This window comes from Arvicanthis niloticus, chromosome 15 (genome assembly GCF_011762505.2).
Source record: "Arvicanthis niloticus isolate mArvNil1 chromosome 15, mArvNil1.pat.X, whole genome shotgun sequence".
NCBI classification, from domain to species: Eukaryota; Metazoa; Chordata; class Mammalia; order Rodentia; family Muridae; genus Arvicanthis; species Arvicanthis niloticus.
Window position 1 is genome coordinate 32,628,544 of NC_047672.1, and position 131,815 is coordinate 32,760,358.

The following is a 131,815-nucleotide window of genomic DNA, read 5'->3' on the forward strand; positions in this document are numbered from 1 at the left end:
TCCAATTCCAGAAGGCAAGCCTTACAAGTACCTGATGTGGATGGAGTGTCCCTGTCTACTCTGGATTAACAGTTGAGGAGGTCCATGACTGGGAGAAAGGTCACAAGATGAAGCAGGGCCAAGAATTGTGGTTTAATCCCCAGAGAACCCCAGAACAGGACCCAACTCCAACGATAGCCTTTTCTCTGGGTTGTGGAGTCCTAGGACTGCTCACTAGGACTGTCCTTACACGTCCCCCCATCTCTTCTGCAACACTCCGGGGACACCAAACAAACCTGCTCAGCGGTGGTTTGGGGTATATGAAATGTTGCAGTAAGAGAGGGGCCTGCCCCACAGGGGCTCCCTTTACTGAGAGCCAGGTTGTAGAGAGCAGGTGACTGTGTGTCCAGGAGTTCCAGAAGGTGAACAGAGAGGGGTGAAGGTAATAGTGGAGGGCACACAGATAGGACAGAGCAAAGATGACTCTGGTGAGGACTGAAGACTGGGCAGTGACGGGGTTAGGACTAGTGTATATGTCACACATGTGCATCAATTACTTCAGACTGCAGACAATCATGGCAACTTGGACCAAGTAGATTTAGATTTATTGATCAGATTGTTTTAGAAAACCAACAGCGAACACTGACAAGGTAGGTAAGTACAGATCGAACATTTCAGGGTAGATTTACTTGCTCATAGGAAACCGGGGAGGTGGAAAAGCTGTCCTGATCACATGGCATGCACACCAGACTGCAAAAGGACACCCACACTGTGTAACAGGACTGTGGCAAATAGCTTCAAAGTAAGGCAAGCACTGTGTATGGCCTCGAATACCTGCAGGAAGAGCAGAGTCTGGCCCAGCCTCAGAGCAGCTCCAAAGGGAGGCTGTCCTTCCCTGCCTGTCCCTACAGCCTCTGTACACACTCTCCCTAAGACTACCCCAGTCAGTGGGCTTCCAGCTGCCTCCTTTGTGCTCCTGCATGTAACTGCACAACAGTATGACAACGACTCAGTGAAATTGGCCTTTTCTCTGAAAACTGCCTCTGACTCGCCCTGTGCAGACTAAGCGGGACCTTTAAAAAAAACTTCTCAAAAGTTTTAAAAAAGATTAACAACATGGAAAGAACACCAAGAAGATGGCACTACCATTGAAGCACAACTTAGAACTTCTGTTTCTGACACCAAACAAGGGGAGATATATATATATTTTTTCTTTTTCTTCCAAATCTCACAAACTTAGACGGGTGACAACATACGGAGGTCCCACAACTCCACTGCGCCGGCTTCAGGCCCAGCCAAAGCTTCTGGAGTTCCAAGGTACCTGGGGACCAATGGAATTTACACCTGTAGTAACCAGGCTGTAGTAAAAAGCCTGGCTGTAACAATAAACCCTCCCTCATTCACCCTAAAGCCCAACATCAGGAAACCAGAAAGAACAAAAGGGAAAATGGCTTCTGTGCTGGGTCAGAGTGTTAGTGGGAGGGCCACTCTCTACGCATCTCCAAGATCACAGAAAACCAAACAGCTTTTACAGGAGACAAAACCAACACAGTCCAAGAGGACAGAGCACCCTTGATGCACACCGGGACATTTCACTGCAGAAGGTGACTCCAAAGGAAGAAACAGAAAAAGCAAGCTTTGCCAAGAAATGTGCTCAAATAGTGGGGTTTCTGTTTCTGTCCAACACAGCCTGTTCATCCCACAGGAACTAAGAGCTCTCTCTGGTCGGGAGGCGGCAGAGAACTCAGCAGCAGACCATGCTCAAGGCCCCCACCTGTGTTCAATCTCCTATCGGTGTCTAATACCTCTAGGCTAAATGGGACCCTGGCCTGGTCCCATGTTAATATTAGCTGCTGGCCCTTCTTTGAGCTACTTTTCCTTTCCTGACTTCTAGTCCCTCGAAAAGGGGACGTTGGGGGAAGAGGAACAGGACAGGAAAAGATATGTAAATCAATTCTTGATGGATAAGTTGAAACACTGATTATCTATGGATTTCGATTGTGTGTGCTTTCACCTTGCTACTATGGATAACAAAAGATCAGTCATACTTTTAATCTAGAAATGTTAATATTTTCATCATATATATATATATATTTTAAATCTAGCTCTGTACTGGACATGAATGCTATAAAGCAAGATTTTTATCAAGTCATTAGGCCCTGAAAGATGATTTCTGCCAGTGGGAAAAAAGGGTTTTGTTTGCCCTGAAAAGCAGGTGAAGTTTCAATCTATTATATACTGTTTGCAGTTTTCTGCAAAGTGGAAAATACCTTATAGAAAAAAAGGCATCATTTAATAAGGTATTACAGTCCCAGATAAACTAGCATATATGGGGGAAACTGTGTTAATATTAGGTTTTAATTCTCCACCTGGGCAACACATGCAAACAGAAGATAGTACAAACAGGGATGGGGGAAAAACCCCTCAACTCTAATAAACCGAGGAACAGTATTTTATAACTAGAATAAGAAAACATGGACCTGAAATAAATCCAGCTTCACCAAGAAGTTGGCGTATGATCACATTAAAAATTCCTGGCATAACTGTACTCTAGGGTAATGAGCTGACTTGCCCAAGACAGGAACAGGAAGTAGTGTAACTGCTCTACAGTCATCGCGTCTACATAATCTGTACAGACCACGTTTCTATATATTGCACTTGCACTTCCAGGACTGCGGGAAGATGGCTGGGCGTACCTCAGAGGCAGAGGAGCAGCAGGCATCGCAACCTGCCCACATCAGGTGATGCCTCGGGAATCCAAGTGCTGGTTATGGAGAAACCAAAATGCTGGTGGCCCTTCGAGGACCAGCCACCTCCCTTGAGTCCTCCTCCACAGTCATTTGGCATCTAGAACATGTGCGTGCGAGTGGCTGCAGCACTCAGCTGCTCCCTGCGCCACTTTCTCTAGTGTTCTATTCAAAGACACTTTAGACCAAGCTTGTACTTCTAAGATGCAGAAGGTCGCTGATGTCAGGCCTCCAACATCTATCTCAAAGAGACTGACTTCCTTCAAAGGGCTTAAAAAGGATGCCAACAAGTGTGGCTTGAATCAGCCCCCTTTCTACAGCTTTCTGGTGTAACAGAACCAGAGACACCTCTTTGTAGTCCAAGGATCATGTGGGTCAAACCACAGAGGCTGAACATTGTCTTTGGTCCCTATATAAACCAATGACAAAAATCCTTCTGTCACCCTAGAAAACATGGCTTATTTAGTTTGGGATATATTTCCACCATGTGTCCAGGAGACCTGGCCCAGAGTCACACAGTTTTGAGCACACAAAGTGGCTCAGGCTGACTTGCTCTGGAGAGGGGGCCTATGAGGATTGTACCTATTGGTGGCAGGAAGCAAAAGCCATACCAACAGGGAGTAGTAAGAACTGGGGCTGGGACTCCTAGAGGAGCAGCTGCCTTCCCTCACAGATAAGGGCTTCTCTCAGGACCGCAGCACAAAGGTTCCACTAACCTAACCCACATGGATGGAGCAGAAGGCCTGGGAGGAGCAGAAGTCGAGAGGCCTCCCTAGGACTGCACTCCGGGCAGGAACTTTTTTACTGTAACTCAAAGGTGACTTTAAATTCATACAGACTAAAAAGATCTCTTCTGGACTAAGAGAAAAAGAAGAAGAATGTTAAAGCTAGGTGGAAAAGAGGCACTTAAAGGAAAAATATGTTTGAAACCTCCTGCAAGCCTCCTCTGGAAGGAGCCTGCAGAGGGGTCTGGCTGCACCCTCCTGCAGGCCTCCAGCGTCCTGACTGCACCTATGGACATCCACAGGCTTACACAAGTCACTCCCCAACTCTTCCCGCAGTCTAAGGACAAATGGAGTAAAAACGTAGGTTACTTTTCTCTCCAGAATGGACAAAACAAAACCAACTAGAACTCAAATCTCTCACCAAGAGAAGCAAATAACTCTGTCTCCCCTCTTCCTCTTGCTGGGCTTTCCAATGATACTTCCTTCTTGAGGAAGGGCCTTTTCCCTTAAGACCCCTTCTCTAATTACTAGGCAATTACAGCATCGTGTGCACTGAAGCAGACAGCAAAGGACACAACAAGCTCAGGAGGGAACCAAGAACCCACTGCTTGAGAAAATGCAAGAACATGGTCCAGAGATTTCAAAAGAAACAAGTTCTACAAGAGAAAGAGCTGCTATGCTAGTCAAAGCCCATCCATCACCCAGGCAGGAGCTGAGAGAGCAAGTCTGAAGTGCGGTGCTATGTTACGCTCTACTGTCCTTAGGCATTTACATCACACACTTAAAATCTACAATCCCCCATGAAGAGGTCAAAGACATATTTAAAGCCATTAATAAGGGCAAGGGAGGTTCAAAACTGCCTGGAAAGAACTTGATGCCATATACATTTAATTTGAAAGACAACAACAGAGGGTGATGGAGACAGACACACCGAATATTGACAGGTCAATGCTAACCGCTGGAGCATCACAAGATTGAAGGGATCACTGATCAGACTGAGCTGCCTGCTTTCCTCAGGGTCAGGCATTTTTACACCAAGTCATGAAGCACCGCTGAGTCTAGCCACTCAGCAAATCTCAGAAACACTAATTCAACATTCACATTTAAGACAACCTGCAAGACTATCAGGATTAGTGTTCTCGCTTTATCTCCCAGATTACTACTTGTTGTTGCTGGCTTTTTAAGCTTTGTGTTTGTTGATGATGATTTTAATCTGTAGTGTTAGTTGACATGGTCAATATGTTCAAAATTTCAAAAAAAAAAAAAAAAAGCAACAATTTGTCTCTCTTGATTCTTAACATTATTAAGGGACTTTCAGGTATTCCCTCAACTCCATCAAGAAAGAGGGAGTGCATAAGTATGGGATGCATTATGGGGGTGGGGGGAGCAAAGAAGAAAGCACATGAGAGAGTGAGATGTCCATAAACTTAAACCCATTCACAAAAAGGCATCTGATGTATTTTCTGAATAAGGCCTTGATCAGGGTAACCAATCCTCTTTGTAGCACATTCTACACTGCCCATAAATAAAGGAGTCTCTTTAAATTAACATTTCCAGTATCAATGAACAGTCCAGAAATTCTCATTTTAAACGCTCGATGAGTTCCTGTGTGAGTCCAAGGTGCAGAAGCTGTGTTCGTGAGAGGTTTGCTAGGTTGGGGAAGGCCGCAAGCAGCTTCTCCCATGCCAGTTCCAGCAGGCTAGGTACCACCAGCCAGATCTTAAACAGCGAGCCAGTCCGTTTGTTTTCATGGATGTTAACCACTCCTCCATGGATGTACATGCAACCAGCCTATGAACAAATGGCAGTTAGAAGAAGACAAAGTCAAACGCCAGAAAAACAGCAACCACGGCAGAGACTCAGCAAAGGAAAGGGAACAGGCTAGATCTAATTAAGGTGAGATGGAACAAAACAGTCCCACAGGCTAGAGATACAAACCAGGTACAGCACTTGTGTAACTGCCAGGCCTGGGCTCAACACACAGCCCACAGACATAGACTGTCTCACTGATCTGAACCTATGTGGAAACCAAGACCGCTCATATAATGAGTGGGTTATTAAAGAAAGCCTAGGACATGGATGGGGTTTTTAGTTTTGGTTTGTTATAAGTTTTATAAGTTATAAGCCTAGGACATGGATGGGGTTTTTAGTTTTGGAGTTGGATTCTTAAGTTCAAGTGACCTGCCAAGTGCAGCCTCCTAGGTGGTGGGATTACCATGGCCAATTCTTTTTTTTTTTTTTTTTTGGGAAAATCTTTATTGGATATTTTATTTACATTTCAGATGCCATCCCCTTTCCCCATTTCCCCTCCCTAGAAAACCCCTATCCCATCCCCACTTCTCCTTTTTGCTTTTATACTATTTTTTAAAATGTTAATCAAAGGCTTTATAAGTTTGGTAATGCTCAATATCAATCAGAAGTGTAACCTAATACCCAACCTAGATATATCAACTATCTTTGACTGGTGGGGACATGCAAACATCCACCTCCATGTCCCACACCCCCCCTTGTCACCTAGCTCCTCCTCTCCTTCTCTTCCTCCTCTTCTTAATCCTCCCACCTTAGCTCCTCCTACATATCACCCTTTCTGTTAAAAAAAAAAACTTTTCTCTTAGAATACAATTAGAGCATAACTATACCAATCTGTGTCAGTAAGGTACAAGATAGACCTAATATCCAGTCCATCATTTTGTTGACTAAACAGAACCTCTGTCGTCTCTCCTAACTAAAAGACTTAATTCTGAACCTGGCTTTTTTTTCTTACCATGCCCAATTCTATAGTTTTGTTTTATAATTTGTTTTTACTGTGGTTTTGTTTGGTTGGGTTTTTTGTTCGTTTTGTTTGGGTGGGGTTTTTGTTTGTTTTGTTTTTTTGAGACAGGGTTTCTGTACAGCTTCCTATCTTGGATTCTAAGAAGAGATTGAGTATCTTTGGAGTTACTTCAGTTGTGGTGAGACAGTCACTAGGCAAGAATTACCTCTTGTCATCTACAGACAAACTACTGTCCAGATAGGACACACTTTCGGAATAGTTGACTGATTATATCTGCCTAGACAGAGTACGGCCCTTCAATATTCTGCATTGTAGGTCTGTCAGATAATCCTGGTCCAGAAGGCTGAAGATCAGATGCTCCAACATTTTGAAGTAAGGGACTGTCTATGTGTTCAGTGGTCTCTATAAATTGGCTAAGTTTTGGAAGCTATGCTTTGTGCTTCCCATATCTTCAGTTAATTCAGTCATTCTGGATTTCTGACAGGGTTGAAGACTTATAGTCTCATAGCCAACTCAGGCTATTTACTTTGAGAGATGGTTTTCAGATGGCATTCATTCTAAAGCCAAGACATAAGCCAGGTACAGAACTATAGTCTTTTAAGTTAAGATAGATGACAATAGTCTTTTTATTGACAATATATTGACTGAGTATTAGGTCTATTTTGTACCTTACTGTTACAAATTGGTATAGATGGGGTCTAATTATATTTTGAGAGAAAGTTTTTTTTATTCTAACAAGAAGGGTGATATGAGGCAGTATATTTCCCCTGTTACGTTTTACAATAAACTCGGTAATTTGGGAGGAGCTAATGAGGGAAGAGAGAAGGAGAGGAAAGAGGAGAAAGAAGAAGAGGAGCTAGGAGAGGCAGGATGTAGGAGCCATGGAGAACCACAGGTCCAGGACTCTCCTGGGTAACAACTTATATCTAGGTTAATTGGGTAACACCTCTAATTGTGTGGGCATCTTGTTAATTGAGCTTTACCAAACATATAAAGCCTTTGGATAATCTTTAAGCATTAGAGTCTAATTTTTACCAGGTACTGAGTGGATGGCAAGATGGTCTGGGCTCAACCCAACCTTGTGGAGACAGTGTGGTGGACTGGCAGAGCTATCTCCTATGCTAGCGTCTCATGGGTGGCAGGGCCAGTGCTTTTGAGTTGAGCAGCGGCAGGAGCACGCTGCCGCTTATGGCCTCACGCCTTACCTAGTCAGGAGGATGGTGGCCCTGTAACAAGCAAGATTGGGTGCCACTGATTTAAATATTATTACTAACAGGTTTCTCTGTGTAGCCCTGGCTGTCCTGAAACTCACTCTGTAGACCAGGCTGGTCTCAGACTCACAAAGATCCACCTGCTTCTGCCTCCTGAGTGGTGGGATTAAAGGTATACATGTGTTTTAACTTCAAGTACAAAGAACTTTTTATTAACAATTAAATTTAGAGTATACTGATACTCCAAAGTACCACGTACTGGCTATACTACAAAGATAAAAAACCAGGTTTCTGTAGCATTTTCAATAATATGGTATCAAAGGGTAACATCATTCTGCTCTCTTATACATTACATTGTTTTTTTAAAACTTGGATGTGACTGTATTTCCTCTCCTTTTCCAAATCTGGTTGCTATCAGCAACTTTTTCCTGGCTAGTCCTCCTCACCAGCTACAACTACGTAAGATCAGCTTGAGAACAAACTCACAGGAGTGACAGCTGCACAGTGAAAGTAAACAGGCTCTGGCATGGTGGCAGGGAGCTTCACCCACTGAAAAGTCTGCAGATTCAGCTTCCAGATGTCTCCCAGGATCACTTCTCCGTTATAGCCGCCACAAATGAAGACATCTGTCATGAAAGGAGAAAACCAATAGCACACAAAGGAAATGAGCTGCAGCTACAGCATGTCTTAGGAGAGCACGTGGTTGGCTGACAGGTGGGCTCTCCTGCAACACAACTGGGACATTTTGGACATTTCGCTGAGATAAAGGATGCCAGCCTCGAAGAAAGCATTATGTCAAGGCTCTCAAACTCAAACATTTCTAGGTTACAGACACAGAAAGTCAGTGAACTTTAGACTTTTTTTTTTTTTTTAATTAAACTGAGGTCTAGGGAAAGCTCCTGCTCTGGAGAAGGGTGGCCATGCAGTGCCAGAGAGATGCCCTGGAGGGAGCAGGCTAGCCACTTCTTCCCAGTTTCCAAGAGAAGCTAAAAACCCCACTAGTCAAGAAAGCACTAATCAAGGCCGGGCAGCGCACGCCTTTAATCCCAGCCTTTGGGAGGCAGAGGCAGGTAGATTTCTGAGTTCGAGGCTAGCCTGGTCTACAGAATGAATTCCAGGACAGCCAGGGCTACACAGAAAAACCCTGTCTCAAAAACAAACAAACAAACAAAGCATTAATCAAAAACAAAACAGCTACAGACCAGTTTCCAAACTCTTCCTTTAAGTAACATCTTGGAAAAAGCATGCATTTTTTTTATTCCCAGAGACAAATGTGCTCCACATGGACATTTTCCCTGTGGAGAAATGCCCACTGCAATATGCAGTCTGGAGCCACAGAATAGGTTCTTCCTGGCCATCTTCAGCCACAATAGCAAAAACTCATTCGATCAGTATAGCTGGGGGTTGATTAGTTCATAACTATTGATCAACTTGTAGTAAAGGCATGTGACCTTTTAAAGGCCCAGAAGTTCCAACTATATAAAGTGTGACTTCCAGGAAGCAAATAAATAAATGGCTAATTCAAGTTGGGACCATGTTTAATTCAATGCTTAATTAAACTATAAAATACAGCAGACAGTTTTTTGGCTAGGATGCAAGGAAAACTTTAAAGCACCACTCTGTTCTCAGAGGCAAAGCAGAGAATGCTGCCACCAATAAACCTTATCCAAAAGCATATGCATAAGTTTTAAAAAGTCTCTGTGTACATATAACATGACAGATAAATGCTACTCAAATCTGAATTGGAATGCTAAAAGGCTATCAGCTGTCAAGTTCTTGCGCATAACCATTCCCAGGAGTGGGGAGGAGGATGGGGTATGCTCAAGGAGGTGTATCAAACTAGAAAAACTATTAACTGTCCAGTAAATTAAAAGCCATTAGCCAAAGGTTCACTATCATACTTAAAGTAGCCTCTACTTTCTTGAAATTATAGCAAGCCTTCAGGAGGCCCAAAGAATGAGCTCAGAGTCCTGACATCAGACGAGAACAGAATAAATTTGATGGTATAATACTCTGAGAGTTACTACAATTTTAGTACAGTGTGCACCAAGGTCTTACTGCGCAAACACCCATACTGCTAAAACCACACATCATGCTGAAGGAACCAGTGGTACAATAAACACTTATCATCAACTTCAGAGTTCTTTTAACTGAGAGAGCCCAGACACAAAACTAGTTTACATTCTGAAAACTGCCAAGAGGCAAAATTCTCACTTCCCTTTAAGTCTAAATTACAAAAAGTAGGTGCTGTCCAAAATGATGCACCCCTTTTGAGGAGCTAACTAGGAAACCAGTCATTCTTAGCAGCTATGATTACAGAAATGAATCAAACTTTATTTAGACTCCATACCATTTTTTATTTGAACACAACTGTGACATCGTCGGGCTGCAGGAAAACCTGTCAAACACATAAATAAAATACAGAAACTCAATTATCCACAGAGAACAACAAATTTTTCTCATTGTTGTGTGTGTGTGTCTCAGAGAGACCAGCAGAGGAGCCCACATCACTTGCACCAAGCTGGACCTGCTTTGGCCATGGCCTCCTCTCCAGCCCCTAGGCCCCCATTCCTTATTTCACATGTGCTTTTCCAGCCTGTGCCATGTAACCCAATGATCCTTGTGGAAACCTCTCTGTTTGGTTTCTAAGGGAGGATAATGACTGAGCTGAAGACTCTAAGGAGCTTCTAATGTCAGTTTTATAAATATTTTATGTGCCATATCACTTAAGAAAATCACCCTTACCCGCCCCCCAAAACAAGTATAACCCACAGCTGTAAAGATGCAAATCGATATTTTTAATTTACCTATTTTTTCGTGAGGTTTTGTTGCGATCTCCTCCCACGCATTGGTTTCAAGGTTGTATGCATGGATCTTAGAAGAAACAAAACATGTACAGGTAAATAACTGTAACCTTAGTTACCATGAAAGTGGGTTTTCTAAAAGTAAACTGTTTTAGAGCAGTTTTAGAGAAACTAGACTAAGGAGCAATGCACATGCCTCTTAGTGGTCTGTGCTGTGTCCTACTGTGTGCTGTCCTAGACCTTTCACAGCTCACAGTGAGTGAGAAACATCTTGTAAAGCAGCACTGGTAAGGAGACAAACAAAAGCTCAGCAGACCTCTGACTGTCCGAGGCCAGGCAAGGGCTCTGTCACCTGACCCTCATCTGCTCTGGGATTTCTTTCTTTCTTTCTTTTTTTAAAGAGAGGAAAGATTTGTTTGGCTCATATTCGCAGAGATTTCAGTTCATAAGTCAGGGAGAGCACAGGCCTGTGCTTCAGGCTTCTGAGGCCCCTAGCATATGTGATCTCAACTCTTTGGACACATCATCATGACAGTCAGCGATGTGCTTTATAAATATTGTGACTACTTCTCAGTCTAATGAAGCTGACGCTAACCATCGCAATGGGTGTGACATATGAAAAGGTGACTTAAGTCAATACTTTGTAATCAATAGAGGGAGAGTAGTAATTGTAGCCATGTGGTACATGTGCTGCCCCTCTGCTCTTTGAGATGAGGTCTCACTGTGTTATGCATGCTGGTCTACAGCTTTGCCTTCCAGTGATCCTCCTGCCTCCATCTTCAATTGGCCTAGATTACTAATGTTGGCTATCACACCCAGCTGTTAATATATATTTAACAGAAAATTGAAGATCTTTTATTAAAATTTGAAATTTAACATTAAAAAGGAATATGCTACTTTTTTTTTTAAACCCTCTGAGATTTCTGACTAATTTGAGATGCCCTGGGAATGGATGGCTAAGCACCCTAAGGAGGCCGACTCTCTGGAGTCAGTGGTGTGGAGTCCTGACAGGGATGTCACATTCCCAGAAGCCTGCTCCAACTCTAATTACCGCACAATCTCCAGTCACCGCCACACCTGCTACACGTTCATCAAGACTTTTCCGCACATGAAGACTGTGACTATCAACTGCAGTGCCTGTCAGCTCTGAGTCCAACCTTGTGTTACAGAGAACACTGGTCACAAAACAAGTGTTGAAGCTGCTCCAAAATTCAAGCAACCAACAGAATGACCTTGATTAGTATGATATATGCCTATCTATTCATCTCCCAGTACCTTTTACTTCTTTTTTTTTAAAGATTTATTTGTTTATTATATATATATAAATATATATATATATATTTGTTTGTTTATTTTATATATATGTGAGTGCACTGTTGCTGTCTTCAGACACACCAGAAGAGGGCGTTAGGACCCGTTATAGATGGATTCGAGCCACCATGTGGTTGCTGGGAATTGAACTCAGGACCTCTGGATAAGCACCTAGCGCTCTTAACCACTGAGCCATCTCTCTAGCCCCTTTTACTTCTTTAAGGAAAAAAAAAAGCACCTTGTTTAAGGAATAGGCTGTCCAGGAAGTACCTCCTCCCAAGATGTAAATCCTCTGCCCATCATGAGCAATCTCATGTCTGTACCTGAAAGTAACAAATGAAATGCAACTAGGTGAAAATGACCTTCCTAAGGTTTTGCTGTGAGGTTTTTATTAACTAAATATATAACATTATTTATGGTGATAAATGATTAGAAATGACCTAAGTGTTAATCAACGGTGAATTAATGAATTACAGAATATGCACAAAATGCACTGGTATACAATCAATAAGGCATAAAGGATGGCTAATCCATTCAGAAGTTCTTTTCATATCATTACCTGGAAAAGAAATGAGCTCCACACTAAACATGCTGCAGGCAGGTTTAAAACTCCCGGACATGCACACACACGGGGAGAGGGGTCCAATCATGATTGGTAAATCTTAGCTCTCTCTAAGTTTGATTTTATCTTTCTTTCTTAATTTGCTAATTTGAATTTTTTAGATTGTCTATAATCTTCCTGTCATGGGTCTGCAAAAGGAGAAATGATCATCTAATAAATGATTTACCTGTATTTAAATAAGCCCTACACTATGAGTTTTTGAGATATTTGTCAGAAATTGTGTGTACAGTATGCTGAATGAAACACCTACTAGAAGTTTCACCTAGGTAGCTGAGCTACAAGTGAAACTTGTTCCCCAAAGTGAAAGGCTCTGTGTACTATTCTTGGTTGTCAATGTGAGTATATCTGGAATTAACTAAACTCAAGTGACTAGATATACCTGTGAGGGCTTTCTTCTGAAAACATTTGAGGTGCAAGGACCCACTTTTAATCCAGATCTTTTGAGGTAAGAAAATCCACCTTCAATCTGGGCCACACCTTCTGGTGACAGCCTACATAAAGGACACAGAGGAAGGAAAGTTGCTCTCATTGGCAAGTCCATTCCTTCATTGACATTCCAGCCTACTTCTTCAAGATTCAGGCATATACTGAAGACCAAATGAGACATTCAGCTGTGGACTTAACAACTACTGGATTCTTGGGCCAGCCATTGCATTGGCAGAAGGCTATTGTTGGACTACTTGAACCACGGCCTATAAGCCAGTGTGTGTGTGTGTGTGTGTGTGTGTGTGTGTGTGTGTGTATTCATTTTATAAATTCTATTCCTTTAGAGACTAGTACAGGCTTTCTTTAAGTTGGACTTTCTTTTTTAAAAAGACGTATTTGATGTATATGGGTGTTTCGTCTACATGTGCTATGCACACCAGAGGAGAGAATCGAATCCCATGGGACTATACTTACAGACAGTTGTGAGCTGCCATATGGGTGCTGAGAACTGAACTCAAGACCTCTGGAAGCTACGTTAACCATTTATCCCCCAGCCCAGCCCTTTAGAATTGGATTTTTTTTTTTTTTTTTTTTTTTTTTTTTTTTTTTTTTGGGGGTTGAAGGGGCAAGGGACACAGCAGTTTGAAAAAGGGTTTCTCTGTAGCCCAGGCTGTCCTGGAACTCACTCTGCAGACCAGGCTAGCCTCAAACTCACAGAAATCTACCTGCCTCTGCCTCCTGAGTACTGGGAGTAAAGACATGTGCCACAACCTCCTGGCTGGGAATTAGAATTCTTAATTCTCCTGCTTCAGCCTCCCAGCAGAAACAACATATATAGAAGGCAACTGTGGAAATGCCTGTCCTGTCCTTCCCTGCAAGGCCCCAGTGCTCAAAGCATAAATTATATCCAAAAAATGTCATTAGCAACCACCTCCCAAGTTCCCTCCCAGTAGTTCTGAAATAGGCAGCCCAGCAGCATCCTACTGCAAGGACACTAGAGGACAGCAAGTGCAGACATGTTGTTTAAGGCAACAAAAGACACCCAATTAGTCTGAACAGAGGGAATACTCTCTTCCAGTCAATACTCACTGACCCTCATGATGTCTTTCAGTGCTAACTGCTACTATTGGTTTCTTTCAAACATTACCAGCCTCTTACTACTGAAAGACTAACAAGTACAACAGAAATAATATATTTAAAATGCTACTTAGAGGAAAATACTCTATTCTCATCAGCAGACCTTTCTTCCCTACTAGTCTGGATCCAGTGCCAGGTAGCTACTTTCCTTCTTCATGTTGCTAAGGCTCTGGAAGAGATCAGATCTCAGCAAGAAAGGTTAGCGCTCACTCCCTGCATCTCACCTCTCCTCCGGCAGGTCACAGGACAGGTTGTTTGGTTTGAGTTGTGTCCACACCATGGTGTTGAGATCTAACTTGTGCAGGTCTGTGCTATAGATATAGCCGGTTGTTCCCCCAAAGACATAAAGGGACCCATTGATGAGGGCCATGGCCTGTGGAAAGTGAGTAAGAATGACTCCTTAATACTTTAGCACAGAACTTAAATTTAGCAGATGTCCCCAAACCATGTGTTACCAAATTCTCTTCCTTTTACTTTTTCTTAGGGTTGTTTGTTGTTTCTGTTTTTTCTTTTTTCTTTTTCTTTTTCTTTTTTTTTTTTTTTTTGTTTTTTTTTTTTGTTGTTTTTGTTTTGTTTTGTTTTATTTTGTTTTTTGAGTTTGAGACAGGGTTTCTCTGTGTAGTCCTGGCTGTCCTGGAACTCACTCTGTAGACTAGGCTGGCCTTGAACTCAGAAATCCGCCTGCCTCTGCCTCCCAAGTGCTGGGATTAAAGTGCCACCACAGCCCGGCTGTTTTTGTTTTTTCAAGACAAGGTTTCTCTGTGTAGCTCTGGCTGTCCTGGAATTCACTCTGTAGACCAGGCTGGCCATGAATTCAGAGATCCATCTGCCTCTGCCTCCCAAGTGCTGGGATTAAATGTGTGCATTCCCACCTGCCTGGCCTCTTCTTCTTCGACCTTTAAGCTATGTGGCTCTTGGGTTAGAAACATGTCTCAGTAGTTGGAGTCTTTCACGCTGTCCCAGAGATCTGGAGTCAGTTCCCAGTATCCATCTGGGCAGCTCATAAGCAACTGTAACTCCAGTTCCCCAAGCGCCTGTGTACACACACTGCATAAACAAAAACAAAATAGCAGGGTTGAACCAATGGTTTACACTTAAGTCCAGTTGCTCTTGCAAAAGACCTGAGTTCAGTTTCCAGCACCCACAATGGTGGTTCACAACCACCCCATAACTCCAGTTCCAGGAGATCTAACAGCTTTTTCTGGTCTTCTTGGGTACTAGCCACAGATGTAGTACACACACATGCAGGCAAAACACATATACACATAAAATAAATCTAAAAATAAAACAAAGTGTCAAATTTTGACTCAGGTGTAATAGTGTTTGCTTATAATCCTAGTACTCAGGAGGCTGAGGCAAGATCAGAAGTCTGGGGCTCCATTAGGGGCTCTATAGTGAGTTCCAGGTCAAACTGAGCTACAAAGTGAGACGTTGTCTCAATAAAACAAAACAAACAAACAAAAAGACAAAACAACAACAAAGAAAGCATAAACAAAAAAATCACATCAAAATCTCAAAAACTTAAATGTTAAAGGCCTGGCAAGATGACCCAGTGGGTTAAAAGTGCTGGCCATGCAAGCTGACATCTGAGCTTATCTCCAGAACCCACAGTGAAGGGAGACAACGCACTGGAAAAAATTGTCCTCTAACCTATACTTGTGGGCTGTGTGGCATCTGTGCACACAGACAGACAGACAGACACACACACACACACAGAGATAATAAATAAATAATCAAAAATGATATAAAATAAAAAATAAATTAAAAAGGTTAAAATTCAGACTCTACAGCCAGGTGATGTAACATATGCCTATAATTTCAATTCTCATGAAGTTGATCTCACAAAACTGGGATCAGAACACATGAACCCTTGTCCACAGAGGAATGAGGAAATGACTAAAGCAGTTCATAGAACACAGGTAAAGCTTTGCTAGTTCTACCTTAAAAGGAATCTGTTGCCGGGCGGTGGTGGCACACAACTTTAATCCCAGCACTTGGGAGGCAGAGGCAGGCGGATTTCTGAACTTGAGGCCAGCCTGGTCTCAGAGTGAGTTCCAGGATAGCCAGAGAAACCCTGTCTCGAAAAACAAAACTAGCCGAGTGGTGGTGGCGCACGCCTTTAATCCCAGCACTTGGGAGGCAGAGGCAGGCGGATTTCTGAGTTTCTGAGTTCTGGATTTCTGACAGAGAAACCCTGTCTCGAAAACCCAAAACAAAACAAAAAAACAAACAAACAAACAAAAAAACTAAACAAACAAACAAACATAAAAAGGAATCTGTCAGATGCAGATGCCTTTTTTTTTTTTTTTTTTTTTTTTTTTTTTTTGAGACAGAGTTTCTCTGTGTAGCCCTGGCTGTTCTGGAACTCACTCTGTAGACCAGGCTGGCCTCAAATTCAGAAATCCACCTGCCTCTGCCTCCCAAGTGCTGGGATTAAAGGCGTGCGCCACCACCACCCAGTCTGTCAGATGATTCTTAAAAGATTCTTAAAATGTAGGAATAGTGGTCAGGAGCATCCCCCTGAAAGTTGCTTCTCTTCTAAGCAGTCTGAAGAAAAACAGAGACGCACAACACATGGAAACTGCACTAGTATCACCCTACAAGCGTGAAGGGCAGGGTTGGCACTTTCCACCAGACTCCTCTTCAAAGCACTTACTCTAAAGCACAACCACAGTTACTTCTCAGGGCTTGAGGAGCTCCTGTGGTGGCACAGAGAATGATCTAGAATGTGTCCCTTTCAAAGCTAGAGCTCAGAAGTGTGTAATCACTCCTGTGTGACAGACAGCTGAGCCAGATGCCAAACAGTGCCTATTGTAAGTGCAACCACTGGTCTCAAAGTCTGTTTATAGGGGTAGCCCACTATCTTTCTGGATATAACTTTACAAACCAAAGGTTAAACCGACCTACGCACAGTCTCTACATGTTTTAGTTCAAACTCACGTTCAGTCTCTTATGAACTACACTTCTTAGAAAGAAAAGTTCTTCAGAGAATTCTATCATCAGACCAGACTCAGACCATGCTAAAGCTCCATCTTACTCTAAGGGTTAGTGAAGTTAAAGAAATGTGCAAGTAGAGCTAGCTCCTGACCTTCGAGTTGAATTAAAAGCAAACAATGACCCTGGGAAGATGCTTGATGGGTAGAATGCTGCTGTGCAAGTGTAAGGACTGGAGTTCAAATCCTAACACCTATGTGAAACAACAAACAAAGCAAGCCAGGAGCAGTGAGATGCACTTGTACAGGCTGCTCGTGAGGCAAGGTCGGGCAGAGCCCTGCAGCTCACTGGCCAGGTAGTGTAGCCTCATCAGCAAGCCCCAGAAGCCAGAGAGAGAGAGTCTCAAAAAAGAGAAAGAAAAATCGGAAGGTGGACCACTCCTCAGGAACAATGCCTAAGGCTATCCTCTAGCCTGCACAGACAACAAACCCAACACACAGCAAAGAACGGCGACAAGAGGGGAATTGTACTTTTGTACCAGAAAAGTAAAATGCCCCATCAGGTTCTATTTCCACTAAAACCACAGCAGCATGGTATTCCCACACTGCTGCTAGAGCATAAAACCCGAAGCAAAAGCATGGTCCGTGAACTTGCCACGGATCAGTACCTGTCCGTATATACGACTGGGTCTCTTCCCTCGACAGCTGAGTAAAGCCCATCTCTTGTACTTCACATTGCAGACATGGACGTCATTGCCGTTGCTCTCACCAAACGGGATGCCTGTACCTCCAAATACTAACAGGTTGTTTCCATGCAGCACAACTGGGGAGGAAGAAGTACACATTCCGCTCATGCATTGCTTTCTGTAGTGTGCTGTTGCATGAGCCCAGACACCTGAGAAGCTCAAACATGTATACTTTAAGGGTCTTACTAAGCTCACACATATTTAACTATAGGATTTTGCAAAAGAAATGGCTTAGTTCATACTATATGGATTATCTCAAATGGCTCACTGTTAGATATATGATACACAGCCAAAATGCACTTGTAGAATTCACTAATAATGTGCATAGCAATATCAAGTCTACAGACTACAGAACACCACTGCTGTTCAATACAGCTCAAATACACAGCAAACCAGAGGAAAATGATCTATCATCTTTGTCTCAGAAAAGACCCCACAGGACTAGAATGGGGGATTAAGGGATCATTCTCTGTCAGAGGAATGATCTTTATATTTTAAACTATAGTTTCTGCCAGTTTAATCCTCTCCCAGATAAAAAGAAATACCAATATCCTACAGGCAATGTTGGGTTCTACCTTTATCTTCTCCGTTTGACACATTATGCACAACCCTTCATTTCTTCTTCCCTCCCTCCTTCCCTTTGCCTCTCTCATCCCCAAATGCTCCACAATCCTTTAACTCATACAGTGCAATAGCTAACAGTCTGTACTACAGTGCCATCAAGCACTGGATTAAATTCTAGTGGACTTTAGGAAAACTAGTTAACCTCCTAACTTACTTCTCACAAAAACCCTGAGGTTGGAACTGTAAATGTTATTTTCTTCTCTTTCATTATTACTTTTCTCTCTCTCCCTTCGCTATGCTAACTGCACAGAGCTTGGTGCACTCCACTCTCTCCTGTCTCCCTTCTCTGTGCTAACTGCACAGAGCTTGGTGCACTCCACTCTCTCCTGTCTCCCTTCGCTATGCTAACTGCACAGAGCTTGGTGCACTCCACTCTCTCCTGTCTCCCTTCTCTGTGCTAACTGCACAGAGCTTGGTGCACTCCACTCTCTCCTGTCTCCCTTCTCTATGCTAACTGCACAGAGCTTGGTGCACTCCACTCTCTCCTGTCTCCCTTCGCTATGCTAACTGCACAGAGCTTGGTGCACTCCACTCTCTCCTGTCTCCCTTCTCTGTGCTAACTGCACAGAGCTTGGTGCACTCCACTCTCTCCTGTCTCCCTTCTCTATGCTAACTGCACAGAGCTTGGTGCACTCCACTCTCTCCTGTCTCCCTTCTCTGTGCTAACTGCACAGAGCTTGGTGCACTCCACTCTCTCCTGTCTCCCTTCTCTGTGCTAACTGCACAGAGCTTGGTGCACTCCACCATTAGGCAATGAGTCCAACTTCTGTTTTTAGAGAAACAGAAGTAATAAATGTTTGTTTTTTAATTCCTCTGTTTATTTGTTTTCAGGAGATAAGGTCTTGCTATGTAGCTCAGGCTGGCCTCAGAATCACTATGTAGCCCAGGCTATCGTGAAATTCATTGCAATCCTCTGTCTTAGCCTCCCAAGTGCTGGGATTATAGGTATGCACCACCATACTGGCAAAAAGAGTTTGAATAGCTTGCTGAGGGTTTGGATTCAATCCCAAGCAGTCTGGCTTCAGAGCATGTACTCTTAGCCACTTATTCTCAGAGCCCCTCTGAAACCTCGGGTTCTTCATTTGTACAATGGCAATCACAGTAGAAACTTACATCACAGTGATGCTGTAAGGAAGTGAGGTCCTCTATTTAACAGCTATTAATTACTATAGCTGCAACTCCAGTTTTTCATTTGACTACATTTTTCCTAGGAGATATATATATATATATACCCTGAGATGTTGTTAATCTCACTTCACAGGTAAATAGTTAAAAATTCATCTGGAAATCCAATATTATAGTTAGATTCAAGCCCGGGGAACTCGGGGATTCAGAGTCATTACACTATATTATTAGCACAGTGAAATACCTCTTCAGTGACAACACTTATCATGTTACAGTAGTGTGCACTATTAAGGGACAAGTGACACCGAACCTGCCATTTCAGACAGTTCACAAAGTCAAAACTTAAAAACTGCTGGCACTTACGTGACATAGATGCCAATTCCCGGGGCATGTAGCCATCTGTGCCCATCTGGTGCCACACGCCTGTTGCAAAATGATACCTCCAGAGCTCCCTGAAGAGAGGATAGTCTTCGTTATCCGGCCCTCCCGATTCATCATAGTCTGGGTTATACCCTCCAAACACATACAGATTGGTATTATCTGCCACACAACGGTGTCCACTGCGGGCTGGGGGAGGTCTGTGGCCTAAAGAAGAAGAGGATGGTTTTCCAAAAGTGTCCCACAGATGAAGAACATAAACAAAATTAGTAACAACCATTTGAACTTCAAAATGGAGTCAGAGAGGGATTCCTAACACAACATGTATGTCATTTACCTAGGTTATTTTATGCACTTACACAGACTACTTAAGATTTTAGGGAGTTAGTCTCCATTTTTATTTCCTGTGATTTTTAAATTTCAAAGACTAAAAGATTCTTCCCAAGAGAGGTGACACAGCATGATAAACTCAAGAAAATGACTGACAATGTGGAATTCAAGAGAAGAAAGAGAGGCCTAGTGCTTTAGAGGCTAAGAGGTCAGAGGTCAGATTTCTTATTCTTTAGGTGAGAGCACAGACAAGCTAAACTGTGACTATTGGAGAAAGCAATCACAAACATGAATGAGTCATGTCTAAGTAAACACATACATGTAAGTATACACTTAAAAAGAAAACTGGCTTTCAGGTGCTCAGAGCAAAAAAATTCTTTGAATACCATTCCAAAACTTTTCAAATAAAATCCTGCATTTATCCCAAAGAACATCCTATATTTTGTTTAAAGTTATTACTAAGAAAAGCTATTTATGAAAAAATTAAACTCAAAATTGTCAAAAAAAAAAAAAAACAAAAAAAACCTGTAGGTAAGACTTGAAATACTCCATGATATTGGTAAAGACAGTATTTTCTGGATAGGACTCTAGGACCCTTCCCCACAAACCTCCCCACTACCACCACCACCAAAAAATGGGCAAAGTTTGGTGAACAGGAAGGAAGCAAGTTATAGATTTTAAATATTTTTCTTTATGATAACAGGGATCAAACTTGCCTTGTGCATGGTTGGCAAGCCCTCTGCCACTGAGCTACAACCACTGAACCTCTCTCAAGTTTCAATGACATCAACTAGCCAGGCCTTGTGGCACAAGCCAGTATACGCAGGAGGCTGAGGTAGGAGCCATACTTTCAGTGTCTGCCTGGGTTCAGAGAACAAGTTCAAGACCAGCCTAGGCAATTTGGGGATATAGCCCAAGTCAGTAGAGTACTTGCCTAGAATATTTAAGGCCTTTGGCTAAATACCTGGTATACAATAAGTAAATAACTAAATTATATACATTAATTCATTTAAAATAATTTTGAGGTCATTTTAAAGGGAGAAAAAAATCTACTTTATATTTCTATTATCCTTACAACTTCTTATACCAGTCTACAGAAGCCCTTGAATAGTTACAGAACCAAACAAGCTGAAATATGATATGGACTAAGATGACACTACATTTGTTACTACCCTAAAGACATCTCTAGTTTCATGTGCTACTGATAATAGTATAATGTTCATTAGTACTTAGGACACTGCTAGACACCTAATATGCTTTACTAATTAGTATTTATTACCAACCTAATAAGGCCTTCTGTGTCTTTTTTAAGCAAAACCCTCACTTTATAGGGTAAACTTTGGAACATGAATTAAAATGCTATACACAGAACTAGAGTAACTGAAAAACAAAGCAATAATGTATCTTTTAGTCACTCTAGTCTGTGTAAGTCCTGTGTGCATTTCACTGACAGTTCTTTAAGACCTGAGTCAACAGCTCAGAGCCCTCTGATGCTAAACGATTTCCTTACTCACTAGGGCTGTTAGTCTCGATGCCCAGCAAGCCTTAAGTCCTTCCTTTGACAGTGACCTGGGCCACCTGCTCTGAGTCTCCAGTGTAGAAATGTTCTTAAGTCTACCATATGCCCCTTTAGGGTTCTTCTGGTTCAGCAGCCTCCTGTTCAAATGTTAGGGCAGACCTAAACAGTTGTCAAGACGGGAATACTATATTTTGTAAATATGAGTCCACTACCAGGCAACTAGAATTCAGGCAACTAGAAATTTACAAATGATCTGTGATTTAGTGTAAGTGAAGAATTAAGTTTCCTTTTGGCACACTGAAAACAGGGGAGTAAGCTGTGCAAGACTGAGCAAGGGTTCCCATGATATCCTGGTTCTTTCATCCAGGACCTTGTTGTAGAAGCCACAATCTTTTGCTGAATCTGTTTCCTCATCTGTGCTGGGGATAGTACCACTGTACCCGACAGATTTGCTATTCTTAAATGTTCACTGGCTTACGTGTCTGTCTTTCCAGGTGGTGGAGAGCTATTTGAAGGAAGAGAACTGTTAGATGCACCCACTTTTCTGTAACCTAGCATAAGGCTCACAGAAAACACTGAAGGAGGTTGAGAATGGAACTGGTTTGTAACTGATTCATCTCCACTCATTTCATCTGTTTGGTTTTCTATTACACATAGAGGGAAAGTTTCTCAAAGGCAAACAGCATGGACAATTATCCTGCATCTCCCATATCACCTGACACAGCCGGAAAAATACAACACATCTAAAAGTTTCCCTGAATTTAACTTTAGGCCAAAGTAAACAGTGGCACGGATGATCAAAACAATGCCCAGCTCTGTGGACCCTGACACAGTGGAGCTCAACAGCAGAGCAGGTGCTGAGCACGTGCAAGGCCTGGCTTCATTCTCCAGTACCAAAGGAAGAAGAGCGGGAGAGGGAGAATGTGATCTAGGGGACAGGGCTAGATTGTGTATCGATCTTTGCAAGTTACAACCGCATCTAGGAATTAGCAAGACAAACTGAAAACAGTTGCTATGCTCACTGCTCGGGAACTAAGACTCATTTTTTTGTTTCTAGGAACCATTAGGTTTTTACAATTATGGGAAAATATGATAAGAAATACAGTAGCATTCTAGGACTTTCAATGGACACAGAACAGAGAACATGTTCCAAGTTTATCACCATCTTTGTGATGAACATAACTCATGTGGATCAAACACTGAGGCAAAATGAAAAGATGCTTTGACATAAAATGTACCCATTCATCCACTCTAAGCCCCCAAACTACTGAACAACACCTGTGAACTCTTATTTACAGGTTCTGGGCCAGTGACACTGTCTCTGGGGCTTACAGCCTAGCTCTGCCCAGCATAATGCAGTAATTCCTGGCCACACTTGAAGTTGGCCAAACTAGAATTTGTGTTCAAAGAGCTAGCATTCCTAAAAGAATGTAATATTACCAGTTCTATATTAATGATATGATAAAATGATATGGATTGAATAAAAATATCAACATCATGCCTTGTGGTTGCTACATCATGTGGTTGCTACAAAACTTTAAGTTTGTAGCTCCTGTTTCTCCCAGACAGGGCCGAAGTGAATCTAACTGCTCACGTCTGTTCTCAGGATCTATTCTAATTAAATGGCTGGGTAAGAGCATCTGATCAGAGCCTAATAAATACTGCTGAACACTGTCAAAGAGCCATGAGAGCCGCACCAAGTAAGTTACTTCTCTCTCCACACATCTCCTTCTTATAGTCCCAGCCCAAGAGTGACTCCACATATCAGAAACCCATTTCATTTTTAAAAATCACAGGAATTTGTCAGGGCAGGAACCAAGCACTGATTTTCATCATGTGGCATATGGGTTCCTAGACCTTGACAAAATGAAATTTGGTTTTAATCTAAAGTCTCTGAATCCTCCACCAAGTTTTCTGTTGATACAATCATCCACAGTTGTGGGTTGCCTGCTTCCAAAACTCTCACTAGAAAACAGAGGAGTAGGGTTTCAGAGTGAGCTCACAGAGCCAAGCCCAAAGACCAGCATCCAATTCCTGGAATGTACATCACACACACACACACAATGTAAAAATGTAGAAGTGAGAAATGAAAAGCGAACCTACATGCTGAGGTGATCTGAACGTCCAGAAGAGACTTGTACCTATGGGACCCTGACATCTGAGCCATTTTCTTTCCCAAGACAAGCATCTGACTAACCGAGGGGTAAACAGGAGCTTCGGTAACTAGGGAAGTGGGCTTGATTTTGTAGCAGAAACCAGCTAGCTCTCTGAGATTATACAACAGATGACTAGGTCATTTCCAATTCTCATTATTACAAATAATATTGGAATAAAGTTTCTTCTACATAGTCATGTGAAAACGTATGAATAAATCTAGAAATAGAACTTTTGGGTCAAAGAAACATACATTTCAAATATTTACAGATAAAACTATTGTAGAGCTATATTGTTCCTCCAACAGCTGAAATGAACCAACTTATACTCCCTCCTAAATATGTTTATGAAAGTGTATACTTTGGGGTTTTTTGTTTTTTGTTTTTTTTTTTGAGATAGGGTCTTAAGTAGCCCAGGATTACCTCAAGCTCTCTACATAGCCCAGGATGATTTGAGCTACTGATCCTCCTACTTCCAGAACGCTGGATTACAGATATAGGTCACCATGCCCAATGTTTACAGTATTGGGGATGAAACTCAGGACTTCATGAATGACAAACAAGTATGCTACCAACTGAGCTATAGACCCCTCTCAACACTACTGTCTTCCTATCTTCCTTTATTGAGACAGGGTCTGGGTGTGCAGTCTGCCTTTAACTGTTTATCTCCAAAATAAAAAGATGTAGTACATATTCTTTTGGGTTCTTATTTATGATTGTTCCAAGGCTTCCTTTATGTTGTTGTTGAAGATGGTGTACATAGCCTGCTCCTCTCCACTGTTGAGTGGCATCTTTCTGTATGAGTGTGCAGCCCAGTTTACTTACTCAGTCTAGTTCTGTGAATAGACACTTAGGTGCTTTCAATCTGTGGCTCTTAATGTTAATATAAACATTTTCATACATGTTTTTAGGTGTACAGGGGGCCACAATGCTATTGGCTATAAATCCAGAAATTAAATTCCTGGGTCTTAAAGGAAATCCTTATTAGATGAGGCCACAGTTTTTCAGAATGGCTAGAACAACTGCCGTAGTTGCCGATAGCATGAGACTCCCTCAGTCCCACATGCCTGCCAATACCGGGCACAGGCACTGCTCCATTTGAACACTTCCTGTTAGTCTACAAACCTATCTCACACTACAACACACACTTCTCTTGTTGCCGAGGAAACCGAGCACTTTTAAAAAATCTTTTTAGACAGGGTCTCTCTGTGTAGTCCTGGCTGTTCTGAAAATCACTATGTAGACAGGCTGTCCTTGAACTCACAGAGATCCTCTACTGCCTCCAAGAATGCTGAGATTAAAGGCATACATCACCATGCCCAACCAAGTTGAACACTTTTTATGTTAATTGAGCATCTGGAATTTTTCTTTCAGTAAATGCCCACTCCAGATTTTAAACATTCTTATAGAGAGATGTCTTTTATAAATCCTGATTTATATAAATTCATTGTATATGCCTGAAATAAGGATGCTTGTTTTTCACCTATATATTTCAGTATTATTGAAATTTTGTATTTTCTCTAAAGATTTATTTTTGCTTATGTATATGTGTGTGTTGTATATGCATTTGTGTATGTGTGTAAGGGCATCTGTATGTGTGCATGAAGGCCCAAGGCTGACTCCAGGAGTCTCCCTTCTTTCCTCTTGCTGCCTGAGGAAAACTTTCTGTTCGTTTCTCATCCACCTGGTCTGACTGGCCAGCTTGCTCTTGGACCTATTGCCTCAGTCTTCCCAGAACTGGAATTACAGGCAGGCTGCTATGCCCCCTGGCACATTTTGAGGGATCCAAACTGGTCCTTAGGCATGTACAGCAAGCACTTTATTCAAGAAACAAAAAACTTTGAGACTTCTAGCACTAGTTCCAATTGTTTAGTGTTCGTTATAGAATACAATACATATGTATACACATATATTTACACAACTCCTCTACACTGTTAGAAATCTCTACAATTATATTTAGCTTCATAGCTAAGTTTTAGTAGAGTCTCTACACACTACTTCATATATTCAAATCTTCCTCGTTTTGGATTTTTTAAGTTACCAGAAGTATCTTTCCAACTAATTTTCCCAAAATGAGTGTACAGCATAAATTTCAGATCTATTTATTTTGACTCCCCCTACCTTAAGGAGAATTTATCTACAAAATCATTTCCCCTGAGAACACTGAATGCAATCAATCATCTTTAGCATCTGTGTTGCATGTTAGAAACCCAGGCCAGTCTTGAGTGACTAGTTCCCTAATGGATCTGTAAGGACACCGCTCAATAGGAGAGCTTCCTCTCAACCTACCATGGGTAGCTGCTTCATTTGTTCATCTTAAGACATCCATATCAAGTTCCTCTTTAGTGTCTGTGAGCCTGACATTAACAAAATGAAAGTCAGGAATAATTGTGATACTTCTAGCAATCTCTGTGAGTTGAGGCCATCAAGTTTCAGGAAAGCCAGAGCTACTTAATGAGACCCTGTCTTAAATATGAAATAAACACTAGTCAAAAAAAAAAAAAAAAAAAAAAAACTATGTATGGTTGCACATGCCTTTAATTCTAGCACGCATGAGGCAGAGACAAGTGGGATTGATGAATTCAAGGCTACCATGGTCTGTATAATGAGTTCCAGGACAGCAAAGGAGCTATTTCAAGACTGAATCTTAAAAAAAAAAAAAAAAGAAAGAAAGAAAGAAAGAAAGAAAGAGAAAAAGAAAAAGAAAAAAGAAAACAAAAACAAAAACAAAAAAACAAACCCAAAAAACAAAACAAAACAAAAAACCCAGAAGGCCAGGTATAAGGGATGCCTTTAATTTAAGCATTCAGAAGGCAAAGGCAGGCAGAGCTCTGTGTGTTTAGGGCCAGCTACATCTGGAGAGTAGGTTCTAGGCCAGATATGGCTATATAGTGAAATACTGTTTCAAAACAAACAAGCAAATAAAAATAAATTCTCTGATCTCAATCATACATCAACTGTATTATATTCAGTGTTGGTTTCTCAGTTGATGTGATTCCATTTTTAAGACAGTGCTGTATAACACAGGCTGTTGTAGAACTCACCATATAGCTGATGTTGACCTGATCTTTCTGCCTCCACCTTATAAGTTCTAGGATACAGGTGTGTCCACCATATGTAGTTCTCAGTCAGCTTTAAGGTACTGAGACCTGAATTCAGATAGGCAAGAACTCTACCACTGGGCTCCTTTCCCCCAAATCCACTGGTTTTTAACTACTTTGAAATTCCTCAACAATAAAAAACAATAGCAGCTAATATTAACTAATGTTTCTAAATGTAATTTAAAACTTGGTAAATATTCTCTCTTGACGTTTCTCTCTGTGAACAGGTACTAATTATCAACATCCTAGCTTTACAAATAAGGAAATGGAGGGAAATGAGAAGTAAGCAAGCACTTGCCCAACATCATACAATCGGCAAACGGCAGAGCCTGGACTCAGATGCAGATAATCTGACTCCAAACTTCCCTTTTCTGTTGTTTTCAATAGAATTATCATGACATATCATCTTTTTTTTTCATTATCAATGATATTGGAAAACCGAGGAATGGATACTTTGTTTACGACTTTATGATGGAAATCCAGTGTTTCAATACACCAGAACTGTTTTTACCATACCACACCGTTAGTTGGTAGAAAACTCTTTTTGAGAAGATGCAGGATCTAGTTACAGAAAACAGACTCTATGAAACTGTTTTCAACCAAAGCAAAGGGTTTCCAAAATGAAAGGCCTGAAAATATTTTGAAAGACTACTTTTAAAGTATAAATAAGGTGGGTTATTTTTTTTTTAAGAAAACACCTAATGAATTACTGAGAAAGCATTTTCATGTTCTCAACAATTTATTAATTTATCACTTATAACTACAACAGTTGAGGATATACTAAAATTTACACCCATGCTTTTCCATGACCACAGCTGTATAATTAGATCTAACTCAATATACCTCTCACATGCACTATACTACCACACAGAGATGAAGGCAGAGCAGCTGCTCCACTGCCCCGCCCCTATTCTGGCAGAGCTTACTGCCTGAAGTGAGGCACATACAAGTGACCAGAACTCCATGTGGTCAGTGTTGGTGCTGGGCAGCTTGTACACAGAAGGTGACATCAGAACAAAGTGGGGACAGATTTTCCAAGTTTTCCTAGAAGTATCTGTTAGACTTATTGTTAAAGAACCAGAAGGTTTTTTTTCTAGAAATACTTCTTTTTTTTTTTTTTCCAAGGGGGAGGAGGTTTATTCAGGAGATAGGGCAAAGGTGGGGAGAAGAAGGTGGTAGGATAAGAGAGAAGAGAAGTAGAGGCCGGCCATGACCATGTGGAGAGAGAGGAGGGGCGGAGGGGACAGAGAGGGTAAGAGAGTAAGAGAATAAGAGATTAAGAGTCTAGAAATACTTCTTAAAAGTGCTGAGGGATAATCAACTAGTGGGTTGCAAACACTGGGAGTTTATCACCTACCCCTAACCTCTGCCCTGTGATTATCTATGCCATGCCTAGTGACAAGAAGAATGTCACACAGAAAACCTGGAAGTCACTTTTTAAAAAGATTATTTTTATTCAATGTATACAAGTATTTCGCCTTCAGTATGCATGTGCCCTGGGTAGGTCTTCCTAGTGCCCACAGAGGCACACTCTACAACCAGTTCCTGGAAGTCATTCCTTGTTTTCCCCTCTTCAATTAGTGATCAACTCTCTAATTTAGCACATGCATAATTCAAGTTCTCACCTCCCCACATCCCTACTACAGCTGCCTCACTTCAGGCTGTAGCAGTCCTCACCTTGGTAACTATAATCATTATCACTTTACGAGCTACAAGACCAAGTCTGATCCTGAAAACTCTCCTTCAGTGGTGCTCGCTCTATCAGGCCCCTTCCAGATTCTGGCTGCCATATCCCACTATGCTAAACTTTCTACAGACCTTTGAAAGCATCTACACAAACACCATATTCAAGCTATCTGGCACCTGTGTCTGCAATTTTACCCTTCCCTCACAAAAACCCACTTAGGTTTAAGTAACTTATCTGAGAAACCAAATGATACTTCTCTTCATTGTCTTCCCCATTTGCTGATGAGAAACCTCTCTGTGTGCTCCACTACCTTATCAGGACACTGTCACAAATAACTTCATTTCAACTACTCTGCAATTGTCCATTCACCTAGTTCTCTGGATCTGCATCATCAATCTATCAAGTACAGTAACTGCTACATGGGAAGCCATCAGAAATGTCGAGTGAAGGGATGAATGATGAACAGAGTTAAACCTAAGAAAGCTGATGGGACAATCAGAGCTCATGGAGAAAGGACAGAACACTGAGTTTCCACCTTTAATGGGTAGAAATAAGAAAACACGGAAGGGAACAAAATGGACAAAGAGAAGGAAGCAGAAAACATCTAGGATCACACACACAGCGTTGTGACCAAAGGGAAACATTAAGATGCAGGTGGCAGACAGCACCAAACACTGAAACTAGGCAAAGGAGAGAAGACAGACAGAGCCACTGCTTCTAAGGAGGCTACTGGCGATCCTCACACCCCGAATGCTGAGCCTGAGCCCACCTTAGTCTGCTTGGCATTATTTATCACCAACTTTCTCAGCCATTCTCAATTTAGGACTTACAAATATCCAGTGGTATAAAACTTACCTGTGCAGCGTTTTCCCACATGATTAATTTTTAAAAAATGAAAATTATACAAAAAAAAAAAAAACAACAAAAAACCCACCATCCAGATAGAACCAGATTTGTTTTTACTATTTCTTTTGACATTTTATATTTTTATAGAATTTTACACAATTTTTAAGGTTTTTTTTTTTAATGTGTTTGAGTGTTTGCCTGCAAGAATGTGCACCACATGCACACCTAATGCTTGCAGAAGCCAAAGAAGGGTGTCAGATCCTCTGGAAGTGGTATAAATGCTTGTTAGTCACCATGTGGGTGATGGCAACTGAACAAGGTCTTCTGCAAGAGCAGCAAGTACTCTTATCTTCTAAGCCCTCTCTCCAGCCTCACATAATTGCTTTTTCATTAAACTCTATGTCCTATTATTTTTCTTTTAGTGGTGGTGGTGGTGGTGGTGGTGGTGGTGGTGGTGGTGGCGGTGGCAGCGGCAGCAGCAGCAGCAGCAGCAGCAGCAGCACGGTCTCATGTGGTTTAGGCTCCTTGAACTCACTATGTACCTGGAGACAACCCTGAACTTCTGATCATCCTGCCTCCACCTCCCTTTCAAGTGTCAGAATTAAAAGTGGTACCACTTTTGCCTTTATTTGCTTTGGTAGTGTTTTGTTTATTTGTTTTAATTTTATTGTACTTATTTTCTGTAGAAAAGAATGGTTTTGAGTGTATATGGAGGTCAGAGGACAACTTGTAGGTGTTTCTTTTCTTGTTCTAACAGGTGGGTGCCAGGGATTGTGAGCTGGTTGTCAAGTCTGAGCCATCCCCTGCTCCATACTTGGTTTTTGTATGTGGCGCTGGGGATCAGGACATGTGGCTTTGGGCATGCTCAATTTAAGCACCCTACCAACTGAGCTTTAGCTCTAACCCTTGTTCTGGTTCTTTAGACAGTTTCATTCTAGGATGGCCTAGAATTCACTATGCAACTCGGGTTGGACTATACTATAAAAGGACATCTGCCTGCCTCAGCCTCCCAAATTTTGGGATTATAGACCTGAACTACCATGCCTGGCCTTAAGTTATTTCTTAATTATGCTTATATTTAGTAAGTATGAGTACTTAATGCTACATTGCTTATGAAGCCTAATTTATGCTTATTTCAGACTAAGTTAAATTTCTTAGTTTAAAAAACAATCAATAGCCGGGCAGTGGTGGCATACGCCTTTAATCCCAGCACTTGGGAGGCAGAGGCAGGCGGATTTCTGAGTTCGAGGCCAGCCTGGTCTACAGAGTGAGTTCCAGGACAGCCAGGGCTACACAGAGAAACCCTGTCTCGGGGGGGAAAAAAAAAAAACCCAATCAATAAATTAGTATTTTAATTTAAAAAGAAAATATTAGGGAACTAAATGTCTTTTCTTGCTGAGCTACTTACGTATACTATTTTCCAACACACACTACTGAAGTATCTTTGACATCTATCAGTAGCATTACTTGTGCTGAGAGCCACCTTGCTACATTGAATTTCTTATCTTGACCCATTCAGGCCTGGTTTGAAGTCTGTTTATGTTCCAAGGTTTGGCTGCTAAAAATATGTTAAAAACTAGATATGGAAACATCTATAGCAGCTGTGAAATTTACCTTAGGTGGTCTTTGTTGTTTGTTTGTTTGTTTGTTTGTTTGTTTGCTTGTTTTTGAGAAATCCGTCTTTCTGTCTAACCCTGGCTCTTCTGGAACTTGCTATGTGGCTTGGAATTCACTGATCTGCCTGCTTTAAAGGTGTGTGTTGCTACATGCAGCTTAGGTTTTTTACATAATCTCTTCAGTTAAAATTAGATGAATTTTTTTGTAAGTAATTTAATAAGGTCTTAATTGCAACATCAAGTATGCTTTCTGATAATTTTCTATAGCTAAAAAACAAGAAAGAAAGAAAAAATGTGAGCTAGACTTTTCAATCCCCTTCAGAGTAACTTTTTACTCAGAACAGTCTACAGCTGACAGAAAAGTAGTCAGCAGAAACAGTGGGACTCTGAAAAGAAGTGCTGCCCTGTCAAACACATCAGCAGCTTCCAAGTTGTTACTAGTTTTGCTAGTTAAGTCTAAGAGCACATAAAAGCTGACATTTAAGCTTTCGTTTCCTATTCCCTTGTCAACATGGATTGCTTTAATCTTCCCACCTAGTAAGTAAAATATTTTATTATTTTACTTATTGTGTTTGTGACAGTAGTAAGTTAATAAAGTTTATATTTACTGGCATTTGTCTTTTAACCTTTTATTACACCTCTATATTATTTATTTATAAATTACATGTGATGTATGTGGGTGTATGCACATGCTGTACCATAGTATGTGTGTGGAAGTCAAGACAACTTGTTGGGAGTAATTTCTGTTTCTCCCATGTGGGTCCCAGAGACCACACTCAGGTCGCCAAGCCTGGCAACAAGCACTTTTACCCTCTAAGCCATCCTGCCCTCCCAGCTGGCATTCTGTAATGCACTGACGATCCATATGCTCTCGTTTATGTCTCTAGTAGGCATAGACTGCTGGTTTCTGGGAGCTCTTTGTATTCAGGTTCATCATCTGTTATACATGTTTCCCATGGCTATGTTTTTATTTATGATGTTTGACACAAAGGCTTTTTAGTTAAGACTATCACATCATCATTTATTTCTTCCTTAGAATCACATCCTACACTTGAAGGGGTTTTTTTTGATGTGGTTATGGTGGACTACCACTGACACTGGTGAGGTGATCTACTCTACTACCTAAGATACATTAAGGGAATCTATTTCCCCAAAACTTATCATCACAATTCCAACAGTGGTCAATATAAAACATAAATTTAAAACTAAGGCCCAGACTTTTTTTGCTTCAATTTTAGCTGTTAAGACAACTTAAAGAAAACAGTTTTGAATTTAGAAAATCCATTCAAAATTCCCTTCAACCCACAGGAAGCACAGACCTCTTGCTAGTTATCACCCACCTCTCAAGAACCTGTTAGGGATCCTTATGATGGGACAGGACTGAATGAAGCGCCTCCTAACTGGGTCCCATCGTATTTTCTTCTTACCTGTCACCACAATTATCAGCAGTAAGTCAGACACATACAACACATGGCAAATAATACATAGTTACTGTATTATAAAGACAGAAAAACAGGAAACAAAACAATACTTGAATACAGAAGGAAAGTGATATAAAGTATCATTTAACTCTGAAGTTAAAATGACATAATACATAAGCAGTGATGAAAGTCTTCAACTCTTTCCCCAACAACACAATCATGTGCACCTTTTTATAGCTGGTCAATAGCATGTGCACTCAAATAATCACCAATGCCATCTTGTGGCAAAAATTTACCAGGAATTTTAGAAGCAATTAGAAAGAACAGTCTTTTAAAGCCAATGAAGCCAAAAGGAGCTCCACCCAAAAGCATTAGGCACAACTCAGGCTCCTCTGCTCACAGTTTCTTTTACTAGTTACAAAACAATGGATACTGACCTTTAATAAGAAATCTGCTGGGCTTAAAAATTAAAACTAGATGACAGCCAAGTCAAACAAAATATTACTATCTGGGCACCTCCATGCAGCACAGGGAGGAGGAGTACATATGCCTCCTAGGAAACAAATTAGTTCCACACTACTCCCAATTCAAATTTGTTTTCTTACAAAATAGAAGAGAAATATAATGGATTCATACAACTGCTCAATGGAGCAATTTTCTCTCTTCTCAAAGTTTTGATACTTCCCATTAAAACAGCTCTTGTCAAAAAACCAAACATTGTTTGCATAGCACATAAAGTTTATATTACATCATATAATTCTCTCAGCAATCCATACTCATTTTTTTAAGGCACCTGCTATGCCTGCATCCCTGTTTTAGGACCTAGAGTTGCAAAAGAAGGATATGACTTATCCTACCTAGAAGAACTTCTGCTCAGGTAAGCAAAGGACTTGTATAAATAGTCACATTACAGTGAAGTAAGTGTAACAAGGGCTATAAAACCCCTTGCAGATCTTATCATAGTCAACATGTAAGGAAGGAAGCCAAAGGAAACTGACTGATGGAATGTGAGGGCCCAGCCTAAACATCCCGTCTTCCCACTACATCACACCTACTCTGGCTCCAATTCCCTAGAAAGAGAATTGGTTTTGCTTTAAGCGATTGGAGATATATTCAGATGATCATCAGAAGGTCTAGCTTGCTTATTCAAACACTCTGACATGGAGAAACACAAATTCTGTTTAATGTAGTAATATGACCATCACAATACTGTGGAGAAAAGAGACTTGTGGGGAAATTATGTATCTGGCAAAATATCTAAAATCTTTTAAGACTGTGGTTCCCAAATGTTGGTCTCTAGTTCACTGCTAGGTTAAAGTGAAAAGTCCCAGCCCAATATAAAATGAGAAAAATATGGACAAAAAGCTAAAATATTCTCTTCAAAGGTCTATTCATTTTTATTGTTAAATATTCTTTCTTTTTCTAAGAGAATGGTGATAGAAAATTGTATTGGTTATATTTTTACATATCTTTGCTTAGAAAAATAGAAAATTTGCAAACAAAACTTTACTCTAAAACACACACACACACACTCACACACACACACATATATATATTTAAATATCCAGACTGAGCCACTGCTTTGAGTCAATGATATACCACTGATGACTCATGAGTCCTACACACAGGAAGCCACACTGCCAAAGGACACTAACACACATTATAACCTTCCCTTACTCTCATTTATGTTCCAATTAGAAAGACAAGACAGACACACAAAACCACTGAATAGCAATACAAGACAGAATATAACAAGTGGTTAGCTTAAAATTTGACATTTTTATGTATCAAAAATGTTAAAGTGTACATACCCTTTGACCCAGCTATTCCACTTCTAGGAATATATTCCTAAAGAAACAATCATAGATGCATGGAAAGATGTATGGACAAAAATATTAACTATGGTAATATTTATAGAGATAAAAAAATTATAAATACTTCCAATTCCCAACAAGAGGAAGATGGTTAAGTATGTTAGTTAAACATACTTAAATATGTTCATATGCTACATACCACTTAAAAGTTTATGTAAGGCTAATAACATTAACAAGCATTTATAATATATTGCAAATGAACCAGTTACAAAGTAGCATTGCAGTATAATCTTATGATTATGATATAATCTTAGTAAAAAAAAAAAGTATATGATCATGAAAAATACAAAAATGACTCATATCAAATTTTTATTGTGACTATCTTTGGGTAGATTTTATGAGTGATTTTGTTTTTTTCCCCTTTGTTTTTGCCTTTATTTTCCAAGCTTTTGAGACACATTACTTTTGGACTGGAAAAAGACAATACCATATTACTTTAATTTTTGAAAATATAATTTAAAAGAATACTGGAAAGAAACACACCAAACTGTTAAACAGTGAGTTATGACTAAGGTTGGAGTAATTACTCTTTTTATGTTAGCCAAAAATTTTATATCATATTATTTATATAAAATAATATAATCATATTAAGTTTTCTTTTGCTTTTTTGAGATAGGACCTCCTTGTGTAGGCTTGGTTACCCTGGAACTTACTATATAGACCAGGCTGGCTTGAAACTCACAGAGATCCACCTGTCTCTTCCTTGCTTGAATTAAAGATATGTTCTACCACATCTGGCTGCCATGTAAAATTTAAAACTACTTTAGAATATAGAAATAACAAAAGAATTAGTGAATCAAAGCTGTAACCAAAGATCTTTTGGAGGGCTGGGTGTGTAGCTCAGTACAGAGCACACTTGGCCAGCAAGCACAGGACCTGGGGTCAAACCTAAGCACCCACCCCTGTTTTGTTTTATTAGAACTTCTGTTAAACATCTTTGGCATGTTTCTCTCACAGCAACCAACATATTACTTCTGTCACAAATGAAGCTAATGTAACCTCATGGAAGTTATTCCATCAAATGGGTGTTGACTGTAGGACCATGTGCTTTTCTTCACCCAGAAAGCAGAGATGAGAGAGAGGGCAAGGGGGTGGAGAGGATGGGAGATGAGGGGAGAGGAGGAAAAATAGAGAATAAAGGGGAAAAGGAGGAAAGGGGAGGAGAGGGCACAACAGCATAACAATAACAACATAAGAGTAACGTGGCACATGCACGTTTTTATTTTTATAGAAACACACACCTTTTAAATTTCATAAATCTATTCCTGACCTAAACTTCTATTCATGAAAGTTTACGCAAACATTAAGCTGCTTGTGGTGATAATTAAGCAAACTACCAATCTCCATTAGTGCTTATTTTAAAATAAACCTTCACAAAGAAAAACATAATTTCTCCAATCATTTAACCAATATTTAATCTGCTACCATAATTTTCTTTTAACAAAATTTGCTTCACCATAATCACTAAAATTAAAACCTTAGCAGGACACAAGCTAATCCAGCTTCTCCCCAATTTCATAAATAATGTCATCTTTTATAAATCTACAGAAGTAGTGCTTTCAATCCCTTGGGAGGCAGAGGCAAGGTGGATCTGAGTTCAAGGCCACTGTGGTCTACAGAGTGTGCTACAGCACAGCCCATGGCTACACAGTGAAACCCTGTCAGCGGTGGGAGGCCTACACAAGAAAGAACAAAACAGCAACAACAAATACCCTAATAGACTAACTAGAGGAGTCAGTGAGAGATAAAGAGAAGAAAGGGAAAACTTAGAGAACAGACTCAGAAATCAGTCCAATAACAACCAGGAGTGGGTAAGAGGCAGCTTTACTAGTTTCAACAGCTGAATTAAGATCACAGAAGCAGGTAGCAGAAAGAGCTGAAACAGTCTTTAAACTCTCACCTTGGTGGTTGGTGATACACAGAAGTTCTATTATAGACCAACCCCGCCCACCTATTTGTCTCCTTGAGCCAAGTGTTTAAGAAGAGGTATTTGTTCTCAGATGAGACCAGTGGCAATGACCCAGAATATGCTCCCCAGGTAGGAACAAGATGAGCAGTGGGCTCTAAGAGCCCTATGTGGGTATCAGCATTCTGACAGATTAAAGACAGCTACACTGGAGAACGGTCAGTATCAAGTACACTCCAGCTCACCACTCATCCAGTGTCTACTCTCCTCCCTACCACAATCAGTGGATCTGTGCAAAACACTGAGGGAAAGTCACAGCATGGCTAGCCAAGATTCTCAAAGCAGGATGAACCAGCATAAAATGAAGACCCAAACATGGTAAGTTAGAAGTAAAACGTGAAGATACCAAAGAGAAGTCATCTCTATTAAAATTTGAAGTACTGGTTTTTGTTTCTTTATAGAAATGAACAAATGAATCTTAAGCTTCTTATGGAAATAGAAGGAGCCCAAAACACCACCAACAATCCAAAAACAGAAACTGGAAGACTAAGATGACACTTCACTCCCAAACTTACAATGGTACAATTTAAAGCAGAAGGTCTGGCATAAGGAAGAATACTCATAAACAAATTATTTTCAGTGAGAACTCAGTGCTGTGGCAGCTTGTGCCTGTAATCCCAGCACTCACATGGAGGGCAGAGCCAGGAAGATCACCAGGAGTTTGAGGCCAGCCGGTCTACATGCAAAGTTCCAGAAGAGCCAAGACTACATAGTCAGACACTGTATCAACAAACCAAAAATAAATAGATAAATAAATGTGAGAATTCAGAGTTAAACACAAACATCTATTATCCATTAATTTTTGAGAAGTGACAAGGAAGTTAACTGATTAAGTCTTACAGGTAACAAGAATCATCTTTCTAACTACAATTAGATACAATTACATACACTTTTACCTAGCATTTTTTAGGGGGAGGGATGGGTGAAGATTGTTGCTCTGTGTTTTGAGATGGGATTCTCACTCTGTAGCCAAGTTTAAGTTGGCTATGAGTCTCCTTTTCTGCCTCCTGAGGGCTGGGATTATAGGCATGCACCACCATGTTCAACCTTTAAACGTAGAATTCTACACCTAATCCCTTTTTCATGTATGAAGAAGGGCATTTTTGGATTTGTAAGAACACAATAAAATTGCTCCCGCAGAAGTCTGAAGAGGGAATCACTCAACATATACATATGAAATAAAAATAATAATAATTAACATAATTAATGAAACATAAGAGTGACCAGGGAAGCCTCAAAACTTAGTAGGCACTGGGCAGTGGTGGCACACACCCTTAATCCCACCACTTGGGAGGCAGAGGCAGGTGGATTTCTGAGTTCAAGGCCAGCCTGGTCTACAGTGTGAGTTCCAGGACAGCCAGGCTATATAGAGAAAAACCAAATCTGGAAAAACCAAAACCAAAACCAAACCAAAAAAAAAAAAAAAAAAAAACCTTAGTAGGCATCAGCTGACTGGGAAATAACAAATTACTGATGTTCATAACTGCAATTAGCTTGAGCTAGATAGAGGGGAAACCCTCAAAACACACACAAAGCCAGAGTATGATGGAGCAGACCTTTAATCTTAGCACCCAACAAGCAGATTTCTGAGTCTGAGGCCTGCCTGGTCTACTTAGTGAGTTCCAGGCCAGCCAAGGCTACATAATGATCCCATCTCAAAAACCAAGCAAACAAAACCCCAAACAAGAAATACACACACACACACACACACACACACACACACACACACACACACACACACGAAATTAGGTACATCTTTTTCTAAAAAGTCCTTGATTTTAGTTTCTCTCAAAGCTGACCTGGAGGGCCTGGAGAGATAGCTCTGGTTAAGGACACATGTTGCTCTTGCAGAGAGAGGACCCACAATCAGTTCCCAGCACCCATGTGGTAGTGCATAGCCATACGTAATTCTAGTTCCAGGGTACCTAGTACTCTCTTCTGACCTACAGGGATACCAAGCACACATACAGCACACGTGCATATAGCCAGGTGTGCTGGCTAGTTTTATGTCAGCTTGACACAAGCTAATCATCTGAAAGGAGGAAACGTCCATTGAGAAAACACTTTCATAAGATCCAACTGTAGACAAGCCTGTAGGGCATTTTCTTTGAGTGCGCGCGCGTGTGTGTGTGTGTGTGTGTGTGTGTGTGTGTGTGTGTGTGTGTGTGTGACAGAGAGAGAGAGAAAGAGAGAGAGAGAGAGACAGACAGACAGACGGACAGACAATACATGTTTGTGTTACACTGGGCTGGTGGCCTGTGTATGTTTGTGTGTGTGCATGTATGTATGTACCCCTGGGCTGGTGGTCTGAGTCCCTTAAGAAAGCAGACTGAGCCAGTTCTTCTTCAGCTCCTCCATCCAGGTTCCTTCTCTGCTTGACTACATTCGATGACAGACTGTGCTATGGAAATATAAGTGAAATAACCCTTTCCTCCCCAAGTTGCTTTTGGTTATAGTGTTTCATCACAGAAACCCTAATGAAGACAGGAGGCAAAAACCCATACACATATAATAAATATTCTTCAAAAAATTTTCAAAGCTGTGTATCGTATCAGAACAAGTTAAAAAAATGGTAGCACTGAATATTGGTTAGCATGCATAGAAACTAGGTCATGTAAACACTGCCAAGTGTGGTAATACATAAGCCCAGCACCTGGAGAGCAGAGGCAGAATATCTGTAAGTTTGAAGCTAGCATGGTCTACATAGTGAGTTCCAGGACAGCCAGGGCTACATAGTGAGATCCTGTCTCAAACCGTCTCCTGCAAAAAAGAAAAAGAAATGAAAAAAGAAAGGAAGGAAGGAGGGAAGGAGGGAGGGAGAGAGGAAAGAAAAAAAGAAAAAGAAAGAGAGAGAGAAAGAAAGAAAGAAAGAAAAAGAAACTGAGTTACACAGTCACTCTGAAAAGGACATCACAGCAAGGCTAAAAACAGGTGCTTACTATAGAATAAGGCAATTACATTCTTATCCCAAGTAAGTGAAATTTTATGTTCACATAAAACATATACAGAAAGCTCATGACAAATTTATTCACAATAGTTAAAATATGAAGCAACCCCAATTTCCTTCAGTGAGTGGTTAAACAAACAGATACATCTATGAAATGTTGACATGTGGAACAACGTGGGTAGGTCAGAAGGGAATTATAAAGGGTAAAATGCAGCAGTTTACCAAAGCATTTCCATAGTTAATTTTGAGGTCAGCGGAGCTGGATTTAGGGTGTATGTGTTTGTGAGGCTGTTTTCAGAGAAAGAAGACCCACTATGAATGTAGGTGACCCAATTTTATAGGCGGGATCCAGATTGAATAAAGAGCAGAAAAGAGACCCCTGAACAGGCTCTGGGAGTGTGAATAATAATGGCCCCCAGAGTCTCATATATCTGCATGCTTGGTCCCATTTGAAGAACTGTTTGGAAGGATTAGGGGTGTGAAGGAGGTATGCCATTGGGGGTGGGGGTGGGTCTGAGGTTTCAAAAGCTTATACCAGGCCCAGAGTCTTTCTGTCCCTGCTATCTGTGAAACAGAGTGTAAAGCTCTCAGCTCCAAGGCCATTCCTGCCTTCATGCTTCCCACATGATGATAATGAACTAAACCTCTGAAACTGTAAGCCAGCCATCAAGAGCCGCCTTGGTCATGATGTCTCCTCATAGCAATAACAGTGACTAAGACAGAGACATTCGCCGGGCGGTGGTGGCGCACGCCTTTTATCCCAGCACTTGGGAGGCAGAGGCAGGCGGATTTCTGAGTTCGAGGCCAGCCTGGTCTACCGAGTGAGTTCCAGGATAGCCAAGGCTATACAGAGAAACCTTGTCTCGAAAAACCAAAAAAAAAAAAAAAAAAAAAAAAAAAAGACAGAGACATTCTCCTTTACTGCTTCCTGCATACCATGAGTGAGCAGCCAACCCAACATACTTCTACAACAATATTCCACCTTAGCATGGCCCCAGAAACCATGAAACCAAGGACTGTGGACAAAAATATCTCAAGTCATAAGTCATCTCAAGATAACGTTTCTTCTTTAAAGTTGTTTCTCTGGTGTTTGTCATAGTAATAAAAAATTAACATGCATGCACGCGCACACACACATACACACATACAAGCACACACACAAAGCTGCTTCCAGAGAAGTAGGGCTATTGCTACCATTTGGTTCTGAAGCCTTTGTACCTGGTTTGCAGGAGGAATTCAGAGAGTTTGGAATGCATACCACAGAAGTCCTAGAACTCCTAGAAGCTTAGCTTAATTCTGGTAGGAAGTCAAAACCTTACAGTAGAGACAGCTCAACAAGGCTTCTTCCATGTAGAACTGAGGACTCTCTTGAAACTGGACATGGGGCCACTTGTGTCTTATTATGGCAAAAGAATTTGTCTATATTTTGTCCATGGCTTAAGGGTGGTGGACTAAATGAATCTAGCAGAGGAATTTTCTGGACAGGCCAGCCTTCAGGCTATGGCATGGACATTGCTGAGTGCTTTCAACTCTGTGTGAGAACTGGGGATCAAAGCTGAGCAGTTAACAAGTAGAAAAATGCACAGTTTGGTCAGGAAAAAAAAGCATATGTAAGTCAAAACTAATGAAGCTGTGGTTGCCAACAAGAGGAGCCCTCTAAAAAGCTGTGCATCTTACAAAAGGACGACGGGGAAAATGCTTCAAGGGCATCTTGGGCAATGGCTAGGGCCACACTCAGGACCCACCTTTGATAGGCTCAATGGTACAGACTGCTTTGAGAAGAAAGCTCTCGGGCTCCCTGTTCATACCTGGCTGCCCAGCAAGTGTTTCTCTGAGGTTCACAGCCCAAGAGTAAGGAGACCATAGCAGCAATTACATAGTGAGACTCTTCCTTAAGCTAGTGGCAGACCTTGGGGGTCATCACATGACACTGGAGGTTGGTTTGTTTGTTTGTTTGTTTGTTTGAATTTAGAAGGACAGACAAAGATTACCATGCTTGGGTGACAGTGTGATCACTGCATGGAGGTCTATGATTTTTATTTGTTTATTTTTTTCCAAACTTGTTTTCCAACAAGTCATTCACGTACCATTTAAAAAAAAAATTTTTTTTTATTATGTGTAGGTATGTGTGCTCGTATGTGGGTATATGCATGTAAGTATAGGTGCTTGCAGAGGCCAGAGACATTACATCTCCTGGGGCTAGAGTTATCGGTGGTTGTGAGCTGCCACCTAGCATGGGTACCGGAAACTTAATTCTGGAAGAGCAGCTCTTAACTGTTCAGCCTCTCAGATGAGACTTTGAGCCTGGACTTTGTTAGCAATGCTAGAAACAGCAGGATTATGGAGACTCCTAAAGATGTGCTAATGCATTTTGCATTCTGAAAAAGACCTGAATCCTTTAACAGGAGGGGGGATGCGAGGGAAGCAGAGGTAGAAATGACAAGCTTAAAGAGATGTATCTGATGATAAGCTGACAAGAGTGGGCTTGGATTTCTGATGCTTAATTTTGATCATCAACCTGACTGAACTGAGAAACACCTAGGAGGGCTGGAGAGTTGTTGGCTCAGTGATTAAGAGCACTTGTTCTTGCAAAGAACTTAGATTTAATTTCCAACACATACACAGAGTTTCACCACCTCCTCAGGCATCAGGCATGCATATGGAGCACAGACAAACACATAGGCAAAATGCTCATACATACAAAATAATAAACCTAAAAAAAAAACAATTAAGCAAATGAGAGAGGGGGACCCACCAGATTAGTAAAGCACACCTGAGTGCTTCTGTGAAGGCACTAACTAGATTAATTAGGAGGGATAGGGAGGGCCTGCCCTGAATGGGACAACACCATTTACATAGGATGAGGGAGCTGCTGAAGCAGAAGAAATGATAAAAACCTAACATGTAACACTCCACTCCGAAAAGTTCCCGGAGTGTGCAGGTGTCCACCCACTCTAAAACTTCACAAGAGAACATTTTGGTTTAGTATTGATCATTTGCTAAATGAATGACTCTCTTTTATTTATTTGTTTTTTATTTATTTTTTTTTTTGTTTGTTTTTTCAAGACAGGTTTTCTCTGTGTAGCCCTGGCTGTCCTGGAACTCACTCTGTAGACCAGGCTGGCCTTGAACTAAGAAATCCGCCTGCCTCTGCCTCCCAAGTGCTGGGATTAAAGGCGTGCGCCACCACCGCCCGGCGACTCTCCTTTATATATCACTGGTTTTAAATTTCTGCCTTTTGCTCTTAAAAAAGAAACTATAAGTGAGGCATGTCAAGGCATCCTTGTAACCAAGAAATCTGAACTCAGGACTAGACACGGTAACACAGCTTAAATTCCAGCACTCAAGAAACAGAGGCAGGCAGATCTCTGGGAGTTCAATACCAGCCTAGTCTGTAATATTAAGCTCCAGTATAGCTAGGGCTACATAGTGAACAGACACACACACAAACACACACACACACACACACACACACACACACACACAGAGAGAGAGAGAGAGAGAGAGAGAGAGAGAGAGAGAGAGAGAGAGAGAGAGAGAGAGAGATAAATCCACATTCACATCTTAGCTCTTCCTTTCTGAAGAGGAAGAGCACTCCTTAGGGAGCTTCGGTCTTGTTTCAAATCCTTTTTGAAATAAGTACTATATAAACAAACAGCAAATTAAAATATAACTCATACTGCCATGTTGTATTATGGTCTAGTTTGATTAGTTACAGCATCGTACATGTAAACACTGCACTAGCATGTAGCAGAATTTCAGCAAAGCCACTGTATCTGGAGTGAATTCTACAGTGGTGGCACCTAAGGCTCTGAAGTAGCCTTTTGTCAATAATTCTTATTTGAGATTTTATGGGGTTGTTCCTTTGAAGGATTCTCAGAGCTTTTGCACAGCTTTGAAACAAGACTGGCAAATCAGGATGTCTCATATGGCTGAGAACTGCTTAAGGTTATGCTTCTCTCATGACAACCCCTAAATCAAATAAGAGGCTTTGGTATATGGAAATTGACTTACTTAAAATGCCTTTTGTGTAACAATAAAGAGGCTCTGAAAAAAGGTTTTGGGTTCAGTCCTTGAGAGGCTGTTTTCCCTGCTGCTAAGAAGCCTTAATCCATCCCACAGTGTCTATCTGTCTGTCTTTTGTCAATCACCCCACAGATCCCAGTCTACCAACACTATCTCTATTAGGACTCATTTAGTCCTCTCCACAACTCTGATACTGACACTACCATGGCTCCCAATTTACAGATGAAGATACTAACAATAGTGAGATTTGCACAAAAACACTTAAGTCATGAAAGGTTTTGGATTTTTTTGTTGTTGTTGTTGTTTGCTTGCTTGCTTGTTTGAGACAGACCTCTGCAAGAAGCTATAGTTTACCTGGAACTCTATTATACAGTTCAGGCTGGCCTTAAACTCTTTCTGCCTCAGAATCCCAAATTCTGGATTACAGGAATTATGCATCACCAAGCCCAGCTAAACCAATGCAAGTGAATCTAAATTTCTCTTAATTACTATACAATCATGCTCTTGATTATAGTTCAGTTTGGCACCTAAACAGGTATGTCTAATAAAGGCATTTAATCAATACTTGCTGAATAAAGACTAAGACACTAGCTGGGCGGTGGTGGCACACGCCTTTAATCCCAGCACTTGGGAGGCAGAGGCAGGCGGATTTCTGAGTTCGAGGCCAGCCTGGTCTACAGTGTGAGTTCCAGGATAGCCAAGGCTATACGGAGAAACCCTGTCTTGAAAAACCAAAAAAACTAAGACAGTGATTCTCAGTAAGAGCCGTCTTCTAATCCTCCAAAGGAGTAGTTACTCCTCCATGATTCTGGTATTATATTTATTGCACTGAGCAGTGCCAAATCTCATTAAAAATCAAAACCAGAGTAGGTCATGGTGACTAACAGAATAAGGTAATGTTTTCTATCACACCAAGATTTCAGGAGTTAAACAAAACAAAGCCTATTAATTAAGAACAACTGTGGTGAGCCTTTAGTGGTGGCAAAGACCTGTAATCCCAGTATTTAGGAAATAAAAGCAGGACAGTCCCTGATTTGAGTTTGCGTTTGAAAGCCCACCTAGGCTACACAAGACCCTCTTTGAAACAATCAAACGCACTGATAACCTTAACATATACTCGGATGATGTCCTTATAAATCTAGCTACAGTGTTAGGAGTCACTGACAAAGTATTCTCCTCTACTGTACCTCCCTAATAATAACAGCAGCAAGCACATCTTTAAGCAGAATAGTGAGGAAAAGCAACTTTCTGCCTGTGGTGCTTTGAGTGAAAATAGCCCCCAAAGGTGCATAGGGAGTGACATTTTTAGGAAGTTTGGCAGGCTGACATAGGTGTGGCCTTCTTGACAGAAGTATGTCACTGAGGGTGAGCTTTGAGGTCTCAGATTCTCAAGCCAGGCCAGTGGCTGTCTCTTCCCGCTGCCTGCAGACTGCAGATCCAGATGTAGAACTCTTAGCTCCTTCTCCAGCATCATGTCTGCCTATAAGCCACCATGATGATGATAATGATGATAATTGGCTAAGCCTCTGAAACGGTAAGCCAATCCAAATTCATTGTTTTCCTTTATAAGAGTTGCTGTGATCCTGGTGTCTTTTCTTTTTATTTCTTTCCTTCTTTCTTCTTCTTCTTCTTCTTCTTTTTTTTTTTTTTTTTTTGTTGTTGTTGGTGGTGGTGGTGCTGGTGGTGGTGGTGGTGGTTTTTTCGAGACAGGGTTTCTCTGTATAGCCCTGGCTATCCTGGAACTCACTCTGTAGACCAGGCTGGCCTCGAACTCAGAAATTCGCCTGCCTCTGCCTCCCATGTGCTGGGATTAAAGGCGCACACCACCACCGCCCGGCCATGGTGTCTTTTCACAGTAATGGAAACCCTAAGACACCACCTCTAGACATTGGACATGCTATCTCGTCTAAGTTTAACCACAGCTTACACACATTTATGCTAAGCACTGTGTTTTCATACATACTCATTTATAAATTATCTCAACTATGTGGGGACTACCAGATGACTATAAAAATAGGTAAATGGGCAGAAATGGCTAGTTCTCAACTTTCCCATTGCTTGATATTCCTGTTCCTTCTGAACAGCCTGGTGGTCCTTTCTGCTTTACACAGCTTTTTCTTGCCATGTTTAAGTAGTTTCCTTTCATTTTCTTATTCCTTCAACATTATTTTTTTTATAAAACAAGGCAGGCTATCATAAACATATCTTCTGTATTCTGTAAATACGAAGTAATCATAGCATAGTGAGGAACACCTAATCTTGAGCTAGTCTTTGTCATTTTGGTTTTATTATTCAAGCATCCTCTTTATGAAAAAAAAAATGTGTGGGCTCATTAGGTGAGGAGTTTTTGTCTTTGGGGAAAAGAAAGGGCACAAACAGATATGACTCTCATCTACATAAATGACTGATTCTTGGCTATCTAGACTACCCTTGAGAAATAAGCTAAAATTTACATATTTACATATATTAATCAAAAAGTATTATAATTCATAAATCTGTTAGATTGAAGCATTGCATCTGAATCAAATAAATACAAAATTCCTAAGAACACTCTGGTTTAAAATAATACTATCATATTCTTAACATTTATAAATGTCTGCCAAGATTTCAACATAAAACTCTACCCATATCTGGAGACGTGCATGGCTCAGTGATTAAGAACACTTGCTGCTCTTCCAGAAGACCTAGGTCTGATTTTAACTCCAGTTCCAGGGAATCTGAAGCCTTCTTCTAGCCTTCTTGAGCACCAGGTAGGCATGTGGTACACATACATACATACATACATACATGCAAGCAGAGCACATATAAAATACATATATCTTTTAAAAAATAAAACTAAGGGCCGGGCAGTGGTGGCGCACGCCTTTAATCCCAGCGCTTGGAAGGCAGAGGCAGGCGGATTTCTGAGTTCAAGGCCAGCCTGGTCTACAGAGTGAGTTCCAGGATAGCCAGGGCTATACAGAGAAACCATGTCTCAAAAAACCAAAAAACAAACAAACAAACCAAAAAAAAAAAAAAAAACCTAAAAACAACTCCACCCTTTTTGGCTAGTCTCTCAAGCCCCCAAATCCTACAGCTCTCAAAGGAACTGCAAATACTTACAGATCCTTATAATTACCCACTACAATGGTTACTGAGACACCAGACTAGAAAAATAAAACAGAAAACAGATCGACAGCCTTCTCTCCATAAGGCTGGAAATTAAACTCAGGCTGGAGGAGGGACAGTTCAGTGGTTAGAGTACTAGCTGCCCTTGAAAAAGACTGGGGTTTGATTCCCAACACCCATGTGGAAGCTCACAACCACGTGTAATTCCAGCTTGGGGGGGGGGGTCCAACACCCCCTTCTGGCTTCTGTGGGCATTGCATGCACATGGTACACTGACATACAGGCAGATAAACACAGGCTGGAGAAATTAGTTTCCAAAAAACTAAAACTTGGCTCTCTCCTAAGAAGAATGTAACATCTGATAAAGCCCCTGAAGAATATCTGTTAGACTCAGCAGTTAATGGAACCTCATTAAAAAGAAAAGAGTTACAGTCACAAATCTATGACTCTTTTCAAGGGGGCAATTCAATGGACTTGCACATTATAGGGGAGACACCTACCAGGAGGAATAACAGAAGTTACAATAGAATGTATGACAACTTTTTGGAATAATCCAACCCTGCAAACAATGTGCCAGCTTTCTTTCAAAGTAATAGACAAGGTATTATTCTGAAAGTCTTAAATGTGAAGCTCTCTTAAGGTTCAAGTTAGTAACAACAAAAAATATTAAGAGATTTTTATTGTATGTATATGTGTAGGTGGGTACATGCTAAAGTGTCTTAGGTACCAGTGGGTAAAGTGCATGCCCATGCGGAGGGAGGCAGGGATGTCTACCTCAGACATCGTTCCTTAGCAGTCAACCTTGTTTTGAAATGGGCTCTCTCTCTCTCACTGGCACCCAGACTTTCTGATAGGGATGGGCTGGTTGGCCACAGAACCTCAAAGATCCTTGTGTCTTTGCCTCCACAGCTCTGGGACTGCGAATGTGAGCCACCCATCTAGCTTTTCATGTAGGTGCAGGGGACTCCCACTAAGATTAGGGCTTTTAGAGGAAGATTTGCCACCACCATTAGGTTTGCCGGATTAGGGTTAGTGTTAAGACTTCTAAGGTCTTTTTCAATACTTTTTCAATGAAGATTTTGAACATCTTATGGTTCCAAGAAGTTTCAAAGGAGAGAAAAACTAAAATTTCATTCTAAGTATTTATTAAGACTTATAAGATTGATTTCTGCATTTGAGCATTTAAAAGCAAAACCCCTGCCTTCATTATAGTCTACATTTTATGCAAATGAGTCTACAGTGTAGTAGTATACACTACAGCTGCTAAATCCACTTGCTTGTTTCTCTTTTTGCTGTTGTTGGTATCTGATGGTCATTACTCTGATTCTAGGAGCTTGTGTACAAAGTGCATGCTTTACTTCACAGCTACAGCCTCAGCTCTTGACTTCCTGACTCAGCATCATCTCACTCTTCCTATCTACAGCAAAAATCTGTTTAAAGGTTTTAGATGGGGGCTCTCTTGCTCTTGCCTTTCGGCTCCCTTTCTGTCCCCTCCCCCTTCCCCACCCACATGCTCATGGCTGGCCTCTACTTCTCTTCTCCCCTAGCCTCCCCTAGCCTCCACCCTCCCACTCTGCCCTGTCTTTCTCTGCCTCTACTTCCCTCTCAACTCCCTTCCCCATACCCTGAATAAACTCTATTCTATACTATTTTAAAAAACAAAAACAAAAACAAAAAAAACAAAACAAAACAAAAAAAAACAGCCAGTGGTGGCGCACACCTTTAATCCCAGCACTTGGGAGGCAGAGGCAGGTGGATTTCTGAGTTCGAGGCCAGCCTGGTCTACAGAGTGAGTTCCAGGATAGCCAGGGCTACACAGAGAAACCCTGTCTTGGAAAAAGAAAACAAAGAAAAAAGGACTGGGCTAGAGAGATGGCTCAGCAGTTAAGAACAACTGTAACTGTTGCTCTTGTCTAGGACACACATGGCTGGTGACCATCCTAACTCCAGCTCTCAGGGATCTGACACTCTCTTCTGACTCCTACAGGCTCCAGGAACACATGTGGTATACATGCATACATGCAGGCAAAATAGTCATAACATAAAATAAATCTTTAAAAAAAAATTTGACAGGCAGTGGTGGTCCATATTTTTAATCTCAGTACTTGGGAAGCAGAAGCAGGTATATTCCTGTGCAACTAAGGCAAGTCTGTCTACACCAGAGAGTTCTGAGTCAACCATGGCTGCATAGTGAGATCCTGTCTCAAAGACAAGAAAAGAGGGTTGGAGAGATGGCTCATCGGTTAAGAGCACCAACTGCTCTTCCAGAGGTCCTGAGTTCAATTCCCAGCACCACATGGTGGCTCACAACCATCTGTACCGGGATCTGACGCCTTCTTCTGATGTGTCTGAAGACAGCTACAGTGTACTCATATAAATAAATAAATCTTTAAAAACAAAAAACAGCCAGGCGGTGGTGGCACACACCTTTAATCTCAGTACTTGGGAGGCAGAGGCAGGCAGATTTCTGAGTTCGAGGCCAGCCTGGTCTACAAAGTGAGTTCCAGGACAGCCAGAGCTACACAGAGAAACCCTGTCTTGAAAAACCAAAATAAATAAATAAATAAATAAATTTGATAAGGAAACCTTCCCAGCATTTGAGAAGCTAAGGCTGTGCTATATGGTGTTTCAGGGTATGTATGATCTTGTCTCAAAAAAAAAAAATTTCTTTCTATGTATCAGATATAACTGGGAATATAGCTTAGTGCTATGTATCACTTGCCTGGAATACATGAGATCCTGGGTTCAATCTCAGTATCTACTTCAACCCCCAAAAGTAGCATGTAGCCAGGGCTAGGAATGTTTAGCTTATATCATAGTGCTGAGACAGAGAACCAGGGCCTGTCTTGAGCTAGAGGCCAGTCTGGGCTACATAGGACATTTCAGGTCAGTCTGGGCTATGAAGAGAATTTTGTCTCAAAAAACAAGTTGTAGCCAGGTATGGTTTACTTGTTTGTTTGTTTGTTTGTTTCTTTTTGTTTGTAGCCAGGTATGGTAATGTACATCTTTAATTCCTGCACTAGGGAGACAGAAGCAAGAGAATCTGTGAGTTCAAGGCCAGCCTGGTCTATGTAGGAGCTCCAGGACAGCCAGCCAGAGAGGTCTCTACTAGAGAGACCTGGCAAAACAAAACTCAAGGTATATGATTTGACTAAAAATGCCCCCCCCCCAAAGTGTATATATTTGAACATTTGGTCCCCTCTTGGTGGAACTGTTTGGGAAGGGCTAGAAGGTGTGGCCTTGTTGAAAGGGTATAACTAGGGCTGGAGAGATGGCTCAGTGGTTAAGAGCACTGACTGCTCTTCCAGAGGTCCTGAGTTTAATTCCCAGCAACCACATGGTGGCTCACAACCCTCTGCAATGAGGTCTGATGCCCTCTTCTGGTGTGTCTGAAGAGAGCAATGGTGAACTTTTAAATAAATAAATCATTTTTTTAAAAAAAGAGAGGCCAGGCGGTGGTGGCGCATGCCTTTAATCCCAGCACTTGGGAGGCAGAGGCAGGCGGATTTCTGAGTTCGAGGCCAGCCTGGTCTACAGAGTGAATTCCAGGATAGCCAGGGCTACACAGAGAAACCCTGTCTCAAAAACCAAAACCAAAAAAAAAAAAAAAGAGAGAGAGAGAGAGAGAGAGAGAGAGAGAGAGAAAGGAGGGAGGGAGGGAGGGAGGGAGGGAGGGAGGGAGGGAGGGAGGGAGGGAAGAAGGAAGGAAGGAAAGGGTATAGGCTTTGACAAAGTTATTAAAACAACCAGGAAGGTGGATTCATGAGAATCAAAATTTTCAGCTACACCATGAGTTCAAAGCCTACATGAGCATTAAGATTCTATCTCAAAAAACAAAGTATGAACTATGAATATGGCCAAAGTAAGCGAGATACCTGGGCATAGTATGACTTTGGAATGAAGTAATACACTGAGAAATATCTATTTCTGAGAACAGCACACTGTGCACACCCCTAACCCAAGGTGCACAGGAGGCTAAGGCAGGAGGATCTTCAGTTACAGGTCAGTGTAGGCTACATGGTTAGATGCCGTCTCAGAAAAGTAAGCCTGCTCTTTTCTTGGAAAGCAGAATGAGAAAAGGCAATCTGTGTACTAGAGTATTTTTCCCATAAGCTCAGACAAGTTTCACTTAAATTCATAACTTAGGTCCTTTTTTTTTTTTTTGAGGCAGGGTCTCACTATGTATCTTTGATTGCTCTGGACCTCTTCTTGCATGTAGCCCAGGCTGACCTTGAACTCACAGAGATATACTTGTCTGCCTCTGCCTTCTGAGTCTGGGATAAAAGGCATGCACCATGGCTATTTCAAGTCCCTAAATTTTTTTGATACAGCTTTAAGAAGCTGTTTTCTTTAATAGTTTAAATATGTAAATTTATTTAATACATTTTTCTTTTGAAATTATCAAATTTAGAGTCCATACTACATTGTGTGTAGAGTTCATACTGTATTGTGTGCTTATTTTTAAAAGAATTTGTTTCATGTGACACCAAGATATGTATAGTTAGCATTTAATCAAGTATACATCTAATTCAAGCTAACAAAGTTGACAATTTAATGATGAAACCATATGGCAAGAAGGTACTGTGGATAAAAAGAGAAAGAAAAGGCATCATTCAACTTCAAATTTTTTTTTTTGTTTTTGTTTTTTTTGTTGTTGTTTTTCGAGACAGGGTTTCTCTGTGTAGCCCTGGCTGTCCTCGAACTCAGAAATCCACCTGCCTCTGCCTCCCATGTGCTGGGATTAAAGGCGTGTGCCACTACCGCCCGGCAACTCCAAATTATTTTATCATCTAATTTTCTTACTAGTCATTATACTTCTCATTTTACTACCTAAGCTTACTTTCAATGATTACATCCTAGATAAGTCTAGGCTGGATTCTAAATGTGACAGGAAACCAATGTAGAATTTTGATCTAGGAAGCAATACAAATATAGTTGTGCTTTAGCCAAGATTAATTCTACACACTGGGTTATGAGTAAATGTTCACAGAAGTACCCAACTAGGGCCGGCAGATGTTCGTTTGATAAACCTAGAATACTCAATTCAACCTAGTACCTACCATATGAACCAGGTATAGTGGCTCACACCCATAATCCCAGCACTTCAGAAATAAAGACAAGAAAATTTGATCAAGGACATTCCCAATTTAACAAATTGGAGACCAGCCTTCACTGTATGAAACCCTGTCTCAAAACAAACAAACAAAAACAGCTTAGTAAAAAAGCAAGAGTTCTTTTGGGCCAGGCTGTGGAACAGAGAAGACAGACACTGTATAGGCTGGGGGCTATTAGACCCTGTAGTGGCCTCTGCCAACACAGAATGACTGATGAGGTTAGGGCAATAGATTCTGAGCCCAGTGGTTGTGACATCTGGCTGATTTTAAATAAAATAAAATAATAAAAAGTAAAATAAATAAAAAGCAAGAATTAAGGCAGATACACACCTTTAATTCCAGTGTTTGGGGGATCCATGCCAAGCAGCTCTGAGTTCAAAGCCAACCTGGTCTAGATAAGGAGTTAGTTCCAGGACAGCCAGAGTTACCTATATAATGAGACCCTACCTTGAAAAAAACATAACATAAAAGCAAACATAAACGAAGAGCAAGCACTAGACTACCTGTGGTGGCACAGACATATAACTAACTCCATTACTCATGAGCTGTTTCAGGAAAGAGATGGGGAAGTGAAGTAAGCCCATCTTAGCTGATTGCTTTGTGCTGATGGCCAAATTGATTCTCAAATTCATGTGGAATTGTAAGGAGCCCAGAATAGCCAAAATGAACCCTTGAAAGAAGAGTAAAATGGGAAGGCTCATAATTCTTTATTTCAAAACTTATTTCAAAGTACCAATAAATGAAGCAGTATGGTACTGGCATGTGAACAAACATATACATCAATGGAACAGAGCAGAGAGATCAGAATGAGCCCACTTTACTGTAATCAAGTGATTTTTTTTTTTTTTTTTTTTTTTTTTTTTTTTGACAAGGGTGATAGGACCATTCAGAAGTGAAAGAAAGGTGCTATAAACAAATGACACCAGAATGACTGGACAGAGCTCAGAAGACCCTGACACCAAGTTCAAGGACAAACACAAGACCACAAAACACTAAAGGAAAACACAGGGGTATATCTTTATGACCTTGTATTTGGCAAAGGATCTTTGCATATTGCCCCAAAACATGAATAACAAAAGGAAAAAAGTAACTAGACTTTATCATGTGTGCTTTTAGTAACACAACTAAGATAATGATAAAATGGGAGAGAATGCACATATAAATGTTAAATTATATAAACAAAGGACTGAAGTCTAAAATATATAAAGAACTCTTAAAACAACAAAAAGACAACCCAATTAAAAACAGGATGGGGCGTTTAAATATATAGCTCCCTAACAAGGAAACAGCCACAGACAAATGGTCACCACGCACATAAAAAGATGCTTGGCATTGTTAGTCATCGAAGGAAACTACAATGTAGGTGCGATACCTACAGCCCAGCTACTGAGGCTGAGGTTGCTTCACCTCAGGAGTCTAAGATGAGCCAGAACAACACAAAGACCTGCTCTAAAAAACAAGAGCATTAAGATTCTATTTCACACATATTAAAATAGTTGGTATATAAACTCAGAAAGTGAGATGACAAGTGTTTAGGAAGATGCACAGAGCGTTGGTGGGAATGTAAGATTCCACTTGCTCTGAAAAACTGTCTGGCAATTCATCAAGTGGTTAAACATATTCCGCAGTTATTACACAATTCAGCAACTGTACTCTAGTACTTACCTAAGAGAAACACATATCCAGGCATCTGTACACAGGTGTACACACAGCAGTATTACACTCAACAGTCAAAACTAAAAACAGCCTAAGTATGCATCAACAGATGATTTGGTAAATTAATATGGGAAAGACAAAAACAAAACATTGGAGGGAGTGAGATGGCTCAGCGGGTAAACGTGCTTGTTATGATGACCTGAGTATGATCCCTGGAACCCCAGTGGTAGAAAAGAGAACTAACTCCCAAAAGAATTGTTCTTTGACCTCTACAGTACACCTTGGCCCCTGTGTGACCACACAAATACACATGTATACACACAAACAAATAAATGTCAATAAATAAATAAAGTCAGGGTCAGAAAGATGACTCCTGGATTACAACACTTGCTTCATAATCATAAAGACCAAAGCTCAGTTCCCAACACCCATATAACATGCCTTAACCCTGCTCCAAGAAAACTGGAGATAGGTGGATTGTTGGAGCTTGCTGCTTCTAGCCTACGTGAGGCAAAAGAAACCCCAAGTTCAGCTAATATCCTGCCATTTAAAAAAAAAAAAAGGCAGAGTGAAAGAGAAGGATAGCCAATGCCCTCTTTTGTCTTCTGTGCAAGCATAGATGCATACAACCACACACACAAATATACAGACATACAAATAAGTCAAACTTGAGAGAGAGAGAGAGAGAGAGAGAGAGAGAGAGAGAGAGAGAGCACGAGAGCACGAGAGCGCAGGACTGTGCAGTGGTGCATGCCTTTAATCCTAACACTCGGTATTATTCTTGAGCCCTAAAGAATAAAATTGTGTCATTACCAAGAAAAGCAATGGAACTAAGATCACATTAAAGAACTGAGGTCACAGCCAGGTGATGATAGTGCATGGCTTCAATTCCAGCGCTCAAGAGGCAGAGGCAAGAGGATCCAGGCCAGCCTGGATTACACGGAGAATTCCAGACAGCCTCAGCAACATAGAGAAACCCTGTCTCAAAAAAACAATGCAAAAGAAACAAACAAATAGAAACAAATAAATAAGGAAAAAGAAATAGAAGAGAGAGGGCTCTGAAATTAAGAACTAGCTACTCTTCTTTGGTCCTGAGTTCAATTCCCAGCAATCACAAAGTGGATCACAAACATCTATAATGGGATCTAATGCCCTCTTCTGACATGCAGGCAACACATGCAGAGCGCTCATACATTAAAAAAAAAAAAAAAAAAATAGATGAGTAAAAATTTTAAATAAGACATGTTCTCTCCTGCCCTGGAACCTTTTTTTTTTTTTTTTTTTAAGAGTAACAGCAAGATGGCTTGACAACTAAAGGCACTTGAAACCTGATGACCTAAGTTCCATCCCTAGAACACACACAATGAAAGCAGAATACCGACTCCTAATGCTGTCTTCTAACCTCTCCATCTGTGCAATGGCACATCTGAACTCACATACACACAAAGATAAGCAAATGTGAAAAGGGCTGAAGTGCTGCAGAAAATGTGAACATTAAGAAATGAATACAACAGACAGGTGGATGGATCTCTCTCTGAGTTCAAGGCCAGCCTGGTCTACACAGCAAGTTCCAGGGCAGCAAAAGATACACAGAGGAACCCTGTAACAAAAGACAAAATCAACGAGGGGGGGGGAGGAATACCCTCAAAAGATGGCAGCCACTTCTATTTTAAAGATGTATTTACTTTATATATATGGTGTTTTGTCTGCAAGTATGTCTGCATTATCAGAAGAGGGCACTGGATCTCACAGGACTTCGTTGTAAGTTGACTTGTGGTGCTAGGAATTGAACCCAGGATCTCTGAAAGATCCTTAACTCTTAACTGCTGAGCCATCTCTCAAGTCCCCTATTTCTTTTTAAAGGTAGGTGTGTGTGTGTGTGTGTGTGTACATGAGCATTTCCTAGAGCTGGAGTTTCAGGCAGCTGTGCATACTGTGTGAGTGTAGGAACTGAACTACAGACCTCTGCAAAAGCAGTGCACACTCTTAAATACCAAGCCAGCTTTCCAGCTCACCCCCAATACTAAGGACTCAAAAGGCTGAGCAAAAAGGTCACTTGAGCCCAAAAAATTGCAACAAGTTTACCTGAGGCAACAAAAGCCAGGCATGGTAGTGCACATCTGAAATCCCAGCACTTAGAAGTAGGCAGAAGGATCAGGAGTTCAAAGCCAGCCTCAGCTATGTATTCATTCAAAGCTGACTGGGAATACATAAGACTCTGATTCAAAAAGAAAAAAATAAGATTTTGGGGGGCATTAATTAGCTGATTTCATAGTCTATGGAAACATAAGGAAAAACGGGAATAGAACATGGGGCAGTAATAATCAAAAAATAAACTGCTCAACAAAGCAAAACAGTAATCCCATTCTATTCAGGAACTAAGTTGGCCTAGGGATAGAATTTCACATGCAAGGAAACAGTGGGTACCTAGTCAAGTGCTCAGTGATGATGTTCAATAATGGGCAGGCATCCAGAGGAAAAGTAAAACTCCAGTTCTGCCTCAATGCTTCCTTAAACTTATATCTACACAGACAAATGCTTACACACAAAGATAAAACTATGAAAGTACCAAGAATAACACAAGAACATCCATTCCAATTTTAGCTAACAAGTACTGGTACGAGGACTGTTTGTTTGTTTGTTTGTTTGTTTGTTTTTAAAGATTTATTTATTTAATTTATATATGTGAATCCACTGACACTGTTTTCAGACACACCAAAAGAGGGCATCAGATCCCACTACAGGTGATTGTGAGCCACTGTGTGGGTGCTGGGAATTGAACTCAGGACCTCTGGCAGAGCAGTCAATACTCTAAACCACTGAGCCATCTCTCCAGCCCAAGATAATCTGTCTTAACCACAAAATATTAGGCTCAAGTGGTTCAAATTATGGTCGAATGGCTAAGGGCTCATAGGCTCTTGCAGAGGACCCGAGAGTTTGGGTCTCAGCACATGTCCTGTAGCTCCTGCTCCTGCCCCAGGGGATTCAAAATCATTTTCTGGACTGCAAGGACACCAGCACTTACATAAACATACGCATGACCATCACACAATTTAATGTTTAAAAAGCTTTACTCAAAAAATTTAATAAACTATGTAACACAGTTTAATCCTGCTTGAGAAATCTATCTATAAACAAGGTTCAAAGATAAACTGAGAAACCATGGAAAATATCTGTAACGTGTCAAAAAGTAGTAAGTACTGGTCTCCTTAGAACATGCGTTCCTATAAATAATGTAAAGCATTTCAATAGAAAAATGAACAGAATCTATAGAGACTATAAGTAACTGAAACAAGGTTCTTTCATTTGCTAAAAAGATGCTTAGGAAATATTCAGCTGGGTAGAGAGGGTTAATCTCAGCAAAGGCTGTTGGATCTCTGAGTTACAGGCCAGTCTGGCCTACAGAGCTAGTGCCAGAAAGCCAAGGCTACACAGAGAATCCCTGTCTTGAAAAACAAAAACAAAAAAAGTGGCTTAGGGTTTCAGACAGATAGCTTAGTGGTTAAAAGCACTGGCTGCTTTCCCAAAGGACCTGGGTTCAATTCCCGGAACCCACATGGTGGCTCACAACACAATCAAGAATTCCAGTTCCAGGGGATTTGATGCTCTCTTCTGATCTCTGAAGGCACCCAGCAAACACACTGTACACAGATAGACACATACATGCAAGGCAAACACCTGTACACATTTTTTAAAAGGTAAAGTAAAGGTTTAGCCAGGCATATTGTACATGCTCATAATTCTAGCACTTGAGAAGCAGAAGGATTCCCACACATTCCAAGCCAGTATGGGCTACACAGTAACACCCCAACTCAAAAACAAGGGGCTCCTGGCTCCAGATGGCTCAAGGTTTTAATCCCAGTATTCAGGAGGCAAAACAGGAAATTTTCTGTGAGTTTGAGGCCAGCCTGGTCATATAGTGAGGTCCAGGTCAGCCAGGGCCACAGAGTGAGACCCAGTCTTACAAACAAACAAAAATCTAATCATGGCCTGGGGGAATAGCTTCTGGGTAGCATGCTTGCCTATCATGTACAAAGCCTGGGTTCCATCCATAGCTATTACAAAGATGGGAAAGGGTTTGGTATTCCAATAAAGGAACCAAACAAGAGCCACCCCAGCAGATTAACACTGTCATCAGACCATGAACTGACCCTACCTCTACAAAGGGCAATTTGACAGTTTATCAAGGTTTAACTAGTGAGTATCCTTTGACCTAGCAACTGAGCTTCTAGGAATTTGCCTGCAAGATAAAGATCCTAAGTGTGAAATTCCTCACATACAGGCACTTTAAAGACCCTTCTGGCATCTCTAAACACATAATAGCTCCACCTCAAGCACAATGCACACTCCTTCTGGAAAAAACAGGCAAGAAACTATCGTTATTTGCTACTAAGGAGAGAAGCCAATAATCACAAAGGCAGAAAGAAAACTTGCCTTCTCCAAATGTTTTATTTTATTGTTTTTTGAGACAAGGTTTCATGTAGCCCAAGATGGCCTCCAACCAAATGCAGCTCTGCCATGGAGGAGACCTGGCTTTTATGCCTCTCCTCCTCAGGCTGCAATCGCAGACACTGTCATCTATGGCTAACCATGTTCTTTTCTACCACTTGAATTTTACATTTATTTAAAACTTTTAAATTAAGATTTCACAATTATTTTTCGCCTAGCTTACTGTTAAGTATATCTTCCTCTGTCATTTTCTGTGTTAGCAATGATGTTTAACTGTTTTTTCCTACTAACACATTTACTTAATTAAACGCACATATTAAAATGTAATACTAGTTTTCTGTCCGCCAATTCCCTTAGTCTCTGAGCTGTATTTCTAAATGTTTTATCTACAAAACAGCAGCACCATTCCCTATTTTTTCCTAGGTATATAAAGATTATTAATTATTAAACTAAAAACCTAAGAATGTTCTTAGCCTGTGGGGTAAATGCAGCATCACTGCTGTATCCTAAAAAATAGCAGAAAAGGGCCAGCAAGATGGCTTAGCAGGTAAATGAGCTTGCTGCCAAATCCAATGACCCGAGTTCTAGTCTTAGGACCCATACCGTAGAATGCAGAAGAAGAAACCTGACTCCCAAAAGCTGCCCCGACACCCACATGCACACTGTGGTACATACATAAGGGAGTGAGTGTACTCACAGTAAGTAATTATGTTTTAAAGGAAAAAAAATCTTAGAAATAGAAAAGATAGAACAGCAAGGCAATATTCAAAATTTCAAAAACACTGTGCTGAGACAATGTCTGATGTAGTACTTGATACTTGGAAGGACTTGATATTATCTGTTTGTCCAGAGCCAGTGAGGCTACGGAGGACTAAACTACAGCAATCAAGTCATTATACATTAATATCTTATATATAATGCCAATGCATTAATTTAATCTTTTTTTAAATTAAAAGAAAATAAGGTTTTTCAAGACAAGGTTTCTCTGTGTAACCCTAGTTATCCTGCCTAGATACCTGGTCCCCGTGGAGCCACAAAGAATATCAGGTGCCCTGTAAGTAGAGTTACAGATGGTTAGTTATAAGTCACTATGTGGATGCTGGGAATGAAAACCCGCTTCTCTGAAAGAGCAGCCTCTGAACTTCTGAGCCCTCTCTACAATCCCTAGTTAAAAATTGTTAATACATTACATTGTGGTACACACATACAGATATAATTTGTATATATGTATATATACACACACAGATATAGTACATCTTTCTCAACAATATTCACATACATATGCTACATATACCTTAGGAAAAATGGGTGATACTAGGAGAGGGTACAGGGAGAAGGGCCATGTCAGAAAGGCGAGAGAAGGCTCTTATGGAAAAAAATACAACTGAGATCCAATAAAGGTATGTGAGATAAGAGGAGGAAGCACAAGGATTCCTCCAGGACAGAAGACTGTGTGCCGTGGCTTCCTGTGGTGAGGGAAGCAGAGCAGAGAACAGAGAACAAAATGGAGGACCAACCCAAGGTGAGAAACCAGACAGTGTGGTGCCTTTTAGGACACGATAAGGGTCTTCACCTTACTGTGAGAGCAATGAAGCAGCAAGGAAGGTTGAGTATGGTGGCACATGCCTGCATGCCACTACTTTAGAAGCTAACACAGGAGGATGGAAGGTTCAAGGCCAGCCTGGACAAAGGTGAGACCCTATCTTAAAAACAAAAAAGCTAAAAGAAAAGGGCTGTCAGCAGAGATGATAAAAGATTTGTATTGTCAGAGATCAGTGCTGTATGAATGGGAGGTTCTAGCAGGGGTAGGACGGCTGCTTGAAAAGCTACTGCAGTAGACATACAGGACAGAGACAGAAGAATTAGTTACAACAGAAGCACAGTCAACAAGACTAGGTAGCTAATTACAACTGATGCTGGTGGGGAGCTTAAGGAGACCCTGCTTTCAGCTTTCAGATTCCTATAAGTAGATGGGTAAATGTCTTACCACCAAGCCAGGCACAGCAGCACAGGCCTTTAACCCCAGCACATAGGAGGTAGAGACTGGAAGATCTCTTTGAGTTTGAAGCCACCCTGGTCTACATGCTATATAATAAGATTTTTGTCTTTTAAATTTTCTCAAAAGACACTATCCCCAAAAGACAATGGGAACATTCCAGAAAGACCACCATATTGTACTGCTTTGTTTCATAGGGATTGGGCACAAGACAGAAATGTTAAAAAAGAAGAAAAAGGGTTCTTCAAGTATGTGGAAGCCTTGGTAAAGAAGGGTGAATTGGAAAATAAGAATAGAAGTCAAAAGAGATGGAAAATTAATACACCAAACAAACACACAAAAACAAAAAAAGAGGAAGAAATGACAGGCCTCCATCGTCTGCCATAAAACAGAACTACACAACCCTATTCCTCACTACCACTTAAAAGATGTTTAATTATTTCAAAGTAGAATAAAGAGCTATAATATGCAATACCTAGGAGAACAAAGGATTAGTATGAAAGAATTTACTCTTTATATCAAGGTACACTGTTGAGATATCGGAAATTTTCTAATTTTGAGAACCAAAGATGGAGACCACCTATGTGGGAAGAAGGATCTAAATGCCAGCCTGGAAGAAAGGAAGCAGAACAAAGACTGATGACTCCACTTCTCCAATTTTCACAGTTTAAGCACGTTTTATCTTCATCTCTGGACAAATGGCTGCTCTTGTCCTCATGTGCTAAGGAAATGCAGAAATAGCTCCATACTTCAGGTCCTTATATGAAATCATGGCTTACCCTGCCCTCATGTGGTAGCAGAGGGAAACTGCACCAATATGTTACAGGACCGTGAGAATGCCCACATGAAGTTCACGGTAATAATTAATCCATGACCAAAGACTTAAAGATTGCAGGCAGAAAGCAAACTGGGAATAGTTCTTGCCATTGGGATTTATCTTCTAAGCTAGTAATGCATAAAAACCTAGGGTTTTGTTGTTAACTGGTGATAACAAAAACAGATGTCTTCTTTTTTTCTTGTTAAAGATCACATGTTTAGCAATTCCAGGATATCCAGTCTGATACTGTTTTTTCAAATCCAATTCATGGTATATTCGATTATTTACAAATGTTTCAATTTTATTTTAATGGCATGCACAAATGGGTTAATGAACATTTCTGGCACACATCAAAAACCATATCACAAATATTAGTAATTGTCTCTTTGAATAAGTAAAATCCCCTTCGTTATCTTTAAATTAATCAACTGATTTTTTTATTACTTAGGAGAACAAGTCACAATAGTAAACACAATTCAGAAACAATCAGGTTCTCAAAACTAAACAAATATGTCACTGATACAATCAACTTAACACTAGTCACACAAACACACACACACACACAAACATGGCGAAGGTCTAATACATCATTCTTGACAATTCTCTTCACGGTGAAAAAAAAACACGATTGCCCAATATAATGATTGGCATTCTGTGAATGATTTAATTCTCTACCTTCCTTTTAACAGACTGAAAATTTGTAAACGTATGCTTTCTACAACTGTTTACTCACATATCGATTTGACTTTGGGCTTTTTTTTTTAAAGGCATGTGAACTCAAAGACCAAACCACGAAATTATAGCAATACACATATTTTTTCCAATTTTCAGTTTTGATACCGGGGTCACAGCATTTCGTTTATTTTCATGATCTTCATTTCTCCCCTTTTAAAATCTAGACACCATTATCCATTCTGTCTCTGTACATCCATCCCCAAATATAACTGATTCAACCGTTTCCTTTAATCTTTTGGGCTTTTCCATATACTCCCTAGCCAACACACACACACACATGCTGATTCCGTTTCAAAATACCCAACTCTTACACAGTTTGTTGGCTTTTTTTTTTTTTCTTTCAAACAAAATCACTCCTATATTGCTCGTCTCCTCTCCTTAATTTGGCCCTCCTTTTGAAATAATTTTCCACAGCTAAACGCCAATGTCTTTCTTTCACAACACCAATCTGCAGAAGGGGGAAAGATTAGGAACCGGGCAAGCGAAACATTTGGGAATGTCAAAGAGACAGCGGCCTCTCCTTCGGGAAGAAAACACAACTCTCATCACCGAGCTGTCGACACAGCGAGACTTTTCTTCAGGCGTGCTCCGGTTCCCCTCCTGACCTCAACGCCACCTTCCTGGTGCTCTGCTTCCCTGTCCTCGGCTGTGTGTCCGAGGGGCAGCAGAGCCTGGCGACCGCCACCTTCTCGCCGGCAGCGGCCCCACCACTCACCTGGCAGGTGCGGCCGTCCGGAGAGCTGCACGAATCGGTTGAGCTGTCCGGTGCCCCGACCCCCGCCGGCCGCGCCAGCCCCGCTAACCCCGCTGGCCCCGCCGGCCGCGCCTCCTCCCCGCCGGCGGTTCCGGTCCCAGCCCTGGGCAGCCGACATGGCCCGCTAACGATTGCCGCAGCCCGGTCCCGGCAAGCCCCTGCCCCGGCTGCGCGAGCCGAGCCTCCTTCCCGGGCTCCTCAAGAGACCCGGGAGACAGGGGCCGGGGGAGCGCCGGGCTCGCCAGTAACCAATGGCTGGCCGCCTTGGTGACAGAGGACCAATGGGCAGTCTCTTTCTTGGCAGGTGGAGGGAGGCGGGGAGAGACGTGGTAACCATAGCTATAGCTAAAAAGAGGTAGGGGGAGAACAGGCATAAGCAGCCGCTCACAGAGCGCATCAATTCCCCGGCGCTAGCCCGCTTCGCCGGGATGCTGGGTGCTCAGACCAGATAGTCGAAGTCTGAGCGGGGAGGTTACGCCTGAGGAGACTCCCAAGCAGGGTCGCTGTCCCGGCATGGTCGATACTCCGGAACTCTGTCCCATAGGCACTGCATTTAGAAGTATCATATGTACACAATGCATGTACTTGGCGTCAGTACATCTGTCTGCAGTTCTGCAGACTGAGACCGGGTCTGCGGACTGTTGCCACACACAAAGGACTCACGGGAGGTGGGGGCGGAAGGAGGAGTCAGATGAAATCTAAAAAACTCCCGGCTTTCATCATTTGTTTTGTCTCATAGTAAGTAGCACTGCCCGGACCCCGGCCTAAGCCACGTCAAGAGCAAACAGCTTTAAACCTGATTAGCAAATACCGAAAACTGTTTGATCTTCGAGTAATCGCAGAAACGCAAATGAAAATTCCAATAAGAAAACCTTTCAGGCTACACAGATATCAATGAAGATCTTTAAATAACACGCTTGTGTGTGCCTGCCAAGGGAAAAAAAGAAAGAAAGAAAGAGAGGAGAGAGAGACAGAGACAGAGAGAGAGAGAGAGAGAGAGATTCTCATAGATGACCGACGATCATGTAAATGTTTTTATTCACACACCCCTCAATTGTCTTACAATATGCACAATTAAAGACAGAAAATGGAGCGGACGATGTGATTTTAAAATGTAAATATCAGAAATTCCCATCGTTTCAAAATTAAACAGAAAATTTGGCTTTGAACTTGGGGAGGCGCAGTGCACAATGGGAAAATGCAGATACACATTGCTGTCTCCAAATAAGGAAAAAACATAAATTTCTCAAGGGAAACAAAACCTTTCAAGATCTTATCTGATGGCTGGCTGGCCTCCTTGGTGTTTCACACCTGAGAACCTCACGTGTTGGATTTTTTTTTTTTTTTTTTTTTTTTTTTTTTTTTTTTTTTTTTTTTTTTTAAGGATTGGGGTGGAGGAGGAGAAAGTGCTGAGACCAGAAGTATCCTTTCATCTCAGTGAGAAAATTTCATGTTGCCATGAATTTGGGTTTGTCCCCACACCCAGTTTCTGTAGGAAAAGAAGTATTTTATCCACTACGTATTATAATACAGTTTATTAAAATGTTTGACATCTGCAAAGGGGGGGGGGCATGGTGTTAGAGTTGTAGATAACTCAGTTGCTTAAGTACTTGTCTAGCACCCAAGGTGCAGTCCCCTACCACAGTATAAAACTCAGCATGGTGGCACACTCTTGTAATCCCAGAATTGGAGATGGATGGTGGCAGGAAGATCAGGCATTCAGGTTCAAGTCCAGCCTTACTCAGCTACATTACAAGTTCAAGGCCAACCTTAGCTACATAAAATCCTGGGGGTGGGGGTGGGGGAACAACCAGGACCAGGGGCTAGAAGAATATGTGCAGAGCACTGGCTGGTCTTCCTGAGGACCTGGGTTCGATTCCTAGTACTCACAGAGCAGCTCACACCCATCTGTAACTCCAAATCTAGGATCAGACACTCTTACGACCTCCTCCAGGTGCTGGCCATGCAAGTGATGTACATGCATACATGCAGGTAAAACACCCAGACATATTACATTAAAGAAAAAGAGGCAGGACCAAGCAGAAGTCCAGTGTGATGGTGCTTGCCTGTATCCCCAGCCCAGCACCTCACTGGTAGATGTAGGAGGCTCATAAATTCAAGTGCCTTGGCTATGTAATGAGTTTAAAGCCACTCTGTGATTTATGAGACTGTCCCTAATCGCCCCCCCCCCAAAAAAACAAAGTCTGTGGTCCTAAAACTGGAAAAACAAAACTAACGAATGTTAATTTCTCTAAAGAATTGTACACCCATAGCTGGAGAGATGACCCAGCTAGCAGTTAAAAGCACTGGCTACTCTTCCAGAAGACCTGGATTTGATTCCCAGTACCCACATGGCAACTGACAACCATCTGTAATTCCAGTCCCAGAGAGTCTAATTCCCTCTTCTGGCCTCCACAGCATAAGGCACACATAAGTGACACAGACATACATGCAAAACATTCACACGCATACATTAAAAAAATAAAGAATTGTACCAACTGAACAACCCGATTCTAATATAAGAAAATATTCTTTTTCTAAGGTTTATTCGTTTATTTTATGCATATGAGTACACTGTAGCCATCTCCAGGCATACCAGAAGAGGACATTGAATCCCATTACATATTATGAGCCACCATGGGGTTACTGAGAATTGAACTCAGGACCTTTGGAAGAGCATTCAGTGTTTTTTAATTGCTAAACCATCTTTCCAGTGTCGAGAAATGTGGTCTTTCTAGGAGAATTCTATCTAAATAAGGAATGATAGGATACCACCATTTTGCCATCCTTAATGAATTAAGAGGTCTTCCCCCTTGAATGTCTGCCGACACTAGCATCACATGACAGTATGACATGATAATGCAGTAGGTGAAAGGGGGAAGAAAAGCAATGAGGGCCAGTGTAATGGTTCAGTGGATAAAGGCAGAGAGAATGTAGGAGCTGAAAGATGGGAGGCAGCGCTGTGAGACTCTACTTACTGCACTGCAAATAAATATCAGCATGGTTACCTGCACAAGACCAGGCTGGTCAACATTCCAGCAGAGGTCTGTGTGGAGGGAGTGGGGCTCTACTTCTAGCTGAGGAACTCTGGACAACTGATGGCTACTGGATGAGGGTCATTCTTCTTCAAAGGTGTGGCTACTGGTAGTTGCTCATGCTCCAGTGTATAAACCCACACCCACACATACCTAGGGAACACCATCTGGACTTAGTGGTTGTTGTTTTTTTAAAGCTAAGAGCTATGGTTCAGCAGTTGAGAGTGCTTATTCTAAAGGACCCAGGTTTGATTCCCAACATCCACATCAGACAGTTCACAACTGCCTATAGTTCAGTTCTTTACAAACATAGTACATATAACTCCATACACACAAAGATAAACCTTTAAAAGGTCCTGGACATGGTAGTAATTCCAGCCACTTAGAAGGTAGATCTCTGTGAATTGGAGCTAGTCTGGTCTACATATATTCTAGGGCAGTCAGAGATATAAAGTGGGATACTGGCTCCGAAGGGAAGAATTGGGGTTCGGGGGAGAGGGTTAGCTGGAGAGATGGCTTGCCAGTAAAAAGCACTGGCTGTTCTTCCAGAACAACTATATTCCATACATAGTACCAACATAGTGGCCCACAAACACGTGTAATTCCAATCCCAGGAAATCCAACTCCCTTTCCTGGCCTCTGTGGCCAACATACATGAACACAGTACACAGCCATACAGCCATACATGCAAACACTGACATATATACATTAAAAAATGAGGGGATGGGTGTCAAAACAGAGTTTTGTTTATTTGTTTGTTTGGGGGTTTTTTTTTGTTTTTGTTTTTGTTTTTTTTTTTTTTGAGACAGGGTTTCTCTGTGTAGCCCTGGCTGTCCTGGAACTCACTCTGTAGACCAGGCTGGTCTTGAACTCAGAAATCCACCTGCCTCTCTACCTCCGGAGTGCTGGAACTAAAGGCATGCGCCACCACTGCCCAGCTACAAAGGCAAAGATTTAATAAGGAAAATTATGTGGTAATAGTTATACAAAAACAGCCCAGTGGCTAAGAGTAATGGCTGGGGATGTGGTGGGGTGTTGTGGAGAATACTGGAGAAAAGTGATCAATCAGATTAGAAATAGATAAGAATTGATTCTTGTAGCTGGATGATGGATCTCTGTGAGTTTGAGGCCAGCCTGGTCTACAAACAAATTAAACAAAAAATGTAGCTTTGATTATTTTTTCCCTCATCAAGAGGTTTTTTAAGAACAGTTCTCAAAGGAACAATTCTAGATTACATAGTGTAGACTATGAACTTTGGCTAATAATGGTGTGCCAATGCTGGTTCATTGTTTCTAACAAATGAGCCGCACACCGGCAGGTGCAGTGTGTTGATAGATGGAGAAGCTGCCCAGCAGGGACAAGATAGCTGTGAACTTGCTGTACTTTCTGTGTCATTCACTGTGAACTGAAAACTACTCTGAAAAATAAAGAGTCATTCATTCAAAAGTGGGATTTGTGGGAAACTCTGCCTAGGAAATACAGGAACTAGAAAATTCTTCCCTATAGATAGTCAAATAGACAGACTGTATTAGTCAGGGTTCTCTAGAGTCACAAAATGTCTCTATTAAGGGAATTTATTGGAATGTCTAAACATCTTCAGTCCAACTAACTCAGCAATGGGCAGCTGTGAGTGGGAAGTCCAAGAGTCCAGTAGTTGCTCAATCCTATGAGGCTGGGTGTTTCGGCTGGTCTTCTGGTTAAGCTAGAATCTTGAAAAGGTAGGTTCTGACAGATGTGTTGGCAAGTAAGTGCAAGCAGTCAAAGCTGTCCTTCCTCCAATGTCCTTATGTAGGCCTCCAGCAGAAGGTATAGCCCAGATTAAAAGTGTGTACCACCATGCCTGGATTTGGAACTTGCTCTGTCCCATGCTGGCCTTGAACTCACATCTGTCTCCTGGAATTAAAGGCATGTACTACCGAACCTGGGCCTAAACTTTTCATTGCCACTATGCCTCAAGATCTGGATCACAGATGTGCCCTCTATTTCTGGACTGTAGTTCAGTTGGGGTGTGCTTGAGTTGACAACCAGGAATAGCCATCACACAGCCCTACTGTGGAAGACAGAATGAACTATAGAACTTTTTGTTTTGTTTTGTTTTTGTTTTTTCGAGTCAGGGTTTCTCTGTGTAGCCCTGGCTGTCCTGGAACTCACTCTGTAGACCAGGCTGGCCTCGAACTCAGAAATCCGCCTGCCTCTGCCTTCCAGGTGCTGGGATTAAAGGCGTGCGCCACCACCGCCTTGAACTTCTTATCCTCCTCACCTCCACTTGCGAGCCCCGCTCTGCCCAATTTGTACAGTATGCACTAGGCAAGCACTCTCTCATCTATCTGCATCCCCTCCCTTGGGGCCTTTTAACCCTCCTCTCATGCTCAGTCAGGCATTTGGTCTTTGCCTTGTAACTGTAAGAACTTGATGCTGATCCTCAGAACCCACCTAAATAAAAGCCAGAGCCCCACTCCAATCCCTACCTCCCCATAAGCCAGGAATGGTGGCACATGCTGAAAATCCTGGTGCTGGAGAGATGGAAACAGGTAGTTCCCTGGGACTCACGGACAAGCCAGCATAACCTATTTTGCCAAATTTTAGGCCATTTAGAGACATTATCTTAAAAAACAACAACAAGGCAGACATCCAAGGTTGACCTCTGGGCTTCACACACACGAATATACACTTGTACACCACACAAGCATACATGCATGCATGTGCGTACACAAGACATGTGAGCCACATGTCTTCTAAGGATTGAACTCAAGTTGACAGGCTTGGCTGCTGTTACCCACTGAGAGACATCTCCCTAGCCTCAGTGTGTGTGTGTGTGTGTGTGTGTGTGTGTGTGTGTGTGTGTGTGTGTGTGTTGTATTAAGGCTACATCAGTGAGCTCCAGGCCCAGTGAAAGACCTTACCTAAAACAAGGTGGAGACTGAGAAAGACAAATGACATCAAGCTCTGGCCTACACACCTAGCCATATGTACATAAGTGTAGCCAGTATTTGCTACTTTGTGCGTTCGTTTTTCCCCTGCCCTTTATCCCCCCTCCCTCTGTTTCACCCCCTAACACTAGGTAGGAGAGAAACAAAGATAGAGGGGAGAAAGGAATTAGGAAAATCCCTGAATCTAATTTCTTTCCTTTTGCTTTTTTGGCTGGATTACTAACAAATGGCAACCAATCCCACTGAACGATCAACAACCACCAATCCCCACCTCTAAGTGCTCTAGCATCTATATACCCTCTAAAATGTTTGCTGAATACCAAACACCGTGAAATTGCAGAAACTATCTGCAGCTGGCAAAACCATGCCCCCTGCTAGAGCACCAGAGAAGTCATAGCCAGTTGCTGCTGACAGTCCAATGCAACCCCACATCCCTACACCTGGGATTAAAATGAAAACACATTCTTATATTTAAAAACAGTTCTCTGTTTTTAAAGAAACCCAAATTCCAAAATGGCCGTTACATGTGAGTGCATACACATACACACAACAGTATGTACATATACCTACATCACACACACCAAAGAAAATAGTAATAGATATGTAGCAAAAGAAAACACTAATGGGGCTGAAGGGATGGCTCGGCGGTAAAACAATAAAGCCTCCTCTTGCAGAGGGACCTGGGGTTGATCTCAGCACCCACGTATTCAGCAAGGCTTTCATAAATGTAAAATAAATAAATTTAGAGGAAAAATAAAGACTAGCCATGCACGCACGCCCAGACATGAGTCCAGGCATCTCAGGAGAGTCACCCTTAGGTGTCATGTGATTCTGTGGCTTCTTAAGTTCCAGTGATCCAAGGCTGTAATTAAGATAAGGTTTAAAGATTAAGCAGGTCCAGTGAGCTGGCTCAGAAACTGAAGGTACTTCCTGTGCAAGCCTGGCCACTTCGATTTGATCCCTGGAACCTAGAAAAGATGGAAGGAATTGACTCCACAAGTCACCCTCTGACCTACATGTATGCTGTGGGACATGTGTCTACACGTACACAGCATACAGACACACACTAACAACAAAAACATGAGTGAGTCGTGATGGTGCATGCCTTACATCCTAGCCCTTGGGGGGGGGGGGGCAGAGGCAGGTAAATCTCCATGAGTTTGAGGCTAACCTGGTCTACAAAGTGAGTTCCAAAACAGTCATGGCTACACAGTGAGACCCTGTCTGGAAAATGGGAGGGAGGGAGGGAGGGAGGGAGGGAGGAAGGAGGAGAGTGGGGGTAAAAAAATACAGTTTAAGAATTAAAAATGTAGAGATGTAGGGGGCTGGAGAGATAGCTCAGAGGTTAACAGGTCCTGAGTTCAATTCCTGGCAACTGGAGGGTGGCTCAGAACCATCTAATTAGATCTGGTGCCCTCTTCTGACCTGCAGGCACACATGCAGGCAGAAGACTGTAAATAATACAGTAATAAATCTTTTGAAAAAAAATTAAAGAATTAAAATTAAGTAAAAAAATAGTTTCTTTTTTCTCTCAAAGGACTTCCTTTTGTAAATGGTATTTTTTCCTGGTTTTTTAGACACAGGGCATCTCTGTGTAGCCCTGGTTATCCTGAAACTCACTCTGTAGACCAGGTTGGTCTCAAACTCAAAGATCACCTGCTGAGATTAAAGGTGTGCACTATCACTGCCTGGCTGTAAATGGCATTTTAATGTATGTTCTTTAGATAAGCAGTTTATTTATTAAAACATTCTTGTTTGAGAAAAACAAGTTGTCTACAGGAAAACCAGCAATACATATCTCTGAAGACTGTTTTCACTTTTGCTGAAATTTCTGGCTCTTGGCTGCAGGCATGTCACTGAATTCTGCAGTAAGGAGGCTTCTTTTTCTTCCTTTGCCCCCTCCTTTTTTGGAAAGAGAGCTTCATGAAGCTCTGACTGGACTGGAACTATGGAGACCAGGTGGCCTCAAACATACAGAGATCTGTCTTCTTCTGTATCCACATGCTAGATCCATGGGTTTTAAGTTCCAGTGTGTGGGAACTGTGTTGGAGTCAGGAGCCATAGGACATAAGTTGAAAGAAAAGAGATGATCCTGCTGTCCTCTTTTCTCACTGTCCCTAAACATCAGTCTTCCAGCTGGAGTGTTTGGACCATGAGGTACAGGTTCCTTCCCAATGACCTCATCCACTTCAGTATTAAGACTGGGTTTCTACCTGGTAGTGGTGCCACTCAGGAGGAAGAGGCAGGCAGAGCTCTGTGAGTTCAAGGCCAGCCTGGTCTACACAGCTAGTTCTAGGACAGCCAGGCCTACACAAAGAAACCGTTATCTGAAAAACAAAAACAAGCAAACAAACAACACCAAAAAAAAAAAAAAAAAAAAAAAAAAAAAAAACTGGAGTTCACAGCCCCATCTCTCCTTCTGCTGCTCTATAGAAGTATTCTTTAAAAAAAAAAAAAAAAAGATTTAATTTTGTGTGTATATGTGTGTGCCTGAGCATAGGTATATACACGTGTTCATGCAGTTGCCTGGAAAAGCAAGAGGAGGGCATCAGATTCCTGGAACTGGAATTACAGATGGTTATGAGCTACCTAACATGGGTACCAGAAACCAACCCCAGAGCACACAAGCTTGTGTGCTCTTAACCACTGATTCACCTCTCTAGCTCCACACCTCCCCCTTTAAAAGAAACTTTTTTTTAGGTTTATTTATTTAATGTGTATGAATTTTTTGCCTGCGTGTACATATGTGCACCGTGTGCTCTTGGAGTTTGGAAGACAGTCCTGGGTCCCCAAGAACTGGAGAAGAGATAGTTATAAACCACCATGTAGATGCTGGGAACTGAATCTAGGTCCTCTGCAAGAACAACAAACACTCTTAACTGCTTAGTCTTCTCTCCAGGCCCCACTCCTTTTTAAAATGTAACCTAGGCTGACCCTGAACTTTGCAGGTAGGACTGGCCTGGAGTTTCTAATACTCCTTTTGCTACCCTTGAGTGGCAGAGGTATCAAACATATGGTTTTCTCAAGACTCTGAAGCCAAGTTAGGTTCTCAGTGGGCCTTCTTTGGCGCTTGTATAGTCATAATTTTTAAATGATAGGATGGGCCTAGATATGACGCTTAGTAGGAGAATGCTTATCTAGCTTGTGTGAGGCTATGGGTTTGATTTCCCCCAGCACTGACAACATCACCTCTTTTGTTCACTATTTTATTGACAGTTCCCTGTATATCAAGGCAATAGTTAATTAATGTTTGCTAAAGAATGAAGGATGGTGTCAAAGGCATAAACTCTTTCCACAAATAATACAATCCTATGAAGGATTTCAAATTATTTGTTCTCAACTAAACACCGCCGTTTCCGTACCTGGAAAACAATGTAATTTAGGAGAGTCAGTATGACTTTTATTTGTAGGCTGCAACTGAGTCCTTCATCCCTACTGAATCTGGAAAGACCATCACCTTTAAAACCATTTTTTTTGTGGTGGCCCAGGACTTTAATCCCAGTATACCAGAAGCAGAGGCAGAGGCAGGCAGATCTCTTGAATTCCAGAACTGCATAGAAAACTCTATATCAAAAAAGAAAACTCGCCTTTAATCCCAGCACTTGGGAGGCAGAGGCAGGCGGATTTCTGAGTTCGAGGCCAGCCTGGTCTACAGAGTGAGTTCCAGGACAGCCAAGGCTAACAGAGAAACCCTGTCTCGAAAAAAACCAAAATAAATAAATAAATAAATAAATAAATAAAATAAAATAAAATAAAAGAAAGAAAACTCTTTGCTAATCTAAATATGCTAATTCATTAGACAAGCAAATAACCTACATTTAGTCTTAAACAATATAACCACTCTTAAAATTCTTTTAGATAACCAGGAAAGGGTGGGACTTGCAGTCACTATTTTGATAGGGCGGGGGAGGCGGGACTTAACTCAGAACGTAAGTTCCTGAGCCTAAACACGCGAGGGGACACAACTCCCGAACGGACCAAGATGGCGGCTTCCAGTGAGGGGCAGCTGTTTGCTGCGGGTATTGAAAAGACTTGGGGTGCAGTCGTTCGTTCCCCTGAAGGGACACCCCAGAAAGTTCGGCAGCTGATAGATGAAGGAATTGTCCCGGAAGAGGGAGGCACAGAAGCGTGAGTTATCCAGGCTGTGGTCGCTGGAGTGGCTTGGGTAACAACGGCCTGGAGCAGGGGGCGGGGGACGCCGCGAGTAACTTCAATCCGTGACTTGGTGGATGAGGTTGAATTGTTCCTGAGCTCTGAAAAAGGCTAGCCTTCTCTGATTGCTCGGCTTCGACAGCCTCCGGATGTACCTGACGCCGCATCACTAGCGAAATTTTGTAATAAACCTTTTTTGAGAGAGAGTACTGTTGTTAGCTGGATAAGCAAACCTAACTCCTAAAGCCGTGGAGTCTCAAAAGTATAGTGAAGCTTAGCAATCCCTTAACTGAAGAACAGTCTTAAATGTATAAAGCAAATTACACGGGATTGTAAATGAAACAGTCACACAGGAAATAGTTAGCAAGGTAGTAAAATGAAGTTATGTGGAAACACGCTGTTTCCCTCCCTCTCACACTCCTTCCTTCCTTCTTTAATTAAATAGTTAATGCTGGGCTGGGAATTAGATAGCCCAGCGTGCATTGAGCTCAAGATTTGATCCCCTAGCACTTTATTAAACTGGTAGTGGTATCATACAACTCTTAAGTCTGTGAAAGGTGAAGGATCTGAAGTTCCAGGCTAATTTGAGACCCTGTGCCAGAGAGAAGTGTAGGGAGGAGGGAGAGGAGAAAAAAGATAGTTAATATCTAGTAGCATATCTACAATCAATCATAATTTTCAATTAGTGATACCATGAATACTATTTCAAAATATAGTCAGCCTTAATGTGAATAAATTTTTTCTCTTGGTGGCTAATTCACAAATATTTGTCTTTTATTTGTTTGTTTGTTTTATGTATGTGAAGTACCTGTACCTGTCTTCAGACATACCGGAAGAGGGCATCAGATCTCATTACAGATGGTTGTGAGCCACCAGCTGGTTGCTGGGAATTGAACTCAGTGAGCAGTCAGTGCTCTTAACTGCTCTTAACCACTGAGCCATCTTTCCAGCTCTTTCTTTTTCTGTCTTATATTTTCTTTCTTTTTTGTTGTTGTTGAGACCGAATTTCTCTGTAACAGCCCTATCCTGGAACCCACTTTGTAGATCAGGCTGGCCTGAAACTCACAGGGATCCCCCTGCCTCTGTGTCATGATTGCTGGGATTAAAGACCTATGTCACCACATCCAGCCCAGGTTTGGGCTTTCTTAACCTTGATAATGAAGCCATTCTATATTTCTCAAAAATCTTCGAAATAAATGTCATTTAATGCCTATCTAGGTTTAGGGATCTTCTGATTCCCCCCCCCCCCCAAGAACCACATTTTCTTGATTTTTTTTTTTTAAATCTGTAAATCTCTGAGGAATTGTCTTGGTATAATTTTCTTTCAAGTCACAGTTATTGGTGCTGTCTTATTGTTAAAGTGGTTTACAGCTGAGCATGGGGGGTGGGGGGGGGTGGTAATGCCAGTGCTTGAAAGTTTGAAGAGAGGAGATTGCTGTAAGTTTTGGATCAGCTTGTTATATATTGTTCCAGGACCAGCCTAAGTTACAAAATGAGACACTGTCTCTCAAAACAAAAACAGGGATATTCAGGATGACACAGTAGAAAAGATGGGTGGAGGTGGTACTAGCAGCGATTACCTTTAGTGTAAGCACTCAGAGGCAGAGGCAGGCAGATCCCTGAGTTCAAGGCCAGCCTGGCCTACAGAGTGAGTTCCAGGACAGCCAGAGCTACATAGAGAAACCCTGTTTCAAACAAAACTGGAAAAAAAAAATGGCTCAATAGATATATTAGTCAGGGTTCTCTAGAGTCACAGAACTTATGCAATGTCTCTATATAGTAAAGTAATTTGTCCAAATTTTTTTTTTCACTGAAAATGAAAGAGGACTTGGCTGGCTTTGTATTTTTTTTTAATTATATTTTTCTCATGTTTCTTTTTGAAATAGAAAGATCCTATCTTTGATTTGAATTTTCTTTTTTAAAGATTTATTTATATTATGTATGTGAGTACACACTGTAGCAGTCTTCAGACACACCAGAAGAGGGCATCAGATCCCATTACGGATGGTTGTGAGCTACTAAGTGGTTGACTGGGAATTGAACTCAGGACCTCTGAAAAAGCAATCAGTGCTCTTAACCACTGAGCCATCTCTCCAGCCCATGACTTGAATTTTCTAATTGAGGTAGTGAGAAACAAGGGTCCATGTACATAACAATATATCTAAGCTATTCTTTCTCATATTGAGAGTTAAATTTATGGGCCAGCAGGATGGCTTATCACTTAAAGCTGCAAGCCTGGTGACCTGAGTTCAACTCCTGAACCCACATAAATGTTGAAGAAAAGATCTGACTCCACAAAGTTCTTCTCTTGTTTCTATACATGTGCCTGGGCACATACATTCACAAATATATTGCATACATACATATACACACACATATTACCCACAGTAGTAATCTCGACACTTAAGAGGCTGAGACAGGAGGATTGCTGTGAATTCCAGGCTAGCCTGGATTATAAATGAGACTCTTTCTCAAAAAAGAAAAAGAATATTTCTCTGAAGTGGTTTAAATTATATTATTGTTCAACACTTAAACCCTTGAAGGCCTTATTTTGTGTTTACTAAAGTTATGCAAAATATTGTTAGAGAACTGTGAATGAGCTAGGTGAGCTAGGAGAGGCTGGCTGAACTGTAAAGAGTTATGACTCCCAGACTGAAGAATTTAGAGCCTATGATTTAGTATTATGAAGTCATGGGATATATTAAGCAGAGGAATGGCTTGACTGAAATGATTTTTAGAAACTTAAAATCTAGTTCAGGTTTGATACGTGAGGTGTGTGGAATGGCTAGGCTCCGAGATTTAAGAATGGTGTAGAGCTCACTAACAGTCCTCCTTGGTTTCAGAAAGGACACATCTGCCACAATCCAGTCAGTTGATGGATCGCCTCAAGCAGAACAGCCTCCATTGGAATCTACAAGCAAAGAAGCCTTTTTTCACAGAGTGGAAACCTTTTCTATATCCTTTTCAGTGTGTGTGAGTGTGTAGGTGGTTCCGCCTGCCGCAGCACTGTTACTAGAGAGGCACTGCTGTACTGTAGCATTGTTACTAGAGAGGCACTGCTGTACTGTAGCACTGTTACTAGAGAGGCACTGCTGTACTGCAGCATTGTTACTAGAGAGGCACTGCTGTACTGTAGCATTGTTACTAGAGAGGCACTGCTGTACTGTAGCACTGTTACTAGAGAGGCACTGCTGTACTGTAGCATTGTTACTAGAGAGGCACTGCTGTACTGTAGCACTGTTACTAGAGAGGCACTGCTGTACTGCAGCATTGTTACTAGAGAGGCACTGCTGTACTGTAGCATTGTTACTAGAGAGGCACTGCTGTACTGTAGCACTGTTACTAGAGAGGCACTGCTGTACTGCAGCATTGTTACTAGAGAGGCACTGCTGTACTGTAGCACTGTTACTAGAGAGGCACTGCTGTACTGCAGCATTGTTACTAGAGAGGCACTGCTGTACTGTAGCATTGTTACTAGAGAGGCACTGCTGTACTGCAGCATTGTTACTAGAGAGGCACTGCTGTACTGCAGCATTGTTACTAGAGAGGCACTGCTGTACTGTAGCATTGTTACTAGAGAGGCACTGCTGTACTGTAGCATTGTTACTAGAGAGGCACTGCTGTACTGTAGCACTGTTACTAGAGAGGCACTGCTGTACTGTAGCACTGTTACTAGAGAGGCACTGCTGTACTGTAGCACTGTTACTAGAGAGGCACTGCAGTACTGTAGCACTGTTACTAGAGAGGCACTGCTGTACTGTAGCACTGTTACTAGAGAGGCACTGCTGTACTGTAGCACTGTTACTAGAGAGGCACTGCTGTACTGTAGCACTGTTACTAGAGAGGCACTGCTGTACTGTAGCACTGTTACTAGAGAGGCACTGCTGTACTGTAGCATTGTTACTAGAGAGGCACTGCTGTACTGTAGCACTGTTACTAGAGAGGCACTGCTGTACTGCAGCACTGTTACTAGAGAGGCACTGCTGTACTGTAGCACTGTTACTAGAGAGGCACTGCTGTACTGTAGCACTGTTACTAGAGAGGCACTGCTGTACTGCAGCACTGTTACTAGAGAGGCACTGCTGTACTGTAGCACTGTTACTAGAGAGACACTGCTGTACTGCAGCATTGTTACTAGAGAGGCACTGCTGTACTGTAGCATTGTTACTAGAGAGACACTGCTGTACTGCAGCATTGTTACTAGAGAGGCACTGCTGTACTGTAGCATTGTTACTAGAGAGGCACTGCTGTACTGTAGCACTGTTACTAGAGAGGCACTGCTGTACTGTAGCATTGTTACTAGAGAGGCACTGCTGTACTGCAGCATTGTTACTAGAGAGGCACTGCTGTACTGTAGCGTAGAGTATAGGTACTGCTTACTGTGACCTCTTGTTTTATATGTGTATGTGTTTTGCCTGTATGTTTGTGAACCATGTGCATGCAGTGCCCAAAGAGTCCAAAGAGAGCATCAGATCTCTAGCATGAGTTACAGCTTGTTGTTACCCACCATGTGAGTGCTAGCAGTTGAACGGGAAGAGTAGCCAGGCTCTTAACTGTTGAGCTGTCTCTCCAGCCCCTAACTCTAATCTTTTAAACCAAAGAATTAGTACTGGTAAGAACTTTTTTTCTGCCGGGCAGTGGTGGCGCACGCCTGTAATCCCAGCGCTTGGGAGGCAGAGGCAGGCGGATTTCTGAGTTCGAGGCCAGCCTGGTCTACAGAGTGAGTTCCAGGACAGCCAGGGCTACACAGAGAGACCCTGTCTCGAAAAACCAAAAAAAAAAAAAAAGAAAAAGAACTTTTTTTCTGAAAATTAGCACCATAATATATTATTCTGCAAAGTATCCGTTGAAGGATAGATCAAATCTTTGAAATCTTTGTTTGTTTGTTTGTTTCTGGGTTTTTTGTCTGGTTTGGTTTTGGTTTTCGAGACAGGGTTTCTCCATGTAGCCCTGGCTGTCCTAGAACTCACTCTGTAGACCAGACTGGCCTTAAACTCACAGAGATCTACCTGTCTCTACCTTCCAAGTGCTGCCACCGCCTGGCTTGGCTTGGTTTGTTTTGTTTTGAAACAGGGTCTGAAACTTGTAGTTCTCCTGCCTTGGTCCCAAGTGCTGGGATGACAGGTGGGAGCCACCATGCCCAGCTGATCTTTTCACAGATGGAAAAAAACCTATAAATCCTGAGAGAAGGGAAATAGTATTTTTACTGCCATAATTTTTTGCTTTGGTTTGGTGGAGGGCAGTACTAGGAATCCAGTCTACTGCCTCATGTATGCTAGGCTAACACTCTTCCACTGAGCTATAATTTCAGCCTTGATATACTCACTTTACAGATGAGAGCAGGCTTGCCTAAGACATCCTGCTAGCAAGTAGAGGAGCCAGGACAACTATGTGATGTAATTGAAAGTGTGTGACAGCCCCTCCTCCCCCATGTGGCTCCTCCCATGTCCCCTCCAGTCAGGGTTTCTCTGTTTTAGCTCTGGCTATCCTGGAACTCACTCTATAGACCAGGCTGTCTTAGAATTCAGAGATCCACCAGCTTCCACCTCCCTTGTGCTAGGATTAAAAGCATGCAGCACCACTGCGTGGCTTCTAGAACCCTTTTATGTATTAGTCACTATTGCATGACAAACGCTCTAATATGCAGTGGCTTTAAACAACTATTACCACAAACTGTGGATTATATGTCCAGACACAGAGTAGGTTTATTTTGTTTTGTTTTTGTTGTTGCTGCTGGTGGTTGTTTATTTTATTTTTTAATTTATGCATTTGCTTGTTGTGTATGCCGTTTGGGGTTGGGGGATGTCCAAGGAGGCTAGAGGAAGGTACCAGATCTAGGGCAAGAGTTGCAGGCCTCCAGACACATGTTCTGGGATCCAGACTTGGGTCCTCTGGAACAGCAGCCATGGGCTCCTGCGGCCCTGAGCGTCTCTCCGGCCTGTGTTTGTTTGCTTTTGTTTTTGTTTTTCTAGGCAGGGTCCTTTTTTTTTTTTTTTTTTTTTTTTTAAAGATTTATTTATTTTATATATGTGAATACACTGTAGCTATCTTCAGACACACCAGAAGCGGGCACTGGATCCCATAACAGATAGTTTTGAGCCATCATGTGATTGCTGGGAATTGAACTCAGGACCTCTGGAAGAGCAGTCAGCGATCTTAACTGCTAAACCATCTCTCTAGCCCTCTAGGCAGGGTCTTAACTATATAGCCCAAGTTGACGTAGAATTTATTATATAGCCCTTGATGGCTTTGAGATCATGAGTTTCCTGCCTTTGCCTCTCTGATGTGGGGATTACAAGTGCAGTGGTTCCTTATTTCATGGGCTCTTTCAGAACGGTTCACAACTTGGAAGCTGGCTTCCATCACAGTGAACAAGCAAAACAGAAAGGTAAAAGCCAGATTATTTTTTGTTCAGTGTTTTGTTTTTGAGACAGGGTCTCACTATCCCTAAGCTCAGAGATCTGCCTGCCTCTGCTTCCCAAGCACTGTGATTCAAGGAGTGTGTTTCCGTGTTTAGCATTAAGTATTCTTTTTAAATGTAAGTTTTTATTATGTTTACTTATTTAGTATGTGTGCTTTGATGTATATTTGGAAGTCAGAGAACAACTTGTGGGAGTCTCTTCTCTCCTTTCATCATGTGGGTCCCAGGGATAAGGAGATAATTAGGCTTAGAAGCAGACACTTTTACCCACTGAGCTGTCCCACTGGCCTCAGACTCATTTTTGTAACCTAATCCCAGAAGATAGCCCATCACTTTTTGCCATAATCTGATTATTAAAACATTACCAGACTAGCTCATTCATAGGGAGTTACCTCAGGGCATAGTACCAGAAAGCAGGGACTACAGGAGTGACCAGTTGCCTACTCTGCTCTTGTAAGTCTTTAGCCAAGTACTTTGAAGGTACTAATTTAGCATATAGTCCATCATAATTAAACTTGGGGTAAATGAGCTGGAGAGATGGCTCAGTGGTTAAAAGCACTGATTATCCTCCAGAGGCCCTGAGTTCAATTCCCAACAACCACATGGTGACTCATAACCATCTGTAATGGGCTCAGATGCCCTCTTCTGCTGTGTCTGAAGACAGCTACAGTGTATTCATATACATAAAATAAATAATTCTTTAAAAAAAAAACTTGGGATGGAGAATAGCTAAGATTCTTTTCTCCATATTAAAAAGTAAAAGAAGGCAGAGGCAGGCGAATTTCTAAGTTCGAGGCCAGCCTGGTCTACAGCGTGAGTTCCAGGACAGCCAAGGGCTACACAGAGAAACCCTGTCTCGAAAAACCAAAAAAAAAAAAAAAAAAAAAAAAAAAAAAAAAGTAAAGGGTGTGGTAAATTAGGAGAACACAGTCAAGTGTAGAAATATCTCCGCCTTTTTGACTTTATGGTCCTTTGTTGCTTAGGTGCATCTGATCCAGGGCTCTCACCAGCACTCTCAATCCCTAGTATTTCCGATTAAATACAAGCAGACAGCTTCTGCATTCTGCCACACAAATGGTAATAAAAGAAGTTTTACATTGTGTTTTTTAAAGATGGGTTCTCAATACAGAGAAATAGAGAAGTGTGGCTCTCAGTCTTTAAGAGTATTTGCTGCCAAAACAAAACAGACAAACAAAAAAACCAACACAGGAAGGTGGCACAAGCCTTTGATCCCAGCACTTGGGAGGCAGAGGCAGGTGGAACTCTTGAGTTTGAGGCCAGCCTGGTCTACAGGGCGAGTTCTAGGACAGCCGGGGCTACACAGAGACTCTGTCTCAAATAAAATAAAATACCAAAGAAAGAAAGAGTACTTGCTGTCCAGGCAACTCACAGTTGTCTTAACTCTAGCTGCAGGGATCTGACCCAATTCATCTGGCCTGGGAGGCACTAGCACTCATGTGTACATACCCGTTACTGACCTATACAAATACACATAATTAAAAGTATTTTTTTGCTGGGTGGTGGTGGTGCACGCCTTTAATCCTAGCACTTGGGAGGCAGAGGCAGGCGGATTTCTGAGTTCGAGGCTAGCCTGGTCTACAGAGTGAGTTCCAGGACAGCCAGAGCTACACAGAGAAACCCTGTCTCGAAAAACCAAAAAAACAAAAACAAAACAAAAAAAAACAAAAACAAAAACAAAAAGTATTTTTTCTTTATTTGAGGTAGAGTCTCTCTATTGTGTAGACATGGGTATATTGGAACTCCTTATAGACCAGGCTGACCTCAGACTCAGTCCTGTCTCTGCCTTCCAAGTGTTGACATTAAGGGTTACACCGGCACACTCAACTTTATAAACTACATTTTCATTTTTTTCTTTCTTTCTTTCTTTTTTCTCTTCTTTTCTTTCTTTCTTTTTTTTTTTTTTTTTTTTTTTTTTTTTTTTTTTGGTTTTTTGAGACAGGGTTTCTCTGTGTAGCCCTGGCTGTCCTGGAACTCACTCTCTCACTCTGTAGACCAGGCTGGCCTCAAACTCAGAAATCCTCCTGCCTCTGCCTCCCAAGTGCTGGGATTAAAGGCTTGCGCCACCACCACCAGGCAAACTTTTTTTTTTTTTTCCCCATTAAACTCGGGCGGAGTCACACGGGGAAAGCGGGATTCAAACCGGGAGAGACAGAGCAGAGGGCACGGGCTCGCCCTCGGCAGGCTGGCTTTTCATTTTTTAAAAGATAGATTCTCACTGTGTTGTGCAGGATAGTCTTGTCCTTGTGGATCCAAATTGTCATTAGTTAAACCTTTGTAGTAGCTAGAACAGTTGGCATGCTATAAAACATTTGAATCTTTCTAGACAGAAAGTTCATAGTTTTCCCTCCTGCTTATTACTCATGATTAGCATCCTGCAAAGTTTGGACTTTAAAAATGGCCCTGAAGAAGGCTGAAGATCGATGCTCCAACGTTCTATAGTATAGGAACTGTCCAGATGTTCAGCGGTCTCTATAAATTGGCTAAATTTTAGAAGTTATGCTTTGTGCTTCCCATAATTTCAGTTAACTCAGTCATTCTGGATTTCTGATGGGGTTGAAAACTTATAGTCTCATAGCCAATCCTTGCTATTTACTTTGAGAGAAAAGATTTGAGAGGATGGTTTTCAGCTGACATTCATTCTAAAGCCAAGAAAAAAGCCAGGTTCAGAACTAAGTCTTTTATTTAGGAGAGATGACAGAGGTTCTGCTTAGTCAACAAAATGATGGACTGGGTATTAGGTCTATCTTGCACCTTAATGACATAAATTGGTATAGTTATGCTCTTAAAAAAAAATTAAAATGGCCCTGAGTCTGGAGAGATGGCTTAGTAGTAAAGAACCCTGACCCCTCTTCCAGAGGAGCTGAGTTTGAAGCCCAGCACCTACATGGCAGTTTACAACCATCTTTAACACCAGTTATAGGGCATATACAATGTTTCCTTCTGGCCTCTGGACATTGCATGCACAGTGTACAAACATATATGCAGCCAAAACACATGTAATGTAAATCTTAAAGAAAATCTTAAATGAAAATTAAAAATGATCCTTAGTAACTGGAATAATGTCTCACACCTTTAATCTAGAAGAATTTTGGGGAGTTTGAGGCCTGCCTGGGCTACAGATTGAACTCTGCTCCAAACACAACACTGAGAGCGAGCTAGGGAGAAAGCAGGCTCTGGATGAAACGGTTGCTGCGTGAGCATAAAGACCAGAACCCACATAAAAGCTGGTAGAAATGTCAGTGTACCAGTAACCCCAGCCATCAGGAAGCAGAAGCAGGCTCCCTGAAGCTAGCTGGCTAGTCAGCACGAGTGTTTATGCACCACAGGTATCACATGTGTGCCTGGTGTCTACAGATGTTAGAAGAAGTTATAGGAACCCCTGGAACTGGAGTTACAGATGATTTTTGAGCTACCATGTGGGTATTGGGAACTGAACCTGAGTCCTTTGCATGAACATCAAGTGCATTTAACCTCTGAGCCATCCGTCCAGCTCCCACCAGACTAGCTAAAATGGCCAACTCCAGGTTCATAGACACACTTCTGCCTCAGTGGGCAACAACTGAAGACACCTGCTCTCAGCCTCAGACTTCCACATACATGTGTATCCCCATACATGCAAGCGTGTACATATGCATGTCTACAATACATACAGAGAAAAACTAAAAGACTTTGCCATTTTCTTTACTGTCTGAGTTTAATGAGTGTATTCCTGTTTGTTAAGAAGTTTTAATTGGCCGGGCGGTGGTGGCACACGCCTTTAATCCCAGCACTTGGGAGGCAGAGGCAGGCGGATTTCTGAGTTTGAGGCCAGCCTGGTCTACAGAGTTGAGTTCCAGGACAGCCAGGACTACACAGAGAAACCCTGTCTCGAAAAAAAACCAAAAAAAAAAAAAAAAAGAAGAAGAAGAAGTTTTAATTGTGCTTGGTTTTCACATACGTGGTTTTTCTTAACATGAGTACTCTTTGAAATGGGCAGGGAAGCCCCCTGAGCTGTCTCCACTTATCTGTGCAAAATATGGCTGGATCACAGTTGAATGTGATCTGCTCAAGTGCTCCAGCTGCCAGGCTCTCCTCTGTGCCAGTCTGCAGCCCACTTTTGACTTTGGGAGATGTAAGTATAAAGTCCGGTTACAGTTTTCTCCCCATTGAAGGTACACTGGAGCTGGTGACATAGTCAGTGGTAGAGCACTTGCCTGGTATGTGCAGGGTGCTGAACTAGCCATCTGTCTCAACAAATAATGTCCTGTTTTACATATGACACGGTGAGGTTGCGATGGTCTTCACCTTATGGTCCCGTTGTTCTCTGCAGTGGGCTTGATATTGTGTTTTCTAGATTGACAGCAGTATGTTTACTTTATAATCCCAAATCTGGATTTTCAGAGCAAAGAGAGAACATTCTGAAGGCCCAAGATTTAGAAATCTCTACCTTCCAAGTTACACAAAATACCTTCTTTGCACTAACAAAGAATCTTTGTTTTTATTTATTTACTTTATTTTGTTTTGTTTTGTTTGTTTTTTGAGACAGGGTTTCTCTGTATAGCCCTGGCTGTCCTGGAACTCACTCTGTAGACCAGGCTGAACTCAGAAATCTGCCTGCCTCTGCCTCCCAAGTGCTGGGATTAAAGGCTTGCGCCACCACTGTCCAGCGAATCTTTGTTTTTAGAGACAGGGTTTCTCTGAGTGCTAGGATTAAAGGTATATGCCACCACATCCAGCCTGTTTCCATACTTTTTAAGGTATCCTAATTATTTAGATGTATGTGTGGTTAGGTTTGGTCTCTAAAAGACTCTTGGGGTTTTTTTGGTTTTGTTTTTGTTTGTTTTTTTATTTGGAGTCTGCATAGTGTATAATAACTGCTACCTCGTGTGCTTTCAGATAAGGAACGATGTGCGGAGCTCAAGAAATCCCTGTGCAGTGCCCATGAGAAGTTCTGTTTTTGGCCAGACAGTCCATCTCCAGGTACATATTCTAAGGATTTCCATTCTCCTGGGTCATCAGGTTTCTAATTAATATTGCACATTTTCTTGTGAACATCAAATCTTTGAAGTTGTATGCTTTTCAAGACTTACATTTATTAACTTTTCCAGGTGCATTTGTCCCACCAGCTCTTGAGAGAAAGTGTGTGCGTGCGTGCATGCATGCGTGCGTGTGTGTTAGAACTCATATTGAGCAGATGAACTTAAAGAAGGCTTTTCTCTCCTTTCCACCATGTGGTGCCCAGGGATTGAACCCAAGATGGATTTGGTAGTATGTATCTTTACTCACTGAACCCTCTCACTGGCCCTCAGCTGGAAGTGTAGGCATTCTCTTGTTCAGCTGGCACATCTCTGCTAAGTAAACATTTAACAGCAGAGCCCTCTGGTGCGGAATCTCTCCAAGTCCAGGTACAAACTCCCTCAGACTCCAGGTTTTCTCACAGTGCTGGTTGTTCATGGATGCTGTGACTGCTAGGCAGTACAGTCTGGGTGTACTGTTTTGTTTCTAGTAAGATGGCTCAAGCTGATTTCAAGGTCACTGTGGCTAGGAATATTCCATGACCAACAAAACCTATCAGAAGTGACTAGATTTCTGTATCCTGATGAAATTTTTAAAGGGAAAATAACTGTAAAACAGGAATTTTCCATCTCTGGCCTGTTTGGTTATTTTTAAGATTTATTTATTTATTTTATGTATATGAGCACACTGTAGCTATCTTCAGACATACCAGAAGAGGGCATCAGATCCATTACAGATGGTTGTGAGCCACCATGTGGTTGCTGGGAATAGAACTCCTCAGGAACTCTGGAAGAGCAGTCAGTGCTCCCAACCACTAAGCCATCTCTCCAGCCCCTCTGGCCTGTTTTCCTTTCCCCTGTATAATATAGCACAGCTCAGTTTTGTGTGGATTTGAGGTTATCTCTGGCCAGTCACCTAGGCTCTTTTTAGGATGTCCCCAGAGAGCTGTTGGTGTCCCAGCTCTTGTTATTAGTGCTCTGTTTTCTAGATCCATTCACAACTGGACTCTCCTTGAAGAACCTCTAATTCCTATCTAGACCTCTTTGAATGTGACTCATTTTTCAACTACCTCATAAGAGGTACCTGGAACTCAGCAGTGCAAAGCTAAACTATCTAATACCTTAAGGTTTGCCTTGACCTTCCCGTCCAGTTATTGCCAGAAATTTGGAGGTTGTTTTAATATCTTTTATGCTTTTCTTTTGTTGTTGTTTTATGCTTTTTTTGGGTTTTGTTTTGGTTTTTCGAGACAGGGTTTCTCTGTGTAGCCCTAGCTGTCCTGGAACTCACTCTGTAGACCAGGCTGGCCTCAAACTCAGAAATCCACCTGCCTCTGCCTCCCAAGTATTAGGATTAAAGGCGTGCGCCACCACTGCCCAGCCTGTTTTTAAAATATTTGTGTGTGTGTGTTTGTGTGTGTACCTGAGTGCATGTAGTGTTCTACATGTGTACAGGAGCCCTGTGAGGTCAGAATAGGCACCAGATCCCCTGAAACTGAAGTTATAGGCAACTGTGACCCATCATGTGGTGCTGGGAACCAAACCCTGGTCCTCTGCCAGACCAATGAGCATTCTTTACTGCTGAGCCGTCTTTCTAGCCATAACCACTCCTTTTAGTTGTTTGGTTGGTTGATTGGTCAGTTTGGATTTTTCAAGACAAGGTCTTACTATGTAGCTCTGGCTATCTTAGAACTCACTATGTAGACCAGGCTGGCCTTGAACTACAGAGATCCTTCTGCTTTTGCCTCCTGAGTGCTAGGATTAACAGCTTGTGCCACTCACTACACCTAGCTAGGCTTTGGTTTTGTTATGTTTATTTGAAGCAGGGTCTTGTTGCTCAGATTGTCTACTCTGTAGTCTGCCTTGACTCACTGTGTAGCTAGGATAGCCTTGACTTCTTGGTAGTCTCTGCTGTAATGCCCCAAGTGCTGGACTTACAGGAATGAGCTGCATACATAGCTTTAGATGTTTTTTCTTATCATTACCAACTTTGTCCTTATTCTTCCTCCTACGATCTCAGATACAGCTTTCAGTAGTATCATGTGTTTTGTTTTTACTATTCAGGTCACTTTTATGTGGAAAAAGGAATGCCTATACTTATTTATACTCCAAGGCCTAACTTACTACACATTCCCAGTAAATATGATTTGTTGGGATTTATTATTTTGGTTCTTGAACTAGAATCTCATAGTCTAGACAGGTCTTAAGGTCTCCATGCAGCTGAAGATAGCCTTGAACTCCTAATCTCCCCATCCCTTCTGAGTGCTGAGGCTGCTGGCATGTGCCGCCATGGACTGGCTGGTGCAGTTTTCATGGTAACTTTTCTAATATTTATTACTAATAAATAAAATCCCTTTAAATATTTTAAGTGACAGTTACAAATTTACTAGGGCTGAATATTTTTGAAGATATACACAGGCCCAATATACAAATAGATTAATTATAAAGCATATTTAAGCTTATTGTAAACCTTGTTGGTGCCCTGCTCTTTAATTAACCAGATTGGGAGGCCCATTTCTTTCTTCATCTTTTTTCTGTAGTGTCTCACTTACTAAATGTATTTCCCCAGCATTCCCACAAGAGCATTGCTGTTCGCTTGAAGCCAGTCTGAGCGACAGTATGGAGATCTGTTTCAAACACCGTCTTACAAATGTTTTTTTTTTGAGTTTCATTTTGAAGAATAACTTACTGAATTCCCTACAAGGGATCGGGGCACTGGGAAGTAACTAATGCTTACTGCTTGGTTTTGGATTTTGAAAGAGAGTCCTGACATGTCATTCTGGCTGGTTGGCCTGGAGCTTACTGTGTAGACTTGTCTTGAACTTGACACAGTGCAAGTTCAGGGATCACAGTGCACAGCAGCTCTGCTGCTTCTGTCATTCTTAGTTTGTTGTTGTTGTTGGGGTGTGTGTGTGTGTGTGTGTGTTTGTGTGTGTGTGTGTGTGTGTGTGTGTGTTTTAAGTCTCATGTAACTCAGACTGTCTCTGAACTTGAGCCAATCCTCCTGCCTCAACCCCCGGAGCACTTAGATTACAAGTGTGCACCTCTCTGCCCAGCTTGTATTTTTATTCTTTTCTTTTTAATTTTTAAATTGATTTTTGTAAGATTTTATATGTCTGGATGTTTTGCCTGCATGCATACCTGTTTACCATGTATGTGCCTAGTGTCCAAAGAGGCCAAAAGAGGGCATTGGATCCTCTGGAACTGGACTTGCAGACAGTTATGAGCCACCATGTGAGTTCTGGAAACAAAACTCAGATCTCCTGCAAGCTCCAGCCCCATGCCTGGCTTTTTACCTGGGAACCAGAGATCCAAATTCAGGCTTCACACTGGCATAGTGGGTACTTTACTATTTGAGCCATCTTCCCAGCCCACAACCTTTTATGATAGTTTTTTGAGATTATAATATAATTATAACATTTACTGCTTTCTCATTCCTCCCACCCTTCCCATGTTCCCTCCTTGCTTTCTCCCAAATTCATGGCCTCTTTTTCTCTAATTGTTGGTACATGCATGCATGTATGTATTCCTAAATATATAATGCAACCTGCTCAGTCTGTATAATGTTACTTTTATGTATATGCTTTCAGGTCTGACCATTTGCTATCATATAACCAATTAGTGTGCTCTTCCCTGGGGAAGACTTTCTCCTGTTCTCAGCATTCCTTAGTTGCCTGTAGTTAGTTCTCTGTGTAGAGTTGAGGCTTCCTGATCATCCCCCCTTCTTTGTTAGCATGTCTGTTGAAGTTGTCCTTGTTCAGATCTTGTTTAGGCAGCCTGTCTTGTGAGGACAGGGAGTGAGACTATATTTGGTATTGTGCTGGCTTTGTTAAATGGCAGTTGTAGGTTCCCCTCCAAGATGTATGAATTCACTAGCCCTGGGTATTTGGTTAGGTTTCTAGTACCAGGCATGATTTCCTTCCTGTTGAGCAGGCCTTGAGCTGTTGATGGTCCACCAGGCTGTGTGCTGCTGTCTGCTCTTAGTTATGGTCCATGCAGTCAGTCTGTTCACAGGCCACATCACAGCTGGGTAGGACTGATGGTTGCTTCCTTCCTTTGGAAGCTTGTGTGGCACATTCAAGGGGGAAGCATTCAAGTCAGATGTAGCTTGTATCTCTGGGTCCTGTGTCTGATTACATGGTATCTTCAACAGTAGGAGTTTACCTTCAACAACTCACAGTGAACTATCTACAACTTGATAATTGTTATAAAATACTGTTTCTTTAATTTCTGTCTAGTAAATCAAAGCTTCAGTATTTCTTTTAATTCTTCCTCTGACTTTTCTTAAAGTAACTGTTTAATACATACACAGAAGCACAAAGAATAGTTCATAATTAAATGCTGTTCACCTGTCAACAACTTTAATAATTATCAATTTTTAGCCCATTGTTTTTTGGTTTTTTTTCCCCAGTAAGGTTGGGAATGGAAACCAGGTCTTTGTCCATGAAGGAAGAGCTACACTCTTCTCCACCCTCCCCTTAAGAAAGGGTTTCTCGGGCTGGTGAGATGGCTCAGCGGTTAAGAGCACTGACTGCTCTTCCAGAGGTCATGAGTTCAAATCCCAGCAACCATATGGTGGCTCACAACCATCTGTAATGAGATCTGATGCCCTCTTATAGGGTGTCTGAAGACAGCGACAGTGTACTTACATATAATAAATAAATAAATAGGAAAAAAAAAAAAAGGGTTTCTCTGGGATTACACTCGTCACCCTTGCTTCTAGACAGTCTTGTTTCTTCAGTGTTTGTACACCTCCACACTCTACATTGTTTAGAAGCCCACCCCCCTCCCCCCCCCCACACACACATCTTTCTTTCCTTTCCCAGCAGGTATCAGTTGCAAGTAGCTTCTTTTTAGGAGTAGGTCCTTGTGTCCACTTCTTAGAGCTGAATTTTGTCTGGTTTGAACCTGTTCAGGTCTCTGAGTTCATATGTAAAACAATGGTTTCTTACTATCATCAACTATCCATTTTACATATCTTTATGTGTTCTGTTCATGTTCTTTATTTATTCCTCCATCTGACTCCCAGTTTATTTTCCCACAGATAGATTTGGGATGTTGCCATTGGGTGAGCCTGCTGTTCTTGTCAGTGAGTTCCTGGACAGATTTCAAAGCCTTTGTCATTTGGACCTCCAACTTCCTTCCCTGAGGCCAGACGACTTGAAAACTATGGTGAGTGTTTCTTGGCTACCTTGCAGTGGCCTCCAGTCGACACCAGCTTTTGTACACAATCCTTCATTTGACTGACAGAGGGTGCCGAGCATCCTGAAGAGAATTACTTCTCCCTCTTTTGACTTCAGTTTCTTCCAGAAAAGCAGTAGTGGAGGGTGTGAGTAAATGATTTCTATTTAACAATTTAACAATTGGATAGGGATCTTTAAGTAAGCTTTTGGAGACCGGATCTCACTGTGTAGTTCTGGCTGACCTAGAACTTACTATGTGACCCAGGTTGACCTGGCATTCACAGAGATTCACCTTCCTCTACCTACGGAGTGCTGGGATTGAAGGCCTGTGCCGCACGTCTGGCCCTACAGATTCGATTGTATTTTGATTTGTTACTCCAGCTGCTCATTGTATATCATTTTCCAAGCTGTGACAGGACAAGACATTCTTCTTGGATGACTAGAAATGTAGTTGTGCTCCATTTCCTCTCTGACACTGACTATTTACTGTCATTTTACCAGCCCGTGAGTCTTGTGAGATCCACTGTATTGTAGGCAGTAAAAACTGATCCTTTGCTTCTTTGAGTTGGCACTGTTAGGGCTTCTAGCACAAGCAGTTCACCTCTGTTCTTAAAAGTGTCAACCTGACCTTCACCAAGGCAGCCCCACCCTGACCCCAGGAGTCAGAGTGCCTTATTATCCACAGGCCAAAAATTAATGCTGTCAAGTTTGTTCTGTCAAAAGTAAATTCAGTGTTAGGCCATTAGGCCAAGACATAAATAGTAGTCTTTTTATTGTGTTTGGGTTTGAAGGTCACGAGTTTCAGATCAAATCTACAATTGGAAAATTAAAAGCCATCTAATACTTAAAGGAAGACTGCTACATTTTTCAGTCAGCAATTTAGGAAGCTTGTGTGATACCTTAGTCCTGCCCTAGAACATGTTTTCCCTGTGAAGACACTGCCTCTGATCCAGTCTTCCCCAGTCTAGGTGCGTTATTGTGAGTTTTCTTCCTCTGGAGGCCTGACACTTGGAGTTGATTTTTAACCTCGGTTTCTTTGCAGTGCTTGACAGAAGACAAGATTAGTGCTCTGCTGCACCTGCTGGAGGATGAACTTGACTATCAAACTGATGACAGAAAAGCTACAAGCAAGTTAGGCTCAGACATCCAAGTCCACGCCACTGCCTGTGTTCTCTCTCTGTGTGGCTGGGCATGTAGGTTAGTGAGTGTTACCCAGGGACATGAACCGAGAGACGTCATTGTCACTATTTACAAACCACCTGTGGCCTATGAGAAAACAAAAGGAGAAATTGGAGTAGGGGAGGGATAGAGAAGTGGATAAGAACCGGCAGCATCCAGAATAGGTGCTAAAGGCATTCATGGTGCTCACAGCTGCATGTGAAGCTCACAGTGCTTCTCCCTCGGGCAGAGTCCTCCCAGCTGGAAACTTAAAGCCCCATAAACAGTGCAGCTCTTTCTAAAAGCAGAGGGAAAAATGATGTCTTATTTTTAGAAAGGAAGACAACTAAGCTTAATTGATAAAATTCCCCAGAGGAGACATCAGCTGGTGGCCTGGCCCCATGTTGACATTTTCATTCCACCTTAGTTTGATGTTGACTTTCTAAGGAAGAAGACTGTTAGAGCCAGTCTGATCTTTCCGTTTCCGTGTGTGTGTGTGTGTGTGTGTGTGTGTGTGTGTGTGTGTGTGTGTGTGTGTGTGGTGGGGCGAGCACACCCATGCGTACGCTGTGGCATGAGTGGGAGGTCAGAGGAGTCAGTTCTCCCCTTCCACCATAAGGGTTTCGAGAATTAAACCCAGGTTGTCAGTCAGGCTTACAGCAAACAGGTTTACCTGCTGAGCCATCTTCCTGGCCTTTGGTTTACTTTATTAAAAAAAAAAAAAGAAAGAAAGAAAGAAAGAAAGAAAGAAAGAAAGAAAGAAAGAAAGAAAGAAAGAAAGATAGATAGATAGATAGATTTATATATGTTCATCTGTGTCTGTGTGAGTGTATGCTACATAGTGCAGGTATCCTCAAAGACCAAAAGAGGGCTTCAGCATTATAGGTGACTGTGAGCCTCACAATGTGAGTGCTGAAATCCACACTCTGTCCTCTGAAGAGCATCAAGTGACCTTAACCTTTGTCTCTCCAGGCCTTCCCCTGCACACACACACACTATTTACTTTAAAAAGGCTTTATTATTGCTGGATTGTGGGGAAGGGCATGCCATGCCTATAATCATAGCACTTGGGAGGATTTATCATAAATTTGAGGCCACTCTGGGCTACAGAGTGAAACCCTATCTCATACAAACAAAGTAAGTAAATAAATGTGCTTTCTTTAGTAGATTGAGAAAAGGGTTTTAAGAGGATCAGGAGTTTATAAAACATACTTCACAATGTCCTTGCCAACAAGAGCATACCAGGACCCTTGGACCTCTGAGAAAGTATGGGGAGTCAGTGAAATTCAGGTCTTCAGATGAAGGCTCTGAGAGTTCATGGTTCTAGCCCTCTGACCGACTGCAGAGACTGCTTGCTGAGATAAAACAGAAATCATCACATAGTAACATGGAAATGTCACCTTTGGAAACACTTGGTTTTTTTCCCCCCCATTCCTTCCTAGTTCTTTGGAACCTACACAACTTTCCCTGATAACATGTTACCAGTGTATGAGGAAGGTCGGTCTCTGGGGCTTTCAGCAGATTGAATCGTCCATAACAGATCTGGAGACTTCCTTTGGCCTGACTAGCTCCCCCATTCCAGGTGTGGAGGGTCGGCCTGAGCACTTCCCTCTGGTGCCTGAATCTCCTAGGCGGATGATGACCCGAAGCCAGGATGCCACAGTTTCTCCAAGCTCTGAACAGGTATTAGCTTCTTCAGCATGCCAGTGTAACAGTGGGTGGAAATTGGTGGTAGGCCTTACTTTAAACCCTGTCAGGAAGACCATCATATCACGTTTCCCTTCACAGATGGAGAAGCTAAATTTGTTATGGAAGCTAAGTATAGAACTACGATATTCTTTGAAGATCTTAGTTACGTTGGCAGTTGAGATTCTAAATTGATATTACAAATTCTAAAATACTACGTTTCACATGCTTCTAGGAGTACTTGGGCTAAAACTGTTATCATTCATGTACTTCCATCGCTTTTCTTTTCCATCAGTCTGAAAAAAGTCCTGGTCCCATTGTTTCCCGAACCCGGAGTTGGGAGTCTTCCAGTCCTGTTGACCGGCCTGAGCTAGAGGCAGCCAGTCCTACTACCAGGAGCCGCCCAGTGACTCGAAGCATGGGAACAGGAGAGCCTGCTGGCTTGGAAGTTCCCTCGAGCCCTCTCCGGAGAGCCAAGCGAGCTCGCCTCTGCTCTTCCAGCAGCTCGGTGAGTCTGCCTTTGTAGGGAGCTATGATGACACAAACAGCAGAAGGTACCTTTATGTGTATCAGGAAGAAGCAGGCATAAGCCCTCCCGGGATTCTGGCCAAAAGTAGACTTTAAAGATGGAACACAGTTCATTACTGTAATCCCAACACTTGAGAGATGGAGACAGGATCACAAGTGGCCAGCCTCCACTACTTCTGAGTTCAAGACCAGATTGTGTGACATGGGATCTTGTCTCAAACAAAAAAACAGGCTGGTGAGCTAGCTCAGTGGGTAAAGGGGCTACAAAGACTGAAGTGCATTCCTGCACACATAGACATGCAAGCACACACAAAATAGACAAATGTTTAGAAGGAGGAGGAAAGATAGTTGATCTCCCTCCCTCTGTACCAGGTCTCATGTAGCTCAGGTTGCCCTGGAACTCGCTGTATAACCCAGGCTGATCTTGGATTTACACCATTCCTCTCAGTCTCATTGCTGGGATTAGAAACATGACCAGCCACATCTGGTGGATAGTTTGTTTTTGTGAGTTCTTAATATTTGAGACAAGGTGCCTGTGTAGACCAGGCTGGCCTCAAACTCTTGAGATCTGCCTTCCTCTGTTTCCTAAGTGCTGGGATTAAAGGCCTGCACTACCACACCCAGCTGACTTAGGTTTAGTTGATGTTGTTGTTTCAGGTTTTTAGGTTAACATCCAAGGTTATGGGTTTCATACGGCATTTCCATTCTTTGTCTGTTCGTCCACGCCCCCCCCCCCCCAGCATCCTCTTGTCTTCCTCTACAGTCCCCATCTTCCCAGGCTTGTCTACTCCTGTGTACTGTGTATCTGTGTTTTACAGGGGCTTTTATTTGGTTGATTGGTTATTTGTTTGGTTTGGTTTGATTTGGTTTGGTTGTTGGTTTTTTGGTTTGGTTTGGTTTGGTTTGGTTTGGTTTGGTGTGGTTTGGTTTTGAGATGGGGTTTCTCTATGTTTATTGCCCTGGCTGGCTTCGAACTCAAAGAGGTTCTCCTGCCTCTGCCTCCTGAGCACTGGGATTAAAGGTGTGCCCCACCACTGCCAGGTTTGATATTTGTTTTGGTGTTAGCTGTTCTGAGTAGAGATGGAATATCAAGGTAGTTCTGCTTTGCATTTCCCTACTGGACAAGGATGTTGAACACTTTCAAAAATATTTCCTGGCTCCTTTTTTGAATACTGTCCAGCCCATTTATTAATTGGAAGCTTTGGTTTAGGTTTTGGGGCTTCTTTTTTGTAGTTCTTTATATATTCTAGGTATAAGTTCTGTCTGCAGTGCAGCGCACAGATTCTCCTGTTCTCCAGCTGTCTTCACTCTGCTCATACTCTGATCTGTCCTGCTGTCGGTTCTCAGGGTTGATTCCTGTGCTGTCCCCGTGCATTTCAGAACATTCCGATAGCTAATGTGGTCGGTCACAGCTCCAGTCCCAGCACTCCAGAGGCTGAGGAAGATGGCAAACTCAAGGCCATTTTGGGCTGCACACAGACCCTGATCCTATCTCATCAGAAGGGCAGGGCTAGAGACTGAGAGGACAGTGTAAGAGTCACTTGGAAGGCTGAGGCACGAAGGTGACCAGCCTTGGCTACATAGCATGATATCTACATCAAAACAACAAAAATAAGATGATAATAAAGAAGAAAGAGCTACAAGTGTGGGTGGCTGTGTGTTCAGAGATTGAGTAACAGCCTCTCACCAGATCTGCATCTATCCTTCAATAACACTGTGTCTCTTCTTCCTCCCTCAGGACACTTCTCCCCGAAGCTTCTTTGATCCCACCTCTCAGCATAGAGATTGGTGCCCTTGGGTGAATATCACACTCGTCAAAGAAACTAAGGAGAATGGGAAAAAGGAAGTGGAAGCCTGTACCCCAGCAGAGCCAGGCTGGAAGGCAGTGTTGACCATCCTGTTGGCCCACAAGCATTCTAACCAGCCAGCTGAGACAGACTCCATGGTGAGATAGCCGTTGCCCAGCGTGTGTGTGCAACGCTTGTTGTCTGTGGGATGAGCAGCAGAGGCTGGCCCTATAGTTAGTACCTGTCTGTTTTTAGCTCTCCTAAGTCAAGTCTGATTTCAGGAGTAAAGCACAGAAGTGCTTCGGTCTTTTTGACCTGCTCAGCATATGGCATTCCATGACATCCTGGTCAATTCTTTGTTTCTCCAGCTGAAATGACCACGAGTAGGGACGGAATGCAGAAACAGAGGTGGGTGAGTGGGCAGCTGTCCAGCCCTGTGCTCGGTCAGTCCCCATCACTTGTGTTTGGAACGTGGCCAGTTAACTTAGCTGTTGAGAGCTCGGTTCCCCGATACCAAACCATGCCTTTATTTCCCAAGTCTTGTGTTTCTTCACTTTTGCGCAGCCTGGGCACATGCTCTGGACAGTATTAGCTCTCACACTTAGATTGCTGCCATTGCAGGACCGGAGGAAGCGCAAAGCCATCAGGGCCATCTGGGAAAACAAGAGTGAGAGTGGGAGGGTAGACAAAGGGATCCAGAGAACTGGCTTTGTGTTTGTTTCCCTCATAGCCTGGCATAAATATAGCCAATCTGACCCCTATGCTTTTCACAGACTAAAGCAGATAGATACTTTCCTTCCCAAATCCATGGTGGTCAGGTCACTGGGTTTCCACCAGGGGGAGCTATAATTATACCAGAAGCCAAACAAAGATAGTATAAGTAATCTTAATAAGTAGAGGAAAGGCTTCCAAAGTCAGTCTATCTGTCTTTTTCTTTCTTCCTTTCTATCTTTCTTTCCTTTTTTCTTTCATTTAGGTCAGGGGCTAGCTTGATGGCTCAGTAGGGGAGCTTACTGCTAAACCTGAGGACCTAAGTTCAGTACCCAGAACCCAAGCCAGGAAGGAGAGAACTGACTCCAGGAAGTTCTCCTCCACATGCCGACATGGTATTCATGCACACAGACATGCACACACTAAATAAATAAATGCATAACTGCATTGATACATACATGTTTAATGTTTAGGTAGATACACACTTGTGCCAGCACCCAGTAGGCTTAGCAAAAGGATCACAAATGAGAGGCCAGCCTCCAAAACAACAAAATGGGCATTTGGGATATAATAAGGTATATAAAGACAAATAGTTGACCCACCACGCAAACTGGAGATGTTAAATCTCTGTCCACAAATTGAGGAAGTATTTTGGCTAGGTTATTTGTCTGTTTAATAAGACCCTTCTCTGTTGCCAGCCGTGGTAGCATGTACTTTCAATCCTAGCACTCTAGGAGCTAAGGCAGGCAGATCTCTGTGAGTCAGAGTCCAGTGTGGTCTACAGTGTGAGTTCCAGGACAGTCGGGGCTAAATGTGTACTATGTGAATGCCTAGGAATTACAGATGATTGTGAGATCCACCTTCTCTGCAAGAGCAACAAGTGATCTTAGCCAGCACTTTAATCTCATGGGGTTTTTTGTTTTGTTTTAAAGATTTAAGTAAGCCAGGCAGTGGTGGTGCATGCCTTTAGTCCCAGCACTTGGGAGGCAGAGGCAGGCGGATTTCTGAGTTCAAGGCCAGCCTGGTCTACAGAGTGAGTTTCAGGACAGCCAGGGCTACACAGAGAAACCCTGTTTCAAAAAAACAAACAAACAAGAAAAGATTTAAGTATATGTAGGGCTCTGTGTGTGTGTGCGTGCACGTGCACACACATGCACCCATGCATGCATGAGTGCACGTACACATGAATGCTGGAGCTAGAATTATAGATGGTTATAAGCCACCTGATGTGTGTGCTACAGACCAAACTTGGGTCCTCTGGAAGAGCAGTTAAATGCTCTTAACTACTGAGTCATCTCTCCAGCCTCCATTTTACTTTAAAAAAGAAAAAACAATAAAGAAAAGTATTAAAAGTGGGGAGGGGAAGGCTGGTAAAGATTCTTTCCTCCAAGCCTGATGACCAGAGTTTGATCCCGATAACTACAGGATAAAAGGTAAGAACCAACTCCTTCAAGTTGTCTTTTGACGTTTACACATATAATGGCATGCACCTTCCTGCATATACAATAAATAAATAAATGTCATTTTGAGTAGTCATTTGAATTAAAGGCATACACCTTTAATCCTAATGATTGAGATGCTGAAACAGTGTATTTCTGTGAGTTCAAGGCTAGCCTGTTCATAGTGAATTCCTGGACAGACAGAGCTATATAGAAACTCTGTTTCAGATAGATTAGATAGATTAGATAGATAGATAGATCCTGTTTTGGATGGATGGATAGACAGAGAGACAGACAGACAGGGTAAAGAAGCAGTGGAAATGATGTTTCATAAATTGAAGGTAAAACTATCTTAGTAGATACCCTTTGTAGTGTCACTGAGACATTGCCAGATGGAGTATCTGTCTCTCTGTCCTTGGTGCTCAGAGGCAGGTAGAACCAAGTTTGACTGAGAACTTTTCTCTAGTGAATTACTGTGTCTTCCTGTAAGCCCTCCTCAGACTCGTTTGCATGCACTCACACACATGCACCCCCAGAAAGTTTCCTAAGTATGATCGGGTAGCAGTGAGAGCCTCTCTAGTTTTAATCCCTGACTAAAACATGAAGCTGAGAGAGCGAGAGTCAAGCTTAAACTTTTTAGGGTCATTCTGTTTTATTTCTCAAACTTTGATACAGTTACCCCATCTGGGGACCACTTAAATCATTGCATGTGGGAAATAACTAGGTCCAATTAAACATCCTGGGTAAAAGCCAGTACAGAGCGTGTGCTGCACTCAGGGTGGGTCAGAAGTACCCTTGTCACAAACAAAGATAAGGACAGATGCAGATATGCTGAGGGACAGTATGAGCTAGGCTTTGGAAGCTCAGAGGGTTGGCAGTGGCCTGGCAGTAGAACACAGGCTTCTTAGTTTTGTTTGACTTGAGCTGTGCACATGTATGTAGCATAACATAAAATGAGTTCTTATTCAATCATAGATCCAAAGCAGCCCAAAAGCTATACCTATCTTTTGTCTCTGTGAAATAATCTAATTCTAATGATAAGCTTTTCTCCCTACAGAGTCTCTCTGAAAAATCAAGGAAAGTGTTCCGAATATTCCGCCAGTGGGAGTCTTTATCCTCATCCTGAAATGCTCCAGACAGAACTGTTTGGTGACTTTTTGAAAAATAAGTTTGAGTTCTCTTTGGTCAGCTGATGCTGCTTTTCTTCACTCTGGTTTAATTGCAAGTGCAAAGGCCTGCCATCTGCATGATGAAGAGGAGACCCGATTGCCATGTAGGATGTGGACAGGGTAAGACATAGCAGGCCCAGCTCTGTCAGGGGACTGCAGGCTTATGAACCAGCCACAAGACTTGAGGGTTAGAACACCCAGTCAGCGGCTTTGGTTTGGGCACGGTGTTCTGAGCATGTAGCTCAGGAACATGACAGTATTTGTTAATAAAGTGTTTGCTAAGATTCCTGCTGCTAGATAATTGTTTTCTCCCTCTCTGGCTCCCCAGGGGGAGTTTTCATAAAATTTAGCTGTGGTTTGTCATTGGACCTTAGAAAGAAGCAGTATAGCTATTGCTTAGTCACCCCAAGAGAAAATTCTTGCAATAGTAATCTTCCACCCATACTTCAGCTGATATCACTACGAAATATGACTTCTTTAGTATAGATTATGTCCAGCAAAATTAATCCCTAAATATCACTTAACTAGTCTATACTCAAAATTTGTAATTAGGGGGCTGGAGGTGTGGCTTGATGGTTAAATATGTGTTTGGCATGGACAGGTTCTGGGTATAAGTCCCAGCATGCTCTGACCCCAGATTTCTAATTATTCCAAATATGATTCACATATGATTTGTCTACCCTCAAAGGCTCTAGGAAAAGTAAAATAGGAAGTTAAGCCAACATAGTGGCTTACACCTATTCTCCAGTACCTGGAGGCTAACACAGAATGATTGTTAGGAGTTTAAGGCTAGACTGAGGAGAGAGAGAGAGAGAGAGAGAGAGAGAGAGAGAGAGAGAGAGAGAGAGAGAGAGAGAGAGAGACCCCCGACCACGTAATGGTGGCACATGCCTTTAATCCTAGCACTCAGGAGACAGAGGCAGGCAGATCTCTGAATTTAGGGCCAACCCTGGTCTACAGAGTTCCAGGACAGCTAAGAGTGCACAAAACCCCTGTCTCAAAGAGGGGGACGGGGGGACAGGGTGGGAGGGAGGGAAGGAACCGGGCTAATTCTCAAAGATGGAAGGGGAGAAAGTCTAAGGAAGTATAGTACTGAGTTCTGCATGACTTGGAAAACTGACTGGGCCAGTGAGGGAGTGAAGGAAAAGCAACCACACAGAAACGGATAGGGAGAACCTGGGACCCCGTGGGCTGCTCACACTCTGATGGAGAAGCCTCGGCAACAGAACATTTATTATATACGGTGCAGAAAGAGTAGCCAGCCTCGGTAGATCTCACTACTGAGCAATCTGAGTCAACAGGAGAAAGAAGCTCAACATCCACACTGAGATCAGAGCCCCCCATGGGTCTGAGGCACTTGGGGTCATTCGAATGTGTGCGTTCACTCAGGACTTCACACAAGGCTTCTCCCATTCCTCACAAGGCAGACTGGAGCAGGAGCTGGGTTCCAGGAGAACAGAAAAGGGAGCTTGCCTTTCTTGGTTTTAATTCCAACACAGTGAAATATGTAGCACACAGTGGGTACTCAATTTTTAAAAATAATGTTTGAACCAGATGATGGTGGCACACATCTTTAATCCCAGCACTCAGGAGGCAGAGGCAAGAGGATCTCTAAGTTCAAGGCCAACCTGATCTACAGAGTAAGTTCCAGGACAGCCAGGGTCACACAGAAAAGCCCTGTAGTGGGGGAGGGGCTGGGGGTGGTATTTAAACTAAATGTAATAGAACACACCTATAGCTACTTCAGAGACTTGGGGGCAGGGTGTTATAGAGGGGGAAGAGAAGAAGAGAGGGCTGTGGCAGTAGCTTAGAAGGAAACTATGAGCTGAGGTAGAGCTTGTGGTAGAGTGCTTACCTGGTACTTCAAACAAAAACAGCAACTCCGGACATGGCGAATGAGCTCACTGTTGGGCACAGTCCAGAAAGCACAGGTGTTCTGGGGCTAGCCTTTCATTGAAACAGACAAGGAGACTGAAAGCTGGGTCAGATGCAGTCTTTGATTTAAGAGTTTGAGCTTGATTCTGTGGGGAAGGGAGGCTGGAGGAGAAGTTTTGAGCAGAGAGATGTCCTTCATGCCTAAGAAGTGAGTGCTGGTGCCTCCATACACCCTGAGACGAGGCAGGGCCAGAGAAGACGAGGGCAGTGGTTATGCGGTGGGCATGGTTTGATAGAATGTCACGTGATCAGTTTGGATGTAAAAAGGAAAGTGGTGAGAAACTTGGGAGACAGCTCTGTCATTAAAGAACTTGCCACAAAAAAAAACTACAGAGTGAGTTCCAGGACAGCCAGGGCTACACAGAGAAATCCTGTCTGGAAAAACCAAAAAAAAAAAATTAACAAAAGGACCTGAGTTAGGTTTCCCAACACCCACACAAAAGCAGGGGCATTGGTGCTGGGGGTGTGGAAACAGGATGATCCTGACTGGCTAGAGCAATTGCATCATTTATCTCCAAGTTCTGTGAGAGCCCATTTCAGAAAAATAAAACGGGAACCCTCTGACCTCCACATATATGCACACCGCACACACAAACATGTACACAGGCGAGGTCAGTCATGAATCAAAGATGACCTTGAGAATGTGGCCTAACCAGTCAAGACAGCTCAAGTGGTGAGGAATGACAATCATTTACTGTTCTGAGAGACCTCTGTACCTCAGAGCCTTCCACCTCCTCTCTAGTGTTTAGGAATGGCAGACCTGAAGCCCACTCCTCACTCTTTTACATTTAGTGTGGTGACTTCTGTCCTGTGGTTAAATTCCTGCCTAAAACGTGGTGTTCTGAAGTCCAGGGTGGAGTGTTCAGTGCTGGTGAAAAACTCAGATCTGGGAAGCCATGTAAGGTGAAGCACATGTTACCGTGAGCATGTGAGGGCCCACCCTGTGGAGTCGGTCCTCTCTGCCCCACTTTAGGGGGTTCTAGGAATCAGTCTCTCGTTTCTAGCCCCTTTACTTCCTGACTCCTGAGCCGTCTCACCGGCCCCAGTGTTTTGTTTGTTTGCTTGCTTGCTTGCTTTTTATGGTTTTCCACCAACTGTTGTGTGTGATGGGTGTTTTGTCTGCATGTCTATCTAGGTACCACAGGCATGCTTGGTGCCTGTGGAGGCCTGATGAAGGTGTCTGATGTCCTGGAGCCACGAGCTGCCATGAACGCTAGGAACCACCAAACCACTCCCTCAGCTTCTCTGTCCCTCTGATTTTTGTTGTTTTGTTTGAAATTTTAAACCAGCCTGGGCTGGTTTCCCTGTGTAACTGGGATGATCTCAAACTTCTGAGCCTTCTGTTCAGCTTCCCAAGTGCTAGGACACAAGAGTGCACCACCACACCTGGCTGATTTGATTCTCTATAGTAGTGTGTGTGTGTGTGTGTGTGTGTGTGTGTGTGTGTGTGTATGTTCATGTGCGTGGCTCTACATATATGTGATTGTGTCTGTAGAGGACATAGACAACCCTAGATGTCACCTTAAGGAACTCAATCTACTTTGTTTGAGCCTGGGTCTTATCAATAAGGCTAGACTAGCTGCCAGCCAGCTCCAAGGAGCCTCTGTCCCATCTCCCCAGAGCTGAGATCACAAGCACACACCTGCAGCCAGCAGTGGGATTTAGGGGTCAAATTCCAATCTTTTTGCTTATCACGGACACACTTTGCTATCTGATCTACTTCCCCAGACACTTTCACCTATTTTGAGAACAGGTTCTGGCTCTCCCCAATAACCTGGACTAACCTTAAATTCAAGATCCGGCCTTTGAGTGAGTGCTGGGGTTACAGGCATAGCCACCACACCTGGCTTGAATAAATTTTTTTAACGTTCCATTAAAACATAATTATTTACTTTTATTAATTTAGTGTTGTGGCTTGAATTTTTTTTTCTCTCAAACATGTTGAGACTAGGAGACCTTCCATTGATGGGTGTTGGGGCCTATAACAGAGATGTAGTGGGTGATATTTAAATCTCCAGCCCAAATAGGACTGGTCATTGAAAGCACAACTTAGTAATTACGAATATACTCTGTAAGCCTAGATTGGGCAGATACCCCTACACTACTCTGTTCCCCAGCTATGAGACCCTTATAACTTGAGAGTTCTCCAGACCCTGCGTTTGTCCTTCTACCTCCTGCTTCCCAGTCATCCTCTCCTTCCATGTCTTCCTCCTTCATTGTCTTCCTCCAGTCCTCTCCTCTGCTCTCTTCCACCAACCTTTATTTCACCACCCTTCTTCTGCCCAATCACTGGCTCTAGCCTTTATTTTACAAATTAAGATGGGCAGAAGGTGCCCGGCAGTGGTGCGCACACCTTTAATCCTAGCACTTGGGAGGCAGAGGCAGGCGGATTTCTGAGTTCGAGGCCAGCCTGGTCTACAGAGTGAGTTCCAGGATAGCCAGAACTACACAGAGAAACCCTGTCTCAAAAAACCAAAAAAAAAAAAAAAAAAAAAAAAGATGGGCAGAAGGTTCACTAGAATTCACCTGTGTAATGACTCACACCTCTTCTGCAGCCCTTCACAGGAAAGGGGAATTAGTATCAAAATATAAGGCCGAGGCTATCCACAACACAGAGAGAGACTAATGCTTTCCTCATAGGGTGAATTCTGGCTTTCTTGGGACTGGTATAGTCGCAACAGTACAAGTTAGTTTGGGAGGCTGGTGACATAGCTCAGTTGAAGAGCACTTGCTTAGCATGCATAAAGCCCCAAGTCTGGTTTTCTAGCATTGCATAAAACAGGAATGATGGTGCATTCCTATATCCAGCACTTGAAAGGTGGAGGCAGGAGGATCAAGGTTTCAAGGCTACATAGAGAATTCCAAACCATCCTGGGCTACCTGAAATCCTGTCTCAAACAACAAAGCCACGAACTAGAGAGATGCTTTAGTGGGTAGAAGGGCCTGCCAGGCCTGACAACCTGAGACCAGTGCTCAGGCCCCACAGAAGAAGGAAGAACTTGATTTCTTTTCAAGTTGTCTGTCCTCCACACATGGATGGTGTTCTATGCTTACTGCACACATACATGTACACAAAATGATTTTTAAAAATTAAAACAAAAAAGGTTAAGTTTTTTGAGACCATTCTTGTTGCCTCTCATGGCCATATATTATCTCCCACCAGAAATGCCAACTATGCTCTTAGCCCTCCAGAACCATTGACTAAAAAGCCCCTCTCTCTCTCCTCCTTCTCCTCCTATGCCTTCTCTTCTTCCTCCTCTTCCTCCTCTTCCTCTTCCCCTCCTCCCCTCTTCTTCCTCCTCCTCTTCCTCTTCCCCTCCTCCTCCTCTTCCTCTTCTTCCTCCTCCTTTTTTTAAGACAGGGTTTCTCTCTATAGCCCTGGCTGTTCTTAAACTCAGTCTGTAGACCAAGCTGATCTTGAACAGACATCCACCTGCCTCTGCCTCCCAAGTGCTAGAATAAAGACATGGGTCACTACCACATGATCAAAAAGCTTCTTTATTAAGTATCCAGTCTTGGGTGTTTTCTAACAGCAACACAAAACAGACTAACACATTTATTACCCACAAAAATAGTCCTATAAGATTTCCCACTTTATTAATTATATTGGGCACTCTTATGGGATGCTGGCTAACCTCTGTCTTCTCCTGGGAAACAGCTCCCAACTCCCCCTTCTTTGTTTCCCGGGTTTGCACCTTCTTTCACTGTCGTATGCTATTGAGAGTCAAGGTCACCCAGACAGACCCTTTTATTTCTCCATCCTCCCAGCCCTGCAGTTGTCCTATCAAGACTTGTCACTGGGGCCTCTAGGATTCTGTTTGGCAGAGGTTGGGTTTCTCATGCAAGTTGATTTGCTTTTCTAGAAGACTGAAGCTTGAAGATATTTAATACCTAGGTATGTCGTAGCTGGAGTGTGGCAGACAGTGACACTCTAGTCCCTCCCTCCCGGCCTTCTGTTCTTTCCATTGCCCTGCAGCCGGGAATAACTCAGGCCTCGTGATTCTGTGATTTTCCTTTCCCAAGCCCTGAACTGAGCTCTGCCTCTCGTGGTAGAAAGGAAGATTGTGTCACCACGGCTCATAGAACACCAATTTCCTAGCTTTTTCTAGATTTTAGCCAATTTTAATAGACTCACCAAGTGGGACATTATTTGGGGGGGCTTTCCACATTTAGTCATCATACCTGAAGACAACTGGGACTGCTTCTCAACCAACTCTTGAATCTTTTCCACCCAGTTCCACTTTAGCAACAGAAACAGCTGCGTGTATGGCTTGACCACCACCAGCTCAGCTTCCTCCTCAAGTTTTCCTGCCTATTTTTAGTTCTGTTTCTATTCTGGGTTCTCTTTGGCTTTATATAGCTGTCATCTGGCCGGCTGACCCATGTCTTTAGAAGCGAATGCTACACTTGAGCCCTTCATTGAGAGACCGTTCTTTCCAACTTTAGCAAGAGTTCTCTCTTTTTGGTGCCTCCCTGGCTAAATTGATTCATGTAGCTGAAGCCAGTGGAGGATCAAGAGACCATGCACAAGCCAGTAGTAGGGCAGTTAGGTCACAGAGGAGGAGTCAGTGTTCTAATCCGTATATCGCCCTTCTTGTAGTGGATGCTCTGAGCTATCTATCCAGCACATCTGTGGGCCATAGAGATGAAAGCGGCCAGTCAGCAGCAACCAGGGGATAGAAGTAGGAACCAAAATGCCTAGAAAGGACTCCAGGTTTATCTCCAAGGAAGGCCTTCATTGCCCTCAGGAAGAAGTCAAGACCAGAGACATTAAAAAAAAAAAAAAAAACCTTTTCAAAGTCTGTTCAGTTCCAGGTCAGTCCCGTCCAGCCTAATGAGAGCCAATAGACAGGAAGGTTTACTGCAATCCCTGCAAGTGAGGTAGATCCACCACCGTTTTGAGAGCAAGGGCTGTGGCTGCACTGTGCTTCTCATGCAGTGTGGGGGAGGTGGGGACAGAGAGCAGTGTTCAGCGGGAGGACCTTGAAGACCTTGGAAAATGATTTTACTCCAGTTTTTCGGGCACTGGCCCAGGAACTAGGCCTAGTTTTATCATTAAAGACCCCAAATCATCACTCTTCCTGTTTTACAAACAAGGATGCTGAGACATAAATTAACACTTTGCTCAAGGTCACCAGCCAGGGAGGGCCAGCATTCTTTGGACCATCACCATCTGTTTCCAAAGTCTAACCATTGTCTGCTTCCCAACCAAGGTTCCACAAAAAACAAGGCATATGCATGACAATATTTATATATTGCTACTTGAGATGAATTGAAAATAACCTAAACATCTGGTAACTGATCACAGAGTATAACTTGGGAGACTGTAATTTTAGTCATTGAAATGATTGTTGTAAGGGGCAGAGAAATGGCTCAGTGGTTAAAAGCACTTCTTGATCTCAAAGAGGACCCAGGCTCAGTTTTCAGCACCCACATGGTCCATAACCCCTGCTCTAGAGAACCTGATACCCTTTTCTGGTCACCTCTCACACCAGGTATGCATGTGGCACATAAACATATGTGCAGGACATACACTCATACGCAGAAAACAGATGTAAACAATACTGTAGTCATTCATAGTGGCAGGCACATTTAATCTCAACTTTGAGGAGGTAGAGTCAGGTGAAGCTGTGTGTATTGAGGCTAGTCTGTTCCACATAGTTCCAGGCTGGCCCTATATAATGAGACCTTGTCTTACAAAACAAGAAAAACATTGCCTCAAAAACCCAAAGAACTATTATTGTAATGTAGTCGCCGGGCGGTGGTGGCGCACGCCTTTAATCCCAGCACTTGGGAGGCAGAGGCAGGTGGATTTCTGAGTTCGAGGCCAGCCAGGTCTACAGAGTGAGTTCCAGGACAGCCAGGGCCACACAGAGAAACCCTGTCTCAAAAAAAAAAAAAAAAAAAAAAAAAAAAATTTATATATATATATATATATATATATATATATATATATAGTCTATTCATATAGTGATAACTTGTACCACACTCTGTTGAGAAGTTGTTTCTTTCCTAGTGTAGGATGAAAACGTGAATTTAGAGTGATCTGTCTTCTGTAGGTAATTAGATATCCAGGAAAATGTGACTTATGAGATAGTAAATAGCTAGAAAACCTTCCCTTCATGAGGGCCTTAGCATCTGCCTGCTTTCCAAAACAACGTAGGTCCTTAGTCCAGTTCAGACTCAAGGTCAGGTTAGCCTTAGTGTCAAGCTGTAATACTAGCAGTACCCACTAGAGCCACTAGGTGCCGCCGGTGCTTCACATTGAACTTCAGCTTGCCTTTCAAACAACCCCCTCCACCTCCCCCACCAATCACTGGGATAGGTCCTGGGCCACACTCCCCTTTCCAAAAGGCACACCCTCATTTCTGCGTCATTCTTTTGGTTTTCTTTTTTGTTTTAGAAATGGTCTCAGTTTGTAGCTTTGTCTGGTCTGGAATTCTAGCAGTGGTTTTCAACCTTCTTAATGCTGTGGCCTTTTTAATAGTTTCTAGTGCTATGATTTTTTTCATAACTGTAATTAATTTTGCTACTCTTATGAATGGTAATGTAAATAAATATCAGTTTTCTGGTGATCTTATGCAACCCCTGTGAAAGGGTCACTTGACTGCCCCTCCCACCATGGGTTGCAACCCACAGGTCGAGAGCCTCTCTGCTCATTTTAGACTATATTGGCCTCAGGCACACAGAGACCCACCTCTGTGTGCCTCCCCAGTGCTGGTATTGAAGGCAGACACCACCTTGCCACCCTCGCTGCAGCATCTGGCTTTGTCTTGTCTAGTTCAGTGTGTACTGGAAGCTGGAGCTGCCTGCTTTGTACCACAGGCTAGTCCAGTGATGGGAAAATGGATGGACAGCATGGAGGTGGGTACTCAGAGAGGAGGAACGAGAGAGTGGATTTAATGAAGATCCAGAGGACTGGAGGATCACCCCCCACCCCCCAAAAGGTCAGGGCTAATCCCTTATATCCAGCGTTAGAGACAGGAAGAACTGGCTAAGAATCAGTTTGACTGAGAAGCCTGAAGAGGAAAACACAAGAGAAAATGAGCCATTGGCAGCCACCTTGGTACACATGGCTGCACTGAAGCCAGTTCTCCCAAGGTTGTCACCAACACTTGGGCTGAGTCACTCCAAACCCAGCCCACCAAGTTAAGCCAGTAACAAAACCTGGAGGACATGTCTACAAGGCCACAGGCCAGGGCAGTGTCATCATGGCCACCGTGCAGCTCTGGCCCAGCAGATGACCCTTTCCTTGTGAGCATTCCAGAGCATGTGACTGATGCTCATTAACCTTGATTCATGGCAGCAGCGAACACAAAGAAGTCATCACTGCCCCTTGATCAAGTGGGGAAACTGAGGAATGGAGTGGGGAAGCAGCTTTGCCCCATGAGTCAGTGATACCAGGCCATGAGCTCATTACCACACTGTCAGATGCCTATGAAAGCACCCTTAACAATCTGAGGTAAACAGAGCTGCCCAGGGCCAGAGAAGGGAGGGCCTTCCATCCAGTGCCCTTCCCATACCTGTAGAGCCATAGAACTAGAAAAAAAAAGTTGCAAAGACTATGACCCGACTCCCCTGCATTCCACACTGAGGAACCCGAAGGTCAGAGTGGGAAGTGACAGCCAAGACCGCACAGAGGTTGTGGCCAAGCCAGCCCAGAGTCGGTCTGTTGTGATCTGTTCATCTGGACTCAAATACTGGATGTACTTGTTATCAGTCTGTCTTCTGAGCCAGCTCCTCGGGGCCTCTGATTCTTTATATGTAAAAGGGGCAGTAGTGGCCACTCAAGGGCTGCTTGAGAGCTAAAGGACCTAATGTTTGTTACGGGGTTGCTAAGCAGTCCTTAGCTGCACACCTGGCCACTCATGTCTCCAAGCTGTCCAGACTTTTGGGTCTGAGGAAAGGAATGGGTGTTGGGCTCAGGCAAAAACATCCCAGAATTCCTTCTTTGTTCATCCTTGCTGTGGGTAGAATTCTTTTCAGCCAGCGGCTCTCCATCAGCAGAGGCGCTGGTACTTGAGCTCTATGCCCAGTTTTAGAAGCATCAGGAAGCATCTTGGGCAGCAAAACACAAACTGAGATAACCACATTCTTGCCAGCCTCCTCCAGCCTTGGCTCAGGGCCCAGCAGGGCCACCCTTAGGAGACGGTGCTAAGATGACAACAGGAGAGAGAACTAATTATAGGCTCGGCCCGCTGGGCTGTGGATACTGCTTGTTTGGCCTGCACGGCTTACCTGAGTCATCTATCCTGCGGCCACTTGAGCCTGGATCTGGACTAGCAGGCCGCAGGGAGTCTGGAGCGCCTTCCCTGTGCTCAGTCTGGTCAGCTGCAGCACCTCCTGCCTGTTTTCCCCTCGGAAAGCCAGTTGAGGCAGATTAGCACCACAGATGGAGCTTCCAATCGAGCAAGGAGCCTGGCTGGGGCCTGGTGAGAGGCCAAAAGGCCTAGGGCCTACTGTGAGGTGGACACAGAACTGGGGTCCCGGAGTCTGGAAAATCACTTCTTAGGTCAAACTAAAAGGCAGAGAATGGACAGGGCAGTAGACCCTGCTTCCATCACACCATCCACACCTCCATCGGTTCCCTGGACCTCAGTGGGTCCACAGGGGCCCAGGCTCTCCTGCCCCTTTGTAGTCAGCTGTGATCTGGGCTCAGTTCTCATAAGCTTAGCCCAGGAGTTTTTCAAAGTAAAATGAGGACACATATGGGTGCTGCATTTCAAAAATCAGTCTTAAAGTCACCATAGGGTTAGAAAACATTTTAAGGCATTAAAAATGAGACTATATAACAAGAAAGTCCCCGGCTCTTCGGACTTAGTGCGTTGAGGAGGCAAGGGTGTGGCAGGGGAAAATGGTACCCTCTGTGAGTCGGGAGGGGATGTTTGAGCCCTGAGCGGTTTCCGTAGCAGGGCTCCTCTGTACACTGCTGGCAAGGGGAACCTCAGAAGGCCAACATGGAAAGCTGTGAACCCAGACACGGGAGGCAGAGGCAGAGGCAGGGGGACTAGGAGTTAAAGGTCAGCCTTGGATAAGTGGTGAGTTTAAGGCCAGTATGGGCTACATGAGATCCTGCTTAAAAAATTAATAAGCTGCCGGGTGTGGGGTGTGGTGGCGCTCGCCTTTAATCCCAGCACTTGGGAGGCAGAGACAACTTTCTGAGTTCGAGGCCAGCCTGGTCTACAGAGTGAGTTCCAGGACAGCCAGGGCTATACAGAGAAACCTTGTCTCGAAAAACAAAAAACAAAACAAAAAAAAAAATAAGCCAAAGGGGCCATGAGTGGGATAGGACAAGAAACAGGAAGCCATGTGGGATGTGGGATGTTTTGTATTGCTTCTGTTTCTGAGAGGGAGGGGGAGAAGGGAGGGAAGAAGGGAGAGGGAAGAAGTGGGAGGGGGAGGAGGCTAGAGGCCATAGGTCTTCTGGAGCAGGAGTCACAGGAAGAGAGTTGTCTGACACAGATGCCTGGAATTGAACTCAGGTCCTTTGGAAAAGTAACGCTTGTTCTTCACTACTCCATCTTTTCAGCCTCTAACTTTTTTTTATTTTTAAAAAATGTGTGTATGATTGAAGGGGTCTATCATGGTACAAGTGTGGAGGTCAGAGGACAACTTTGGAGTTGACTCTGCCCATCTACCTTTAGGTGAGCCGCAGGAGTCAGATTTAGGTTGTCATAACAGTAGCTGTCTCACCAACCTGTTCTTTTGGTATTCTGAGACAAGGTTTCTCTATATAGCCCTGGCTGTTCTAGAACTCAATCAGTAGAACAGGGTGGCCTCGAACTCAGAATGCTGGGACTTAAGGCCTACAGCCCTGCCCTTTTTTTTTTTTTTTTTTTTTTTGACAGGGTCTCGCTATGCTATGTAAGCCTGGCTTTCCTGCAACTTGCTATTTTGAGCAGACAAGGCTGGACTCAAACTCAGAGATTCTGCTTGCTAAGCCTATCAACTGCTGGGTTAAAGGCTTGTGCCACTTCGCCTTGCTTTGTGTTTTGATATTTGAGGCGGGTTCTCCTGTAGCCCAGGTCAGCTTTAAACTCTTGATCCTTCTTCCTCTACCTTGCAAGTGCTAGAACCAAATGAGTGTGTACTATCATGCTTGACTGAAGCAGTATTTTAAGGGAGCCATCCTATTGGGGTAGGAATGAAGCTCTCTGCTCCCCAGGAGAGCCTTGCCTGGTCTCCCTCTCTGCAGCTCCCACACCCTCTGCCATCTGAGCCTCAGCGCCCCTGTTGCCACCCACAGCCCCTCATGCTTTCTACCCTTCATGAAGGGCGCCTGATCAGACTGCCCCCTGGGGGAGGGAGAGGCGGGAGGGTGGAGGAGACCTAGTTCTAGCCTTGCTGACTAAAAGGATGACCTCAGTGTCATAATGACTGGCTTTCTGGTTAAGCTGCCAACCTGGGTGCCTCCCCACTCTGGCTTTTAAGATAGCTCTGCACAGGATATTGTGTTAGTCGGCAGAGAGCAGCTAGACTCCTGTAGCAGGCAAGCGTCTGTCAGGAGATGGTCCAGCCTCGGCCTCAGCCTCAGTACTACCCCATTAGACAGGGCTTAGGATAGAACGCCCCAGGACAGAACCCTTTTTTGGTTTGATTTGTCTAGACAGGGTTTCTCTGTGTAGCCTTGGCTGTCCTGGAACTCTGTGACCAGGCTGGCTTCAAACTCAGAGATCTGCTTGTCTCTCTTGAGTGCTGGGATTAAAGGTGTGCTGACCTGGCTCTAGAACAGAACCTGGAACCTGCGACTCAAGAAGAGTTTTATTACTCTGTAGTCTGAGGGGAAAATCTGGGCACTGAGTCTAAGTATGACTTTGTTCATGAAAACACTAGGCCAGTTTAAAAGCAGGACTGGCAACGTATACCACCCATTACCTGTGATCTCCGCACTCAGGGCCAATGTGATTTGCTCCTTGCAAGCCTGGAGACCTGAGGTCAGTGTCCAGATCCCAATAAGTGTTGCAGGGCACTCTGCTCAGCCTTTGATTTTTTCTGTGATAAGCCATTCTGACCGGAAGCATCCTGAGGCGGAAAGGGTTTATTCATCTTACATCTCCATTTCTGAGGGGAAGTCAGGCAGAAACTTGAGACAAGAACCGAAGCAGAGGTCGTGAAGGAGCACTGTTTACTGACTTGCTCTCCCGGGGCTTGCTCAGCTGCTTTTATTATACAACCTAGGCTCTTCTGCCCCTGGATGGCAACACCCTCAGGGGGCTGGGCCTCCTCAGTTAACAATATCCCCACAGACATACATGCCCACAGGCAAGTCGGATGGAGTCACTTCCTCAGTTGAGACTTCTTCCAGGTGTGTCAAGTTGACAAGCAAGATTAGCTACCACACTGTCACAACAAAATCAAAAGCTAAATAAAAGACTAGGTCAAGAGGAGAAGACAGGTGGCTTGGGAAACAAAGACCCCAGGAAGAAAGCGCTGAGGAATCAGGCTGAAAAGCAAGCCATGGACCAGGAAGTGACTCAGGACATCTGAAGTCATACTTCAGGAGGTAACCCTTTTCACCGGGATTAGGAGCTCTAGGCTCTTAAGACTGTGCCCCATCTTTGGACCACCCCATCTTTGGACCACAGAACCAGCAGCAACCAGGAGAGACTGCCGATGGCCACAGATGCCAGGATTGCCATCAATGCTGCTGAACAGGTCAACAAGTCTAGGCAAGAAAGACACGCCTTTGAGAAATCTGATCTGTGCCCCTCCAACTACCCAAGCAGGAATTTAGGAACATGGAGGTGACCGTGGGGACATCCTAGAGTTGTTTCAAACTCTCAATTCTCCTCAGCCTTGGAAGAGCTGAGATTACAAGAGCCACCATGCCTAACCAGCCCCAGCCCTTTGATATTTTGAGGAATCCCAAATGGGGCTTTCCATGCGTTCTTGGATAACCCAGTGACGGCCAGTCATCATGAGGCAGCTTACATCAGTCTCCTTAGCTCTAATTTTAGCTCCTACTGGCTGACCTTGCACACCCCCAAGTCACTGGGGAGTCAAAGCTGCCATGTTTCCAGAAATTCCAAGAAGCAGTGCTCCCTGTCTGTATGGTGATGACCCCTCCCCAGTTTAGTGCCAAGCTTGCCAGTGGCCTCAGAGTCAAATGAGCAGTTGGGCTTATGATCCTTACCCTATAAGGCATGTCCAGTCCACAGCTGAGGGTCTCATGTACCTCAGGATAGCTATGAATGAGACCCAACACAGAATCGTAAGATTACTTAAAGCATTAAGAGACTTGTTTGTTTGTTTGTTTGTTTGTTTGTTTGTTTCGAGACAGGGTTTCTCTGTGTAGCCCTGGCTGTCCTGGAACTCACTCTGTAGACCAGGCTGGCCTCAAACTCAGAAATCCACCTGCCTTTGCCTCCCAAGTGCTGGGATTAAAGGCGTGCACCACCACTGCCCAGCAAGAGATTTTTAAATTTTTATTTATTTTATTTTGTGTGCATTGGTGTTTTGCCTGCATATGTATCCTTATAAGGGTGTCCAATCTTGGAATTATAGACAGTTGTGAGCTGCTGTGTGGGTGCTGGGATATGAACCCCATCCTTTGGAAGAAGAGCCATTGTTCTTAGAGGCTGAGCCATCTCCCTCTCCAGCCCTGAAATTTTTTTCTTTTAATTTTGCAACTCAATTTTCTGACTCATGAACTTTATAGATGACATCACGTCATAATGTCAAAACACTGGGACACCTGGCTGAGATTGAACTGAGACCAAGAACCTGGGGAGGACCAGGACACCTGCCCACTCGGCTCTCCCTCCTTCTGCCCGTTTCCTTTGGCACCTGACAGCAGTTTTTGTTGCGTGGAGCCAAGGCAGGCACATGTGCCGCCTCTATCTTAAGAAGCTGCTCATCCATGTTCCATTATCAGTAACATCAATCTTAGTGCTTTTGAAACAAAGGAACTGGGTGTCCTGGAGGTAAGTGGCAGTTTGTACTGGAACAGGGTTCTGATGAGAAGTTCGTTTTGATCTTCGTTGGAGGACACTGAGAATCTGAGGACTGAGTTTCTCAGAGCATAGTGTCACATCAGGGTACAAGGAATAGGTAAGACAAACTGAGTATGGAAAAAAGTGACTTTGTGAGCATGATGACCTTTGGTCTCTCAGAACTCAGCTGCCTAGTTTGGTCCTGTCCTCTACATCCCTACACATAACCAACTACAACTCAGGAGGCAGCAGAGGCAAGTGGATCTCTGTGAGTTTGAGGCCAGCCTGGTCTACAGAACAAGTTCCAGGATAGCTAGGGCTACACAGAGAAACCGGGTTTCAAAAATAAAATAAAATAAGGAAGGAAGAAAAAAGTCCTACTTTGAAAGCACCCCAGATGCCAGAAATGACAGCGTGTGGCTTTCACCTCTAACCTCAGTACTTGTGAGGCTTGAGGCAGGAGGATCATGAATTTGAATTCAACCTGGGACTACTACATAACAGAAACTCTGGATCATTTTTTGTTGGGGAGTAAACAGAATGAAAAAAGATGAAAGAGCGGGGGAGAGGAGGTGATCTGAAAGGCTGCCCCCTGCAGATGAGAGGTATCTAAGCCAGGTAGGAAGTAGAAGGTAAAACCAGCTCAGGGCTGGGAAGAGGAAATTTGGAGTAAGTTAGGCAAAGACATGATGAAAGCTATGTGCCCAGCAAGTGTATGGCCCAGTTTTATTAACAGGACTTTTTTTTTTAAAGACTTATTAATTGTAGTGTGTCTGTGTGTCTGTGTGTCTGTGTGTCTGTGTGTGTTGCCTGCATTAAATACCTGCCTGGTTCCTGCAGAGACCAGAAGAAAGCATTGGATACTCTGGAACTGCCTTTGGATCATTGTGAGCCGCCATGTGGTTGCTGGGGATTGAACCCAGGTCCTCTGCAAAACCAACAAGTGTTCTTAACCACTGAGTCATCTCTGGAGCCTATTAATAATAACTTTTTAACATAAATTTCTGTGCCTTCTTTCCATCCCTCTTGATATTCTCAATGCAGGACAGGTAAGGGAGAGAACTATATGCAAATGCTACTGTTTCTTTTTAAAATAAGGGTGAATAAACTTGATGGCCTTTTCTGAGTATATGTTGGGAGCAGGGAGTGGCATGCATATGTACGTGTAGGTGTGCATGAACAGGTGCATGCACCCAGGGCAGCTGGGAAGTCAGGTGTCCTTCTCCATTGTTTCTGCTTCGTTCCTTTAAGGCGGGACTTCTCCCTGAACCTAGAATCTGTGTCTTTTGGCCAAGCAGTTAGCCAGTGAGCCCCAGGGATTTCTTGTGTCCACCCTCCTCAGTGCTAGGGTTATGGGTGTGTAGGACTACATCCAGCTTTTTGACATGGGGTCTTGGGATCAGCTCCAGTCTTCATGCTTCCACAGCAAGCACTCTTAACCAACAAGCCATTTTGCTGTCCCCTAATGGAACTTTAGTATAAGGAAATCACATCTAAAGAAAAACAATTTTACCTTCAGAAGTTAACAACACACACTTTTCTGAACCACTTTACAAGGGAGCTACATATTTCATATACTTTTATACCTTATGCTGTCTTTAATTTTTCATGTATTTTTCTATTTTTTATTCATATGTACTTACTTCCTCAGATGGAAGTGGAGTTTGAGGCCAGTCTGGTTAATAACATAGAAAGGCTTTATCTGAAAACAAAACAAAACAAAGACCTCTTGACTGAACAAAGCCAGGTACAACTCTGGCTTACAGTCTTTTAAAAATCTTTAGTATTATTATTTATTAATTAATTAATTTTCAAAACAGGGTTTCACTGTCTTGGAACTCTCTTTATAGACCAGGCTGGCCTAGAACTCACAGATATCTCCCTGCCTCTGCCTCCCAAGTGCTGGGGTTAAAAGCATGTATCACCAGGCAGGCCCAGCTTTTAGTTGGTGTGTGTGTGTTTGTTTGTTTGTTTGTTTGTTTTTCATGATTAATGTACATATTTTGCTTTCATGTCTGGTAAGGTCAGAAAAAGGCATCTGATCATCTGGAAGTAGAGTTATGGATGGTTCTGAACTACCACATGGGTGCTAGGAATAGAACCCAAGTCCTCCAATAGAGCAGCAGGTCCTCTTAACCACTGAGCCATTTCCCCAGCCCCAGGCTACATTCTTTTATTAATGTACAGCCCATATCCTAGTCCTATTAGTAGTAGCAATGGTGTCCTTCAAAGCTTCCCCCCACCCCCACCCCCACCCCCCGGCCCCCACATAGGGTTTAGTCCAGGCGGACATGTCACATTTAGTTGTAACTAGTTATTTAGTCTTCCCTGAGCCATAGCCATCTCTCACACACTTTTCTTATTGTTCTTGACTTCATACGCTCTTTTAAAAGTTTTTTTTTTTTTTAAATTTTATGTGTATGGGTGTTTTGTCTGCATGTGTCTGTGGACTACATGTGTGCCTAGTGCCTTAGGGTCTTCTGAGACCAGAGTTACAGATTGTTGTGAGTGCCACATGTGTCCTGAGAACTGACTCTGGGTCCTCTGGAAGAGCTTCCAGAACTCTTACCTATTGTCGTGTCTCTCATATGGCCTTTTATAAATGCCAGTTGAAAACATGTCCCCAGTTTGGATATGTATGTATGTATGGTATTTCCTGGTGATTAGATACTAAATATATTTTTTCTTATTTTGTTTTTAAATTTTATTTTATTTTATTTTATTTTTGGTTTTTCGAGACAGGGTTTCTCTGTGTAGCCCTGGCTATCCTGGAACTCACTCTGTAGACCAGGCTGGCCTCGAACTCAGAAATCCACCTGCCTCTGCCTCCCAAGTGCTGGGATTAAAGGCGTGCGCCACCACCGCCCGGCTTAAATTTTATTTTTATTTTTTATGTATATGTGTGTCTGTGCTCACCTGTATTCAGGTACCTGAACATGCTGAAGAAGGGATCAGATCCCTTGGAGCTAGAGTTACAGGCACTTGGGAGCCACCCAACCTGCTGCTGGGAATAGAACTCAGATTCTCTGAAGGGCAACAGCTATTTTTCACATCTGAGCCATCTCTCTACCCCACCCCCACCCCCACCCCCAACCCACACTGGGTTTATCCACGACCCCTGCCTGTCCTGGGACTGGCTCTGTAGACAAGGGTGGCCTGGAACTCAGAGAGATCCAGGTGTGTCAACACTTCTGGGTAAACAAGCACTTTTGTTGTTTTTTTGAAACAAGGTGTCATGGAGTTTAGGCTGGCCTCAAACTCAACATGTAACAAAGGATGACCCTGGACCTCCTTCCTACTGGTCCTCCCTTCCCAAATGCTGGGATTACAGACATGTATGTAATCCTGGCTCACCATTGATGTGGTAGTCAATTAAAAAAAATTATTTATCTGTGTATGTGCAGGTATAGAGATCAGAGGATTATTTATAAAAGTTGGTCCTCTCTTACCATGTGAGTTCCAGGAATTGAAAGCAGGCCATCAGGCTGGGCAGGAAGCACGCATTACCCGCCGAGCCAGCTCATGGGTCTTTTTGTTTTACTTTGTTTTGTTTTGGAGACAGGGTCTTGATATCTAGCTCTGGCTGATCTGGCACCTACAGATCCTCCTGCCTCTGCCTTTCTCTTGCTGGGATCATGTGACGCTGTGAACCTCCATGCCCAGCTAGATTACATTGTTGAATGAACTATTCAATAAGTAACAACATATTCCTCATGCGATTCCACACACAGGGACACATTGCATCTTTTAATGAGACAGTCTTTGTTCTGTCACCATGTTGCTTTGATTTTGGAAGCTAAGCAGGGTCTACCCTGGTTAGTACTCAAATGGGAGATTCAGGGTTTGATCTCTTGGTTAAAGTGCCTAATCTCTTTTCCCTGTTATTATTGGCCCTTTTGTAATTATGAGTAATTTGTGGCAAATTAGTTTGAGACTACATGAGTGTCCCATTTCTTACCTGTGTTCCCTCCCTGATTCTGCATCTGATGGCCTGGAGCATTTTTTACTAAGATGTGTCTTTATTGCTACTATACTACCTGTGGCCCAAAGCTTTCATACCAAAATATCTTATAAAATGTTTGCTATGAAAAATATGCAGCCTGGTCCTTTTAAAGCAGAGCTCAAAGGATGGTTTCGCATCTTAACTCTGGCTAGGGAGGGGCTTGGCCCTCCACCTGGATGGTAGCACTAGCTGTGGGTTTCTTGCTGGCTGCGGGCCCAGGCAGGACCTTGTGACAGACAGGACTAGAGTACACTGAGGCTTCCCAGTGAGGACCTTGCCACTCTCTGACAAGCTGTTCTTTGTGTTCTCCCTAAGACTTCTAACCTTTTCCCTTTTTCTAGCCCAGGCTTGTTTGGCTCACCACCCTTTCCCAGATTCCTGGAGGTTTCCACCTGGACATCCTGTTGTCACCTCAAACTTAGCAGAAGCCACATCCCATTTTCTGTTTATGTTGTCATAGTTACAATGGTTACAAAGGCTGGAAGCCTCAGCGACAACTTTTATATACCCACTGAGTCATCTCTGCAGCCTTCTTTTCATTTTTTTCAGCAGGATCTCACAGGATAGGTGTGGCTGGCCATAGATTCTCAATCCTCCTGCCTCAGCATCCCCAGTACTGGGATTGTCTGTTTTGTTTTAACAGCTCTTATGAGACAGCTGATCTTCCCAAACACACTCAGCAGAGCCTCGGTCTAGTGACTTTTAAATGTCCCTTTGTGTCTCATTCCCTATCTCACTGGTATTCATCCCTTCGGACTCAGCACCACTCCCAACTTCAAAGCAGTTCCCAGCTCTGAACTCAGTAGGATTTACCATCAGTGACACAGGCACAATTATTTTCTGCTCACATGTCAGCTGACAGTGCTATTCTACCACAGTGGTCAAAAAATGTGGGCTCTGGGGCTGGGCATTAAGGCCTGTCTGTGATCCCAGCTCAGAGGGCTGAGTCAAGAGGATTTTCATGAGTTCAGGGGCAGCTTGAGCTATATAGTAAGTATCAGGCTAGCTAAGACATCTTAAATAGATAGATAGATAGATAGATAGATAGATAGATAGATAGATAGATAGATAGACAGACAGACAGACAGACAGACAGATATAAAGTAGGCTCTGGTATCAACATTTCTGACATCAATTCTGGCTTTGCTGTTTGTTACTTTGTGACCTTCAGTAAATGACTAAACTCTCTGTACCTCATCCATAAAATGAGGATCCATATAAGTCATCTCATCAAGTTTGATTGAATAACTCAATGATTTAAAACAATTCACGTGAGCAGCCAATATCACATGACCTAGAAATTCTGTTTCCAAGTATGTGCCCAAAAAGAAATGAATGCAGGAAAGGGTGTGGTGGCACGTGTCACTCTAGTTCTTGGGAGGGAGGCTGAGGCAGGGCAATTGTGAGTTCCAGGCCAGCCTGGACTACAGAATGAGACCTTGTCTCTTAGGAACACTCCAAGCATGGTGAGACACATCTACAAGTCTCAGAATTCAGGAGGTGGAGGCAGAAGGATCAGTTCAAGATCATCCTTAGCCACGTAGTAAATAGAAGACTATGCTGTGTTGTGAAAGAACCTGTCCCAAACACCAGCAAAGAAGTAATAAAATGGGAGTCTGAGGCAGACTAGCAAAACTTGCCAATCAAAACAAGCCAGACATGATTTTTTTTTTTTAAGATAGGGTCTTACTCTGGCTAGCCCTGGCCAGCCTGGAACTAAGAGAGATCCTCCTGCCTCTGCCTCCTGAGTGCTAGAGTGAGCACAAGTAGCCCCACAAATGTTAATATGAACGACTGTGATTCTATTTATTTGAAGGAGGGAGGAAGAGAGGGAGAGGCAGAAAGGAAGGGAGAGAGAGGGACAGGGGAGGTGGGGGGGAGGGATGGGGAGAGAATGGAAACTCCTCAGAGTGTAGGAGGTAGAAATGGGGTAAGTGAAAAGGGAGTTTCTGTAAGATGCTGTGAAACTTGTGGCAATGGGTGCTGCTGGTACTGCTGCTGAGGCTGCGGCTGCTGCTGGACAGTGATGAGCAACACTGTGTATGTGCAAGTGTTACTTAATTTTACAAGTAAAATGGTTACATTGGCAATATTTCTTTAGGTGTATTCTACCACAAGTTAATAGTCCCTTCCCCAAGAAAGGAGTCACTCAGCAGTGTAGGCAATGGTCAGTGCAGACCACTTGTCTCTCACACTGCTGGGCTGTCTTGGTTCACACTTAATCTACGACACATGGACTCACCTTGATTCAAAGCCTGGACTTCCAGTTCCAGAGGCAGGATTCTGTTTAAGCAGCTTCAGGGGACCAGCCCCAGGGGAAGTGACTCATAGAAGTCAAATTCCCTCACGGTGGCCAGCCAGTTCTCCAGATGTGCATTCTTGGAAAACTTTATGGAAAAACAACTGTGCTCTAAAGATTGCTTAAAGAGTGGCAGAGGGCAGGAGTAAGGGGACTTTGGCCACTGGTAGCCCTGGGCTGTAACTCTGGGGCTCCCTTGCCCTCTGTAAGAATGACTTTTGTAGGAATATGCACTGTTCAGGAATATGACCCATCCCCTGGGGATCTAACTCTGGAACACAAGCTTACTAGTACTGCTTTCTTTTCCATGTTGCAGGTAGAGCCTCTGGAGCAATTATCCATTTATTTAAAAATTTCCAGTCATAGGAATCAAACCCAGCGGCTTATATATGCTAGTCAAGTATTCTACCACTGAGCGAATAGTCACAGTCCCAACCTCCAGATCATACCTCTATCTCAGTAAGACATTCATCTATTCGTTTTGTAGTTTTTTTTTTGTTTTGTTTTTGAGGCAGGGACTCATTTTGTAGCCCAGGCTACTCTAGAACTCAGAATCCTTCTGCCTCAGCTTCCCAAGTGCTAGGATTGTACACATGCACCATTATGCTTTGCTAGGACATTCGTTAGCCAAATTCTAAAACTAGGGTTCACTTCTAAGCCATCTGTATTCTAGATGTAGCTCTCCTCCTTAAGATTCTAGATTTCCCAAGTTTGAAGCATTGGCAGCACGGCAATTGGCTGATTTCAGGGGGGAAATCTATGGCCTAAGCCTTTTTCTTTTGCTAGGAAGGTAACCATGTCCAAGTTGTGAAAGACGCCACCCCACAGCTTTATGCTGGTTACAGTACTCCACTGCTGCTTACTGGTCCTGATATCACTCACTGTGGCCTGTCCATTCCTTCAACCCAGCAGCTGCTCCAGGCCAGTCATGTGCTAAGTACTAAGGATACAGCAGTGGACCAAATAGACCTCTTCAGAGCGGATAGCTGAGTGGACAAGGTGGCTGGAAGCAGAACAGAAACTTTCCAGGGTTGGAGCTTATATTCAGGTGGTAGACTGATTGCCTAGTGTGCACGAAGCCCTGGGCCCAGGTCCAGTGCAGCAGCATAAATGGGTGTGGTGGCAAATGTCTATAATCCCAGCAATTGGGATGTGGAGGCAGGAGGATCAGATGTTTCAGAGTCATCCTTCTAAGCTACACAAGTTTGAGGCCAATCACAGCTGTGGGGGATTCTGTCTCTAGTTAGTTTGGCTAGTTTTTGTTTTGTTGGTCAGGGTTTCTCTATATAGCCCTGGCTCTCCTGGAACTTGCTCTGTAGACCAGGCTGACCTCAAACTCAGAGATTGGCCTGCCTCTGCCTCCCAAATGCTGAGATTAAAGGTATGTGCCACCACTGCCCAGCTGAGAGTCTGTCTTTAAAATTTTTGTTTTGTTTTTGTTTTTCCAGGCAGGGTTTCTCTCTATAGCCCTGGCTATCCTGGAACTCAGTCTGTAGACCAGGCTGGCCTCAAACTCAGAAATCCGCCTGTCTCTGCCTCCCAAGTGCTGGGATTACAGGTGTGGGCCACCACTGCCCTGCTAAAATTTTTAATTTAAAATTTAGAATTTAGAATTGAAGCTTACAAAGGAGTACTTGCCTTTATGCAGGAGCTGGGGAGATAGTCAGCAAAATGCATAAGAGTTGAGTTTGGTCCCTAAGAATCTATTTAAATATGCTGGTCATGGTGGAACATTTTTATAATCCCAGCACTGGGGAGGTGGAGGTAGGAGGATCTCTGTGGCTCATTGGCTGACCAGCCTTGCCTACTGACTGAGCTCAAAACCAAAAAAGAGATTCTGTCTTAGAAAGCAAAATGAGGTGGGACAGTGGTGTCACACACCTTTAATTCCAGTGCTCAGGAGGCAGAGGCAGGCAGATCTGGTCTACAACATGAGTGAATGTGCACACGTACACTTGAGATCAAACCTCTCCCACCCCACTAACAAGGCTCCCTCTACTCAAAAGGTTTTGTTTGTCATTATAGTCTTCCCAACCTCCTGAGAGAGCTTCCAGAGCGTCCTGGCACAGTCTGTTGAATATCCTCTGAGGTGGCAAAGCTGACTGGTTGACTTTGGCGCTGACTTGCAGAACAGACAAGTCACCCTTGTGATAAAGATAAAGCTAGGCAGTAACATTGTTGTAGTGGGTTGGCCTAATGCTGCTTGTATTCTAAGATAAAATACTGAGTGACCCTGCCCTCAGCTAATTGTGATTGGTAAATGAAGATGCCAACAGCTGATAGGTGGGCAGAAGAAACATAGGTGGGGTTGAGGTTTCTTAGGCTTGAAGAGAGGGGACCTCATGGGGAGGAGGAGAGAGAGGCCACCATGGAATAAAAGAAGAATGTGAAGGAGAGGAGAAAGGAGACGCTGGCATGGGTTAGCTCAGCCATAAAAATGTGGTCCTGAGGGGCTGCCCAATAGGAGTTAAGAGCCAGATGGAACATAGAAAATGGTAATAACTCTAGGTTATCCAGAGGAAAGTAGGTTCTAATAGAATGGAGGGCAGGCAGCTGGCCAGCTATTGTGCTGCTTATGGCATATTGTAAATATAAAGGCTCTGTGTGTGTGTGTGTGTGTGTGTGTGTGTGTGTGTGTGTGTGTCTTTCATCCGGGAACTCAATAACCAAAGGTGGGGTAGAAGCTCTGGGATCAGGATTTTTTTTTTTTTTTTAATATTTACTACTACATATTGTGGGCAAATGAACAATAAATAAGCAGCCCTCTCTGGGTGCTAATTATTGTCTTGTACGAAAACTGCTTCCGGAGGCAACTGCTACTCTGGAGAGCCAGGAAACTTTGGTGGGACACCAGTTAAAAAGAGCATTGTGAGGATGTGAGGCATGACAGGCTCATCACTGTCCACAGCCAGGGACTTTCCATGATGTTACAGACTTTCATCTATAACACAGTCTTACCGTCTCTAGCTAGGAACTCCCAAGAGGAGGAGGAGCCTCTGGCTGAGCCTTCCGGACAGCATCTGCCAAATCACATTTAAGGGTGGTGTAGTACCAGGGTGATCAGCCCAGCTATGGGTGCCCACATCTGGATTCAGATTCAGATAATAGTCAACCAAAGGCAAGTGACTCAGCTTCTGTGTGTGGAGAAGCGCCTATATCTAGAGAAGGCCCTAGATCAACTTGGGGTGTTGTTCCTCAGGTACTAGCTACCTTGTTATTAATTTTGTGTATGCATGGGTGGACACATGTTTCAGGTTTGCATAACAAGCACCTTTACCCATTGAGCCATATCCCTGGCCCTACCATAGGTTTTGTTGTTATTGTTGCTTGTTTCTTTATTTTGGCAGTGTCCCACCATGGAACTCTAGCTGTCCTGCTACTCACTATGTAGATCAGGCTGGCCTAGAACTCAAAGAGATCTACCTGTTTCTGCATCCTGAGTCCTGGGACTAGCTTGAAATACACACACACACACACACACACACACACACACACGTATGTATACACACACACACACACTCAAACAATAGCCCTTCCCTGTGGGTACACTCCTTGTAATAATGTCTGCCCTTCTGCCTTGTTCCCCACAGCTAAAAGACTCAGAAGTTCTCCAGCTCCCTGGCAGGCAGACAGCAGGGGGTGTGGGGGCAGCAGGGTGAGTGAGAGCTGGGGTGAGCGCAGGAAACAGAGGGCCCTCTATTTTAAGCACTTGCCTCAGCTGTTCCTTGAGAACTGCACACTAGGGATTTAAAATAGACGGAGCCCTTGTGGTGACCAGTGCAGGGTAGCAAGCCAGCTGGTGCCGGGACCACCCAATCCTGAGAGGTTTTAGGCCAACAGTGGCCTTGTTCTGGGGTCATAAGTGGGGGGTGGCTGCCTAAGTGTAGGAGCTCTGGGCGTGGTTCTCAGAAGGGCTGTGGTTCCAGGAGGGCAGCAGTACCTCAGAAGTTTTCACTAGAGAGAACCTCAACAGCCTGTGCAGCTAGCTTCTTGCAGGCTCCAGCCTATTTTTAGGCCCTGTGGTAAGTTGGGTTGTCTCTGTTCTCAACATACTACCAAGTTGCTAGCAAGACTTTCAACAATACAGCCACGTCTGTCTCCGTGGCAAAACTGCTGCAAGGACAGAAAACAGAGGCCCAGGCCCAGCTGCCTCTCAAAGGAAAGGATTTGGCCTGAGCAGAGAGCTCAGTTGATAAAGTACCTGCTGAGAGAGCATGAGTTCTGCTCTCTAAGCACATAAAAGTCAGGGAGCTGGAGAGATGGCTCAGCCACTGAAAGCACTGGCTACTCTTCCAGAGGACCCAGATTTGATCCCTAGCACCCATATGGTGGCTCACGACCATCCAGTACTAGGTGATCCAACACCCTCTTCTGGCCTGGTGTACAGATATACATTCAGGCAAAATACCTGTTGACATAAAAATATAAAATAAAAAAGCAGACATGACTGCACAGACTGTAATCCCAGAGACAGGGGAAGGGCAGAGTCAGGTGGATCCCTGCAGCTTACTGGCCAGCCAACGTAGCAGAACAGATGAACTAAGGTTCAGTGAGTCACCCTGTCTCAGAAAATGAGACAGCAGGCAACTGAAGAAGATATGACATCTACTTCTGGCTTCTACATGTGTGTACTCACATGCACACAAACCCACTGGAACCCACTGGAACAGGCATATATATGCCTCTATATATATACTATATATACATATATAATATATATATGCCTATATATATACACTATATATACATATATAATATATATATATACTATACACACTATGCACTCACTACCTATAGTATATACATACCACGCACTACACATATACTACACACACTGCACATACATGTGCACATACTACACAAATACACTATACACATGCATATACTGCACACACAGACACACACACACACAGAGCAGCTCTTACCCTATCCTAAGGGTATCATGCCCATGCATGATCTGATGATCTGGTTCAAACAACCCCACAATGAAGTTCTGCCCACTCTGAGGGGATAGCTGTCCTCCCCACACAGGCCCAGGAGCAGCCCTGTCCTCCTCAACCTCAGGTGACTCTTCTCCAGCAGGCAGGCCCTGGTGACTTTTGGAGTCACCTGGTGGCTTGTTAAAAACACAAGGGCCTGGGCCCCACTTTAAACCCATTACATCAGAGTCTATGAGGTGGATCCAGGCGTCTGAACACTTTAAACAGGGTTCCAAATGATTCTGATTCACTCCAAACTCTGGAGTCCTGACTGGAGTCCTGATCAGTGGTGTCTCTTTGATCGTTTCCTTGTTTGAAACTGGAAACCCCTGAGGCTCAGGCTGGAGCCAACATAATGTGTGCCTGTCTATAAAACAGACTGCAGATTTCACACACACACACATACACAGAGAGAGAGAGAGAGAGAGAGGGGGGAGAGAGAGAGAGAGAGAGAGAGAGAGAGAGAGAGAGAGAGAGAGAGAGAGAGAGAGAGACTCTAGAGCTTTGAAATAAAGAACTGGCTTCTCATTTATTTAGGAAGTAGAATTTCTTGTATTATCAGACTCTGCTTTTTAAATATAAATTCTAATCAAGATCGTCGAGAGGAGTGTGCTCAGGAGAGGCGGCCCGCTGGCACTGCTGTTTATGTAAGTGTCTGTTCTTAGGCACTGGGGCACAGTAAGGAATGGGCTAGACTTTCTTGCCCTCATGGAGCTGATGTCTTGATGAGAGAGACAGATAATAACTGAGTATACAAGTAAATAGACTCATTTCTGACAGGAACTGAACCAGTGAATTGATGCTCTTAAACACATGTAACAGCCGGTCATAGGTGTACTGGCTTAAGTTACAAGGGGATTTTTTTTTTTTTTTTACCCTATTGGTGGAATGATTGTGTCTCTTCAGTATTCATATGTCGCAATCCTAGGACCTAAGACATGGCTGTACTTGGAGTGGGTGCTTACCTAGCATTCATGGAGTTCTGGATTCAACCCTGGGCCCCGCATAAACCAAATGTGGTAGTGCGCACCTGTGATCCCAGCACACGGCAGTTAGAGGCAGGAGAATTAGAAGTTCAAGGTCATTGAAAAGTCCCAGCTATATATTAAACTTAACTTCATCATGGGCTACATGAGCCCAGAAAAAGAGGGGAGGAGAAGGAAAAAGGAAGGGAGAACCGGGGTAGAGGGAAGGAGAACAGAAGGGAAGGAAAGGAAAGGGAAGAGAGGACAGGCTGGGGAGATGGCTCATCAGATAAAAATACTGGACACACGAGCCTGCAACCTGAGTTTGGATTCCCAGAACCCATATAAAGCCAGAAGTGGCTTGTGTCTGAGGACCCAACCGTCCTGCGCAAGATGGAGGCAGTGCCAGGAGAATCACAGGAGTGTTCAGACAGCTAGCCTGGGGTTAGAGGTGAAACGGCGAACAGTGAGAAAGACCCTACCCTAAACAAGGTGAAGGTGAGGATGACTGTCACCTGATGCTGTCCTCTGACCTCCACACACACGCCTAGGCACGTGTGTGGCCTATACTCAAACACACAAGTATTTTATAAATATTTAAAAGACAAGAAAGGTTTCTTGCTCTGTATCACCTTTCTAGAGAAATGAAAAATCTCCCTAGAAGCCCTCCAATAGATTCCCCTAACATATCATAGAAAGTAATGCCCTGGAGGGGAGGGGGGAATAGGTGAGAGGGCTAGGGGATTGGAAGGGTTGGAGACAGACAGACAGACAGACAGACAGACAGACACACACACACACACACACACACACTCTCTCCGGGGGGGGGGGGGTACTGTGATGTGCTCAACCACTAATGAAGGGGCTGCCAAACACCAATCAGAATTTATTCCCACGATGAGTGGAACTAGGAGAAGTAACCCAAACAAACTCAGTCCTGGCTGGAGGAAAGGGAAAGGCTGCTGGGAAGGCAGCCAGCAGCGTCTGCTAGAGTGCCCTGCTGAGAACCAAAACAGGCAGATGTGACAACATGAGAGGTGGTGACTGGAAAGGGCCAATGCTTCACCAGGCGAGGGAAGGCTCTGGGAAACTGATGTTTTGGCTGCTGCCCAACTGAAGTTGAAGAGTCAGCAGGCAAAGTGTGGAGCAAAGCATTCCAGACAGCAGAGACCCTGTAGTAGGAGCAAGCGGAAGGATCCCAGCCTCAAAAGGAAGTAGCTCTGAGCTCTCTGTAATAACACCTTTCTTCTACCCATTCTCTGCCTCAGTCTGCCCACCTGAAAAAATGGGGCTGAAGAGTAATTATCTCTCACCCTGGTGTAACTGAGTCACCAGCAGGGTAGATGCTACTGTGGCTCCTGTCATAAGCATGTCAACAAGTCTAGGAAACCGTGGACTGATGGGACAGGCTTTCTCTTCCCTAAAAGAAACCCCATGTGAAGCCTGTCCAGGAATTCTGGGTGAGCCAGTAACACAGAGCATTGAGCTTTCCAAGGAGAGACAACCTACAATGCTTGAGGTCTCAAGCTGGAGATAAAGTGGTTGAGGGACCTATTAACTGATATCTAAGTGGATACTGGCTCATCTCCTAGCATCCGTTGGTTCCTACCTGTTACAAGGTCCTCCTGGTTAGCATACCCTGTCCCTTACCCAGAACTCTCCAGCCCAGGGGCTGGGCTGCCCTTCCTTATATAATCCAGCCATTTTGGCTATGCTGTCCCTTTTTTGACCCCATTGCCCACCACCCTAGATCACTTCTCCACACAGGTCCCTGCTCAAGGTCATGTCACTCTGGACTCTCCCAGATGTCTCTGCCTCTGCCTGTTTTCTCCCTTACATCTGTAATAAAAACCCTGACCCCTTAGGAGCAGTCAGTCCTCCCTTTTTCTTTATTTTTTAATTTGCATTCATTCATCTGGTCCTGAAACAGCTACCGAGACATGGAACATGGAGAAGCATGTGTCCGGGCCCTCTAAGAAGGGACGTCATGCATGCAGGTCCACATCAGCTTCCCCTCACATCACTTCTGCCTGGACAAGGAGAGCAGGAGATGGTGGAAGCTGACACCAGGCTGTTGGCACAACTGAGGGGCAAGAGAGAGAGACATGGCCTGCTTGGGTGGCAGGCTGAACGAGCTGGTGTTCTAGTGTTCTTCTTTCTCCCTTTCCTTCCTGCCTTCTTTCCCTCCTTGCTCACTTTTTTCTTTGAGTGCTGGGTAATGCTGCTTAGGATGGAACCCAAGGGCTTCATGATAGGCAAACATCACCACTAAGCTACACCAGCAGTCCTGTCTTTCTTTCTTACTGGATGATAGATCTTTAAGCCTTGCGTAGTGTTGTGTGCCTATAATCCCAGCACCCAGGAAACAAGGCAAGATCCTGGGGCATGGGGAGGTCTCAAACTCAGAAATAGTGACATCTGCCTGTAATTCCAGTATCTGGAAGACTGACGTGGGAGGCTCATGGCCAGCACTGGCTTACAGAGGTGAGTTGTAGGACATCCAGGGCCATGGGGTGGAGCCCCAGCTCAAATTTACTAACTAAATAGATGAAAATGCACAGGTAGCTTGGAATGTAGCTCAGCGGGAGAACACTTAGCTGGCTGGCACAGGTCCTGGGTCCAATCTCCAACATCACACGTATGCACATACCCAAATACATGCATATGGAAAAAGTATAAAGAAAGTTGATGGGGAGGCTGGAGAGATGGCTCAGTGGTGAAGAGAGTGGGCTGCTCTTCCAAAGGTCCTGAGTTCAATTCCCAGCACCCACATGATGACTCACAACCATCTGTAATGGGATCTGAAGCCCTCTTCTGGTGTGTCTGAGGACAGCGACAGTGTACCTATATACATAGAATAAATAAATAACTCTTTTTTTTAAAAGACAAATTCAAGTGAAAGAAAAAAGAACAAAGAAAGAGAAAGAAAGAAAGAAAGAAAGAAAGAAAGAAAGAAAGAAAGAAAGAAAGGAAGGGAGGGAGGGAGGGAGGGGATAGATGGAGCCAGGTGTGGCAGCGCATGCTTGCGGCCCCAGCACTTAGGAAGGTCAGTGTCTGCCAAAAATTAGATGTCGGTCTAGGCAGCACAGTGAAGCCCTTTCTCACAAAAAAAGGAAAGAGAAAAGAAGAAAGGAGGGAAGGAGGAAACTGGAAGGGAGTCATTTCCACAGGGTCACAAGATTGAGGGAAAAAAAGAATACACCTGATTAAGGAGCGTCTAGAACTGTCTAAGGCACGGAGGCCCAAGCACTGAATGCAGAGAAGGGAAGATCTTGGTGAGGTCAAGGTCAGCCTTCTTCACAATGAGTTCCAGGTCCTGCCTCAAAAATAAAAAGGTTTGCTATTGTGTTCTCTCTCAGGAGGGATACACAGATAATTGTTTTGATTCTCTCTGCTGCTGAAACAAAACGTGGACCACCGGGTGGGCATTTCCTCCTTGTGGTTCTAGAAGCTGGGAAATCCCAACGTGCTAGATCTGATGTCTTCTGAGAGCCTTTGTGTGTCTCTTCACGTAGTGGAATGCATCAGGGTAAGAAGGGACCAGACATTTCACCTTCATGGACCAGATGAGCAAAGGCAGCTAACTCAGACCTGAAGGCCTTGTCACGGAGATGTTAATCCATTTATGAGGGCAGAGCCCTCACCACCCAGCCATTTCTCAACAGGACCCCAGCCAACCCCACCCAGTGGAAAGGATTTCAGAGGGAAGAAAAACATTTAAACTACCCAAATTTCTCTGTGTAGTCCTGGCTGTATACCAGGCTGGCCTCGAACTCGGAAATATGCCTTGCTCTGTCTCCCTCCTGTCCCCAGCCCCAGCCTACTTTAAGTTTTAAAAGATTATCTGTGTATTTATTTAATGTGTCTGAGAGTTTCATCTGAACTTATGTTTTTGCAGCACTTACATACTTACTTACAGTGCCTGTGTAGGCCTGAAAAAAACCACCACCACCACCACCACCACCAACAACAACAACAAAAACAAGCTTCAGAGCTTTTGAAGCAGGAGTTACAGGTGGTTGTGAGCCACCAGATCGGTGCTGGGAATTGAACCCAGGTCCTCCGGAAGAGCTCTTAGGCACTGAGCCATCTCTCCAGCCTGTATTTTTTTTAATTACTGCTTATTTATCTATGTCTGCTGAGGGCCTTTATCTGCTTATTTATTCTGAGGCAGGGTCATTGAACTTAACATGTAGTTAAGGATGACCTTGAACTCCTGATCCTCCTGCTTCCATCCCATCTACTGGGCTCATTCCTCTTTTTATTTATTTCTATGTTTTGGCCTTTTTGGTAGAGGCTCTCATAGTATAGAACTCAATCATTCAGCTTTAGGCTCTGAAATCCGTGAGCGAAGGCTTATACAACCAGGCCTGATCAGACGGCAATTCATTTTTCTTTCTTTCTTTCTTTCTTTTTTTTTTTTTTTTTTTTTTTTTTTTTTTTTGAGACAGGGTTAATTGTAGTGACAATTTTGGAATTTTGGTTTCTTTAAAGAACACAGAGATATTGCAAAGACTGTGTTTTGGTTTAATCTCAGGTGTGGGGATATGGAGCTGCTTCACAGCAGCTGACTGTGATTTGCCTTGTGCTCTCTCCAGGAGGAGCGTGGTTTTGCCAGCTGCAGATAGTTTCTGTGATTGTGTGACATTTGTAATTCTGGGAATTTTTCAGAGGATATATAAACACTAGGGCCCCGAGCAGCATGGTGGGTTGTTGGTTGGTTGTCTCAGTTTGTTAAGTATTGTGTGTAAAGAAGAAATAATAATGAGAAGAAATTAGATATCCTGATGGCAAAGATCAAACTTGCCCTGAGGGACTTGACACCCCTAACCATCAGGAAGTAGTCTAAGGGTGATAAAGTCGCCCCCTTTCTAATCCCCTGACTTTACTTAGGGATCTCTTTCCTCTCCCTTTTTCTCTCTTATATAGTGTTAGGGAGGTTGAAAGGGTAGAAAAGGGGTGAAAAGTAGAAGAAAAAAATAACCCACAAGGTAGTTAAAGACAAGCTACAGCTGATGAAGTTCAGACTGGTCTCAGACTTGATTGCAGCTGAGACTAGTGTTGAACACCTACCTGTCCACAGCCTCAGTTTTCTGTGTGCTAGGATTACATGTGTGTCTATCATAGGATTACATGTGTGCCCATCATAGGATTACAGGTGTGCCCATCATAAAATTATAGGTGTGCCCTATCATAGGATTACAGGTGTGCCCATCATAGGATTACAGGTGTGATTATCATAAGATTACAGGTGTGCCCTATCATAGGATTACAGGTGTGCCCATCACAGGATTACAGGTGTACCCATCACAAGATTACAGGTGTGCCCATCACAGGATTACAGGTGTGCCCATCACAGGATTACAGGTGTGCTCATCACAGGATTACAGGTGTGCTCATCACAGGATTACAGGTGTGCCCCATCATAGGATTACAGGTGTGCCCATCATAGGATTACAGGTGTGCCCCATCATAGGATTACATGTGTGCCCATCACAGGATTACAGGTGTGCCCATCACAGGATTACAGGTGTGCTTATCACAGGATTACAGGTGTGCTCATCACAGGATTACAGGTGTGCTCATCACAGGATTACAGGTGTGCCCATCATAGGATTACAGGTGTGCCCATCATAGGATTACAAGTTTGCCCATCATAAGATTACAGGTGTGATTATCATAAGATTACAGGTGTGTCCATCACAGGATTACAGGTGTGCCCATCACAGGATTACAGGTGTGCTCATCACAGGATTACAGGTGTGCCCCATCATAGGATTACAGGTGTGCCCATCACAGGATTACAGGTGTGCCCATCATAGGATTACAGGTGTGCCCATCATAGGATTACAGGTGTGCCCATCATAGGATTACAGGTGTGCCCCATCATAGGATTACAGGTGTGCCCCATCATAGGATTACAGGTGTGCCCATCATAGGATTACAGGTGTGCCCCATCACAGGATTACAGGTGTGCCCCATCATAGGATTACAGGTGTGCCCCATCATAGGATTACAAGTTTGCCCATCATAAGATTACAGGTGTGATTATCATAAGATTACAGGTGTGTCCATCACAGGATTACAGGTGTGCCCATCACAGGATTACAGGTGTGATTATCATAAGATTACAGGTGTGTCCATCACAGGATTACAGGTGTGCCCATCACAGGATTACAGGTGTGCCCATCACAGGATTACAGGTGTGCCCATCACAGGATTACAGGTGTGCCCATCATAGGATTACATGTGCGCCCATCATAGGATTACAGGTGTGCCCCATCACAGAATTACAGGTGTACCCTATCTTGCCTGACTGTTCTAACTCCTGGCTCATTCTCTTCAGTTTCCCCATTTCTTTTGTTTGTTTGTTTGTTTGTTTGTTTGTTGAGACAGGGTTTCTCTGTGTAGCCCTGGCTGTCCTGGAACTCACTCTGTAAACCAGGCTGGCCTGGAACTCAGAAATCCACCTGCCTCTGCCTCCCAAGTGCTGGGATTAAAGGCGTATGCCACCTCCGCCCACCCATTTCTTTTTCTTTTTTTTTTTTTTTTTTTTTTTTTTTTTTTTTTTCTCCCCGTTTCACATTCCCAGCAGAGCAATCTGACTGGTTTGGTTTCTGCTGCTGTGATAAAACATGGAAAAAAACCAACTTGGGGTTCTTCATCTTAGAGGTTACAGTTCAAAAGCAGAGAGCAAACATGGAGGGACACTGCTTACTGGTTTAGCCTTCTTTCTCGTTCTTCCTTTTTTTTTTTTTTTTTTTTGAGACAGGGTTTCTTTGTGTAGCTTTGGCTGTTCTAGAACTCACTCTATAGACCAGACTGGACTCGAACTCACAGAGATCTGCCTGCCTCTGCCTCCCAAGGGTTGGGACTGAAGTATGGGCCATCACCCTGCTTCACCTTTCTTATATAGCCCAGGCCACAATGGACTGCCCTCCTATATCAATCAGCCATCAAGAAAATTGCCCAGCAGGAATGCCCACAGGCTAGTCTGATAGTGGCAAGGCTTCAGTCAAGGCTCCCTTCTTCCCAGGTGTCAAGGTGACAACCAAAATTAGCCATCACATTCAGTTTATCTTGGCATGAAACAGATAGTGTGGGAGTTGTCTGTGAAGGCTGAATTAGTTCTCTGTCCAGCTCTGGCCCAGATACTTGTAGGCAGAGGTCTTGTCTTTCGGTACAGAAAAACAAGTGTCTTTTTTAGAAGAGACAGGGAAGGAGCTGACCCCTGAAATATACAAAATAGAAAGAGGGGAAAAGTAAATATATAAATTATAGCAGACTATAGTTGATACCAGACAATTAATCTAAGCTTGGAGGACTTAGGAATGTCCAGGGAAAGGTGGCCTGCGGTAAAATGCTTGCTGGGAACTGGGGGTGGGAGGGCCTTCCAGGAGGAGAAACAGCAGGGTCTGATGGCAGCAACAACAGCAGGTCAGGGTCAGTTCAGATAGGAGGAGTTCAAAGACCCTGGAGGCAGAGAACAGGGGAGGTGCAGAAGGGTGGAAACTGGAAGATAAGGTGAGCTCAAATTGCAAATGACCATGTTGACTAAGGATTGAGGCTTTTAGTCCAAGGCAACGAGGAGGAGCCGGATTGCATTTGTTAAGCTGGGAGACAACATGACCCGAGGTTTTCTGGAATCAGATGGTTCAGTGTTTCAGTGTACATAGAACCGCCACTTCCTACCATGGCAGGGCTCTGATGCATGTGGCACAGCTATTGTGCTGGGCTTTGTTATTTTCTCATTTTATTTTATGTGTATGAATGCATGTCTGTGCACCATGTGTGTGAAGTGTCCAAGGAGACCAGAAGTAGGCAGGCATCTGGT

At 43.1% G+C, this 131,815-nt stretch overlaps 2 protein-coding genes across 3 annotated transcripts; one reads left to right on the forward strand and one right to left on the reverse strand.

The window, feature by feature from the left end:
* Positions 1–567: 567 nt before the first annotated feature.
* Positions 568–61,895, reverse strand: Klhdc10 (kelch domain containing 10). Of its 2 annotated transcripts, XM_034519036.2 has the most exons (10): positions 61,618–61,895; positions 32,134–32,220; positions 19,527–19,748; positions 17,337–17,491; positions 13,960–14,108; positions 11,789–11,873; positions 10,243–10,309; positions 9,786–9,833; positions 7,922–8,061; positions 568–5,242 (listed from the first exon to the last, which is right to left on the reverse strand). In XM_034519036.2, the coding sequence occupies exons 1-10, from the start codon at positions 61,772–61,774 to the stop codon at positions 5,033–5,035; spliced, it is 1,320 nt and encodes a 439-aa protein (XP_034374927.1). In that variant the 5' UTR covers positions 61,775–61,895; the 3' UTR covers positions 568–5,032. The 2 variants fall into 2 exon arrangements, with proteins under 2 accessions (XP_034374927.1, XP_034374928.1); XM_034519037.2 differs by lacking the exon at positions 32,134–32,220.
* Positions 61,896–71,578: 9,683 nt separating this feature from the next.
* On the forward strand, positions 71,579–97,152 carry Zc3hc1 (zinc finger C3HC-type containing 1). Its single transcript, XM_034519765.2, has 10 exons — positions 71,579–71,750; positions 74,618–74,729; positions 82,177–82,327; positions 83,092–83,175; positions 88,252–88,379; positions 89,433–89,587; positions 90,991–91,231; positions 91,530–91,742; positions 93,501–93,707; positions 96,757–97,152. Exons 1-10 carry the CDS (start codon positions 71,605–71,607, stop codon positions 96,823–96,825), a joined length of 1,506 nt encoding a protein of 501 aa, XP_034375656.1. The 5' UTR covers positions 71,579–71,604; the 3' UTR covers positions 96,826–97,152.
* The last annotated feature ends 34,663 nt before the right edge of the window (positions 97,153–131,815 follow it).

Coding starts and splice junctions, on each gene's coding strand:
- Klhdc10 (XM_034519036.2), bottom strand. CDS start 61,774: ATGTCGGCTGCCCAGGGCTGGGACCGGAACCGCCGGCGGGGAGGAGGC. Junction 32,221..61,617: donor CGGACGGCCGCACCTGCCAG/GTGAGTGGTGGG, acceptor TTGTGGTGACAG/GTAAGAAGAAAATACGATGG. Junction 17,492..19,526: donor GGAATTGGCATCTATGTCAC/GTAAGTGCCAGC, acceptor CTTCCTCCCCAG/TTGTGCTGCATGGAAACAAC.
- Zc3hc1 (XM_034519765.2), top strand. CDS start 71,605: ATGGCGGCTTCCAGTGAGGGGCAGCTGTTTGCTGCGGGTATTGAAAAG. Junction 71,751..74,617: donor GAAGAGGGAGGCACAGAAGC/GTGAGTTATCCA, acceptor CCTTGGTTTCAG/AAAGGACACATCTGCCACAA. Junction 82,328..83,091: donor CACTTTTGACTTTGGGAGAT/GTAAGTATAAAG, acceptor GTGTGCTTTCAG/ATAAGGAACGATGTGCGGAG.